Raw genomic sequence first — 124094 nt, 5'->3', positions numbered from 1 at the left:
TTACACGAACTTACTTCAACAATTGTTTGTGACTTGTAAACTACTAATCCGATACTTTTTATTTTTCACGATCTAACTCTGTTTTTGATCTATCTGGATTTATATGAGTAAATTTAACATCAATTTAATACAATTTACATTCAATTCAATCCAAGTCACATCTTAGGCAAAACTATTTTGCCTCTATACTTTTAATTAATGACAATTTCATCCCTAGGCTCGGAAAATAAAATTCATGCAATTTAGTCCTTATCCCAAGCCTAGATATTTTCATATATATCAATAGCAGCCCATTAATTCCATGAAATTATAGAATTTTTCCATGAATTCAACAAATTTTCAATTTAATCCCTAAATCATGATTTCATCCAAAATCCTTTAATAAAATACCTTTAAATATCCATCAACATCTCAATTTCATCATCTAATAACTAAAATTATATAAAATTATCAATGGTATCTTCCAAAACTTTCAACAAAATCAAAAACTAATAATATGGTTAGTTGGACCTAATTGTAAAAGTCCCAAAACATAAAAATTTCAAGGAAAGAGCAAGAATTAAAATTACATGAAGCAGATATTGAAAATCCAGCATAAACCCTCTTCAATGGCTTTTTTAGAACTGAAAAATGATGATGAAAATGTCTAGAATTTCAATTTCCCTTTTATTTCACTTAAATTTGGCAAAATTTACAATTTTACCCTTATTTCACACCAATTTCTTGATTTTTCTATGCTTATGCCGCCTCAGCCATCCCATGTGGGTCCAATTCCCCTTTTAGTCCTCCTTTATTTACTATTTAGGCTATTTAATCACTATATCTTTAATTAGCAAATTTTGCACCTTTTTCAATTTAGGGTCTGTTTGATTGCCAGTAAAATATTTTCCGTAAAATGATTTCGGGAAAATGTTTTACTTTTCTGTAAAATAATTTACTGGAAAATATTTTACGGTGTTTGATTGAATCATGTAAAATATTTTTAATTTGTTTGGCGATTTCTGAAATATTTTCAAAAAATTGTTTTTACATATATTGATATGTATTAATAAATTTTTATATTTTAAATTATTTTACATATATTTCAATGATTTATTTATAATAATACTCAATTATTAAGCTACAATATTAATCGTTATAAATTGAAAAAATTAATATCAAATAAATTATTTGTAATTGTGTTAAAAAACAAGTATTGAATAATTAAAAAACAAGTTCTTGGAAAATCGATAAATGTAAGTAATTTCTACGGAAATGAAGGAAGGAATGAAGGAGGCGATAGAGAGGAGAGCACGGAAAATGTCTTACGGAAATTGAAAGGGTAAGACATTTTCCCTAAAATGTAACCCATTTTCCCTTGTTTTGGAGTTTATTTTCCAAATGGAAAATGTTTTCCGCCAATCAAACGCTGGAAAAGTTGGAAATGATTTTCCGGAAAATCAATTCCTTCAATCAAACAGACCCTTAGTTCTTTTTAATTAATTAACAACCAAAACGTTAAAATTTTCTAACAAAACTTTAATACTACCTTAATGGCACTCCGTAAACATTTATAAAAATATTTACGGCTCGATTTATAGGACCGAGATCTCAATACCTCTTTTCTAAATCACTTAACCTAATAAAGCCTTATAAAACACAAATTACTAATTCAAAAATCTTTTAAAAACCACATTTGGCTCGTAAATATTAAATAATAAAAATTTACGAGCTTATTTGCCGGATTTGGTGGTCTCGAACCACTGTTTTAGACATCACTGAAAATCGGGCTGCTACAAAAACGCTGTAAAAGTTGGGTGACAAGTTTACCCTTGTTTTTATGAGAAAGAAAAAAAATGAGGTCAATTAGATAAGAAGAAAATACAATAGTAATAGAATTGGGGGAATTAGGCATATACGTCATTTTCAAAAAATAATTAGAGAAATAAGTCGTTTTTTTCGGAATTTAACGAAATAAGTCAATTTTGGGTACAGGTGACAAAAACGCTTCTTACAATTATCGAGATGTAAGAAATTATCTTTTAACCATTTCATATCTATCTAGTTGCCACTAAACTTGTTTGCCACCTTGCCTAATAGCTAATGACAAATCGACCTCCACTCCCCAATGTGCACTACCCCCGTAACAACTGCCCCATCAATCGGTAGACTGAGTTGTAATGCCACATCCCCAAGTGTAATCGTACACTCACCGTATGGATGATGGAATGTTTGTGTTTCGGTTCTTCATCTTTCTAGTAAAGCACTAATAAGCGTGGGATCCAATTTATCTAGTTGAGCATATAAGACGTGAAAGAATCCGGCCTTTTTCAATAATACATGGTGCTCTTGCACTTAAATTGCGTATATATGTTTCAATAAATCAATTTTTGTCTTGATTATATAAATATAAAAAATTTAAAAATATAATAATATTAACAACTTAATAATGATATTAATTAAAATAAAAAATAATAATAGTTTCTTACCATTTGTAATTTAATACTAAATATGTGCTTGTGATCCAAACGAATTAGAAGGGTTGACATTTATAAAATCGGTAACGTTTATCAAATCAAATAAGATTAATTAATTTAGACAATAAAATAAACTAAAATTTAAAATATTATAAAATTACCACTAAATTAACCATTTATTTAATACAAAATTATGGTTAAACCTATTAAAAATAGACAAATAAAAAATTGTCTTATTTTACCTGAAATCTTTGTGATGATGAAAGTAGAATAAAATCAGGAAATTACTAACAGTTAGTATAGAAAATTAAGAGAAAATTAAAGATTTTTTTAATTTTTGGTCATTTGTCGAATGATTAAGAAATCAACAATTACAATTTTCTAATCGTTTATCATTAAATTTAAAAAAAAAAAGTTGTAAGCAGGATGCTTGCTGCCCTAGGCGCTTGTGAGTGACACACCTCTCGCAAAATCAACCTTATTTCTTTAAATTTAAAAAATCCACTAATTTTTCTTTGAAATTGATATTTCCCCTAATTTTCACATTAGAATTTGTACATAAAAGTAGTTAAAAAGTAAGCGCAGGCGGGAGTGGATAATCTAACCTCAGACGGACGGATAGGCGGTGACTGCTGCTCCCTCGCCTCGCCCAATTTCCCTCTCAATGGTTTCGTTCGACTTTTTCAAAATTTCGAATTTTTCTAAATAATTGATAGTAAATCCAAATTTCAACTCATCCACTTCCATTTTTGTGCCAGAGCTGTCTGCTGCTGCCCAATTCGTGGTCCACAACAATTCTCGCTTCTAAGGTCGGTTTCTTTTTCTTTAATCCTTTCTGCAACGAATGCACCTGTTTTCGTCATCGCATTTGTGATAATCCAAGTTCGGGAGTTTGGGGAATTAATTATGCTTCACTACTTGGATGGGGATGGGGATGGGATTCATATTTTTATTTGTATGAATTCACTTTCAGTATATTGCCATCAATTTTAGATATAAAGGTAAGAAGAAGATTAGGAGGTCCAGGTTTTAATTTCATGCTCACTCGAAACAAACTAGTAAAAGATTTCAGTTTGTCTGCGACGAAAACACTTGACATATGTTGCAGGAAAGAAGAGTGATAGAGCCACGAAAGAAGCAGCAAGATGCAGGAAGCACCAGAGACAGAATCCTAATTACCAACTCCGAGATTGCTCAACCAAATAGCATCCCTCCATTGGTTAGTGCCTTGAAAACTTGCGCTCACCAAAACGCTGCTACTTTTCATTTTCCAGGACATAACAGGGGTCGGGCTGCACCCTCATCCTTAGTTCATCTCATTGGTTTGAAGCCCTTCATTCACGATTTACCTGAGCTTCCCGAACTTGACAACCTATTTTCTCCAGAGGGCCCCATTTTAGAGGCACAAAAGCTAGCTGCCAAGCTGTTTGGATCCTCAGAGACATGGTTTCTTGTTGGAGGTACCACCTGTGGAATCCAAGCAGCAATCCTGGCAACTTGCTCCCCTGGAGATTATTTAATTCTACCTCGGAATTCTCATATATCTGCCATTTCTGCTATCGTATTATCTGGTGTCATTCCCAAATATATTATCCCTGACTATGATTGCCTTTGGGATATTACTGCTGGTGTTACTTTATCCCAGGTTAGTCTCCAAACTATTCTCAATTCTGGTAGCTAGCGTTCTACTTAATGCTGTTGAAATGTTTGTTTAGTTATTACGTTCTTTTCTTTTTCTTAAAAAATATTTTTCCATGTTGAAATATAACTTGGTGTAAATATTTTTACAGATAGAGAAAGCAATCGAGGAGTTGCATATGGAAGGTCAAAAAGTAGGTGCAGTTTTCATCACTTCGCCCACTTACCACGGTATTTGTAGCAACTTGACTGACATTTCAAAGCTATGCCATTCTTATGAAATCCCTGTGATCGTTGATGAGGCTCATGGAGCACACTTTGGATTTCATCCCCAGCTACCCTCCTCGGCCCTCCAGCAAGGAGCTGATCTGGCTGTGCAATCTACTCACAAAGTCCTCTGCTCTCTCACACAGTCATCAATGTTACATATGTCTGGGAATATTGTAGACAGAGAAAGAATCTGTAGATGCCTTCAAACCCTTCAAAGCACTAGTCCTAGTTATCTGCTTTTGGCATCTCTAGATGCAGCTAGAGCTCAGCTAAGTGAAAAACCAGGCAGCATTTTCAATAATGCATTAGATTTGGCACTTGAAACTAAAAACCTTATAAGAAATATTCCAGGAATTTCAATGCTTGGCACACTCGGATTTTCTAACTTCCCTGTCATTGATCCGTTGAGGCTTACATTTGGGTTCTGGCAGCTAGGTTTATCTGGTTTTGAAGCAGATGAAACCTTATATAGCGATCAAGGGGTCATCTCTGAACTGGTTGGTACTCGATCTATTACTTTTGCCATAAACCTTGGAACTTGTAGGGACCATATCCAGAGGCTTGCATGTGGAATAAAGAATCTATCTGAAGCGTCCTTGTTGTCATTTGAAAAAATAAAAGGCCAAATAGAGGACCATTGTGGTTCAGCACCATTTTCTGATATTACTGTGTGTCTTAATCCTAGAGAAGCCTTCTTTGCAAGAAAAAGGAAAGTGGCAATTGGAGAGAGTCTTGGGAAAATTTGTGGGGAACTCATATGTCCATATCCGCCAGGTATACCTGTAATGATCCCAGGTGAGACCATTACAAAGAAAGCTCTGGAGTATTTGGTGCTCGTTAAAAACAAAGGTGCAACTATTAGTGGAGCCTCTGATCCTTTGCTCAATTCCATAGTCATATGTGATGTCTGAATTACCATATTGAAGTGGCAAGTGATAAGGAATTGAATTGTTAAAAGTTTAAGCAGAGGTGGTTTAGACTAGATAGCTTAGAAATTTGACAATTAGTGTTCAATGCCATAACCGTTCATTGTTGGTTTTATCAGATAAGTTTGAAGGAGAAACATGATGAGAAGTGAAGAAATGGAATGTTGATGTAGAAAGTATGAGTAGATATATTGATGTGAGTTTATTGTATCAATGTTAATGCAGTATGTGAAAGTTGTACGACTTACAGCGAGATGAAGTATGCTTGCGGTTTGGTAGAGCAAATATTTTTCCTTGAATAAATTCGGAATAAATTTCACACTAATGTAAAAATAACAAAATAGTTTTATACACCTTTTTATAACTTAGTATAAGATTGAGTGGCATCGTGTAAATTGAAGCGTACAGTTTCCTGTAGAGTAGAGTTTCGTAAATATTCTAAAATAACAATGTAATGGAATTCCAGAATGTTGTTTGATGGCGAAATTGAGCTCCCCTAGCTAGTTGTGCTAGTTCCATAAGCCTGCACTGCACTCTTTCTATTCTAACTGCACACACACACACCCACAAAAAAGAAAGCAAACAATTAGTGTGAAGAAGCTAGATATAAACAGGTAACTAAAACAGGAGCCGTACGTTGATGCTCACTTAGATGATGATGGTGGTGTCTTTTTAAGGAAACAACAATAATTAGTCTGAGCCGCTGCTTATGCTATCGCATTCAGAATGCAAGAACTGTGGAGGTTGATTAAGAAAATCCTAAGAAGCGAGCACCAAATTAATCAAAATATAAATATAAAGCTTGTTTTGGGTGACATTAATGAGAGAGTATACCTGCAGCATCGAGGAGGTGGAAACTTGGGTGTTATTTGGGGAAGGCCCTGCACTACCTCCAAACGTCATAAAAGGCATGTTCGACTCTGCAAGATCTCTCAGCTTGATAAGATGTGGCAACACAACCTGTCCCAGATCGGGTCTGTCTCTTCGTCTCAGTTCCGCACACTTAAGGGCTAACTTAGCAAAGCTCAAGGCCTCTTCCAATGGCCAGTCAGTGACAGCAGGGTCTAGTATCTCAGCAAAACTTCCCTCCTCGATGGCATTCTCAACACGATGAGCCAAACCCATTGGTGGCTTAGCTGTTATTATTTGTAAAAGCATGATCCCCAGGGAGTAGACATCAGACTTTATCCCTAGCATTCCAGTTTGCTGATATTCAGGATCTATGTAACAGAATGTTCCTGCTGCTGACGTCATACGATACTGAGTTACAGAGTTGGCAACTGATGGAGGAACAAGTCTAGCTAGCCCAACATCGCTAATCTTGCTCACATAATTGTGATCTAGCAATATATTGGCGGGTTTAAGGTCACGGTGCACAAGTGGCTTCGGTTTGGTATGGTGGAGAAAAAGGAGACCCGTCGCAATCTCTGCGGCTATTCGAAATCTTATTTGCCATGGAAGTACGGGACTGTTGTTGTGCATAAACAGTCGATCTTCTAAGCTTCCATTCGCCATGTATTCATAGACTAGGCACCCATACTCTGGGCAGGCTCCAAGGAGAAGGACCATGTTTGGATGTCGTATGCAGCTTAACACTTCAACCTACATAGTTCCATCACATTCTTACTAAATGCCTTTACTCCATCTATATATATCACTAATAAACATTTAATTACATATATACATACCTCTTGCTGAAACTGTGATTGTCCTTGGGTTGCATCTGGACGTAGAACTTTTATTGCCACCGGGGTGTGGTCCAGGTTACTGTGGTACACAGGCCCATAACCTCCTTCTCCTATTTTGCGAGATGGAGAGAAATTGTCTGTTGCTATTTCAATCTCTTCAATGGTGTATTTTCGGTACATGAGATGGTGTCCGAAACCATTTAATGCCATATTCATGTCATCATCATCAGCATCATCTATGTTGGCTTTCCTTTCTATATTCGTGCTCTTTTGAGCTTCTAGTTCAGCAATTCGTTGGGCTGCTTGGGCTGCCTCAATGGCTGCATTACACTTGGCTTTCTCCGTTTCTGCAAGTGAGAGTGCAGCTTTCTCAGCTACTCGTGCCTCTTCTTTCTTTTGCTCTTCTTGCATTTTCCAGCTCTGAAGTTCCATTGCCTGTAATCAGAGTGTTGAATCAGAATTTTAGGATTTAGATTAGATATATATTGTTGGTAGATAGGTAGGTACCTTCTTCTTTGCTGAGAGTGCTTCCTTGCAGGCTGCACTGTACATATCCATGGTCTGCTTGAGCTCCTGTTTCAGTCTTCTCATCTCAGCTTCCACATCATCCTGTGGCATGCATCCATCTCAATAGTTAATTAAGTTTGAGCAGTTAATGATGATGAAATGAAAGGAATATATATATTTAATGCTTACCATGTTATGAGATGACCAGGATGTCCTACCACTTTCCTCGGAGCAAAATGAGAAATTGTACTGGGAACTGAAATCCACGGAGGAGGCCATGCTTCTGTTGTCAAAATCGGAGCAGCTGGAAAGCCGGGGGGGATTTCCAAATTCCATATTGTCAGATGTAGAAGAGAACATGGTATCGCTGCTCGGCTTTCCACTGCTTACGAATGAGATGTCAGATTCAGGAGTCGGGGGCTCATATTTCATCACATTTCGTGCTCTTGTGAAGGGTGACTTGATTTCTGCTTCTTCATGCAGGTTGCGATGTGGATTATGGGGTCTCTGGGGTGCTGTTACGGAATAAAAATCACCAAGGAGCTAGGCTTAGTATTATATATATAGAAAGAAAGAAAAGGCAGGAATGGTGATGGATGATGCTAAAAAACCTCTGTGTCTGGGGTTAACAACAGCGCGAGCGGAAGAAGGAGATTCCGTTGGGTCGGGAATGTTATTATTGGGTTGGGGTTGCAACAGAGGCTGAGACTGAGGACGCGGGGGAGGGGGAGCAGAAGCGGATCGCACTGACGAGATCTTTCCTTTGCCAATCACATATATAGTGCAGTAATCGGGAGCCCCTTTTGAGACATTAGTTGTAACCTCCGCTGTCCTGAACCTTCTGCAATAATAATATTATTTGAGTTGAGTTGAGGATATGCATGCAAATCTAGCACAGCCGACTTAATTAATTGGTTTAATTAGGTACCTAACAAAGCCGCTTCTTGAGGGTGCGCCAAGTACTAGAGTCTCGATTGGAAAGGATGAGACATAATCAATTAAGGCTTTAGAGATGTCCGTGTCTTCCAGTATGACTTCATTACATTTGATCTGTTGCAAAACCACATGCATCCATAAATTAACTACCTAGCTTAGGTTTATTCGGAAAGAAAAAAAGTACGTACGTCCTTCCGTGAGCAGAAGCATCGGAAAGGTAGAAACACCTCCTTGGCTTGGCTCTCCAGTTGTTGTTTATATGCCTTTGCAACTTCGTCGTTCACATCACTCATTTTTACGTGGCTCCCACCTGCATGCAAGCATTAGTATCTCTATATAATTCTTTATATATATATATAAAAGCAAAAGGTAGATAGGTATACTTGGGGTGGGGATGGAAGAAGGTTTGGTTTTGACATGGAGAAGAGTGATTGATTGACCCCTAGATATGAGATGATCCACCGCCCATTTCAATGCATGTTGGCTTCCCTTGTCCTTGTCTATTGCCACTGCCACTGCCACTGCCACTGCCACGCTCTCGTTTCTCTTTTCTCCATTTCTTTTCGCCATCTTAATTATTTTTTGCTACTTTAATCAATTACCTCTCCTCAAGCATATGTATATACATATATCCTCTATCATCTATCTGTGCCCAAGGGAAGTTTTGCTAGTTTTGTTTGTTTTCTCCAAAACTAATTACCCACTAACTTACCAACTCCTTTAACTACCAATCTTGGTCGGGAGGGACCCTCCAAATTTAGACCAATACCTATATATATATATATATATATAATGATAAAACTATAATTATTATTATTCTAAGCTTGTTCATAAAGTAATTAAATCGGGTTTTGCTATTATCACTTATATATATCATATTCTCTTTCTTTTGAATAAATCACTTGTATCATCTTTGATTATAGGCTATTTTGTGATATAATTATTACTTCATTCTTAAAAGGCAAATATTGAAATTCAAAGAAAACTTGATTTTATTTATTTAATTTAATTAAATCACTATGCTTGTTTTACACTCAAATACTTGAAGATAGTATAGGTTTTCGAAAGAAGAAATAGTTAGTCGGTTGTATTCTTACAGTATAATATATGAATCATAGTTACGGAAAATGATGTTATGTTAGAGGAACAAAGTTACTGGAAAACAATAATATTATATATAGTCAAATTCAATAATAGGTAAAAGTTGGATTAAAATATTTTAAATCATTTATAATAATTGTTTAACAACATAGGAGAAGAAAAAGATGTTATTGGTGCGAAAATAAAGAAAAAAATCTATCTATAAACTAGTATGGATGTATATATATTAAAATAACTTAGTCATAGTATCTTAATTAATTTAAGGAAATTAAATTAAAAAAAGTGATTTAGATATTGTAGTATGGGTACAACATATGATGATATTTATGGAGAGAAAAAAAAGGGCAAGAAACTGCAGGTGCAGGCTATATATAATAATATCATCAATCCTAAGGAAATCTAGCGATGAGAAAAACAAAATTAAATGCTTTGAACTCCAAATCTCAAATAAATTCAGTAAGGTTGTGGCCTTCAACTTGAAGTAGTCCCCCACAAAATAAAGAAACCAAAGATAAAAGAGAGATTATATTTGGTCGACTCTTGGAGTAAAAAAGGGTATATGTAGTGGGCGGGAATTAAAAGAAGTTATCGTCGATGTTATATTTGTTGCCATCCTCACTGGCCGGCCTTGGATGCACCATCATCATCCTTGCGCTTTAATTCTTCAATTCTCCCAACAGCATCTTTTAAATCTAATCTCTTCTCCACATCTTCTTCACAGCAACTCAATCCTATCTTTAACAGATCTTGCATCAATTCCCCATCACTGTCATTTATTGTTCCCATCTCTTTGTCGAACACCTCCATATCCTTGGACGGCCTTTCTTGATCACCAACAACCGACTTCACCCAATTTGCCAAATCCTCTTCCTGATGATGATCACTCTCCTTGCCCTTGAAGTTTCCGGGGAACATTCCCGTTAATAACTCTAATATCAATATTCCAAGAGCCCATACGTCGCTCTTTCTTGTAATTTTGCCTTGTTGCGCATATTCTGGTGACTTATAAGCCACCATCAGTTTCTTTGCACTTTCCTGGTTGATTATAGGTATCAGGCCGTAATCCGTGAGGAGGGGTTCACAGGTTTCATTGAGGAGAACATTTGAGGATTTCAGGTGTCCGTGGGGCACTATCAAGCTAGGCAATTCCTTGTGCAGGTATGCCAGCCCCTTGGCTACTCCTTTCACGATCTTCAATCGAGTTGGCCAATCCAGCGTTGGATGCCCCGTGGATTTGCGACCTGAAACATTCATTCATTCACCCTACTGTCTATATAGTCTAAATCTAAATTGGTAATAAAATTAATTAAACAAGAGAAATAATTAGATAATTGAACTAACCGTGGAGATGCACTGCCAAGCTTCCATTTTTAACAAAATCGGAGACAAGGAGCTTCTCTTCCTTCCTATAGTAATAGGCGACGAGAGGAAGCAAGTTTTCATGGGTCAGTCTCCCTATCCTCCTCATATGCTCAAGGAACTCTTCTTTCCCAGCGTTGTTCATCTGTTTATACCTCTTCACCACCACCACAGGCCCAATTGACAGAGCAGCCTTAAACGATGACCCAAAGGATCCACTTCCCAATACCTCGGCCGAGGCTTTTAGCAAGTCTGGCAAATCAAACCTCTCTCTATCATCCCTCACGAATGTAAGTTTAACAGTCGCCTCGGGAGCCCTCTTTCCATTCCTTGAGTTGCCTGGCGACCCGTGTTTTTCTCCCTTGTACCCTTTTGCTCGCACATTTGATGGTGGGGCCTCCACTGATGATGGCGTTGCTTCCTGCTTTCTCTGTCGTTTCATCATCATCACTGCAAATATGGCCACTACTATCAACACCCCAACTACCACCAGGATCGCTATCATCCATATTGGTGGCTTCTTGGAGCTGGAACCGGAACCGGAACCGGAATCGTAACCAGAACCGGAACCGGAACCGGAACCGGAATCGGAACCAGAACCGGAACCGGAACCGGACCCATCGTTGGAAGTAGAGTTTGATCCACCGGGGGACTCACACGCCTTCAATGGTCCACCACACAGCCCCTTATTGCCTGTAATAATGGAGAATTGTAATCTGTATGTATGTATGTATAACTTAAGACACACTTTTCTATAGGCACGTGACGTGAGGTAGGAATTAATCTTAGTATTTCTATCATGCATTAATATTCCATACATGATACAGCCAACGAGGTGATCGAACCATAAAATTTTTACTCTGTCTCTCTAGTTATATGGTCTGCATGAAATGGTTCGTTATTTTTGGGTAAAAAGAAATACAACAAGGATTACTTTGCTTCTTCATCATCGTAATAAAGACAAAAAGAAAAAACCTTCATTTATCTTATTCCATTTCTAGCTATTTCCCTCCTGTAATCTTAATTAGATAAATTGGCGTAAATAAATGAAAAGGGAAGATTGAGTGGCAGTAATAGACACCTGCAAAAACTTGGGCGTCCATCTTACTAAGGCTTGCTGGTATAGGACCCTCCAATTGATTATTTGAGAGATCCAGCGTTTGAATGGGAAGTCTAAAGTCAGGTATTTTACCCGAAAACTGGTTGCCGTCAAGTTTAAGCTCCGTAAGCTTGGGCAAGGTGGCCAAAGAGGCAGGAATTGCACCCGTTAACTGATTTTGGGATAGATGCAATTTCTTGATCAAAATCAAACCATCAAAGGCATTGGCAGGAATTTGTCCAGAAAATTTGTTGAAGGATAAATAAGCGGATCTGAGTTCTTTAAGTTTGTTCAACTCGGGAATAGGACCATTGAAACTATTGTTCATAAAGCTTAAGGTAGTCAAGTTGGGCAGGTCTTTTAAGGTATTGACATCAATGGAGCCGGAAAGTCCCATAGCCTCGAGTTTGAGACCCCAAATGGCGCCATGATTGCAAAGAACGCCGATCCAATTGGCAGTTGGGCCATTGCATGGAGGTTGGGGATTGCTGTCCCAACTCTTCAAGGCAGAGGCATTGTTTAAGGTAGATTTGAACTTGAGAAGGATATCGGACTCGGGCAAAGCGTAAGAAGGAAAAACAAAAGGCAAGAAAAAAAGGAGGAAGAAAAGTGGGAGGTTAAAGGCCATGACGATGACGATGACGATGGCGATGGCGGAGGACGTTGGGGGGGGGGGAACACGCACCGGTGTGCGCGCCCTTCACCAGGGGAGCAGCAATCCGAGTGCGGAATATTAGAAAAATGGAGTGTATGGGGGGAAAGAGAGAGAAGGGGGAGATGGTGGTGGGATATGGATGTCCTGGAATTATGGAACACAATAATTTTAAGTTGCTAAGAATAGGTTCAGTTGTTAAGGTTTAAGCCTAAAGGGAAGGGTATGGATTGTGGTGCGTTGACTACGTCTTCCTCTTCCCTTTTTCCTTTCTGCCACCACATTTTTTTACCCTACGCCTGTCTCCCCACCATTGTATGCCACGTGTTGAAACTCCATTTCTTTCATATTTTTGTTGTCTTAAGCAACTTGAAAAAAAATGAAATTCTATTAATATTCCTTTTATCTATTTTAAAAATTGTTTTTAAGAATTTCAAATATATAATTATATTTGTTCTATTTAAGTTAAATAAATTTATTAATGGCTTAAATGATAACACTATTCTATTTAAACTTTTTATTGCAAAAGTAATACTTAAACGAACCAATCAAATTATCACATCTGTCAAAATTTTCAAAAATCATTTTATTTTTTCTTTTTCTTCTCTCCCGTCACAGCTTTTTGTTCTTTCATCTTCTTCCTTCTCTCACACACTCTCTCTCCTTCCCTCCATAGCTTCTACATTTTCTCTCTTACAATCTTCAAATGTCCATTTGACAATAGAATTCAATACGTTCTGTTATAAAATTAAACAGAAAAAATATTATCCTTTTGATCACCAACACCAGCATTCAATTTCATGCAAAACAATTTCAAGTGTAAAAGCTCTTCAGTCCTACCAACTTCAAGTGTACGAATATTTGTTGTAGGGATTTCGACTGAACCAATATTTAAAGATCCTGGATTCTTAGACTTCTCCACTGAACTTCCTTCAGGATTTGAGTGCGTCGTCTGTAACGCCAAGAATGCGATGATATTCTATCTACAGATTCATTATCCTTCTCAACATAAGATGCTAGAGAAGGAGTGTTATTTTGATTACCAATTAATACAAGCTAGAGAAGGTGTGTTATGTTGCAGGATCTCTGCAATCTTAAGGGAAGGAACCAAGACATGGATCTTTCCATGCTAAAAGCTACAAGACCAAACAACATAGTAAGTTTTAGATTTAAACTGGTATGTGACTAGACTTTTCAACAGTAGAGAGAGAGAGAGTGAATAGAAGGAAGTAGATGAAAGAAGAAAAAAATGTGGCGAGAGAGAGAGAAGAGATGGAAGAAAATTATAAAATTTTTGACAGATGTCATAAATTAATCGATTAATTTGTTTTGGTGACAAAGAAGAAATAAAAACAAGCTACAAAAGCTAGACTAAATCCCCAAACGCATGGTTCCCACATGTTATTTATTTTTTTTAAAAATATGTGAAATACTTTAATGAGTAAACTTTAACAATAAGCTTAAAATTCTCCTAAACAAAGTTGATTCCTAAATGATTTTAACTGTCTCAAGGACACATATCATAACGGTTGAAGTGAGAAAAGTGCTTTAATTTAGGAATCATTTATCATTTAAACCAACATTAAATAAATATGTTTATAAGTTAATAAATATACAATTAAATATGATTACCAAAACTTTGATGAAAAATAAATAAAATAATCAAATAAAATCTTTAATCATTTTATTATAAATAAATTGGTGCAACTAAATAACTTTTATTTGTATTTGATTAGTTTGATAAATGTAGATGGCTTAAATTGTATGAAATGTTTTTATCATTTATTTATATTTGGCCCCTCGAAATTTTAAATCCTCTACATATGAATTTGAGTTTTATTTACAGCTTGAATGTTAAGCTGGGTAGCACCCCTGCATATTGAAACAAAAATCAAATTATTAATAAACTCATCATCCAACGCTATGGTATGTGAATAACCAATATATATATTAGCACGGGGTGATATAATTTAATCAATGTATTACTTTTCAAATATTTTTAGATGTCGAGGGTGATACTGTGGAACCCTCATGCTTTTTCCATTTTGCATTTCTTGTTAATTTAAAGAAAAGAAAGGACAAATTTCTTTTTTGGTTATTTTTATTAGAAAATTTTAATATATATTTAACATGATAAAATAGTGAGACACGAAAAAGGTTTTTTTTTTTTTTCTTCAATTTATACAGCTAGATATTTAGCAATTGCGGACATAAAAATCAGCAGGAATTGGCACTTCTGGGATTCGCTTGCTACGTGCATTCACTTTCTCTTTTGTCAGTTGCTATTCAAGACTGCAATCCATTGAAATAGCTGCAACGTAGTTTCGCTTAGTCAACAAGGCTTGCATTAGAAATTTTGGGATCAAAGATGCTGATCTAACAGGCACATGTTCGTGAACCAATCACCAATAAAAAGACATGTAAAACACCACAGTGTTCCCTGCAAATGCTTGTCACCAAGATCAACAGAAGGCCTGTCAAAGGGAGATGATGAAGCTGACCATGGTTGTGTAGGCTTCGGTTTGAGGGAGATAATGAAGGTTCAAAGTATTGAATGGTAGTTTGTGTATATGAGAAAGAAATGGAAGGATTGTTGAGAATGAACCTGTGGAAAATTAGAAATCCACTATTTCACTAAATAATTTCATTATCAACTTATTTCCATATTTCTTTTTCCTGTTTGATATGTATATATTGAAAACCCATCAAGAAAAAGTTTGATGAGGGACTTAAAGATAATTTTTTTATTTGTAAAACATTAAAATGCAAATTAAAGAGTAAATAAGGCGATGAGTAAAAATAATAAAATTACCATATTGGCGGAGTAAAATGGATTAATAAAACAAAATTGAAATAAACTATAGAAAATATACTTATAATAAAAGAAATATATACATTAAATTTTTTGATAAAATATACATTAAAAATTGAATGAATGTAAATGGGGACAAATTTTGATAGAAATTGAGCTTTATATTAGTAAACATAGGCTCAATACATCTAATTTGAATAATTTATCAACAATTTAGAAAACTGATTTTTTTTCAATAGATTTTTAAAACAATAATATTATAATGTAATTAATTTATTATTGATAAATATTTTTAAAAAGTTGCTTGAGATATTGTGGGTAAAAATTATTATATTATGAATCTATTTTTCAATTATAGAGATACGAGAAATAAATAAAAAAGATTTTTACATTTAGGGACGAGGTTAGAAAATTTTCTGAGGTCAAAATTAAATTGTATATTTTTATGATAGTAAAATTTAATTTCATCATTTTAATAGTTTATATCTTTATAATTTTTAAATGATTAAATTATTTTTTATCATTCTTGGAGACCAAAGTAAAATTTTACCATTATTAATTTTGAAATTTAATAATTAAAAATAACCTGAATGTAAAATTTTCTATTTTAGGAGAACCGGGACCTATCAACCCCCTAACTTCGCCACTTATCTATATAGATTTGAACCAATAAAAGAGATTTGATATTTAAAACTTGGGGATAAATATCAACATAAACTTTAATAAAATTTGCAATCTTGTACATCAAATTTAATTTGGTACATTTATATAATCATACTTTAAATTTAGTTTAATTTTCACATTTCACTAACCCGTTATTTATGTTGTTCAAATTTCTATTAAGCCAAGTTTAAATTGCTAACATGATATTTTAATAGGCTAAAAAGAAAATAAATTTAAATTATTTCCACTTAAATTGAAAAAAATAAACACACTTGGAAAAGAATTTCTTATTTCCCCAAGAAACATGCTCTTTTTAATTTAGGTGGAAATAACTGTTTGTGTTTTAACCGATAAAATGCCATGTTAGCAATTTACACATGATTAAATAGAAAATATTAAAGTTTGATGTATATAAATGCATCAAATTAAAATTGATGTACAACCTTAAAAATCATATCAAGTTCATGTATAATTTTAATATTTATTGTTAAAAAAGGTATTTCAGTGTTTGTATTTGAGCGGGGACCAATGATTAATTGAAATTAAAAGTAAACTAGCGTATATGATTATTACAGTTTTTTTTAAAGGGTTAGATCATAATTTGGGGTTGAACTTGGCAAAATTTTCTACATTTTATCCAATTTAGGTCCTAAATTTGGTAATTGTTCCCACTATGGGACCTAGACTTGGCAACTTTTTCCATATTTGGGTCTAAACTTTTTTTAGTTCAAGTTAAGCCTTGAATTTGACAATTATTCACACATTGGGCCTGAACTTGGCAATTATCCCGCATTAACGCTTGAACTTTAAGGCTTTGAAAGACTAACTTGGATAAAAAAGAGAGTTAAAACCCCAATGTGGAAACAATTGTCAAGTTCAAGGCCTAACTTGCCAAAAAAAATTTAGGTTCAAAAATGTGGGAAAAGTTACCAAGTTTAAGTCCCAAAACGTATTGAACTCCTTTTTATATTTACATTGTCTTTTAGAAATGGGTTAAATCACATTTTTGAGCTTGAACTTGATAACTTTTCCGACGTTGGGGCTTAAATTTTTTTTTTTGTCCAAGTTAGACCTTAAACTTGACAATTGTTTCCACATTAGGACTAATACTTTTTTTGGTCCAAGTTAAGCCCTAGAACTTGATAAATGTTCTCACATTGGGATTAGAATTTTTTTGTCCAAGTTAATCTTTGAAAACCCTAAAGTTTAGGTTCCAATGTAAGAATAATTGTCAAGTTCAAGACCTAACTTGAAACAAAAAAATAAGTTTAGGCCTCACCTTAACTTAGACAAAAATAAAGTTCAAATCCCAAAATCAGAAAAATTATCAAGTTAAAGAATAGTAATTTAAGCATTTAGAAATTAAATATGATATTCTATTTAATTATTAATCTTAAATTAAAAATATATTTTATGTAATTTTTATTTAATTGTAGAGCAATTGTCTGCGCAATTTATTGTGAGAGGAGTATAACTACTAGTAAAATTTATGTGTATCTAATATATAGATTTATATAATTTATAATTATTTTGTCCATTGTTAACGAAGTAAACAATTTCATAAGCCGATCTGTAAAATGCATTATATACTTCAACATTAAGAAAAAAGCATCATAGTTCACAAAATTTATTCCATTCCAAAACGATGGATAAAATAATAATCGGTAAAATTGGCATAGCAGCCCCTCTTAGATTGCATTTTAATCTCCTATTTGATCCCTATACTTCAAAGAAAGGAACAAAATAATATCTTGTTATGGAAAATTATTGGTGATTAGTGTAAAAAACTATTTTTATTAAACTCATTTTGTTACCAAACATGTCAAAATCTAATCCTTAAATCGAAGAACACCCATTTCATTCGATTGAAGAACAAATTGGAGGATTAACAAACAAACAAACAAAAAAACCCTCTTGAACATTGACCTAAACTGTTCAGTTCATATATAAAATTTAACAATTAAAAAACTAACGAAAACTGATAATTTCTCAACACTCACCTAATCACTAAAACTCAAAATTTTCCTTACAAGATACCAAACAAACATGTCTGTCGCATCAAACTTTCCATGTCATTTAATCTAAAATATATATCATAATTCCACATCAGCAGATAACAGCAAAATGGAAGGAAATTTTAACAGAGGGATCATTTGGCTACTTTATTTAAGGTACAGGGGCCAGTTTCCCATTTTCCAAGTAAGGGGACTGAAATGCAATCCAAGGTATAGTAGAGGGGTTGTTTACGGTACTTTAAGCAATAATTATCAGATAAAGGTAAAAAAATATACTGCCACGTATTTTAAGACTAAAAAAAAAAATTTATCCAACATGAGAGATAAGGATGGAATTACAGGTTCGGGGTAGGGATAAGCGTAAGCGTAAGCGTGGCATGATTGAATAGAACAATTAAAGAATCTTGGAAGTGGTTGGTTTGTTTGTTGCAGAAAAAGAAAATCCAAATGGGTTTGAGGAATATTATTGGCAAAAGGCTTGGCCTTGGCCTTGTAAGGAGGAGGAAACCTTTTTCGACTGCTACTTGCGATGGCGATGGCAATGGCAACGGCAACGCCAAATCCATCAACCTTTACTCCGCCATCAATCAAGCCCTTCATATTGCGCTTGAAACTGATAATCGGTTCTTATCTTTTATTGACATTCACTTAAATTTGTTTTTAACATATACCAGCAGCTTGTTTAATAATAATATGTTTGGAAGTAGCTAGCAAGATAATCGGCTTCTTGATGATTATTTACGAGTCCTACTTATTTTTACCTTTTCACAATTGCTTACCAGCGCATTTGTTTTCGGAGAAGATGTTAGCTTTGGCGGGGTTTTCCGTTGCACTACCGGACTCTCTGACCGATTTGGTAAAGCTAGGGTTTTCAATACCCCTCTCTGTGAACAGGTATGTTCTATCAATTCCCGCTTCTGAATGCGGCGCTTATCTACCCTCTTTCACCTCTTTAATTATGTTTCATTTCTTCTTCAGCTCTACAATTTCAACTTCAACTTCACTAATCTAACTCATCTTCATCAGGACAATGACTTAGTTTTGCTCTTTTTAAATATTTTCTGTTTTGAGTTTCAATCACTTTCGACCTCAATCATCTTGTAGGGCATTGTCGGATTTGGAATTGGCCTAGCCGCAATGGTGAGTATGAACTATGAAGCAGTGAATCAGTTGACTGCATCACCTCAAAATTTCAACCTTCTGTCAATTTGCCTTTCTAATCTGTTTAGCACAATTGCTCTGCTATTTCTTTCGTTTAACATAACAGGGAAATCGGGCCATAGCGGAAATTCAGTTTGCAGATTACATATACCCTGCTTTTGATCAGGCATGCATCTTCTCTACTTCTTTGCTATTCATTTTCCCAATATAAACCCCCTCCTTTTTTTTGTTAAACATAATTTACTATTGTAGATTGTAAATGAAGCTGCCAAGTTTAGATACCGGAGTGGCAACCAATTCAATTGCGGAGGTATCTTTGCTCATTGACTCTAATTGGATAGCGGTTCATTCTGATTCTTGCAACCGGCTCCTTTTATTTCTTTTGCTTGATGTAGTTTCAAACAAATTTCCAGGTTTGACAATAAGAGCCCCTTATGGCGCTGTGGGTCATGGTGGACATTACCACTCACAATCACCTGAAGCTTTCTTTTGCCATGTTCCTGGTATAAAAGTATATTTTCACTTCCTGAGGTTGTTTGTCTTTCATTTCTTATTCTCTGATGCTATCCTTCTATTTCAAGTGCAGTAGCCGATTGCTACTTTCATGCATAGAAAAAACATAGAAATAACTCGATTTTGAGTCTTTCAGGCATCTCCCTTTATTAAATCATACATGTTGTCATTGTGATGTGCTGCAGGCATCATGTGCACAATTTGACAAGGAATTAGCAACACCACCACAAACTTATATTATTTACTCTATTTTATACTTTTCATTCTTTTAGCATTTACGCTTCTTTTCCCCTTCCTTGAAATCTACTATTGCTAACACAGTTCTCCATCAGATAAAAAGATATGTTCCTTCTGAATATTTGTTAATTCAGTCATGGAAGAAGTGAACACTTTAACTGACATTTTGCTTGTACTTGTTGCACTTTGAACTTTGATATTGTCCTTTTGTTGTCTTATATGTTGGTCATTTTACTTTTTATTTAATTAACCTTTGTTGATATGTTTTGTTCAACATATTTTCGTGCGGTTTTCAAAACATTTGGCACTTTTCTTGTTCATAAACTTTCCATCCCAAAGTGACTTGTCTTCTTTAAATTTGTAAAGCTTTCGCCCTCTAAAATGTGCTTCTGCTATAGGTGGTCATTCCTCGCAGCCCACGGCAAGCAAAAGGATTACTGTTGTCATGCATTCGTGATCCAAACCCTGTTGTCTTTTTTGAACCAAAGGTACTTGCTAATCATATCTCAGATTGTAAGTTTCATTTGTACTGAATTTGTCCTTGATGATTTCTTTGACTAAACTGTTAATGTACCTTGCAAGTCCAGTGGCTTTACCGTTTGGCAGTGGAAGAAGTGCCTGAGCATGACTATATGTTGCCTCTATCTGAGGCAGAGGTAACTGCTTGTTTCTGTTTCAATAGAAAATCCTGAATCTTATTTTAAAATTTTGATTCAACACTTAGGTCATTCGGCAAGGCAGTGATATCACACTAGTAGGGTGGGGAGCGCAGCTCTCTGTCATGGAACAGGCCTGTAATGAAGCAGAAAAGGTTAGTAATTCTATTTCTTAGCTTTCTCAGTTGTGCTGATCAATGACCATAGTGTGACCTACTATAAGGGGCACTGGCTTGATATGTTTATATGTTCAGATAGTTTAAGAATTTTTACCATTGAAACGTCCAAATTAATTTTACTATGAGGTTTTGCAGGATGGAATTTCTTGTGAACTTATAGATCTGAAAACTCTATTGCCCTGGGACAAAGAAACAGTTGAAGCCTCAGTCAGAAAAACTGGAAGAGTTCTTGTAAGAATAAAAGCTCTTTAGTAAATATGAATATGCCTCCCAAAAGGTTGGTGGTTAATAAGTCCTTTTTCATCTACATAGATTAGTCATGAAGCTCCAGTTACAGGAGGATTTGGTGCAGAGATCTCGGCTTCCATCGTTGAACGTTGCTTTCTAAGGGTATTGATTCCATTTTCTGTCTTCTGTTTATGTATTATTACAGTGAAACTATCCAACTATTATCTTCTTTTTCCATTAGGACAGAATCTAAGGTCTTTCATGGGCACAAGCAATCATATTTTTACACCTCTTAAGTCCCAAACATGCTTGCCAGCACCAATCCCATCTACACCCCCACCCCAAAACCATTAATAGTAATATTTTTTTTTTTAAGAGAAGGGAAGAAGAAAGAAGGGGTACAGCATACTGACTTGTCTTTCTGGTGACAAGTGCATGAAATGGAATAGAACTGACCAAAAGTAGCTTGAAACTGTCTGTGTGGGATGGAGTGGAGTATAAGCATGGAACTGACTCTAAGTTGCTAGAATCGAGAGGGACCCAATGGCTAGAATCCAGACGGCTATGTGGGAATTATTTATTATTTAGCTGACCTAGGATAACACCTTGAGGTTTTCCTAATCCATATAAAATACTTAAATTAGCCTAATCTATATGTACTAGATTTTAGGCATTTGGTTTTTAATGGAGAAACAAATTTCTTTAGGAGATATACTACATTCTAATTAGAACACATTTACATAATGCATTTGCTTGTTTAATTATACGGTGTTACCAAACACATTATGGTGCCAAGTACCAAGCTAAACTATCTGCTGCGTACGTTGGACCGATGATTGTAATGGTGCTTACGGGGAACAATAAATACCATAATTGGCTGTTCAATGAAATAGTTTGAGATATGAGATGTTCAACTGAAGAAGACATAATGAGCTGGTACTATAGTTGGCAAAGAAAATAAGGATTGTTGTGGTTTGGTTAGGATGATATCTGACATTAGCAGTTGAAATATAGGGGTAAAATGAATTGTTTAGGAGAGGCAGGTATTTTGTCATTTTGTAAATAATGAGAATGCATTTGTTGATGTGGGTGCAGTTAGAAGCTCCGGTAGCAAGAGTGTGTGGCCTTGACACCCCATTCCCTCTTGTTTTTGAACCCTTCTATATGCCAACCAAGAACAAGGTTATTTTTCGTAGTCTTCAAATTCCAATTATCAGGGTGAATTATCATTGCTAACATGTTTTCTATATCGGTTACATGTGTGCAGATTTTGGATGCTATCAAAGCAACCGTGAATTACTAGAAAATTTCCCAGATAAACCTATCTACATACATGCATACATTAACGCATTAAGAAGAAAAAACTCACACTTGCAGATACCGATCCTTTCATCATGAGGAAAAGATAGCGGCAGTGTTGGCGTGAAGCTAGAAATCTATCTATTTAACTGTAACTCTTATTTTAAGTAGTAATAATGATAATAATTGCAAAGCAAACGTGCTTGTTGATTGATACAAGTATATCAAACTTTAAAATTATAAAATAATATATTTCAAAAATAAATAAAAACCGTTCTTGCTTCTTTTATTGTTTTCTTCATCACCATCTTCTGATATTTGGTAAAAGTCAAAACATAGAAATCGAAGGAGTACAAATAGGGTCTACGAGTTGCTTTGGTTAAAGCCAGACCAAGAGTCAATGGTTCAACGGGGAAAAAGGATGTAGCACGATGAAGGACTGAGTACGGTACGGCAGCTTGGCATCTGCCGCTTTGGTTAGATATCAAAACTTTCAACCGTGAAAGAACGTTTTCTTTTTAGATTTAGATGTTTTCTTTATTAGAGAAAACCAATCTGCAACATAAGCATTTTAACCTTAAGCAAACATTTTAATTAAATTTAAGGGTAAATTACGTATGGTTATATTATATAACCAACATATTAAGCATACATCACAATAAGACCGAAATATTTATTTAGTTGAATTTTTAATTTAATAAAATAAAATATATAATCAAGGATCAAGTTGACATAAATCAATAAGCAAATGCTGCAACCGACAAAACCATTTGAATACATTGGTTATGTATTTGGGTTTGATATAGTCGGAGATACCTGTGAAAATGGAATGAAGGAGCAAAAGTATATTGAGATGTGTTCCCTACCATACCAAGTAATCCATGTTGGCAGAAATATATAATTGCAAAATTAAGATGAAGGCAAGACATATGTTGTTTTGTTTTGATGATGGGAGGTAAGAAATAAAAAGCTTTAGTCCACATGTGATCTACATCTAGCCAGGAATTGTTGGGCAAAGCAAGACAAGTGAATGAAAGAGAATGTACGACACATAAAAACTGGATCACTGTTTATAGAAGAAATCAATCACACACCAAGGTTCCGGTTTATGGTGAAAATCCATAGTGAAACTCCGAACGCTATCTCTACTCCCAGCCACCTCTTTTCCTTTCCTCCATCACTCTTGTCTGCAGCAGCAGCAGCAGTGGTAGTGGAGTTGGAGTTGCCTATCATATACTTGAAAATTAGTAAAAGAGTAGAGAGAAATGAGTATAGTGATTATGCGATAAAGGCTTAAATTTACCAGTGTGTGTCAGCTTCTGATATCCTTGAAATAACTTAGCTTCCTGGGAATCGGGAGTCAAGTGCAGAAGAGCTGAAAGGATGGGCAAGGGAATCAAAATGAGAGCAAGTGTGAATGACTTGGGTTTTGGAGTGGTAGTAGTATGTTATACTTACAGATGCAGTCGGTCATGTTGACAGGGGCACGACAAGTGGTAGGAAGTGTTGCCGCGAGAGTAGCGTTGATGTTGAGGCCAAGGCTGGGGTCATCTCTATCTTTAAGCAGTACACACAGGCATTTCCGGCTCTTATCCAGCACCTGTTTCAGCCCACTGCAACAATCTATGGTAGGGGTTTTTGCGTCTCCACCAACATAAGGGAGACATGGAGCCAGCCCTACTAGCTCATTACTACATTCTGTTTTGTCTTGATTGATATCAGCTTTTGCCAACCCAAGCATAACCAGAAGCAACATTAATGAGAGTCTCCAACTCCCATGTTTGGACTCCATGATTAGTGCTATTATTATTTCTGCTGGGAAGAAGAGAAAAAGATGGATGGATCGAAACTGTAACTGTTCCAGGGCATACACACACACCCCCATATATATATATATATATATATATATATTCACATGTGACGAGGATGGATCACTTTATATTCACGTGCCAGTCCGGGACAGTAAAAGTTGCATAAATTAAAATTGGAACAACCTCCCAACCTTGTTATACTTGAAAGCTATTTTAGGTGGTTATGTGCTGCTCAGCCTACTTTCTCCCCAATCACAGTTTTAACTCTTCTTAGCCTTTTTCTTGGTATTTACTTATTACACATATAAGGGTTTTTTTTAGAAATATTGTCATTTGGTTTTATAATATGTGCATATAGTTCTATTTTCTTTTACATCAAATAAAACCATTTCATTGCATTATAAATTATTGTTTTTGCAGGCTCTTAAAATGAAATAGATAATTTGAGTTTGTGTAACATGATGGAATTAATAAATTAATTAAGTTGAAGGTGGATGTCATTTCCAGCTGGGTAGTGTTGTCGCATATGTAGGGCTGCTCTGGATTGGAGTATCAAATAATAATAATAGTGTGGGAAGAAGGGGAGCCCGTGAATGTTTTGAATGAATCCGTGATCCTTTGGGATCCCATCCGTGACTAACTAAATTTTTGGACCAAAATTAGAAACTCAAGCTTTTAATCCTAACAAAATGACACAAATCCTACATAAAAAGAAGATTTAAGAATGAGGCTGACGCCGGCGATTTAACACTAACTTTCCCTCCCTAATTTTCAACCACTATAAACAGATATAAACAGATATATTAAACAGATTAATTAGTATCTAAACATTTTTTTCTGCATCTAACTAGTACCTAAACGTGGAAACCGTTAACCAAATTGGTATTTTTTTAGGTACCTAGCTAACGCTGTTAAATTTTATGTTAGCAGCCAATAGAACATTGACAAGTCCTAAAAAAAATTAATATATACTTTAGCCTTTAAACTTGACAACTTATACTTAACTCGTGCCTGAACTTTTTTCAGACCTAACTAGTACATGAACTTGGAAACTATTAACCAAGTCGGGTTTTTTTAAGTACTTGGCCGACGCCATTAAATTTTATGCTAACAGCTGATAGTTCTTGAAAATGTTATCGTTTATAAACAGCATAAACTGCCTAATATAATTGATTCTCGTAACATCTAACACACTGTTGAGCAGAAAAAGACACGAAAGAATTAGAAATGCATTTATACGTATTATGTCTATTTACCGGCCACTCCTTTCTTCTTTGGCTTCGAGAGCATCTACTTCCTCATTAGATAAAAGGTCAAGAACGGGTTTATAATAATCCCACTCCTTTCTTTTCCTGATGCAACGGAAAACAAAAGGCAAACCATAAGTATTTTCTTCTTTTGAAGTTTTCTAACGAAGTAACAGAGCAAACAGATTAGTGATCAAGCAAAATGGGTGTAAACATACAGAGCACATAAATTAAAAAGCAACATGAAAATGTAATAATTGCTAGTCAGAAATATGCAGTAATATTAAATGGGAAAACTTAACAAGTGCATGAAAAGGGATACCAAAACCACTAAACCATTTCTACAAAGTGAAGCTACATCAATGCTTTCAAACTGACAAAAGATTCAATGATTTGGTTGAGACTTAGATCTCTCTTATCAATAGGACTACTTAGTAGTGTTGTTTCTATCTACTATTATCTAAAAATAATCAAGTTATTATCCACTAGACAAAACCAAGAAATAACACTTCACGTGCAAAATTATAGATCCCCTTTTAGATAAAACAATTCCATCAAATTGAGTATAACCGTATGTGTAAGATGAAGCCAACTATTGCAATTGCTTAAGATACCTTTTTTTTAGTTTAGCCTCTAGCTAGCCTTTCTTTTGTATAAGTTATGTATTCCCAATTCCTTTTTAATATGGAATACAAAAAATAGTGCACAAAGAATGAAATTCTCCCGATGGCTCTATCATAGATAAATAAGAAAAAAATTCTCCAAATCAAATCCATTGCTTCGTCTTCCTTTAACCTTAACTCAAGTTAAAAGGGGACACAACCCTTGTTTTTTGCTAATTTAGTCAAGATCAAGTCTGATGAGAATAATATTTTACGAAAAGCAATTCATGTATTTTCAAACCAATCCATGTCCTATCTATTATTTGACTGACTAATCCTTTTTATTGTAATGGGTGAAGGTTCAAATGTTATGGTAATTCCTTATGGGTGGATGAACCAAGATAATATAGAATCAGAGTTCTAGATTTTTGTTAATCCCTCGCTGAAATAATATCGCGAGGTCTGCAGCTATAACTAGCTATGTCTACTGTACACCCATTAACTAGTGTCTTCTGCCAAGGATTTAATTGAAATGCTTTATCCCTAGGAGATATGATATATAATGGAGGACTTAGTTTGACAGTTTTGACAAGGTGGATGTCTTTTAAATCTTTTAATGGTTTCAAGAACCATTAAAGGCAATGCAATGCATAAGCATGAGTGTACAACTCAGTAGAGAGATGAAGTTGAGAAAAAGTAATGTTCCATTGAATCAAGATAATTTTGGATCAGAGTTCTAAATTTATTTTCAAACCAATCCATTTCCTATCTGATAAATGGTCGGCCTAAGTCACAGAATAATTTCACTTAGACATGGAGCTGTCAAGCAATTTATAAATTACGACAGCAGAACTTTGAATTTGTCAGCCTAAAATTGAATATGGATATGGATTTAAACTTTATAAACTTCGATTCTTTTGATTTAAAATTTATGAATTAGAAATTCTCAACTTTAATGAATCTAGATTTAAGTTCAATCAAATATTAAAAGTACTGCTTCTGTTGACTTTTAAAAATACTTGATACAAGAAGTATTTTGAAATCTTAGATGGACCTTTTAAATTTGACCCAAACCTAAATAAAACCATTTTCGAACAAAGCATTTGGATTTTGAAATCCAAATCCCGACCCATAAAATACAAGTTTCTAAATGGACCATAACAATTTTTCAAGGCTCAATAGGGAAAATTATTCAGCATGAGACAGAGAGCATACCGGACAACACTTGACCTGAAACTGAATAACTTCATCAAGTCCAGTGCAGCACCACTAGCTTTACTGTGAGAGGGAAAACAGAAAGTAATGTCATCAATACATAGAACATTGAGGTCTGCCATGCTTGGACAAAACCAATGTAGTAGCCAGAAAAGAATTGAGGGGTGGCAGGAGGTGAAAAAAGCAGAAGTACCAAACCATTCGGATAAGAAAAAAAATCCATCCTATTTCTGACCATATTACAAGGAAACAACATAAAAACCTGGGAGTGAAATGTTCAGCAGCCCGACGACCCTTTTTGCTTATTCTGTTCTCCCTTGCTGAAGTTACATTTTGAATTGCAATCTAAAAAACACAACATTACAGCGATATGATAACAACCATGCCATATATGCATCAATGGCTAAGATTAAGTAGAAACGTATGATAACTACCTCATAAAGTTGCTCCCTGATTGCAAAGGCAACTGCAGGCTGCAAAGAGTAAAGAAATCATATAAGATATGTTTTAAAGGCACAGAAACAAAATGAAACAGGCTTGAAAGAGAAATACTGTACTGTTATCTGTTTCTCATCATGTTCAGGTAGGATGAATATTTTACAAGTATGCTTCTAAAATGAATTGCTTACCCCAACTTCAGGGTCTTCAATACCTAAATCTTTGCAGAGAGTTCTAGCAAATTCTTCAGGATCACTATCAAAGTTGTTCAAGTCCTATAACAAATAAAGATAACAGCATTCAAGCATCTCATTGAGAAATAATTGCATAGCTCATAAAAGATAAATGATGAACAAGCATGAGAAAACACAAGAACATGCATATGATAATGATATCGTACAAATTCATTTTCCAATTCTTACCCATAAAAACTGATCCCTGATAACTGTATGATTGACTTGAAGATCAAGCTGATGAAGTCCATGTGATGGATAAGTAGGTGTTAGAAAATCATTAAAGGAAAATGGTGATATTTATATAAATGTTATTAGTGCTTCATTTATGACAGAAACCTTAATTGGAATGATCTTGTCACCAACATACATGTCTTGACCTTCATATGATCGAAAGGTGGCAAGCTGTGACTGAAGATAACATGCAAAGCGAAGAATAGGAGAATGTTAAGTACAACTAAAAATCAGCTTTAAAAGTGCCAATTTCTTTTCTTTTCTTTTCATTTCTTTTTGTTGAACATTGAAATGAGAGAAAAGAAAACAGTTAAGATGACCTGAATGGATTGAACAATTTGCGGAAGGAAACCAGGGGCAAGCTTCAAGTCTTTTACAGTCCTTTTTGCAAACATCACCACCTCTGAATCCGGATCTTTTAGAACAAATATACAAACACAAGAATATGTCCGATTAGCAAATTACACTAAGGTAGCGTTAAAGAACTCTAATTTTTAAATAATAAATCTGAATTCCAGAAATAGTATAATCGTGCAATCAAACACATGAAAATGTAATCAAATATTTACGAATTTGAAATTTAATATAAAATCATATAACAAAAGAGATCTAAAATCCAAATTTTCAAATTCATATTGGCCAAAAAAAGTCCCCGAAATTTCTTGAATTCATGAGAAACATATTTAATAAAGTGAATGCATACCATAAGGGTTCCAAGTGAAAGCATCTTTATAGCGCTGTCCATCGACTTCTATGTCAAGCCTAATGGGTATTAAATTTTCAGCTGTTGGCCTACAATTTATGGATCACAATTAGAAAATCAAGCTTTTAATCCTAACAAAATGACACAAATCCTAAATAAAAAGAAGATTTAAGAATGAGGAGCTTACATCCTGAACTTTAGAGGGGCTTTCCATGAAGCTGACGCCGGCGATTTCATATTGATTCACCTAACACTAACTTTCCCTCCCTAATTTTCAACCTCCATAAACAGATATGTTAAAAATTTTGAGACTCTAAACTAGAGCTGATCATGAGCCGGACCTCAACAAAATTTTAATCCCGTTTTCTAGGCAGTGAGCCTAAAATTTTGCCCAAAACCAACCCGGATTATATATTGTAAGCCCGGCCTGGCCCATATTTAATTTTTTAATCTGACTATTAAAATCATCTTTTTAACAACCCTTGAGTACATATTTATGAATAAATTTATTTCTATTCTGTAAATCAATTTCTTAAGCAATGGAACTTGCTTCAACTCCGCCTCCTGGGTTTTCTAATTCTAACCCAAAAACTTTTTCACTCTTATGAATGTATTTATATCTATTCTGTAAATCAATTAAATTTAATAAATTGCCAAGGAAATTTTAAAAATATATAAATTATTACAAATGTATTACTTAATAAAGTATACCACAAATTATATGCAAATACATATGATTTTACAAACTCAGATTTAAAAACAAAATAAAAAGAAAATTTCAAAAGTAAAGCAAAATACTAAAATCAAAACTAGAAAATTTCAAAAGTAAAGCAAACTACTAAAATCAAAACTAAGGTTTTATATTTTTTTTACAAAAGAAACAGTTATGGAGATAAGAGAAAAGTTGCAAATGCTAATATTCCAACTCTACACTTATTAAACAGCGCTGGTTCATTTTTTCTTCTTCTCAACGATTACATTCACCCAAAATCTGTCAAAGTTTCTCTTAATGGTTGAATAAAAAAAACCCAGCAACAACAGAAAAATGCCGTGAAACCATGTAGAAAAAAAATCCACAGATCTCGAAAATTGGAGACATATAGAGAGAAATCAGATAAAGTGAACTAAGAAACCAACAGAGCCCCAACTTCATGCTATTTACTTACACACAAACAAAATACAACAAAGGCAGAGGATGTAGCAGTTTCAGCGTATTGGTGGTATTTTCTTTGTTACTGTTACGGATTTAGAAATTGGTGGAGTGGACGCTGATTCGGTTGAAATGAATAGAGGGGGAAAAAAACTCATCCATGAAACAAAACAAAAAAGAAAAGAAAGCTCTTTTACATACCGTTGAGAAATAAAATTTGGTAACTGATGAAATTGAAAGATGAAGTGTATCCAGAAATGCAACAAATTGTTGGGTTCGAGTTGAATCCTTCTCTTGGCCCAGAGAGAACGTAAAAGAGTTTTACTTTTCAAACTTATGTTAGTGTATGACGGCTAATGTTTTTTTATTTTTTTCATTTCAAATTGAAAGCAAGTGCGGTGAATGTTTCGTCAAATTTTCACGTATGACAAATATGTAATTTTTCTTGGATCAAATGTCCAACTTTAAATATAAAAATAGATGAAAAACATCATCTTAAACTAAGCAATAAATATAAACGTATTCAACATACTCATTTATTTACGCCAAAGTTGAAGAATAATAGAGATTGTGGTTCATAATGAATTTAAAACAAAAAAGAGAAGCATTCATTAGGGCCACCTAAAAGTAATACTCATTCTTTGGGGCTGCTTTTATCTTTTTAAAATTCGAAACTTTTTTACCACAAGCACAAGATATGAAATCAATTTGTGAATCAAAGTATGAGTCTGCTTTTCAATACTAGGTTAGAAACCCAAGAGGCAACCAGTCCAAGCAATTTTTGTTTAAAAAGTGAAATAAACATTCCGTCCTGAAAATGAAAATTACACATGAAATAAGCTTATTATCAGCAAGGTAATGAAGGTGCCTGCCACACTATCAAACTGACAAATTATAATCATCCAAATGGTGTCCGTTATTCCTATGAAACTAAACTTCACACACCATATCTATGTTGATCAAACAGATAAAATGGGGATTATTTTGAGGCTTGAATGAGAACAGACAATCACCACTTATCAAACAACTATTACAGGGTTCGAAGCAAACTTTGACAGAATCACAATTATTTATTTCACCCAATTCACACCATGTTCCCGCTGGCAATGCCATTCACCTTTGAGGTGGATCCACGGTTCTAACATTTGCGCCGCTCATTCCTTCAATGCGATCCTTTGTAATCTCCACAAAATGACCCACTATTTCGTGGAACTGCTTTAACCCTGACAGTGGGAGAATGATAGAAGACCGGTCAGAACCTGCAACCTGCAATTGTTGAACCATTCTATATCAACCTACTCCATCAAGACCCATTATAGTGTTCATGTCAAGAAAAGAGAGAGAGAGAGAGAGAGAGAGAGAGAGAGAGAGAGAGAGTACTTCTGATATCCTCAAGAAATGTCCTCTGTTGTTGCTCCCAAGATCAAAGAAAAATCTCTTCTGATCAGCTCGGATCACCTTTGAAACCCCCATGTTACCAATTTCATCCTGTGTTGGCAACTCCACTGATCTGTCCACTTTCAATTCAGAAGTTGAGGCAGCCTGGCTGTGTCCAGATATGAATCCAGCCCCTACATCATCTGAGAGCCCAACAAGACGTTCCGATGGTTCCGAGCTTTGCTGTTTTAAAAACCCGACATAGACATAAAAACAATCAGATGACAAATTAAATGGGACTATATGAAAAATTCAAATCCATATATGAGAGCAGAGAAACTGTAAAGGAACAAGTATAGAAATGTAGATCACAAAGATACCTGATTGGGCAATACAAAGAGTCTTGATGCCTCATTGATATCTGCCAATATGTTCCTAAATGCTGCCCACCCTTCATCTCTGGTACTTCCTGCTGGCACAATAATGGTACTGCGGTTCCTGCTGACAGATGCTTCAGATACCTTCACAGATACTCTCATTAGAGAAACATTTAAACAAAATAAAAAATAAATAAACTCTAACTCTTTATTTTTCCCATCTTCCAAACAATTGGTCTTGAATTAGAACATTTTTTTCTCTATTTAATGACATTTATGAGTTATTTATTTATACTTTGTTGCAATGAATGTTCAAGGTCCAAAATGAGGAACCTATGTTGCTCTCTCACTCTTCATTTTTTCTTTAACTGCCCATGTTTCACATAAATCCAATATATGCCAATGTGCATGTTAACACTCTGAATGCAAGGAAAAACTTAGAAAACCTGAACATTCTTGTCTTGGACACGCACTCATATCCGACACACACTCGAATCACAGTAACACAAGCAGAAACAACCTAGGCTAAGCAAGACCAAGGCTGTCCCCTATTTTCTCTTTCTTGAAGACTAAGAAGGAAGCGTATCAGAGTTGATTCCCATATTACTTTACAGGTTACATTTACAGAAAGAATCAAGATAATCTACTTATCAGCCACCAATCACAGCTTAAGTGATATTCATAACAACCTAATGGAATAACCCAAACCACTCAACAACCTAAACAGCTGGACTCAACTAGAATGACTTTACCAAAACTCAACCTGGACATTTTACCTAAACACAGCCCTCGCCGACGCAGGTTTCCCACCATTGACATTTCGGCGGTTGTTGACCAAATAAAAAGTTAAAGAATAACAGAAATTTCTCCAGAGACTTTAAGTACATATTTGACAGTTTCTTCATCCATTTCTGCTTTTATTTTGTAAATTTCTTTCCACTGAAGAGGCAATTCAAAGATAAGGACCAAAGAATTTACTTTCTTACCAGGGAGATTAAAGCAATACTCAACTTTTTTCTAGGCCTCTCACAGGAATTTACAGATGAGCATCACAGAATATCAAGATTCCAGCAAGTTCCCCAAAGGCGGTAAATGCACATTGCAAGGCAAGGAATCAGAGACACGTTAACAGCATATTATTCTCCACATGCAATGTGGAAACATGATGACTACTGAATTTTCACACTTCGCTATATAATCATAATCAACGGATTGATTTTATTAGAACTTTTTGTTCTGTGAAATCTAGATTTATTGTTTCAAATATTTCCCCAGCATTTTTCCTCAAAATAGGTGTTAAAACGTTGCTAATTCTTTTGGACTTATCGAATAGTTTTATGCATATAATAAGCATATTTCAAATATTACTCATTTTTATGTCTTATAAAAGAAGATGCTTAGTCATATTCTGGAGAGCCATATCATGAACCTTTCTGTTTTCGCAGGTTTAGTTATGAAATAACCACTTTACAAGGAGATGTCAAAATGAGTACAAGGAAATATACCAGTTTATAAATTCATATCCAGTACAAGAAGATTCTTAAATGAATTGCATTCTATAACTTGGAATAATCATGAAACTATACTCAACAAGGTTAAAGAAATTCATCTTTATCAAGATTCAGAGATAGTAAGTATCTATAAAAATATTGTTTGAGTAGCTTAGTGATTGTTTTGAAAATTATGAAGGATTCTAGTTTCATCTATACATTCAAGGTAGAAGAACAGAAGACCTGCTGTAAGTTCTAATTAAGCTTGGCTGAAAAAATATGTGAAGTAAAATTTACTCTCAGCCAATTGCTTACAATTATCGCTGTAAAAGTTGTTTCTCAAGTAGCAGAAGGAAAAAAGAAAAGCAACAATTAGGAAGAACAACAAGAAAACATGTTAAAAAATAATTTGTCCCAAATTCATTGCTTGCAGTTCCATCATTGCTTGTAATCCTTCTGTTTGACATTGGCATCATTTGATTCATTTCTGAATCAGTTGCCTTCTATGAATCTATTCGGAGTTTTCTTTTTTAGGGTAGAGGAAAAGAATTTGCAACTGAGTGTTTGCTGGCTTGTGAATCCACCTGTTTATCCTATAATATTTCAAGTCTGAAAATCAAAGGATCTTAGGCCTGTCTAAGTCTATGGTTTTGCCAGTAAAATGTTCGACCTTTTACCCATCTCATTTATCAACATATACAAGTAACAGAAAACAGTTTTGGATCAAAACAACAGAAGTTTGTGGTTGAATTTTTTAGTAGTTTTCTGACGACACTGGGGCTTAAGGAACAATTTCTCTCAAGAAAAGGGCATCATACAATAACAACACATGATGTTGTACTGTTATAGCCAGAAAAAATCTAAATTGTCTAAGGCTCAATCCATTAATGATAACTATGAGAACTTCACATCACGGTAAATAATATAAAGATCAGTTCAGAGATTTATGGTTACCCATTAGCATGAAATTAGATCACTCTGACAATAATCCTGCTCTTGAGGTATCTCGCACGTAGTAAGATGACATCTGATCAATGTTTTTTCCACATTATTAAGTTGTTTACAGGAGGTGCCTGATTAAGGCTCACAGGTCAAGATTCAAGAGAGGGCTAAAGATAAATTGAACCCAATGACCAACCCAAAATTCAGCCAAAAATATAGTTAAGAACTTTAATATACTACAGAGTACAGAGGTCAACAACAACAAACCCGATGCAGCCTAAAACAAGCTAACCAAGATCCCAAACCAATAACTATCACTGGGTAATGTGCTAAAAGCTGAACTTTACCACCTAAAAGCTGCAATGAAATAAGAATTCAAAACTAAAAATCCCTATATTCAATTTCAACCTTAGCCCAAGTTATTCAAACTAGAAGAGTTACAGAAGCAAAAAATAGAGCTTAGAAGAGAAAATCTCAAATTTTAAGCAATAAACAACAAAGTTACAAGTCTGTGAGAAATAATTGAATTTTAGTAGTTTTTAGCTTAAAACTAGTAAAAGAAAAATGTGTTGTTTTATGGTGATTTAGGTACCTTAAAGGTCAAAGAATGCCAGGAAATCAAAGGAAAATGGAGCAGTTGGGCAGGCCCCAAAGGCCACGAAGAAATTCAGCTACCTTGGGAAGTAGGCCCAGCACTGTGATGCCAAACTGTGAAATTTCAAAGATTAAAACTGTGTTTGACTCCTAATTAAGGGAAATCATGTACTTTCACCCCTTGGGCTCCTAAACCACTATAAATACCACCTCCAGCTCATATTTTCAGAGTTAGTTAAGGAGGAATTAGAGTTAGAATAGAAAGAATGAACTTAGTGTTAGACTAGCAATTTAGATCTAGAGTTAGGAGAAGTTACTTCATTTTTTTCGAGATGGAGCTTTCTTCCATGGAGCCTGGAGGAGGCCAAGATCAAGCTTGAATATCATCAAGTTTGAAGAATAACTTGGAGAATTGAACATTTATAACTATTCTACTTTCATTTCTTTAGTTTGATTTTGTTTGTGATGTTGCTTAGATCTAAGATTCTTGTGTAAGAACGATGAACTGAAATTTCTGGGTTTTGATTTGTATTTGAATTCTGTTATGAAATCCTGATTGATTCTTAAGTGTTATCTTTGGATCTATCATTTCTTGCTTGTTCAGTTATTGGACTTAATGCTAATTTGTTGATTGATGCCCAAGTAATTAGATCATAATTAACTACCAATTGAGATGAAGTTAACGCTAGCTTAGTAACTAAACAACCTAAGTTAGTCTTGTCCAAGAGAGAGAATAATGTTGATCCAACCTAGAGATAGGTAAATTAGTGACGGATTCAGTGAAAGTCAATTGGAAAGACTTTGATAACTGGATCAAGCAAGACCTAACCGGAAGTCTAATTAGGATCCTATCTCATACTGAGAGAGAAGGTAGGTACAGCAAACTTGAGAATAGCAAGATATGAAATTAATAGGAGGTTTCACGAATCTAGATCCATTTGTTTACTTGATCTATTCGAAGGAAAGCTTGAGTTAGTTGCTAGTTGCTACTCTAATTTCGATTTTGTTAAATCTGAATCAATCATTTGAATAGAGATGATTTTGTGTCTAAATTTGTTAATTAGATTGTGTCAATGGAACTTTAGATTTATTCTTTGCATTTAGCTCCCAAATATCTCCCTTGGGATCGATTCTTGGAATACTTCCATTTTATATTACTTGACAATAATCCGTAAGCTTGCAAAAATTCAAGGGTTTATTTGATCATATTATTAGCACAAGCCATGTTCTTGTAATCAAACAGTCATCATAAAAAGGAACCACAAATAAAAACTAGGAAGCTAGAACTAGGAACTTAGCGCATGAATACAGCATTTGATGCACTGAAATGAAGTCATTAATGCCAGCTAGAAAGGCTAAGATAATCAAGCATCAAGGCTTAGGCTTTTTAGACAAGAAATCACTAATATCATTCTTATGGAGGAATATTCTAAGTTGCAACAAGCATTTCAAGAAGCTGATCCGAGGTTCAAGCAGCTTCATTTACTATGAAGGAAATATTAACCAAAATATGGTGTTTGAAGATAGAAATTGAGCCTCAACAAAGCATTTTTGTTGCTTGAAAATAGAAGCATCAATTGAAGGTATGAACAAGTGGCCTAATTAGAAAGAAACGAGGTAGCTATCATGCAACTTCAGTGTCTCAAGTAGTTTTAAAACTGACTCATCTCATCTAAAGGTTTTACACTATAAAACTTATTAATGAATATGTATACTCATGAGTAGAGTTCAAACATGGGAAAGAAAAAGGTTCCTAGAGTCTGCTCTCAACATCTTGGAGATGCGCAATTAACAGTTGGGTGACAATTTCCTCCGCAGCCGGTCGTCCTAATCAAGCCAAAATTCCTAAATCAAGGTTAGTAAGTTCATTTTTCATCTAACCACGAAGAACGGGGAATACTCTTAAATTACTTAAAGAAGAAACCATAGCAGCAGCAATTGTGTTGATGAAAGACAAGAGACATTATTCGCCACTCTAAAATTCAACATCATATACAGGAAAGAGAAGATTGGAGCAAAAATCTTTAACATCGAAAGAGAAAACATGAGGAATTGGAGGGGAGCGACGAAAAGAGAAAGATGAGTTGAATACAAGTGTTGGAGGGATACCTTCAAAAAACGACCCCTGCGATTCTCGCCAATGTCAAAGTAAAAGACCTTAGTGTCGAGCTGCAATTCCTTGCTGAAGAGGTCGTTGTCGTCGGAGTTTACGTAATAATTGAAAAGGTCGAGGAACCAGGATATGCCAGAGGAGGGGACAATGATGGTGGACCTGGTAGCCGATGTCTTTTCCGAGATTTTCAAATAACGACCGCGTGGGTTCTCCTTGAGATCGAAGTAGAAAAGCTTGTGTTCCACCTGAAGAGTTTTGCAAAGCAGTTCCACGTCGTTTCCTCCTCTGTCAGCTCCGCCGCCTCCTGAATTCCCTTCCATTTTTTTTTTTACCAACAGCCTATCAAAACTCGGCACCAGCTGCTACAAAAAATAAACGGGAAAGCAAAATGCCTAAGCTAGATCCCAATTCTTTTTAGATGAAAACGAAAACCCCCCCCTACAATCCCTTTACTTTCTATTACATTAAGCAGTAGCAGGCAGGGATTTTGATTATGTTTGTTAGGTTTTGGGTTTGAACGAACCAGACTTATTGATGATGGTGACGGATTTGACCAACTCTCTCACTCTGTAGCTCTAAGTAAATATTTTATTTATTTTATCTATTCTTATTTACTTTATGCTTTTTTGCCTTGGCTCTCTTCTCTTCATTTTCCGTTAAAGGTTGGTTGGTTACTTCTATTTTACACATTTTAGTATTTCTATTTTCTTTATTTGTTTTTGGTATATTTCGCATCTCATCGGGTATCAGACTTCTTTAAATATTTATGTATTTATGGGTCTACTTTTAGTACTTGGGAGATCTGCAATTTTTTTATAATTATTTTAATTAACATTAATATAAATTATAAAATCAGAAAATATGTCGATGTGGCATGACATGACTAGTTAATAGTATTTTTAAAAAAACAATATCAAGATTAGTAATCTGACTAAAAAATTTTAATATCAAATTGAAAAAAAGAGAGTATAATTTAAAATGTAATCTTTCAAATAAAATTATATAAAGCTATGTAAATCATAAAATACATAAGATGAACAAGACAGATATACAAACTATTACCTAAATCATGGAAAATTATATAGAATATTAGATGTACATAAACATATCAATGTTTATATTAATAAATTATTTATGTAAATTTCTGAAAAAGAAACATATTAGACAAAACATATAAATTTGTAAAATATTGAAATCAAATTCGTCAAATTATTTTGTTGTGAAATCTCTAATTTCTTATAAGGAGATGCTTAAGATAGTAAATACCCAAAATGATGAACTATGAAATTCAAGGATAACTTTTTAAGTTTTAGTATAGATTACATAAAATTTAATCTTTTAGGTTCCAACTGTAAATTTCAACTTATACATTCAATGTCTAACAATTGAATTTTATAACATTAAACAGAAACCTTCAATACATAAGCTCTTTAATGGTGTTTACCAAAAGCAGTGAGGAAATCCCCTTAGAAAGACACTTGTTTGTTTCTCTAAAAGTATAATTCAAAGTCCTCAAGATCTGAGGCATCTTACATTTTATCAATTAAAGTAATATTTACTTCAATTACGGTTTCACTCTTGGAATATGTTAGTAGTTTATAGGAAATGTTTTTTCAATAAAAGTGGAAAAGAAAACAAAAAGAACAAGAAACCAAAGAAGACGAAATGTTTGGATGAATGTTTGGACGGGCTGTTGGTGAGAAAGCGAAGAACACTCCTACTTGCTCAAAAGTACGGTTCACCACTGAATTTGCTGCCTATGAAGCTTACAAGTTAAAAGCAGTCCCATTTCGTTGCAACCAAAATTTCCAAATTCCATAATACTTTCGTTTCGGATTGTAAGACCAAACCTTGGGCGTGAGATTCGCACAAAGCCAACTCTCCCGGTTGCCACTGTTACTCTCAGTACAATAAAATTACCATTAGTTTAGTAGTAGAAGGAGCCAACAAAAATACCAGCCCACGCGAATCCTGGAATCGTCTAATTCACGGTCATATCAAAACCCTCCATCACACCTATCTTTTCCATTACGATGGATTCGTTATTTCCACTCACCGTTCTCGACCCCGTCCAAACAATTTGTAAATTGTAAACTCGATTATTATTAGAGAGAAAAAAAAGTAAGAAAACTAAATTTGTTAACTGAAAAAGAAAACTAGAAATCTCTCTCCCCTCGCTGAGCATCCACCGCTTCTCAGAAATAATTGTAAAGGGTTTCCTTTTTCCTGTCAAATTCAAAAGTATTAGTTTAGGAAATTTTGGTAATCTAGGGTTAAGAGTAAAACAGAAAAAAGAAAGATGGAGTCTTCTGTGGGTTCGAACTCGCATGGGAACCTGGACGAACAGATATCGCAGCTGATGCAGTGCAAGCCTTTATCGGAGCAGGAGGTACATATATTTTCTTCCCCCAACGTAACGGATCTGTTTCGGATTTCTTCATTTGCGGTTTGATCTGCGGCTTTTGCCACCGATCCATTTTTTGTTTAGTATTTTCTCTGTATGGGGTCAGATCCATTTTATTTTATCGAAGACTTTGAAGGGAAAACGAAAGCAAGATAAGATCTTTGTTGAATTATGTTTTTGTTCCACTTGCTTTCACTGGTATTGATTCGTTTTGTTTGTTCATTTTCTGGCTTTGTTTCATTTCCGAAAAAGTATATATTCTTCCTGGAATTAAATGTGTTGCTTGTTTTCACTGATATTGATCCATTTTGTTCGTTCATTTTATCGTATGGTAACCATATTCAATTGACTAAAGAATTGGTTTTTGAGACTAGAAATTAATAGCCTCAAAATGTTCTTAGAGGGTAGAAATGTTCTGAATTTCTCGACAAGTTTGGCGAAGTCTGTGGGTATCAGTTACCCTTTTTGTTGCATTTGGTCACGCTTAGGCTTCTCACAATAGGAAGTTTTACACAAGCCTTGTTTGTCTAACTCCTGAATTAAATAGAACGCTCTTTAACAAAGAGCGAGGTGCTGTAATTTGAGTTGTGATAAATCAATTTCTTGCTTACTGCATTGATCTTATTTGGACAGTTATTTTAGTGTAGTCAAGCACCATATTTAGGCGCCAATGGCAATGATGAGCTTGCAAAAGCCAACTTTCATTGAGGCACATGCATTTTGTGTAGGCATAGGGTTGTAGGCTTCTGTTATGTTTCGTTTTTTTTTTTTAATCTTTAAATGTGATGCATTGCATTATCTATTGAGGGTAAAAGGAAATGTACGGGGCATGCCAGAGTTGGGACAGAAAAAGCTCAAATATGGTCCTGACATGGGTATCAAGCAGCGGAACAGATAAATTGTTTTCAACTTAAAAATGGAGGTTGGAAAGAAGACTTTTGTGTAGAAGAAGGTGGCTGGTGGGTGGATGAAGCTTTGGAAAAAAAATGACAAATGAAAATGAGAAAAGAAGCAGCAGCAGCAGCAGCAGCTTGGCAGTGAATGAAGAAGAAGGTTTTTTGATATAGAAAGAATAATCTAGGGTTTTTCCTTTAATGATAAAACACATAGTTTTGTTAATGCCTAAAAAATGAAAAGTACAGAAGGTTCCGGAAAGTTTAAGAGAATAAAAAATAAAATGAATTATACTAGATATTTTAGTCCAAAGTCATTTTTTTGGGTAATAGTCCAAAGTCATTTGAGTTTTAATTAGTTAGTATGTTTTATTTATAAGGTGGGTTTTATCAATCAATCAGTTAAGGGTGTGCCTTTGGATGGGCGGTGAGATTGTAACAGTGGGATTAAAACCTGTGATGGATATGCATTTGGATTCAAATGCAGCTATAGCGTTGAGATGAGAATGGAAAATTACGATTAAGAACATTGGGCTAAAAATTGTATATAATAGAACTTTTAAATTATATCATTTTAAAGAAATTATTAAAAATATGTCAATTTATAATTTATTAATAAAATAATATGTATAATAATATTTTTGAATTTTTATTAGTGATGTAATTATTTATTTAAATAATATTTTACATTAATTAGATTATTATGTTATAAGTATTTTAATAATATTTAACATATAAAATTTTAACAATTTTAATAATATTTAACAGATAAGAAGTTTATAACATATATTAGGAATAAAAAAGTTTTGTCAGTAAATAGGCTACTATTTAGGGATAGTAGATAGAGAAATAGATGAAAGGATATTTTTATAAGTATGAACACTAGTTGCAGCAACTGGTTCTCAACCCTCCGGTGAAAAATTTTGCGTCAGTTGGGAAATCTCACCTCAATGGAGGTGATTCAAAGGGAACTGATTTGAGCATCAGTTCAACTTCAATTTTTGCACTATAACTTCAAACGCACTGGCCCCAGTTGCATCCAAAGTAAAGATTAGTATAAATTTAATTCTATTAAAATAAATAATAATTTCAATTGATATTTCTTCACATATTAATAAAAGTATAAAAATATATTATATTGTCATGTCATGTGGTACCAGTGTTTTTAATTTTTAAAAATTGCTATGTCACTTTGTCCATGTCACGTATCTATGTCTGTGTCCATGCTTCATGGTTGTTAAATAACTTTATTTTGTTGTGGTCTATTCAACAACTGAGTTGATATTGCTTAACTTGGGACACTTAGTTATGGGTTTTATAATAGTATAGCTAAAATTGGAGTTATTACATATAATTGTAGAAATTACCAACTTCACTTGGATGACCTTTTTTCCCGTGCCTTTATTGTGCCTTGCACATCTATTTAGGTTAATGTTTCATCAGCTTTCATACTTGTTAATGTGCTCCCCTTATGGCTTGCTAAAATTCATTGTTTACTCACCCCTCTTTGTAGATAATAATCCTCTTCCATTGTGTGCCTGATATTATTGTGGGTTCTTTTTTTATTTATATAAATTAGGTTAGGGCATTATGTGACAAGGCTAAGGAGATACTGATGGACGAAAGCAATGTTCAGGTCTGCCTTATCATCCATTGTCTCTGTCGCCACTCTCTTTTATTAGCTTTTTCCCCCAAGATAATATCTCTTTATTGATTATTTATGTTTCTGTTAGCCTATATTTGTTTGGTGCATATATTTTTAATTTTCTCAAGTATATGACTGAACTTTTTTTGGTTTAGTACAGCCTTATTCTGTGATCTGAGCTGCTAAAGATTTGTTTCTAGTGGTGGTAATGTCTCTGGTTCTTTTACTGAAAAGGAAATGTACGGAGTCTGTTGCTTTAAAATCTTTTCTTTCTTTACATGATGAATGATAAGTTAAAAGACGCCAAAAGTTTTTGTTCAACAATTGATACTCTATTGAAAAAGGAAAAGGGAACAATAAGAACTTTGGATGCTTTTATAGCAATTGTTGGCTTTCATAGTTGTTCGTGTCTCTTCCTGTCCTTTGAACTCTTTATATGGTCATGAAGCATCTTTAACTTCTACGTATTTTATCTTTTGGTATGCATGCAAGCCCGCTGTGCTTTGGTTTGCAGAATAAAACCCTGCCAATTCCTTCCACGATATGAACTTAATCTGTCAAAACCAAAATTGTTGTGTTCTAACAATTGGGGTGTTCCTATGTGAACCTTGAATTCTTGGTTAAGTTTCTAGTTTTAAGACGTACTACTGGAGCCTTGAAATTACTTTAATGATCCATGAATTGCCTGTTCCTCCACATCACATATATGGTTGGCTTATTATGATTTGAATATTTTTATGTTTTGTGCAACACAGCCTGTCAAAAGCCCTGTTACAATATGCGGTGATATTCATGGGCAGTTTCATGATCTTGCAGAGCTTTTTCGAATTGGAGGGAAGGTAATTTTTCTGATTGAAGCTGCTTTTTTGTGTTTCAAATGTGATGCCAACTGTTGTGAACTATTTGCAATGAATGTAGTCTTTGTTCTTATTTGTTCTTCGACTATCATTTATAAATCAATAGCACAATTCACAGCTATCAACCACAGCCAATGATATTTCAACTCTATAGATTTTTTTTTTTCATTAATTTGTTGGATGTTGTTAGTTGGAACTTGGAACACTGATGCCTGTATGTAACATATTGCGCTGGGAATCAGAATGACTTCCATATTTTGTGAGTTTGAATTGATTCGGATAGTTGTTTACTTATTTGCTATTCATACAAGATTTCGGTGCAGTGATCTGTTTTTCTTAGTTTGACTTCTTATTTAGTTTATTTTGATATCAGTGTTCTTTTTTCTTTTAATATATTGTTTTTTTGGCAAATTTCATGGTCAGTGTCCAGATACAAATTACTTGTTCATGGGAGATTATGTTGATCGTGGTTACTATTCAGTTGAAACTGTAACAGTAAGTACGATATAATTTCCTGTTTTTCCTATATTTTACTTTTTATTTTCTTGTTTCTGATTGCGTTCTTTTCTATTAGTGATTATTCCAAGCTAGAAACCTACATTATTTTTGTTAATTAAACTGTAGTCATTTTGGAAGAAAAGGAGATTTACTTTGTTGTTATAGTACTTTAATTGCTCTTTTCTTCCATTTGATTAAGTTTTTCTGACTGATGAATTTCCATGCAGTCTTGACTGAGTTTTGTAATCTTAGGTGGTGGATGCGTGTATGCGTGCACACTTACAGAAATATCGACGAGCTTAGTATATTCTTTGCTGAGCTGAGCACTTCATTGCTCGCTCAATTTTTTATTAATATTAGGTGGTAGGTATGTTTAATGTCGACTGATTTCTCTGTGTGCATGTGTGTGTATATATATATATACACATACATGCACACATACATAAACATTTGTGCAATCACACAAATACACCTACGTGCTTGGTACTCAATTTGAGCTTATCACTTGGATGCTAAAACTGAATTATGGCAAAGTTTTTCATCTGTTGAAATGGGTCAAGTTTGATTAACTTTTTTTTTTTTTTATCCTAACATATTACTTCAGAGCTTTATACCTTGTAAAGCATGTTGAAACCTTGTTCTTACTTCATATGTCTCTACTTCCCTCGCGTTGGAGTTCTATCTGCTGTTTGGGTTTCATATCCTACCATACTTGTGGGTTGATCACTACAACAAAGGGATTATAATGTATAATCGATTCTTTTTTCTTTCCTGTTGTCATAAGTAGTCTGGAGGAGGTGGAGTCTCAGGAATAATGCCATAAATATTGTTGTTCATTCTATGAATGATTTGTCAATGACCTTAACTGATTGCAATTAATTGTGTTTTCTTATGGTTGCAACTCTTAATTTGCTTGTGATGATTCTTGATCAGCTCTTGGTAGCCCTCAAAGTGCGTTACCCTCAACGGATAACAATTCTCAGGGGAAATCATGAGAGCCGTCAGGTATGCTATGTTATTTGTGCGTCATTTATGTTTTCCATTTTTCATTGCCAGTTATATCTTCTTTATTGTTTCATGTCTTGTTAATGATTTCATGTTTTAAACGCAGATTACTCAAGTGTATGGCTTTTATGATGAATGCTTAAGGAAGTGAGTATCTTAGAATCTTGCTATATAAATTTATTTGTGTGCAGAAATACTTTCTTTCTTAGGGTTGAGATTGATGCTACCTTTCTTTATTTTGATTGTAAATATTGCCTCGTATCTGTCCTTTTTCATTCATTTCATTTATTTATGTGGTTTGCAAAGGTATTCAGGCTTAAGAATTAATTTTGTATTGTGATTTGGTCATAGTTTGTTGTCAATGTCCAGCTTTGACGCAACATGCTAATGTGGAAAATAAATAAAACAAAGAGGACAGATGATAGGGCACTATGTGAAGATTGTTTCAAAAAGTATGATCTAGATGTAAGATATGTTTTTTTAATAGCTGCCATATCTTCCTTTACTAACTCAACTTTGTTGTTTAAATCAGTTTATTGCCCAATTGTTCAATTAAGAAAAATAATGTGTTATTTTAGTGCTGAGGCAATGGGATGTCGTCCATATCCATGAATCAAGCTTGTTTTGCATGCAGTTTTCTAATTTTAAAGTACATGTGAAGTTTTCTGCGATTGAATACTGGATGATTCTTCTGAAATTTACAGAACCAGTTATGTAGTCAAAATTATTTGGAACTACTTTAATGGTGCATGCTGGTCCTGTGTTAATTATTCATTCATTTTCTTGGATTAGCAAGTTTCTCTTATTAAATTATTGGTTGGGTTAGCTGCATTTTCTATTTTATCTGCAGGTACGGAAGTGCTAATGTTTGGAAGATCTTTACTGATCTGTTTGACTATTTTCCGCTAACGGCATTGGTTAGTATTTTCATATTTATGGCAATGTTTTGGTAACCAGAGTGGTGGTTGGACCAGTTAGGCCATGGTTCCCAGTCTGACTGGTTCGATAAAATAAAATATTTAAAAAATTCATAAAAAATAAAAATATTAAAAATGGAAAAATCTGGTTCAACTGTCCAGTATTGGTTCGCAGGTCAGCCAATTCAACCTCTTTCTCCAGACCAGCCGGTCTGGTCCGGTTCCAACAATCTTGATTTATGGTCTGATGTTGTTGAAGTGATAAGTTTTTTAGGCTGTTACTTGAAATTAGGACATTAACCTGGGTGTACCTCAAATACTTGAGATACTTAGCACCATGTGGTTGATCTATTTCAATGTTTCAATACTGGGCGCGACTTTTGGCAAGTATTCCCCTGCTGCTCTTCATTTTTCATGAAGTGCTTGCCTTACTCGCGACCAATGGATATGTGGAGTTCAGACCCTCTAAATATAAGAAAAAACTATAAAAGTCGAACATATCCTTGTTTGAGGCGTACTTGTAACCAACTCTAATCATCACCAAAAGCTTCAATTGTATGCTTAATATTATGGTTGACTAAACAGCTAATTAAGTTAACCTGAGCAAATGCTGCTGATTTTACTACAAACTTCTGACATAGTTCTTTTAGTTTTTGGCAACTGAATTCAGTTGCTGTGAAAAGCATTGTATTTGTTAATGGTTCTTAGCTGCAGAGATTCTGTTGTTTTGAAGGTTGAATCTGAAATTTTCTGTCTCCATGGTGGATTGTCGCCATCCATTGAAACCTTGGATAACATACGTAATTTCGATCGTGTCCAAGAAGTCCCTCATGAGGGTCCCATGTGTGATCTATTGTGGTCTGATCCGGATGATCGTTGTGGTTGGGGTATTTCTCCAAGGGGTGCTGGATATACCTTCGGCCAAGTATTATTATTATTATTATTATTATTATTATTATTATTATTATTATTATTAGCTTTGCTTCCTTTTTTTATTTTTTTCCTCCGTTTTTCTCAAGTGGTCCATGGACTTGCGTGTTAATTTTTATGACATCTTCAGGACATATCTGAGCAATTTAACCATACAAACAATTTGAAGCTTATTGCTAGGGCTCATCAGTTGGTAATGGAAGGATACAATTGGGGTCATGTAAATACTTCCTCTATTTTGTTGCTTTCTCCAGAAGCATCTTAGTTTTGGTATGAAATTTGTGTAAATGATATCATTTCTTCGACAGGAACAAAAGGTTGTTACTATATTTAGCGCACCCAATTATTGCTATCGATGTGGAAACATGGCCTCCATCCTGGAAGTTGATGACTGCAAGGGTCATACGTTTATTCAGGTGTGCTGTTTTCATGCTGCTTGCTCAATATTTTCATTTTGGCTTGTGTATGAACTCTAACTTCAGCAATGATGTCCGTATCTGTTGTTGCAGTTTGAGCCAGCTCCTAGGAGAGGAGAGCCAGATGTAACCCGGAGGACACCTGATTACTTCCTATAGAGCACACTAACTTTGCGTTGTTGAATCTCTTGTGGCCTGTGCCCGTCAATGGGTTTGCGCTGAGGGCTTTTGCGAAATTTAAGATGCGATTTGTTTGGCAATGGCGGCAAGCTTGTACATGGCTAGTGAGTGACGCTGCTTCCTTGGTGAGGGTTGGTTGGGTTGTTTCCTTGAATTGAGTTTTGGTTGGTTTACGCGAGGCAGAAAAGCTGGGCAACTCTATAGGGCCATATATATATGTACCATTTCCAGCTGACTGACAGACAATATGGCATTTACTTTCCTTTTAATTTTTGTTTTTAAAAGAAGGGCTGTTTGAGGATTGGGGTTGGGGATCTGTAGAGATACTGACAACATTTTCCTTGTATGTTTGTGAATGACTTTGTGGGGCTCAAGTTGTTCAAAATTCCAAATGTGAATGACTAATTTTATTGGCAACGTACCCCTATGTATACCGAGAAGCTTCACTTTTGTTTTCAGTTAAAATTTTGAGATATCTTTTGGCCGTGTCGGTATGAATTACCGTTTTGGCTCTGTTACACTTGAAGGGTATTTGGACCGTAACTGATGTTCTTTTTCCCCCTTTTTTTCCCAAAGATTACTCTTGATGATCCTGTCCGGATGCAGTAACAACAATGGCATTTGCAACAACCACAAACACCTTCGAAGTGGATTTATCTTTAAACATGGAATATGGTATAAGAACCCCAAAAGTTAGGCTCCGAATTGGAGAAGCAATGAGCAAAGGGTTCAGTCTCTGAGAGGCTCGTCTTCTTTCTCCTCCCTTTGCGTGAGGATTTCACCGAAAACGTAAAAAAGCAAATCCAAATGAAAAGATACAAAATGATGCAAATTTACGCTAGTTGCAGGTTAAGAAAGCTAAAATATGATGATTAAATCACTTATTTCTCCTTTTCATATAACGAGGATTGTATATTTTTTCTCTATCCATTGTAAATACTATTTATGTTTGAGATTGTTAATAATTTCGTGCCCAAATTTGGAATTTATATCTCTTGAGTACACCACTCACGGTGAGAATCTAGTTGATTTAATCTGCACGTATCGTATGTTGAAAGAAGAAAACGGACAAATAGTGGTAGTAAAAGTAGAGATGGTGACGCAAGGTATTGGCAAGCGCCCGGGAATGCTGAATTTCTAGATACCCCAGTCCCACCCAGCCTCTTCTTTTTGACTATATTTTACAGCAACTCTTCTTGGCTCTGACTTCCTCTCATACTATATTAGTACTAAACAATCCCTCCCTCCCCCTCAAACTTTGGTGAGTCAACGATGACGCAACTAGAACTCCAGTCAAGGAGCGGGGTCGCACCTCCAGGCATGGACGAAGAAAATCTTGGCCACCCTTCCGAACAACCCGCCAAAACACCCAAAAAGTTGACTCTGATCCCTCTAATTTTCCTCATCTATTTTGAAGTTGCCGGCGGTCCCTATGGAGAAGAACCGGCAGTCCAGGCTGCAGGACCCCTCTTGGCCCTTCTGGGCTTCCTCCTCTTTCCTTTTATCTGGAGCGTCCCTGAAGCTCTCATCACGGCTGAGCTTTCTACTGCTTTTCCTGGTAATGGAGGCTTCGTTATTTGGGCTGAACGTGCGTTCGGTCCATTCTTTGGGTCCCTGATGGGATCTTGGAAGTTCTTGAGTGGTGTCATTAACATCGCAGCTTTCCCAGTTCTCTGCGTGGACTACCTGGAGAAGATCATTCATCCTTTGGAGTCGGGGTGGCCTCGCCACATCTCTATATTGATTTCCACGCTGGTATTATCTTTTGTAAACTATACCGGATTAGCCATCGTTGGCTGGGCTGCAGTTTTGCTGGGCGTTATTTCGCTTTCGCCTTTCATTATAATGTCTCTCATAGCAATCCCCAAGATCCAACCCCATAGATGGCTGAGTTTAGGTCAGAAAGGTGTGAAAAGAGATTGGAATTTGTTCTTCAACACGCTTTTTTGGAATTTAAACTTTTGGGACAACGTCAGTACTCTTGCCGGCGAAGTAGATAAACCCCAGAAGACGTTTCCTCGAGCTTTGCTTGTGGCAGTGGTTTTCACTTGCTTAGCCTACCTGGTTCCACTATTCGCGGTTATTGGGGCTGTTTCCGTGGATCAACGTGATTGGGGGTCCGGATTTCATGCTGACGCTGCTGAGTTGATTGCAGGGAAGTGGCTAAAAGTGTGGATCGAAGTTGGTGCTGTTTTATCAGCGATTGGCTTATTTGAAGCTCAACTAAGCAGCTGTGCTTATCAACTGGAGGGAATGGCAAATTTAGCCATTCTGCCCAAGCTTTTTGGTAGCAGAGCCAAATGGTTCAACACTCCTTGGGTGGGGATACTGCTTTCAACTTTGATCACAATTGGAATGTCGTATATGGATTTCACTGATATCATATCCTCCGCAAATTTCTTGTACAGTTTAGGGATGCTTCTGGAGTTTTCTTCTTTTGTTTGGTTGAGGAGAAAGTTGCCAGAAATAAAAAGACCTTACAGGGTGCCTCTCAGGATTCCGGGACTAGTTCTCATGTGCTTAATCCCATCTGCATTCCTTGTAGTTATTATGGTTATTGCCACTAAAATTGTGTATTTGGTTAGTGGACTCATGACTGTTGGCGCCATTGGATGGTACTTTCTGATGAAATTTTGTAAGGAAAACAAGGTACTCAACTACAGCGTTGCTGAAGATGAAGAAGAAAGATGATGACATTTCAAGTTAATGCAATTTGTCTTGTGTCTTCTTTTGCATATCGGTTGAATAAATATTATTATGTGTCAAAACATTTTTAAACATGAATACTACGGCAACACTCAAACGAGCTTGGCATAGGTAGAAGCCGGTTTGTTTTATAATTTGTTTCGTGTATGTAATATAATATAAAACTAGTGTCCTCAATTTTCCAGCTCTTGGTGTTAATTTCTCTACACACTACCAAAACAATCAGCAATCGTATCTAGTCACTTACATATCTTATATTACATCTCCTCTCCTCTTGCTTTCAAGTTTTATCGATTTAATCATTGTGCCGTTACTTTTTTTTAGGCAATTTCTTTCTTTCTTTTTTCTTCTCAAAAGATTTGAGAAGCAAAAGAAATAAACTTAATTTGTGGATTGATAAACCACTGAAGCCCAAAACAAAATTTAATTCATCTAAAAACATCCCATGCTCTTCTTACTCTTTACCAATTCCCTTTGGATCTTTGCAGATGAGAAAGACAACCACCGAACTCCGAGAAGGGTTGAAAGATATCGACAACTACAACCCTAGCTTGTTAAGTTAGGCAGGTGAAATTTCATGATAGATTTAGATTTTATTTTAAATTTGTTTTTAGATGAATTAAATTTTGTTTTGGGTTTTAATTATTAGAAATCGTATTTGGATTTAATTTTATTATTTGGGTTTGAGTAATTTTATTTTAATTTATGTTATAGTCTAAAATACAATGATATTAATCTATTTGCTTCACTTCTCAAATATTTTATAAAAAAGAAAAGAATGTGGAAAATAAAAAAGAAAAGAAAACGAAGAATGAAAGTTAAAAGAAAAGAAAAATATAGGAATTAGATGTGCATTTGACTTAAAAAAATTTCGTTCAAAACGAACATGTAACACCAAAATGTTATAAATCAATAAAAATTAATGATTATTGTATAATAAAATAAAGTTTGAACAATTTTTTCTTTCGAGATTTTATTATTTCGAATAAAAAGCGGAAAACACAATTTACCTTCAAATTTGACCTAAATTTAAGTGAGAAAAAAGGCCAACATTCTGTAACACCTCCTATCTCTTTTCCGTTTTGATGTGCAAAAGAATTAAAAAACTCAAAACGCAAAATTTTATAAAACCTTGCTAGAGAATATTTGTATAATCGTAAATCGCTTATTTATAAGGATTATATTTTATTTATTCCGTTTTTTTTTTCTTCTTCTTTAGATAAATCATAATGTGTATAAACATGTACCTTGGCTAGAATAAAATACACGAGTTAACTCAAAATATGTTTTTCCCTATTTTTAAGGTTGTGTTTGTTTCTTGAAAATGATTTTGTAAAAAAATTTTCTTTTAATATTTTTGTATTTGTTTCTAAAATAGTTTGATCAACAAAAAAATATTTATAAATTAAGGAAAAAATCTCTTTTCTTATAAGTTGATTTACATTTTGAAAAATGCATGTCATTTTTAGAAAAAAATATTAATATCATATTAATAATTATTATTTTATTTTTAAAAATATTAATATCAAATATTATAATATTCAATACTATTAAACATACAAATTTAATTATTTATATTTAATAATATAGTAAATTATTAATGTAATCAATAAAATTTATTATTTTAATAAACTATTTAATATTAAAATTTTAGTTTAATAATAAAATTTAACAATTTATAAATATTTAACAATAAATTATTTATAGTATAAAATACAATGTTCCTTGAATCGGACAGGACTAGCTGGTCAACCTAGTTGGACCGAGAATCGGCTAGACTCAGGGTCGTAGCCGGGGGGGCTGGTAGGGGCCCCGCCCCCTAAAATGAAAAAATTTCCATTTAGGCATTTAAAAAAAAATTAAATTAGTAAAGGTAAAATTACACTTTGCTTCCCTAAAAAATGATAAAATTTTGATATAATCCTTTAAAAATCATAAAGATATAGACTATTCAAATGGTGAAATTGTATTTTTACTATTGTAAAAATTAAATTTTAATTTCAACCCCCTTAAAAAAAATTTATGCCTTCGCTCCGGACTAGAGTATTGGTTTAGAGAGGGGCTTTGAACCAGTTGACTCAAAAATTGAAATGAACCAGTCAAACTGAATAAACAATCGGTTGAGCCGAGCAATTGAACTAGATTTTTTAAAATTTTAAAATATTTTTTCATGTTAAAAAAATAATTTTTTAATTGAATCGGTTGGACCGACGAATCGCCGATCTAATCGAATCGACCACTGATCCAGTTTAAAAAACATTGATAAAATATAATTATTTTAATATATAAATAATGTGTATTTGTTTAAGCCATTCTTAGCTTAATTTATCAATTAAAACTCTAATGTGTCATTATATACTCTCATATATGTATTTTAAATTAAATTTTTGTAACATCCCCTAACCCGACCCGTTAATTGGGTCAAACCTCAGGATGCTACATTTGTTGTCGAAGCAACAACATTGATTTCGTATCACCAAAATGTTGCGTTTAGACTTGGGATTGGGAATATAAAGTTTTATTTTTAAAACGCAAAAAATATTTTCTCTATTATTTTAGATCTAAGTATCGGTGTCTTAATTTAAGTGTTGATATCCTTGTCCTGGTATCAATACCAATTTGAGTTTCGAAGTTTAAAAATTTCAAATAAATACAATAATTATCAATGCACTAACTAAAGTATCAATACATTCCTCAAGGTATCAATACTATATTCTATAGATACCAAAATATGGTTTGATGTTTTGAAATAAGAGAAAATTCACCTTGGGTCAATTTGCACCTTATACCCTAGCATCTCATATTTATTACAAGATAACCCTATATGTTTAAGGTACAAATTTTATTATCAAATATTATTATCCAACAACTCATTTCAAATTATATGATATTTTCTTAATAAATCCCATATGCATGCCTGTACTTCTAAAGTTTATTAAATTAATACAATTATCATTAAAGATATTGTACTTTCAAAATTAGTTTACCCTTTCATACCATATCTATTATCAACATTTACCATATGATTTATCGATTAGGATTTCTCAATTCATCTTATATCAATTATTCATTTAATGTCTCAAGAATGTTTTTAGAATTCATGTCATTTGCAATAATTACCTTGCATTATAAATTCTCCTATTATTTTTCTCCTTCTCATCTTCATTCCACATCCTTAATATTTTATCATATCATATCTATATGTGACATTAATTAAGGTTTCTCCAATTACACAAATATTCTTATCAAGGTTGTCCATTTGAATGGTAGTCACTAAATTACTTATATCTCGGTCTACAGGATTTGAAATTACAATCCACTTTTTGTGTTTGAAACTAGAGTTGATGAAATTTTTATGGTAAAAATTTTAGAATTTCTAATTAAGCTAATTAATACAATAAATTCTTTAAATTCTTTCCTGTTCTGCTGCTAGGCAATTCTGACTCTTCTTCACTAAAATTAAAATCTCTCTCAGTAAAAATCTCGTACTATCTTACCCTTTTTTCCCTTGAAAAAAGACTCATTATAATTTTAGGAATATAAATTTCATCACCTAAGCATTTTTTACAATTTATAATGATTTTTTAAAGTTTGGACAGGGGAATCTAGAATCATCCTGACCTTGTTTCACAAAAATATTATATCTCACAATATACACTTCCATTGCTTACACAATTTCTTTTATATAAAACCGGACTCATTAAGCTTTAATTTCATATTTTATTCAATCACTAAATCAGTTTTACAATTTTTGGTAATTTTTAAAGTTAAACAACTATTGTTGTCCAACAACTATTTTAGAGTTTAATGTTTACTTTTCATGGTTCTTTGCATTAATTTTCATTTAAACATACGTAGTCATTATACTTTTGATTGTTATTCAATTTAATCCTTAAAGCTCACATGTCTTTAACATATAATTTTATCATAACATATCTTATTTCAATTATAAATCTCTCAAGTTTATGATTTAGTCTCTATCATCATGAAAATTCATTATTTACTAAAATTTCATCTTTAACATTACTTTATAATTAATCCATTAACACTCAACTTTCCATTTAAACTTTCTAACACGATACTTTATTTGACGTATACACTTTCATACACTTTGCAATTTAGTTATTGTCTTCTCATGTTTCATCATATGCTTTCACAATATTACCATATCAGTTTACATAACAATTTTTTACATATCTCACTCCATGTATATGTCACGGGGCTAGACCTTTTGTCTCGCAATCCGTGCGGCATTAGGCAATCCGTTCGTCTAAACTCGCCTAAGTCAGCCTTAACTCAAGTGATGATTTTTTTAGAACTCCTCTAAGGCACCAAATCGAAGAGCGAAAGCGATTTATGCCAAAAGAAGCTAACCAAAGAACAACAAAAAGCCACAGAAAAGATTGCACACAAGGTTTTTGAGTAAATGCTCTCAGAATTCTATTACTCTTAAAAATTCAGAATACAATGGAATGAATACAAATGAGGGGAGGCTCTCTATTTATAGTTGAGCTCCCCCAAAACCAACGGTCAAGATACATTTACATTGACAGATGAGATTTAACCATATCCCTTAATTTTAGGGATTTATAAGATAAGCCTTATCAAATCAAATCTAATATTTACAAGATATGATTCCCTCTATCTTCTAAGATTAGTTACCATATTAGCCTAAGTTGCCATCTCTTCATTATCGGGCCAACTAGGCTTCAATCTGATAGGCTTGTCCAATAGCTCTTTGAATCGGGCCAGTTCTTGTGGGCCAAATGATCTCCATCTGAGCAATAGACCTCCATTGGATGCATTTGGTGTGATGGTCACGGGCTTTGAACTTTGGCCCGTGACATCTCCCCCACCCATTCTCACAACGCCCTCGTTGCGACTTCCGAATGGCACTGACATGATTCGTCTTTGAACTTTCTCGTTGCCTTGGCTTCTCCCTGACTTGCCTTGCCATCAGGTTGTCCCTTCCTTCGGTACCTTTGCCTCGGCTTCCGTGGCGTCTTCCCTTGAACCGTTACACTCGTTGGTACATCTTGTTGGCAAGAAGTTTCTGCTCTAACTTGCCTCAACTTTGACTTGTTCTCTCTTGAATCATCTTGATTCTCACATCTTGGCTTCGTATTGCCTACAGTCCCTTGGCCTCCTTACTCATGAAATTTGAAAGGGCCCCTACAACCTTGCCAAGCCAACAAGTCAGAATTTAAAACACTATCAAAGTGTTCGTAATGTACCTTACTCGCAGCATTTACTCGTCCCGATTGTTTTCGCATTGCTCCCTTTTCCTTGAAGCCCAATGCACAACCCACATTTCTCAAAGGTGTCGGCTCCATAGTCGAATCTGCAGGCTTCATATCGAACTCTTACGCCACTAACACTTCCGAAGGAGCTTTCGTATCTTTCCGTTCTATCGAGTCAATGTTCCTCCCATACGAAACATCCTCGACTAGTTGGATTGACGATAACACCTTTGCCCCCACCTACATATCTCGACGCACCGACACAACAATTCTTGTTAACGGACCGGTGATAATATGAATTTGATCGGCCCATGGATACAGAACTGCTTGAATCCTGTCAAGGAAGTTTAAGCCAAGTACAAAATCGTAATCATCTAATTGGATTACCTCAAAGTCTTTCTTGCCCTTTCATTCGCCGATTTGTAGCTCCACATTCTGAACTACCCCCATAGTTGGGGCCTCCTCGAAATTTACTGTCTTGATCTTCTTATTCGATTTCCTAATCGGCAAACCAAGCTTCCCTGCAGCTCTTTACGATATGAACAAGTTCGATGCTCCCGTATCAATAAGAGCACCCCGCTTCTGACCCGCAATGTTGATGTCTACAAACATCAACCCTTCTTTACCATTCCTCTTATTAGGAATGAGAACCACCTAATTGACCCTCGATGGCTTTTCCTCAATAGGCTTCGCCTCTTCCGGCTCATCATTTCTCTTGATAATCGAAACTGAAGATACCTTTGGGCAGTCCCTCTTCATGTGCGATCCCTTACAAAAGTAGCATCGTAACTTTCCCCTCTTTTCTTTCGGGCTATTAGGTCTCCACTTCTCATTTCGTGGTTTTCTATCACCATCGTTGCTTCTAGCGTTGCCACCATAGATTTTTCCCTCTTCATCCTCCTCATGGTACCCACCATTGCCCCTCCTGTTGGGCTTGGAAGATTCAAACCTGTCCCTTCTCGGACCAAGTTCCACTATGGACTCCACTACCATCATGGCATTGGTAAGTTCCCGAACTCCTCGACGTTGTAATTCTTGCTTCGCCCATGGTTTCAACCCATCTGTAAAGGAGAAAAATGCTTCTTTCTCGCTCAAATTAGATATCTGAAGCATGAGTTCACTGAACTCCCGCACATACTCCCTAACCGTGTCTCGTTGCGTTAGCCGTCGCAACTTTGCTCGAGCTTCATCCTCGACATACTCGGGGTAAAACTGTGCTTTAAATTCACTTTGGAACTCCTCTCAAGTCCCAATTTCAGTCTAACCACGTCTCACATCAGTGGACCTACTCGCCACTATAATAAAGCAACATCAGTGAAATACATAGCAATATTATTTACCTTTGTGACATCATCCTCGATGTTCATCGCATGGAAGTATTGCTCCATGGCCCAAGGAAAGTTATCCACTTCACTTGCGGACCTTGCCCCTTTAAACGCCTTCGGCTTGGGCACATCTATCGCTTGTGGCTTCGGCTTTGAAGCCAACATTCCATTCCCTACGGCAGCCTTGAAAATCTTGAGCTCCCCCTTAAGCTCATTGATCTCCTCCTTCAAAGCTGTCGCCATAGCCTCGAGAGCATCGTCCTTTCCAATTAGCTTATTCTCCGAGGAACCGATAGTATCCCACACAAATTCCCTAAGCTGCTCTTGCAATGTTCGCAACCCATCATTGTGTCTATCATCGACATCGTCGATCCTCTCCTTGACGTCCCCCATGGACTCCTCGAGAGTGACGACTCGATCCTTCAAAGTTGACAATAAGTCCCTTGATCGACTCGCTTTTTTGGCCCTTCCTCAAGTCTCCATTGGTTCACTCTGACCAACAACTTCTTTCGACATCCCAACAGTGCCTTCGAACCAAAAGCTCTGACACCAACTGTCACGGGGCTAGACCTTTCGTCTCGCAATCCGTGCGGCCCTAGGCAATCCGTTCGTCTAAACTCGCCTAAGTCAGCCTTAACTCAAGTGAGGATTCTTTTAGAACTCCTCCAAGGTACCAAATCGAAGAGCGGAAGTGATTTATGCCAAAAGAAGCTAACCAAAGAACAACAGAAAGCCACAGAAAAGATTGCGCACAAGATGTTTGAGTAAATGCTCTCAGAATTCTATTACTCTTAAGAATTCAGAATACAATGGAATGAATACAAATGAGGGGAGGCTCTCTATTTATAGTTGAGCTCTCCCAAAACCGACGGTCAAGATACATTTACATCGACGGATGAGATTTAACCATATCCCTTAATTTTAAGGATTTACAAGATAAGTCTTATCAAATCTAATTTAATCTTTACAAGGTATGATTCCCTCTATCTTCTAAGATTAGTTACCATATTAGCCTAAGTTGCCATCTCTTCATTATCGGGCCAACTAGGCTTCAATCTGACAGGCTTGTCCAATAGCGCTTTGAATCGGGCCAGTTCTTGTGGGCCAAATGATCCCCATCTGAGCAATAGACCTCCATTTGATGCATTTGGTGCGATGGTCAGGGGCTTTGAACTTTGGCCCGTGACATATACACTTACTTGCTTCTATAAACTTTTACATCTTTTACGATTTAATTAATTTTCTCACTTTTAATATTCTCTTTAACATATACTTAATATAGTAATTCATATCATCAATATTAGACTCAACAATTCACAACTTAATTAAAACAAGTAAGATTCTAGTTGTGTTTACATTATTTCTTTAACCTCTTCACTTTTTCCTCAACCGTTTTCACTTCTACTTTAATTTTTTTTTCTTTTAAGATAATATTCTCACTCTCTAATATTTATAATTTACTTCTTATTTTAAATGGCTATAGAAATTTTCAAAAAATTAGAAGAAAAGTGAGATTCCATGGTAAGAAACCTAATTGTAAAAAAGCGGAAATCCTTTCTTATAAACTGCCAACATGAGAAACATGTACAGATTTCAAGAATTTTTCTAGATTTTTCCTTAAAATTTTCTCATTTAGTCCAAAAAATAAACGTCGTTAAAAAAAGAAAACCAACTAGATTTTGCCACGTGTTTAGTCAGCATATAATAAATTTTTTTTAGAAAAAATAAAAAAACTAATTTGTATAACTTCTAATGAACTCTTCTACTATGCCCTCTCTCAAACACCAGAACCCAAAATCACCGTGTCCGACATGCGCTGCCACACCTATATTGCCATGTCAGCCATCGACGTCGGTAGCCGGTGAAGCCCAAAACTCATCTCCCAGCTCGTTTTTTTATCTCTTTCTAAATCTAACTCCATTTCATCAAAATCATCACCTATTTTCCTAGAGCTAAAATAAAATTTGTCTTAACTTTCTCCAATCTCCCTCTTCCACCGTCAGATCAACCCCCATTTTTGGTATATTACTCGTCCACCATTAACGCATTTTACATATTGGTGGTTCTGCTTGGAATTGGAATGGTATTGCTTGGCTTTGGTTTGCCGTAGGTGTTGAAGGGGGTGGTAAAGTGATAAATGTGATATGAGATGAAGTGAAGAAAAATGCTGAGAATGATGGGTCTGTACTCTATGGTGAAATAAAAGCTGCTACTAGGAAGTGGGATTATGAGGGGTAAGAAAGTAGTGAGGGAGAGAAGCAAGGTAATTTTTAGTTGATGACTTTGAACGAGAGTGAAGGTGGGAGGGGGAGCTGTCTGTTCATGTTAAGAGAGATGGGAAATGATGGATGATGGTTGTAATGGTGGAGGTTGAGAATTGAGAGGGAGAGTGATTGATTGGAAAATGATAAAAAATAATAAGAAGTTGAATGATTTTCCTTTTTTTTTTTTGTTTAAAAATTGTTTATAAAGTTCCAAATATCATGAAAAAATATAGCACACGTGTCTAAACCTGATTCGTTTTTCTTTTTTTTTTTAACGCCCACATTTGGATAAAAATATTAATTGGGACAAAAAAAAGTTTTAAGTACCCATATGAGAAAACGGGTATAATTTAGGGACTAAAACGTGAATAAAGTCTAATTTCTAACTTTGAATTAAGATCGATCAATTGATACCCGTTTCAATTATGCGCTTAAATGATTTCTAATTATTTTACCAGAACTTATTTGGTATTTAAGCCAAAATTTTAAATCAACTCAGATTCACCAGTTCAATTTTAGATTAACTCAAATGAAGGCTCAAGTTCAAGAATCAAGGCCTAGCTCTGACATATCACTGGTCATAATAATGATACTAATTATATTATCTTTCGGGTTACCCACTCCTTTGCATTATTGTATATAATAAAAAGGAAATAAGCTCCACGCTAAGCTTCATTTTCCCAATTAGCTAATACTTAAGATAAATCCAAAAAAAATTAGTCACACTCTATTCCCCCAAATCATGACAGGACCCTCCAGATTCCAGAATAAAAGAATCACTAATGGCGTTTCATTTCCCGGAATATATTTGAAACTCTTGGGGATAACCTGGGAAGAGACTTGAACAACTGCACCAAAATTGTGATAACAGGGAGAATTTAGAACATGCACGGATCTTTAATCATATAAAACCCATGTGTTCCATTTATACAAATACATGGGAAGCAAGGATGATAAATGACAAACTGCAATGCTTTTCTTTCTTTAACACAGTTTAAAAGCACCAAAAATACAAGAATGTGAAGGAAGCAAGGATGATAAATGACAAATTGCAATGTTTTCTTTTTAATTACTAGTATCATTCATACTAGCCAATTTCTGATACATCAGCTTTCATTATAGTTTTCAAGTGTGTAGAGGGAAATAAGAAGCCAGTGTAGAACGCAGACGCATATATATTAACAGGAACTAAACTATATCTATGATACGGAGCCCAAAGTGATACATTTCCATGTCTTCTTCGGGCTTTGTCCAGCAACTCTCATTCCAATAAATACCAAGTTCAGCTTCATCATCTTGACATACTCTTTAGTATCCTTAGTTTAAGACTATGTTTCCATCCTCGTTTAAGAATATGTTAATATAAATGACTTCCATTATGATGCTACTGAATTTGCTAAACGCCAATGTGTTGTTCCCTATCCATTGAGTAATGAAAGAACTACTTTTCTTTTTTCTTTGATTCACAATGACATTTGGGGTCTATCTTGAGTTCCTAACATTTGAAGGGTTCCATGGTTTGTCTACTTCATACTTGATTGCACTCAGCTTTCAGGGATTTATTTGCTAAAACAAAAATTTGACGTGAAAAACATTTTTCCTATTCTTCGTACAACCATCAAAACTCTACTCAAATATTGAGGACAGATAATGGTGGAGAGACCATGAATCAAAATTTGTCTCCATACTTCCAAAAAGAGGGAACTGGGGGAAAATTGTAACAATAAATCCCTTGAATGCAAGGATTTAATTCATGGATTCATTCACTAATTTATTCCTTGTAATCTGGAACTGGATTCGGGTAGGTTTTTAGGAGATATTAGCCGCAGATTTTTAGGAGATATAGCAGCTTTTTCTGAGATATTGTACTGATTATGTATTTCGTTCATTTTCCTAATTTTCTAGGTTATTTACTATAAATATGTACATATAAAAAAAACATGAAAATTCAGAATCTCTTTTCAGTTTCTGAAACCTCCCAATTATTCTCAGTTTCTGACATCTCTTTTCAGTTTCCAACATAGTATCAGAGTCAAATTGTTAATTAACTTTTTTTCTTTTCAGATATTTTCTTCTCAGCTTTGATTGTTGAATTTTTTGGGTACTTCAACAGTGTCAGTTTTCAGAACTAGACTGGTGCTCAAACCAGTCAGGCTACCAGTTCATAAAGTTCAAATAAATAATCACTAAAAAAATTCATAAAATAATAAAAAATCCGATTCGAGTGCCAGTTAAATTGGTTTTTTAGCTTGGTTCAACCAGTATGATGCCTCTCTCCAACTGATACCCCAGCCGACCGATCTGGTTCAAACCACAATGGTTTCCTCAATTGCTGAATTTTAAGACTTTTTACTGTTATTTTCACCCTCAGTTTTTCTAATTTTCAATCTATATTACCGAATTTTTCCTTAGCTATTCCTACTATTTCATCTCTTGTTTTTTGAAGTTTTAATCAGGGATTGGGTTTATAGCATATATTTAGATTTTAAGGTTTAGAGTTATGTATAGTAAATATGTATGTACTTTTCTCATAAAAAATACAAGACTTAATTGGAATTTCTCTTTTTAGTTTCTGGCACGTCCATTCAGTCCATTTCAGTTTTTGGCATCTCTTCAGTTTTGAGACAAGAACTATTCATGAATTTCCCTCTGTTGACACACCCTAACAAAATGGGGATGCCAAAAGAGAAAATGCTCATCTTTTTAGTCTATTTTTATGCTCTTTTGTTTCAAAAGAATGTTCTGAAAATATTTTGGGAGAAGCTATCCACTATGTTATCTCCTAGTAAATTGTATCCCATCTCAAATCCTTAATTTAAGAAACCCAATGACAGTTCAATATTTTTTTAGATTTTAATATGTCAACTAAGTTTAAACTCCCAAGTTTTCGAATGAGGCACATTCGTTTGTGTTTACTGTCATGGCTAGACCAAGCTAGATCCTAGAGCTGTCAAGTGTGTTTTCATAGGACATTCATCTACTCAGATAGGGTAAGTCGCTTCTAAACCCATTTATGTAACACTAGCCTAATGAATCATTGCCTAATCTTTTTAAAGAACTATCAAAGTCAATAGAACCTATATCCAAAACCACTACAAGTCTACCCAAGAAGGACAAAGCTTACGATCGATCTTATTCAAGTTCAAGAAAATGAACCATCACATGGGAATGAGGTAACTCTTAGGGTATCACCTACTGTTCTTGACTTCGATTTGCCCATAGCAACAAGAAAAGGTGTTAGAAAGTGCATGCAACAGGCTTTATCTCATTTTGTGTCCTTTGAAAAATCATCAAAACTTTATTCCACAAAAGCAATTAGTAACAATGAAAGTTTGCCATGAGAGGCTTTGGGGAAGAATCAAACATAGGAACTAGTGGATTTTTCAATTGGAAAGACTAATAGCTATGGGAAATACACAGAGAATCAAACAATGAAAGTACAGTATAAGTTGGATAGATCCACAGAGAGGTATAAAACAAGACTAATAGCTATGGGAAATACACAGACCGACCAGATGGACTGTTAAGAGATTTTTGCACCAGTGGTGAGGATGAACATAGTAATAGTATTGAATGTGAAGTACCAATAGATTCAAAGTGATCTTACACTATTTGTCAACCATTTGGCTTTAGGGGGAGTCATGGTGTTGATAGTCTATACGGAAGATTTTATAGTAAACAGGAAGGATCCAAATGGAAAAGAAGCTCTTCAAAAGTATCCAGAAAAAAGTTCAAAATAGAGGCTATTGGAAAAATTAGAAGTAGCTCGGTCCAAGGAAGGAGGAACCTTTGTTTCACAGCAAGAACATGTTCTTGATTGCTAAAAGAAACAAGTAAACTCAATTGTAGACTACAAGATGCGTATTGAGCCAAATCATACACTATGAATATGGAAAGAGAACCAGCTGACGACTTGTAAGTTGTTATGGCTAAAGATTATCCTAGAAGACTAGAAGTTAAATGAGAGACCCTAATGAATCTTTATTGATAATAAGTATGCAATCAGAATAGCTCATAACTCAGTTCAGCACGACAGAACTAAACACGTGGAAGTTGACAGAATTTCATAAAGAGAAACTCAAAAGGCGGATTAATTTGCATTCCTATATTTCTATAGAGCCAATTAGCAGATGTCTAAACTAAAGGATTGGAGAAAGCTAGGGATGGAAAATATGAACTCCCCAGCTTGAGGGGAAGTATTGGAAATTAGGGATTGATTGAATCCTAATATCCTGTGAATAACAGTAACTTTAGAGTCAGATTTATTTTTCTACTTATAGGAGATTAGCTGTAAATTAGTAGATAACAGTTTCCTGATTTCTAGATATAATTAGAAAGTCAAACTTCCCAAGAATACTAGTACCTTGCCGTATAAAATCTTTATATCCAATCATTTCAATTTGAATACAATTTCATGTTCCCGAAACTAAAATGAATATAATTCCATGATTTTCTAGTAAAAATAAATGCAAGGATTTTGTAAACTTACCCAAAGCTTCACACAAGCATCAATAACAACCGGAATCAGGCAGACAAAAACCGTTATAGCAGACTGATCAACTTGGAGTCCATAATGCTCAACAATTATCTCAAGCAAAGTCTGCCAACCCGATTCAGAATGATACCTGCAGATGGGCCAGTCATAAGCTATACTTTAGAAATAAAAAGGAACTGCAAAACTCACCTTTTCTATACTATGTTTTTTTAGTAAACAAGGGCAAGTTTGGGGTCAAGAAGACGAAAATGAAATTAGGAGAAACCTTCAATAAGAAAAATTAATTAGCATGATAGAATTCTTGGCATTTGGCCATTTTGACTAGAGACCAAAAGCATAGCTTATAACTGGCATATCTGCAGGTAATATGACTTTGGTTTCTTCTGATTAAGACTTGGATGTGTCTATCAAATGATATAAGAAGCTGCTCAATGTATATTTACACACATATAGATTTTAAAAAAATACAAATTTAATCTAAAGCAGTAAAAAACATTAATTATATTCTCTCTCATAGAAGCTACTATTGTTTAAAACATTCAATATTAACTCAGTACATAAACATATAAATATATAAGTAGCACTTAAAACTACGATATAAAAGCACATTACCCTAAAAAAATGTCTGTAATCAGTATAATGAGAAATGCCTTTCCAGTATCTGAAATATTACTTATTATTTTGTAACCTGCAAATTTCAGCAAAGCCACCTGAAGAAGGTTGTGAGAAAAATTAGATGAAATATGCACTTAGTAAAAGTACACAAAATCAGGATGCATAGAATGATACAAAAAGCAAGTAACATTCTCATGCATGCTTCTGCAAGAACAATAATTTGGATATAGACATAACATTAAACAACAGAAATAACCAAATCACTAATCTGGATATATACATAACAATAACCTGGATATAGATATAATGCTCAACAATTATCTCTAACAGTCTGCCGAACTTTAGGAAATAGGTCTTGTGGGCTTGTTTATTGTATCGGATTTCATTTGGTATTTAGGTGGGCTTTATTTTTATGGACTTTCCAATATACAGAAACCAAGCCATGAAAACGACAAGCCTTGGTGATAGAGGGGCCCTTCGGATGGACAATGCGTTCCAGTGCAGTGCGTTTAGCTTTGACTTTTACTAAACCAATTGCTATACCTTAACATGAATCCCAAGAAGAGACTAATTGAGGCTCTTATATTATTGGATCTAGAATTTTGGAACTAGCATGTGATGCTTCTGGGATAGACATAATGGGTATCAAGACAAGAAGCTCATTTTACGACCTTCTTTTAAATAAGAAACTAACATTGTAAGTGCCAATTGAGTCTTAACTCTTAACTTGATTGGCATAGTTCCTATTGCAACAACAAGGAGGACGTCGATTAAGCACATTTAACCGCATTTTCCATCCAATTTAAGGGTTGGGGGGCTTAAGGGTAGAAATAGGCATTCCATAAAAAAAAACATTATTGAAAGTGGCACACCTAAGGAAAATAACGTTTGTTATTAAAGGTTCTATAGCAGCTCTTAAGAGTTTGCAGTACTCTAATCATTTAGCTCTAAGGTTTCCTTATTAACAACACCACCTCACTCCTAAGTTTGCTAGATGATAGAGTTTTGTAATGAATATATTTTGATTTTTAATCTATCAAGTTTCAAAAATAAATTTGAAGGTTGATTTAGGATTGTGTCCATCAATCTTTCTATAATAAGGTTGTGGATTTTGATAGGTCAAAACTCCCCTTCAAGCTGGTGCATAAAATCACATATGCCCAACATGCAAACCAAATTGTGATAGATCTTATTGCTAAGTCCATTAGTGAAAATGTTATCTAATTGCTTGTCGAATATCAAATGAAAAAAGCTCAAGATATTGGTAGTTCACTTTCTTTGATAAAGTATGGATCAGTTTAAATGTGTTTAGTTCAATCATGTTGCAACAAATTTTTGGTTATGCTGATGGCAGCCATGTTGTCATAGTACAAGGACAATCCATCTTATGAAAAATTTAATTCTTCCAATACTTTTCATGAACCACAAAAGCTTACAGACACCCTAAGCCGTAACCCTATACTCTGCTTCCACACTTGATTGATCAGCTACACTTTGCATCTTGCTACCCCAAATAACTAGGTTTTCTCCTACAAATGTGTAATATCTAAAGGTAGATCTCTTATAATTTGGAGATCCAACCCAACCTGCATCTTTAAAGGCCTCACTCCGAAGGTGACCATGCTTGGAGAAAAGGAGACCCTTTCTCGGGGCAGATTTTAGATAACATAAAATGTAAAAAATGACATGCATGTGAGATTCTCGATCATCATGCCTGAACTAGCTTATCAAACTGACTGCATATGTTATATTTGATCTAGTGTGAGCGAGAGAAATTGGTTGTCCAACCAATCTCTGATATCTCTCACTATTCACAGATTCTTCAATCTTTGCTTGCAGCTTTTGATGGCTTTCAATAAGTGATTTTGATAGTTTGCAACTATCATACCTATTTTTGTCAAGAGATGGGAGATGAAGATTATTTTTCTTGATCTAACAACTTTAATTCCAAGGAAATATTGAAATTTCCCCAAATCCTTAATTTCAAATTCCTGAGTCAATTGTTTCTTTAACTAAGCCATCTCTTCTTTGTCATCTCACGTCATAATATGTCATCAATATAAAGTATAAAAAAAGTGATCTTTGGGTTGTTATGCTACCGTGTTTGATGTATTATTATGAAAATATATATATGAAAGGAAAACAGGTCTTAATAAAAGACAAGAATTATGTTTTTCTTGATCAAAAGGGAGACTGCAAAAGATTTGTAAAAAGGGCAATTTTGACCAAAAAAAGGAAAATCTACAGCCGAATAGCCATTCAATGGGAGGGTCTCTAAATGGCTATTCACGCCATTCAACGAATAGTCTTGGAACAAGGGATGACTCTTTTGGCGAAAAGGTTAAACCAAACAAATAAACAGATGAACTCCACCTAATAAGAACTGTATTGAATAGGGATTACAAGAAACCAAACATGCTCTATATGTTTGACATACTTCTATACAATATAAATCAAGGAAAACTTATCTCTATCCCAATTAAATTATCACAAATGACTTTTCTTTTTGTTAAATTTTCTAAAATTAACATCTATCATTTTAACATTTTAATGAATTAAGTTCTATAAAATATAGTTTTAGTAACAATTTCATTCAAAACTTTTAAAAGATCTTCTTTTTGTTGTAATTTTATAAATGATGAATATAAAATAATAAGAGGTTAAAGTCAGAAATATTTACCCATAAGAATCAAAATGTGACTGGTATTGGGACCTAGGAAGTATGTGTTTAGATGGTGATGATGATGATGATGAAAATAATAATATCCTATCAGTAAATTGATCAAGAGAGAAACAGCACCTTTAATGGAAATCCAAACCCCTGGTTCCATCTAAAATTATATGTTTTCCACTGGATTTTTATGTTACAAAAAGTATATCTTAACCTGGCTAAACTTCAAAAAAATTCCTTTCTATTGAGAAAAAAGAGTAAAGGAGAAACAACATTTTCAGAACATTTTTTAATGAAAAAAAGAGGAACTTTGTTGATCTTTGTTCTACTTCTCTACATGCATGCTACAGCTTTAATCAAGTGCCAGTGTTGGTGCAGAGTTACCAATTTATAATAATTTGTAAATCTAAAGGAAACAGTATTTTTGGATAAAAAGAGAGAATATTGCAAACTTATGCAGAAAAGAATGTTGCCTATGTTTATTGATTAAAGATAATGAATCCCCAAATTGATTGCCAGATTGTGTAGAAAATATTTTATTTGTAATAAACCAAAACAGTAATATTAGATGTGGGAAAACCATCATGTAGAGACTGTGAAGGAATATTTACCTTACTTTGATTGAGGTGTAAGACAAGGAACAGTGAAATGCCAAATACCATATCTGACCATATGTTGGCAAATGCTTTACGGTTCTCTAATCTGAACTCGTCTCGTAAGTCTAACCTGTTGACGGTTTTTGTTAACAGGACAGCCAAATTTAGCTTGAATAAGGCATGAGGAAATTATGTTGCAGGGAAAGTATAATTTTCTAAAGCACACTTGGCAAGATAATTGCAGCATGGCCTTCTTATATATAAGATAATGCAAATTGCAATAATGTAGGAAGGCCTTCAATGGATTTTAAACATCTCAATAGGTCAAACTGTATTAGGTGGAATTTTTTTATCATTATGAAGGAAACAACTCCAGAAACATTCGAGTAATAAAAGAGATGAAGCTGAATACCCAAATTTCAATGAAAAACTTCACCAAAAACAGAAAGGCTGAGTCTAAATAATCACAAAACCATGCCTCACAAAATTGATACACCAAACGAATATGTATAATAACAAGTTTAGTGACTTGTTTATTAAATGAACCAAACATTAAGAAAAAAGCATTTTCAGTTCATTTATATTTACTAGCAAGCTCGTTTATGAATTGTTTAAAGCTTGTTTAATTAATCATATAAAACTCGTTTATTGTTCAATTGCTATATAATAATATTATTATGTGTTTGTATTTTATTTATTATAATATAATTATTAATATTTATGTTTGATTATTTCATAAAATAAGAAATATATTTATTTTGATTTGTTTGTTTGGTTAAGTTTCATTTTTGTTCATGAATAGTGTTACTTATTCACAAACATATTCGATTATATATTCATGAACATGTTCAATTAATACACTTGAATATATTCATTAAGTAGTCATGAACAAGTTCATTTAATTTAAACTGAAAAATATGAACACGTAATTTTAAATGAATGAACACAAACACGAATTTGAAAATCTTAACAAACATTAATGAACACGAACAAGCATAAAGTAAACAAACAAACATGAACATAAGTCCTCTCATTCAAGCTCAGTTCATTTACAACCCTATTCAATAATCTATTCTGGTAACTGGTACTAATCGAGGGGGTAAGGACTAAGGAGAAAAAGAAAAAAAAAAGGCTGATTTTTATTTCAAAATCCAACTAGATAAATTATAGAGATGAATACTGCTAGACGTCATAATTATAATAAGTATTATTAGATTAGTTTATTATTATTTTATTAGGAGATTGAGAAGTATTAGGAGTTTTCCTTAGCTGAGATATTTAATTCAATTCTGAGGTTTTATATTATTAGGAGTCCAAAAGATTTGTTTTTATTTGAATTATGAAACCTATATTTAAAAGGCCAATTGGAAGAATAAAGTTAAATAAGAATTTAGTTTAAAAGCTAAGAGATTTAAGACTCTCTCAAGGAGTCTAAGGTCTAGAATTCCCTTCGACGAGTTCCACTTGTTCACTATAGGTCATTCACGCAGAAGAAACAAGGGAAAAGGCCCGCTAAGTCAAATGATTCCCCTACAAATTGTCCGATGACTCGATCAGTAACTAGGGACTGTAACAATTTGGATTAGAGCCAAACACCATGGGCGATTCAAGCATCAGAGAAGAAGTTGCAACAAAAATGGTGGAAGTTGAAACAACTGCAACAACTGTCGTTGCAATTACAAGAACTGGCTAATCTCAACCGAAACCATGAAAAGGAGTCTAAATGAGGTACCAAAGTATTAACCAGATTGGGAATGATCCTTACCAGCAAGACAACCAACCAGATCAGAAGGGAGGGTCAGATATGGTGCCATGATACACTAAGCTGGATTTTCCAACTTTTAATGGTATAGAGGACCCCTTAATTTGGTTACACCAATGTGAACAATTTTTCACAAATCAGCGAATGGCTAAGATAGATAAGGTGAGTCTAGAAGCTTTTCACATGATGGGAGAAGCTCAATTATGGTTTTATCAGATAGAAAAAGAGGAACCTGATCTTTCATGGGTAACATTAAAGGAGTATTGTACAATCAGATTTGGGCCACCATTGCAAGATAACCCTTTGGGAGAATTGATCGAATTGAAACAGACAGGAATAGTAGTGGAATACCAATGCCAATTCCAATAGTTGTTGGCCTATGCTAAATTTGTACAAGTAGACCAACAAGTTGACATATTTACCACAGGGCTATCAAGCTCAGTTGGTTAAGATGTTGAGATGCAAAAACCTCCAAATTTGATTCAAGCTATGAATTTGGCAAGAACTTTTGAGAAAAAGACACAGTTGATCAAATCTGTTGGCCTGCGTAAAGCATCATGGGAAAATACGGTTTCAGACTCAAGGGGAACTTCTACTGTAACACCTATTGCAGCTCAAAAGTCAATTCAAATGGGAGATGGGCATTGGCAAAAGATTCGAGTGCTAGCAATATAGACCCTCCTTAAAAAAGTTGACTCATGCAGAGATGGCAAAATGAAGGGACAATGTTTCGCAAAATCAAGGAGTGTAGGGAAACTGAAATATCCTTGCATGCCATAAGGGGCCAAAAAAATGCACAAGCTATTCAATCTTGAGCTTGTGGACAAGCTCTTTTTCCAGGAGGGGAGTAATGTTAGACGTCAAATAATTATAATATAATTAAAATAAGTATTATTAGATTATTTTATTAGGAGGTTGAGAAGTATTAGGAGTTTTAATACTATTAGATATTTAATTCAATAAGTAGATTTTATATTATTAGGAGTCCTTCCTTAGTTGGAAGATTTATTTTTATTTCAGATATGTAACCTCTATTTAAAGGGGCCAATTTGGAAGAATAAAGTTAAGTCAGAAGCTAGTTTAAAAGTTAAGAGAATTATGACTCTCTCTCAACGAGTCTAAAGTCTGGAATTCCCTTCAGCGAGTTTCACTTGTTCACTATAGGTCATCCATGCGGAAGAAACATGTGGAAAAGCTCCGCTAAGTCAAACGATTTCCCTACAGATTGCCTGGTAACTCAATCCGTAACTAGGGACCGTAACAAATACCAACATAAAAACACAAAATGACACTAAAATTCTGCCCACATTAACAATTTTGCAAATAAATAACCTCATAGATAAATGTTTATATTATTTATATTTTAAAAACTTATAACAAAATTATATCAATTAACATTTTCTATTTGTACAAAAATCTATAACCATTTCTAGTTTATTCTTTTTACTTTTTAAATATCATAATTAAATCAATTAAATATTTTTGAAAAGATTAAATTCTGAGGATAACTTCGTAATTATTGATTTGTGCAGATTAAGCCCCCTCCACTTTTATTTACTCAAAATTGATTTGTAACAGCCCGTTTTTCAGTGGTGACGGAATAGTGGTTTCGGGACCACAAATTTCCGTTATGTCGGCCCGTAAATATTATTTATAGAATATTTATGGAGTCATTAGAGTCGTATTAATTTTTGGTTAAGAAATTTTATCGTTTAGATATCTAATTAAGGAAAAAAGACTAAATTGAAAAAGGTGCAAAACATAGTAATTATTGCATTTAGGTGATCAAATAGCTTATTACTAAATGAGGAAGGACTTAAGTAGCAATTAGGCCCTAGTTATTTCAGTTTATTTCATAATATTTATTTTAAGTATTAGATATATTATAGACGGCTAGGGTTAGGAATAAAACTTTATTTGCAAGAAAGCCTAGAAACTTTACTTGCAAGAAAGAAATCCTATATAAATAAGTTGTAGGCATTACAGCCATAATGATTATTCAAAGTTTTTTAGAGTTCCATCTTCTTTCCTATTTGTTTGTTCAGCCCTAATTCTTTTTAATTGCTACAGTTCTCTTCCCCAATCAACATCATTCACAACAGAAACCAAGGATTGGTATAGAGGTTTTACTTTGAAAGCAGCAAGATTAGCAAATTAACCATTAGTTATCAGATCAATATATTTAGAAATTAGAATATTGATTGATGTGAAACAAAGAACACGTTTGTTTCTAAAATAGATCTCTAAAAGAGTTCTAGACATTGGCTATAGAATAAAGTATTTGGCTCAAAAAGCAATAGGGTTAATAAAAAGTTGCTTCTATAAGTGTTTCAGAGCTATAAGTGATCAGAGTTTCTAGGGTATAGGATCATTGCACACAATCTTTAACACATTTAATTAGCTTTAGCTTTTTTTACAAATGAACATTTTCCTCATTAATTGAATATTTTAAAATTAAGCCGGAGAGAGATTGGAACAGAGAGAGCAAAAGAGACATAAAAATAGCCATAGGCAGAAAGCGCCAATGAATTAAAGCTTAATAGAGGAGCATAAAGCAATATCAATCTTACGCTTTACGCCGCAATTCCCACCAAAGTTCTTCGTCTGAAAGAGGAGGAGATTTACCTATCTCCACCTCAAAACGGAACCTTGCTTTTTCAACCTGTAGTTGCTTAACCATTTCAAGCTTTTGATTTCTTCTGACATCAAGAATCTCTTCTGCCAATGGCACAGTCTTCACATATCTGTTCAAGGCAAAGCCTCTTATGATTGTTCCAGCCATTTCAGAAAAGCACACATCATCTAAATTTACTTTATAATTATTAAAAAAAAAGAGTGTTGGCTGAGATTAACCTGTCCAAAAACGGCATAAGAACAAAGTCATGAACCACAAAATCCAAGGCCAAGGGTACAATTAACAGCGCTGCCAAAAACTTAGCCTGTCACCCCAAAAAAATGTATGAACAGCTTTGCCCTTTGTCATAAGTACTCAAAACAACTTAATTATAAGAAAATACACTGGAAAAATTCATATAAGCAAATACATCTAAAACCCATAGAATCTATGTGAGCAAACTAAAACAATGTAGAGTTAGACAATATATAAAAAAGAGATTCACTTTCATAATTTCTATACACTAGTGTAGAACTAAGCACTTCCATAACTTGTATAGGATTAATATTTTGACAACTCTGTCCTGTTCACCTAGATCATGGTAGTTAAAATAGAGATATGAAACTTTACAATTTAATTGATGGATTATTAACTATTAAGTGTACCAAAGAAAGGGTGTAAACTAAAAGATCTACACTAATTCGAAAATAACTTGCCGAATTGAAGGAGGCATATCGAAAAACACGATCCTCGTACAAGACATCCTCATCTCCCCTCCCAATAACCAAATCTCTGACAGACCGAACCAAACCGTTTCCGTTTTCCTCCCCAACGCCAAGGCCAAGGCCAAGGCCACCTCCACCGCCACCATCATCCCAGTCATTTGCAGAACCAAGCTTGTTATCATCCCCATCCGCAACAACAATCCAATCTTCCCATCTTCTGCTCTCCTCATTCCTCATATCTTCTTGCGCTTCCCTCAACTCGATTATGGCCTCAGCCCTCCTCTTCCATGCCTCAAATTTGCCTCCCCCTAACAACTCCTCATCCTCCTCCGAATCTGACAACATATCCCCAACTTCCTCCACCATGTCATCGTCCTTGAGACCAAGCCAATTACCGTCATCCTCGAAAAAGAACCTTCCCCACCAGCTTGTTTTCCTTTTCCTAGAATATTCGTTATTGTCGTTTTCCGCATTTGCGAGGAACCCACAAAACCGTTTTCGTTTGCAACTGAATCGAACAAAAAAACTAGGTTGATTACGCCAAGCGACAGAGAATAAGGAGGTTAGGGGTAGCTTTAAATTGTGGCAGAAGTACACCGTGGAAGTGGTCATTTAGTAAGAAAATGTGTAAAACCCGACATCAACATGCTCTCAACCTTCAACAAAACCCACAAGGTATTCCCATAAATTTTATTTTAAGGTGAGGAAGACTGTAGACTGGAATGTGGAAAACGCAAAGCAGCTAGACAGAACAATATCCGTTTTTGATTTATTTACATCTATCTATACTATTATCTAAAACTTTGAAAATTTAATAATAATTATTATTATTATCTTTTATCTTTTATATTTTAATAAAAAAATTTAAAAATCTTCAAAATTAAATTTTTATTGTATTTAATTTATTTTAATTCATCTACTAAAACATTTGAAAAAAGTAACACTTTTGTATTTCGGTTGATTTTTTGATTTGTGCTAATTATATCTTAGTGTTATGTAAAATTTTAGGATGTTATTTGCTTATTATATGTTATATTTGCATGTATGTTTGTTGGAACATTTTTAAAATATATATAGTATTTTAATAGTTATTAAGTAATTAAAATTATATCACTTGATTATTAATAAAAGTTATCACATTTCATAGTAATGAATTATATCTTTTAAATTAAAAATTATGTCACTTTATTATTAACAATAAATCATTATTATTCAAGAATATATGTATTGAATAATTATGTATATTATTAAAATATGTGACTATCCATTTAAATAGTTGTGTTACTTTAAAGAGACATGAGAACTCCTATAAATAGGAGTCAAATTTTATTTATTTGACACACTAAAAAACATATCAAAATTTTCTTTTATTCGTCCACCATCTTTTATATTGTTAAATTATTTTATAAAGAATTATTGTAGAAATTCATTATAAAAATTATGTTCCGTTAAGTGCTTAATGGACTATTTTCGATAGTACAAAACGTATATAGTCATTGGGCTTATAGTATCCTCAAGATTCATCTGCCAATAATTTTTTTGCACACAAAAATATAGGGGCAAATAAAACTTAAAAATGTGGCATTGATACACACCTTAAAAGCTTTTGTTAATTTCTTAATAAGTTCATTTTATTCCCACACACCAACATCTTTTAATTTTTTAATAATTTTAGATAGAATTAATGTCAAATTAATAAAAATATATAAACATTAAATACTAAATTTGTTAGTAATATCAATAGTTGAGTGATTATCGATAGTTTATCTCATACTAAATTAAAATTTTGTAAACATATATAATTTTAATGTATAATAATTTATTAAAATAATAAATAGCTAGGTTTTTAAATATATTTCATGACAAATAAAATATATAAATACTTAAATTATATATTTACTTGTCAGGCACACTAAATTGAGTTCTTATCTTAGCACAAAAATAATGAAAAAGAGAAAATGCCTCTGACTGATTTTTCATAAAATATATCCACGTCATTCGAGAATAATCATCTACAAATGTAACAAAATATCTAAATACATGTTTAGATACTACTAATCATGGTCCCAAACATCCGAGCGTACTAACTCAGAAGCAAAACTAGCTCCTTTGTTAGATTTTGATCATAAAAGGCTCCATTGGTGCTTCGCAAAGTGACATGCTTCACATTCTAATGAATATGGGTCTTGAAATTGTGGACATAACTTCCTCAACAAAGAAAGAGAAAGATGTCTCAATCGACATTGTGCTTCAAACAGAACAAGAACAATAAGACAAGCCATGAATCGAGGAACTCACAAGTCAAAAATATAAAGATCATTAGATACATATGTTTTACCAATAGTACACTTCATCATAAGATCTTATAAAATACAATGATCAGGAAAAAGTAACATGGAGCAAGTCTTTGGTAAGTTTACTAGCTGAGACTATATTAAATGCGATATTAGATAAACTTAATATAGATGATAAGGTGATAGATGAAGTTAGGTTAATACTTTTAAAATCAACCATTTTATTGGTGGATCCATCAATAATAGTAATAAGAGAAGACAAATTCGGTGACATAAAGGTAAGAAAAAAATTAGGATTACTTGTAACAGCCCGATTTTTTACCTTAATCGGAACTGTAGTTTCGGGACCACAAATTCGAGTCCTAAAAATATTTTAATATTTTATTCTGTGTTTATTATGTGTGAATTTATATGTGTGAAAGTTTCGTGAATTAATTTTGTTGTTTGAGTGTCGATTTAATAAAAAAGGGCTTAATCGCGTAAAATGAAAATTTGATGGTTAAATAAGAAAGTGTCTAATTGTTGTTGTCTTTATAATTTGGAGGCCTTATGTTGAAATTTAGCCAATATTATAAGGTAGTGGATGACATTGTTTTATTATATGGTTTTTATACATTAAAAATAAAAGTTAAAAATGATAATATTATAATATATGTTATAATAATAATGATAATAACAAAGCCATTATCATATCATCTTCTTCCACTTTCGAAACTAGAGAAAGAATAAAAGATAAAAGCTTGGCTAGGGTTCGGCCATTGTTGAGCTAGATTAAGGAATGTTTTGGTTTCGATTTTTAATAATTTTTATGTTTTTGAGATTGTTGCTATGAAATCTACAAAGCCCATGTTTAATTTTTGAATTTGATGATGATTTTATGTCTTGCCATTGTTGAAGGCTTGTTGTTTTTGTTGTTAGATGATGGGAAATAAATATATGTTGTTAGATTTTCATGTTATAATTAGTTATTTTTTATAAAAATGTGTATTAATGACTGAATTAAGAAAATATTAAATTGAGGGACTAAAATGTGAAATAAATGACATGCAAGGACCTATATGAGACGAGGGAGTATTCGGCCATACTATAGTGTAATTAATTTGGAATATTTTGTGTTTTTGTACAATTTGGACTAAATTGTAAAAAATGTGAAATGTCAGGGGCAAAAATGTAATTTGCCCATTTATGTGTTCTTAGACTAAATTAAATGAAAATATGTTTAAATGAGATTTATTTGAATATGTTTAGATCAAGAAACCAAGAAATCGGATTTAGATCGGGGGAAATCGAAAGTAGTTGAGTAGCCGATCTATTAGTCGACGACATCCGAGGTAAGTTATTAAGCATATATTTTGCATCGTTTTAAATCATCTTAGTATCTATGTAATTATGCTGAATTGAATGGTATATATATACATGTAGTGATAAAATTATTGAAATAAGATGTATTGAGTTGTTGACTTTCGGCACTAAGTGTGCGGGTATAAAAATTTATGATAATGAGATTAGCACTAAGTGTGCGAGTTTAATTGTAAATCACTAAGTATGCGAGATTGATTATTAAGCACTAAGTGTGCGAGATTGATTATTAAACACTAGGTGTGCGAACTTATTAAATATTTTCGAATATCTATTAGTATTGAGTGTTCGACTTATTGAGTAATCATGATTAGTATAATGAGTAAATACTTGGAGTTCTTGAGTAATAACCATTATGGTTGTGTCCAAAGTTGAGCTTTGTAAGTATTAAACCTATGTGGTGATTATATTTGGAATCAAATATATAAGATGATTCTTTATATCACATGATGATGAAATGCATAATATATTTGGCCTTGTATTTAAATTTGAAGAAATGTTTATGGTTGAGTAATTATATTGATTTTAGTTAAATCATAGTATTAAGTTAATAATTATCTCATGATATGGTAAGCTAAAGGTAAGATGATTTAGTAGTATGAATTGGTTAAATATTATTCGAGATATCAAGTTAAATTGTAAAATTTATTTGCTTGTAACTTACTAAGCTAAATTAGCTTACAATGTGTTGGATAATTGTTTTGATGTATAGATTTTGGTGATCGCTACGTGTTCGGGGATCGTCTGTGAAGCTTGTCACACTATCGTCTATATTTTGGTACTTTACTAAGTTGTTTTCGAATAAATGGCATGTATAGTGTAGTGGAAATGTTGATTTTGGAATTAATGTATATAAGTGTAATTAATAGCCATGCGAAAATGGCTTATTTCTTTTGGTTTGAATTTGGTATTAATGCATATGCTTTAATGGTCTAAAATGTAGTATATGTTCGTGTTATTTTGATGCTTAAATGCTACCCAAATTGTTATATATATGCTGTCCAAATTTTTGGTGTAAAAATGCTGCTCAATTTGTTGTATTTATGCTGTCCAAATTGTTGTATATATGTTGTCCAATTTTGATGCAAAAATGCTGCTCAAATTGGTATATATATGCTGCCCAATTTGTTGTATATATGCTGTCCAATTTTTGGTGTAAAAATGTTGCTCAATTTGTTGTATTTATGCTGCCCAAATTGTTGTATATATGTCTTCCAATTTTGATGTAAAAATGCTGTCCAATTTTTGGTGTAAAAATGCTGCTCAATTTGTTGTATTTATGCTGCCCAAATTGTTGTATATATGCTGTCCAATTTTGATGTAAAAATGCTGCTCAATTTGGTATATATATGCTGCCCAATTTGTTGTATATATGCTGTCCAATTTGTTGTATATATGCTGTCCAAATTTTGGTGTGAAAATGCTGTCTAGTTTGGTATATAAATGCTGTCCAAATTGATGTAAAAGAGCTGTCCAAACAGGATAGATTACCTATGTTGTAATATGTAGTATAGTTAGTAAGTTGAAATGAAATATGTGTACAAATAAATGTTTGGATATAATGCTTGATTTATGATATTTAATCATATATGTTTGGAAATATTTTAAGAATTTGAATGATATTAAATTTTGATTAGGTAAATGATAATGATATGGTTGAAATTTTGAAACATGGTTAGTATATGTAATTTGATTAATGATGCATGTTTGATTTTAGTTGGTTATGTGCTTATATATGTATGGAATGAAATGTCGTGGTTGAGTTAATATAACTTATAATAAAAAAAATTTGAGTTAGATTTTAATCAGTAATGCCTCGTAACTCTAATCCGGCGATGGACACGGGTCGGGGTGTTACATTACCTTTCATATGATCTGTAGTTTATGAATCGATGACCCATTTTAATGGAGAGAAAATAATCATACGTTAAACTTTCCTAAATCCACGAACAAAACAAACAAAGGGGCCATGATATGATGAAATGCAATGAAACCCACAAAAGGAAATACTTCAAACAACCCAAAATAGTACTTAAATAATGAACCAAGATAGTACCTGGGAACAATACACACAAATAGTACACTCAAACAGTACCAAATCTAAAAAATTAAACAATCGACCCATGAAATCCCCTACGATCAAACAACGAGTCCCTGGTTAAGGTTAGACAAGAGAGTTGACATCAGGGACGAAAGCTAGTGGCTAGATGACGTTCCACACGCCCATATGTTGGTGTGTAAGTAAGCCTACAAATCTACAAACGACACGTGTCCTCTAATAACTAGAAAGTGCAGATCGTCAATGGAGATGATGGCACACCTCTGACGATGTTTACTAAACAAAAACTTTGAAAAAAAATAACCCACAAATATCCAAACGGTTCGCAATCAAAACAATAAAACCCGACTCACTAAATTAAGCTAACCAGGCTTTGTTGCCATGATAACGAATACAAAGAAAAGAACGAAATAAGAGAACATACTAATAAAAAGTCACATCTATTTCATTTCTAGAGTTAAACTATTTATAAAAGTCGATATAGTATAAATAAGGAAATAAAATAAATAAAATTCTATTATTAAACCCTAATCCCTAAGAATCTATAACACAAAGTAACAAATATTATTATAAAATTATCTTTTATTTAATAAAATGATATTATGACAAGATTTGGATTTTGGACAAAAATTTATAATTTAAATTTAATCATCTCTATATTTTCATAAAAAAATATAAATATTACATATAACATGTAAGAGTTACTACTCTATTCTTTTTATAAAGTTCGTGATTGAATTGACTAGACAGTATTTCAAAATCTTAACATTCACATTTCAATCAATCAAAAACTCGTTTGATCTTAATCTGACGCACCCGTTCTAACCAGTGTTTCCTTCATGCGTAGTTAACTAAACCGACCAGATTTAAATACCAACTGAAATAGCGACTCAAAGAGAAGCTTTAGATACAATCTAACTGAACCAAAGAACCATAAATTGAACTGATTTTTAATATTTTTTAACAATTTATTTAATTGAACTGTTCAAATCAATTAAACTAACAAATCAATAACTTAACCGGTTCGACCACCAACCCACTACTATTGTTTTCACGTTTGTACAACAAATTCGATGTATGAAAAATTCCGCTGCATTTGATAACGGGCATAAATAATTTATACTGCTACAATTGAAATGCAATCCCAACTCTCTGCATGTTATCTAATTCAAATTCAAATTCCAAAATAGCAAACATGTTATTCTCTCTCTCTCTCAAACCAGAACACGCACAAGAAAAGTCCAACTAAATGCTTCCATAATTCGCGAAACCAATAAAAAAAATAACAACCCAGCAAAAGCACAATAAACTGCCGCTTTTCTTGTCATGTTTATCCTATCGGGCATCATATGCGGGGGAAAAGACTGGTAACATAAAACTTCACAAAAAGGAGGATATAGGATATTAGAATTATCCAAGCTGAGATGAGACGAGCCCAAGACAGAATCTTCTATTAAGAGACATCCAAACTTTTAACTCTGACTGACATAAAGAACAGGGACCAACCCAGCCATTTTACCATCCCTTCCAGGCCGTTTTTTCTTCACCTGCAACAAAGCATGCAGTGTGTGTTAGCTATACTTTGCTTCGTTGGGGATGGCTTTACCACAAAAGAGAAAGACTCGCGTATAAATGTCATATAAGGATGTATCGGACAAAGGTGCTTTCACCCAACAAAATTAGATACATAATAAATTAAGCATCATTGTATCCCAAAATTGCAACCATATTTTATGGTACTTACATAGAACCATCCATCAACTTCATACTCAATCTCAACCTCTTCTCCAGTTGTTAAGCTCAACTGCGATAAAGGAAATCAGGATCAGTCATCAGCGCATAGGCACCTCTTGAAAAAACCACAAGAGACAAACCACAAGAGATGAGCAAATGAAGAAAGAAAGCTAAGTTGTTAAGAGGAAGCTGGAAAGAGATGGAAGAATGAATCTGATTTCATTGAAGAGAATAGCCAGCAATTACTTATCTTTACATCAGTTACAACATTATTTATATACCGAGTAATAACCTCCCACCACCACCTTTAACCAAAAGCTAACTGTACTTCAACAGATTACAACCAACCTTGACTACACCATCGACCAGTCAACATAGCACATGCCATAATATTGCTAACAGCACCCGACCCCATTGAGATAATTTACTTATAGCACCGTGCTTATTAATCACATAATAATAATAGAAAAAGAATCCTAATTGGCTTAAACATCTATGTTACCAAAATATAATAAATAAAATTTATAACTGCAACTTTCTTATGATTTGAAAAAAATCAAAACCAGAGGTTAACGCTGAACCAAAGGCAAACTAGCAAATCGGTTATGAACAATGAACCGCCTGTTCTAATTTCTAAGACAATCCCGACTAGCAGAGTAAACTTACCTCATCATCTCCACCTGCAGTAAAATCATACAGGGCAGTCCCAAATTGGGGATTTCCAGAAGACATGCGATCATCATCCTTGGATTCAAAACTATGGGACCCGCGGCCAGCTAAGGGATTTTCAAAAGACTCATACCGTTCAGGTGATGTATAGGGTGGAGGTTCTTCTCTAATCTGAGAATGATGAATCAGTACTAATACATAAATCTGCAGATACCACAACAAATTGCATATGGGCAAGGACCACTTACTGGAGAACCATAACCCTCGTGCATTGATGAAGGATGGTTAAATCTACTTCCACCTGATCTCTCCTGCTAGAGAAAGTTGAACCGGGCCCAAATTACAAATTAAGAGATAAAGAGAAGTAAAATAAGATTTACCACAAACAACAGTGAACATTTTTGTTCACTTTGTTAATAATTAATGAAAACAACTCTTGCTTCTAGAGAAAAAAAGCTCCATGTGCAAGGAACATGAGCAAGCACTACTAAACAAATAATTTACTCGTTAAAAATGCACCATATAATCAACTGGCGGTCCGTTACAATTAATTAGAGTAGTACCATGAGATAGGATCTTTCATAGGAAGCAAGCGCTCAAGTTAAAACAAATGCTTAAATTTCTAGTATGCATGATGGGTGAAAGTACTTGTTAAGTCCCTTTATTATAAGAGCTGGTTCAAATCAGTCCCTACTAGTAAATCAATCAATTAATCCTTGTACTAGCAAAACTAATCAAATAAAGCTAAATTTTGAAAAATGACATGAAAATTATTTTTCATTTGCAGAACCATAAAAGCTCTAAACGCATAAACCCTATTAAACGGTAAATGTTAACTTCGTTAAAATTTGACCCTATTTAAATCTTTTTACTAGTACAAGGACTAAATTGATCCATTTAAAAGTATAGGGACTAATTTGAACTAGTCCCTCTATTAGAGGACCTGCTAGGTACTCTCACCATGCACATGGCTAGTAGCCATACCATATGCCGTTAAAGAGAATAACCAACAGGAAAACCATGCTTAGTAAAAAAAAAGTCAAAACAAGCATTCACCCTCCTAGGCATTTACATCACACAACCTAGCAATTTGATTAAGCAGCACTTAGCTTTCCACTACGACAACAAACATCACACTTTTAACAGCCTTAAAATGATTATATAGATGGAAAAAAAAATGGCTCATTAAAAGTCCACTTAATAATAAATGCAAAATTTAATTTAGGCCCATTAAAATAGAACATATGCCTTTTTTCCCCCTCAAATAAAACAGTTATCTTAATAGCAAAATAACGGCATGCCCATAGGAGAGGGAAGCATCAGTTTATAATCAACAGATAGTACTTCCTAATCAATACATGAAAAATAAATAAAACAAGAAGTGCGCTGCTTAAAGTTAATAGGTAACCCATCCCTCTGAGAAACTGGTATGAGTAAATGAAAGGAAACATAGCCAAGCATGTTAGAAGACCGAGTTATCTTATAAAAGAAAACCATTCTCCTAAATTGAAAATCCACAACATTAACCAAGAATGTTGATTGTATTATACATACTGAAGGTTGTGAAGCCCCATAAGTAGTTGGTCGTGAACTGAAGAGTGAAGGATAGTTCATTCCACCAAAGTGAGACGATATGGAAGTTTCAACTGATCCTGTTGACTCCGGAGAAGATGACCCTGATGACCTGACATCATCTTCCTGCAACTCAAGAGATACCATTGAAAGAGTCGATATCTCAGATAGCTTTAAAATGTACATAATTCAAACTCCAAGTGAATACATGGAGGTGGGAATCAGGTGTTCTCAAGTAAAGTTGTCCTCCTCAAGTTAATTCGGGTCAGGGTCATCTCAGACCCATTAGGTTCTCTTATGCTTTGGATCTGCTGGGTTAAGCACATCATATTTGGACTATTTGGGTTGAAGCCTTCAAGGTGTGTACATTTGAGCAGGTTTTGAATCTGAGATTCATATAAGCTATTGCCATTTTCTATAAAGTTCAATGCATTAATAATAATGTTTTTCATAATCAATGTCAAACATAGATCATTGATTGTCTAAAAAATTTAAGACAACATGTAAAAGAACAACATTGAAATTTAAAATAAATATATAGTATTATTGTGTACTTTTATTCTCCCTTTTATTCATCGATTTTCAATATTTATTTCAAAATTTTAAGATTTCTTATATTTAACTTTCTTTTTGTGCTCATAAATTACAGGCATTAACATTAGATAAAGGAATATAGGCAAATTTTGCATTGCAGCATTGAATAGTGGAGATTATTAGGAGAACAAAATTCTGTTCATAAAGCAAATGCTAACTTAAGAAGAATACTATTAAGCGAGTAAATTTACCGGCAGAACTTTAATGTTTAGAAATTATAAGAAATTCAACAACATGATTTTTAGAACTGATTGTTAATATTGTTTCAATTTAACATTTTACAATGTTGACAACTTAAAATTAATGAATAGTAAAAATGTCTTGGGTTGAAGAATAACTTAATAAATATTGACCAATTAATTCGCATATTACCAAAAGTTAGCAGCAATAAAAACTCAATAACTATGATAATTTAAAATTAAATAATATAATTTTGGTTGGTTTTAACATTTGACCATTTGGGCACTAATGATTAATGAAGCGTTCAAGTTTTATGGGTTTTAAGTTTGTTCAATATTGAGTTTTGAGTCGTTACATGGTTCCAAGCAAGTTAACAAGTCCTGAGCCATTTTGCCAACAACTCAATTTATAACAACCAACTTGTGAGGGATTCGGAAGAATTCATACCTCCATTTCTGTACTCTCCAAAAGTGTCTTGGCCCACATATCGTCATAACTAACAGAAGGTCTAGAGACTATGTTCTCATCAACATCCGGTGCATCAGTTCCAGCACCAGCAAGAAATTCATTGACCTACCATGAAGTAAAGACAACATGAACCTCACTTGGAACATTATTAACCAAACCTTAAAAGAGAAAAAGGAAAAGTGCAGAAGTGTAAGAGTGTGCAACCACTAGTTATGCCTCATCTTAAGTTTCAAATAACTCCTGCAAAGTAACTCAGAACTTCTTTCTCAATGCAAACATTATGATACAAGGACAACCTTTTGGAGTGATAGGTCATCCTCAGACCTGCGTGAGACAGTATGGTGAAATAAAAGCTAAAGATCCCATGCCTTTTTATTGGCCATTAAATATATCTGTTTAAAGAAAGTCTGTAAACTTTAATGGTATGATAAAAAACAACTAAAGAATGGATGTGGCCATGCAATGTAATACAGAGCTTCAAGGCAGTAAAATTATTATGGTTGTTATTCGATACCCTATGGTAAGTAATTACGTTTTAAACATGGATTAGGGTAAATTACACACTGAAACGCATATTTGGTTTAAAGTTTTCCCCTGTAACAGCCTCTTTCATTTTCCTGACACATAAAGAGCAACCTTTTTTCAGTGAAATAGTATACTAAGGATGCCAAATGTGGAAGGGAAAAGAAAATACAGGGCCTTAAGCGGGAAAACTTCACGTGAAAAAGTGTTGGGTGCTGAGTGGGAAAACTTCAAACCAGAAGGTGAACAAGTGTACTATGCTCTTTTAAATAAAGTGCATGGATGACTAATAAGTAATCCATCAATACATTCAGAGAGATAAGGCTAGATGAGGATTATTGGTAATCAAGGTCTAAAACTAAAGAATTGATGTACCCCTAGCGTCTACAGTAATTTAGACTCAATTTAGTGGTTATCTTATTTTGTTTTTAACATTCAGTTGTTCTACATCACCAGTATTCCTCCATTAGGAAATGTTCACTGGTAAAAACTTGATTACTTATAATTTCTCGTGTTAGTATTAAATAAATGAATTTATTGTTTCATGCAAATAACTGCTAGTGAGTATGTTAAGTTTTTCAAGATCAATGTGAACCCTGGATACTCTCCTTATTCTTTGCTGCTCATAGATTTACATGAGCTGATACCATCTTCAGTTCTCAGCTCTTGTACAGAGTCCATGGAAAGATACCAGGAACATAATTACTGAGGTTTAGATGAAAATAAATTCCGATGCAACATTCCAATGTTTGGTTACTGCAAACTGGGTTCCTCAAGATACTAGTCATCGGTTTGTACAACAGAGTACAATCATATTAGATATAAGTTCCATCCTCAAAGAGCAAACACGTTTGTATCAAGATCCTTTAGGCTTTGCTTGGTACAGTTGGAACAAAATTGAAAAAATGAAAGGTCGTCTACATCCTCTTGGAAAATGGGAAATACTCAAGAAAACATGTTTGGTCGAAAAATTAAAAATTGATTATTAGAAATGAAAATGGAAATGTGAAAATTAGGGAACAAAAAAGTTGCCTTCATTGTTTTTACTAAAAATGCTTTGTAAAATTAGAAAGTAGAAAAAAAGGAAATTTTAATTTTAATTGATGAATTAAACCTGGTTCAAATCCATATAAAGAAAGAAATATTCTTTTTCCCAAGCATTTTAAGTATCAAATCTTTGACCATGTCTTATGTCCAGATAAATATAGGAATTATTCTCATATTTTTATTACAAGAAAATAGGAACAAAATGCGTTTTTATATTTTCATATTTGAAAATAGATGTTCATTTTCAATTTTCAAAAATTAAAGAATAATTGTTAAAAAAATGAAAATAAAACTAAAAACAGAATGTTTTATCAAACCATTCGGAGCCTAATTTTTCTTACTATGAAAAATGATAAATCAATCTCCTTCCTTTAGTTGCTTGGTAGAGTTGATTTTTTCTTTTTTCTAATTCCCTCTCCTCTTATTATTCCAATCTTGACCTGAATTGTTTTTATGCATTATAACAAAAAATTGATATCTTTCCCATTTTCTTTACTCTTCACTTTCATTTCCTACCAAGCACACTAAAATTTATTTTATTTCCACCAAACAAGCACAACCTTGATTTTTTTTTTTTTTAAAATTTCCATGAATCTAACCTATGTATTCTATCCCCCTCCAACCCTCCAAAAAATCAATAACAACACACCGAGAGAATAGTTATTTGATTCTAGAACCATAATCTTTAAATAGGACTACTTGAACCAAATCAAGTAAAACATAATTTCTTACCCTGTTCACTGCGGGGACATCACCAAGGTTGACTGCCCAAGCATTTACTAGATCATCATCTAGTGTATCAGATTCAGTGGTGGCCGGTTTAGATTCATAAACAAGATCAGAAATTCCAGTGGCAACAGCTGGATCACTCAACCCAGTTGACGCACTAATATTATGCCGTGTACGATATATGTCGATGAGTTTTGCACTTCAAAAAAAGAAAAAGAAAAAAAAAAGCCATGAGAACAACTTGTGACTTCAAAATAGAATCAACAGTTCTTTTTTCCTTTCCCCCTCCCCCCATTACACTAGAAATGATGTAACAAGCTTTACCTTATTGGCCCCAAAGGGAGATACTTTGCTCGTGGCACATAACAAAACAGTGAAACAAGATCCAGCAACCTCTCATGGGTTTCATATAATTTCTTAAGCTCTTCATCTTTCCATTCCTTATTTGCATTATCATGACTGCGCATTTCCCTGATTATGGACACCCGTAACTCATTAGTCATTTTGAAGCCCCCCCCCAAAAAAAAAAAAAAAAAAAAACAAGGGTTACAATGAAGTAGGAAAGATTTACAATCATACTTGATTAGGTCATCTTGTGCACTATACATTTCATCAAGAACTTTGATCATAGGAGTTATTAGAACTCCAAGCCCTGTACCACTGGCTCCTTGATCTTCTCCGTTACTAAGATGCATTTCAGATAACTGAGACTGCACACCACCCTGTGCTAAGGCATGTAAAAATTCATAGATCTGTAACCTAAATGGCTCACCAGACCGGATTGCCACAGTTGTAAGTGCTTGAGCAGCAATAATGCGAACCTAAGATGTCCATACAAATTAAAAAGAAAGCGGAAACGTGGAAATTAGAGCAAATATAGGCCATTGCCAACAAACCAAGAGAACATAACAAAGGATAGAAATAATTATTTACAGAGAATACATAACCAAATAGTTTTACTGCCACGTCATAGAACGACTATTTTCAACAGCAATTTCTCCAATAATAAAAGTTAATGATTGTTGCCTAGGCAAGATTTTAACATGGTATCAGAGCCCAGATTTTGTTATGTTGTTTTTCTAGCCTAACCCCATGCAAGGTTGATGACAACCTTGGTGAGGTTGTCCTCATGTAGTCTCAATGGGATAAATATGAGGAGCAATGTTACGTGTGCTATCTCCAAATCTGTTAAGTATGGAGCTTCCTGTGGTCTTATATTAAAAGTTAGACCCTCCAACAAATATCAATTGATTTTAGGATTGATGCTTAAACAATATAATTTTACATAGTCTCTTTTCACTAAGTATTTCTTTTTTAATTTCACATATAATAGTAACTAAATTAACTATAATTCTCTTAACTCCATTGTTCTATTTTAGAAAGAAAACGGAAAAAAGCTTTCCATTTTCCAAACTGAACCAAGCAATCCACTGAAAGAAAAAAATCTTTTTATTTTATATTTCTCCCTTCTTTCACTTTTGACTTTCTTTCCTAGGAAACCTGAGAAATTGAAAATATAGTGAATGGAGGCAAACTACAAGAAAAGGCAGACACTATGCATATTACAGAAAAATTAATAAAGGAAATACAGGGAGTCTTTCCAACAAAAGCATGTATCACTATGACAATTACACACCAAAGTAGTACTCCCATCGTTTCAAAAGTTTGCACATTTTAACTTTTGATGGTCAAAACATTTCACCTTTGACCCCTTTTTTATATTTATTATTGAGAAAAATATGAATTTTATTTTGAAACTTTGATAAATTATTTTGTACTTTTATAAAATTTAATATAATAGATGTCAAAGGTGGAAATTATTTATCACAAAAAGTCATCTATGACAATTTATCTTGTACATTTGCACACGAGGTAATACAAGCACATGCTTTATAAACCATGACACCATCCAAAGCTATTTACAAACCTCAGTTAATGTCGGTAAAAATAAGCACAAGTCATAATACATTTACAGGAAATAACGATGCAATCACAGAAGAAACATATCAATTAAAACTCATACCTCCCAGCTACCGCTGAAAGCACACCTCTGGAGTCGAGTCAATGCACCAGCCAGTGTGGGATTACGGGAGCTTGCAGCAGCCACCATTTTATCCGCATCTAACATCATTAGTGCCGTACCTGGAGGCGTTGCGGATTCCCAAGCATATTCTGAAGCAGCATAATTAGCATTTTCCCCAAGGAACCACACCTGAAAGCAACTCACTTTAGCATAACAATAACTCAAAATGCAAATACAATTGAACAGAAAAGATCCTTACAGCTGCTTGGACCAATCTCTGTAATGCTAGAGCCGACTTTGGATCAGATGCAGATACCCTGTCTACTGATGTAAACCCAGACATTGATCCAGGCTGAGGTGGTGGGAGGTCTAGAACAATAGTGACTGCTTCTAATGCAGTGTGTTTCCCATCAGGACCAGCTCCAATAAGACAAGTCTGGTAACACAACAATAATTTAATCAATCAATACATCCAGGGATGATTAAACTCAATCTGTCCCATGGATTGCACAAGTCTACTCAGAGTGTTTGGTATTAAAGCTCTAGAAACTTGAACTAAATTGGTACATCAAATTTCTAATAGATGCTTTGTTTCCAATACAAAATTATTGGTAGTTATATATAGTGTAAACTGATGTGTCTGTACACAGAAAAGTGCAGTTATCTGCTTTAAGATAAAAATAATCTAAAACCATTTCTATGAAGAAAAAAAAAGGTACTTTTTGGCAAGGCATGGGTGTATAAAGTTGTTTAAAAATTCATGGAGGAAGGGGGGAATGAGGTAATTTGCATCCTGCCTTGCACTATTGCCAACACTATGTCCCCCCCCCCCCCCCCAAATTATACAATATTTTAAGAATGAATAGCTAACGTTGTTGAACTTCAATTTAAATCAATTAGTAAAAGTTACCTACAACCACACAAGCAAATACATAAAAGATAATAAACTTGAATCTGAAAGGAAGTAGAAACAAAAAATGGGTATCCAATTAATAATGTGCAAATAGAGTAAATATAATTGCAGTTTTTATAAAGTTTGGCTCAATTATTGATTTTGCCAAGACAATTCTAAACAACACATTCATGTCCTCAAACCAGGAATTTGTGCAAAAACACTCCTCCCATTAACCTAACCAACTACTTTTCCACAGCAACTAGAAGTTACAGCTAAGCAATAGGTATTACCAATCGGTAATCTAACAGCTTATTTAACTATTAGATTAATGAAAATTCTTTCTATAATTAAAAGTTTGATTACAAAAAATTAAGTAATTTACACTCTTAACAAGTAAAGGCAGATAATGCAACAGGTACAAAATCTATTATTAAGACGATTGAAAGGAAACTCACTTTCCAAAGAAGTTGCAAAACATCAGCATCGATCTTTCCTGGTACTTTAGTGGCAAAGATCCTTGCAAGTTCAAGAAGTGTGACAGCCATATCTGGTGTCGCCTGGCAAAGCAGTGATTAAAACATTAAACATAAATATTGCAATCATTTCTGTTTCAGCATTAGTACTGAACCTATAAAAGCTCAAGCTTTTAGGAGCACATCGCTGCATATGCACAAATAAAATAAATTATCATTGGATTACATAACAGGCAATCCTGTCCCCGGCATTCATTCACATCAAGCCAATGTTAGGACTAATCAGACCGTTTTCTTTTATTTCAATAAATTAAGTCCATAGGTTTCTATTGGGTGATGACTTCAATCCAGTCAATAAGCTTTGTTAAATAGATGGGGTGAATAATCAAAAAATTTTGGTCAACTAGAAATATGATAAATAAATTCAGTAAGTTTTTTAACAAAAATACTAGAAATTAGTTTACAAGGTCTACAGTTAAGTTGATGTGTAACATATCCAATTGGCAAAGAAACAGAGATGAAAATGGCCAAGCCAGCAAAAGGGCAGCCATTCATCAATTTACAGTTCATGTCAGCCCATTTGTGCTATATATTAGCTAGTCTAGTCCTCTATCATTTTCTTTCTTTTTTTTACTTTCTTTTGCATTTCAGTTCAACTTACTAGCCCTAAAAAACCATTAGAAGAGATATCTATGGGATTAGCTTTGACTTCCAAACATAGTTATTGAGTCACTGCTTTGATCAATATAGGGTTATGCACAGTAAGAGTGCAGATGTAAAATGAAAAATATACATTAAAAAAAAGGCCCTTAGTTTTAGGATTTATCATTTTCAGAAGTAACAAGATTACTGTAATAGATTCTTCTCTTCAAAATTCTTTTAGAATTTGCCCCCTTTTGCACCTAAGAAAGATTTCTTTTCGTTTAATTTCATTTTAAGAAATTTTAACTGGAATTTGAAAAAGTGTGTTGCTGCCCCATCTCACTCTCCACTACAAGTAATTCAAAGACAAAGACATTCCTCTACATCAAAGTTCGCTACAAAGCCTAAATCAGACAGAATGGATTCAAAGAATTTCTACTATCATTTCTAAATCCACAATAAAGGCATGGTGATAATGTTGTCCAAGCTTGAATTGATTATCAAGTATACATGATTCAGAAGTATTGAGGATGGAAATGAATCAAGTTCTTTCATGCTAGTGGGGAATGAAACCCAAATCCTCCTACTTAGTTACAGGAAGTCTTGAATATCACAAGGAAGGCTTTTTCTCAGAAGAGAATCAATGCAATTGACCTTTCCTGAATTGATTATCAAGTATACATGATTCAGAATTATTGAGGATGGAAATGAATCAAGTTCTTTCATGCTAGTGGGGAATGAAACCCAAATCCTCCTACTTAGTTACAGGAAGTCTTGAATATCACAAGGAAGGCTTTTTCTCAAAAGAGAATCAATGCAATTGACCTTTCCTGAATATTATATAGCATTAACTTATGTTATACTAACAAAAATCAATTCCTTCAGCAGTCAATCAAAAACAAACAAGTCAAACATGCATTCTTATTCTTAATAATGCAAGTTTAATCAAAGGTAAGCTTAATACATATGCCAATTTGTTAGAGATAACAGAGCAGAGAATAGGCAGACAGCCTCATAAAAAGATTAAAAGTTCCATCACATGGCTTAATGATTATGCTTTTAATAAAAATTTGTCATGCTGCAGAAGGATATTATAAGTTGTTTTCATTTTGTACCTTGAAACGGGCATGCAATGTCAGCAAAATATCATTCAAAAGTGTGGCTGGCCAGGCCGGGTCAGAGAGCTCCGATGCAATAATGGATTTAAGTTCATCAAATGATTCATGCGGACTTTGCATCCAAATCAACCCCTTGATCACCATTGCCCGAACATACACACACTCACATGCCACAGTTGTTCTAACTACTTCCATGAGTGAAGCTAGCATGCCTGCAATTGTATCCTTGCCACCAGCTGCATTGGATACTCCAGTGGTTCTTCGGATACCTACAGAAAGAGAACAAAGAAAGTAAAAAATGTACAACTGTAATAATAATAATAAAAACATCAAGTGCACATCCAACAGATTCTGAAAATAGTTAAAACATCAATATTGATCAATAACAAAACATAGCAGTAGCTACAAGCAGATGATATCTCATCTTTCATTTACATGCAGTAAAAACAAGAAACAAGGGCACATATGTAGCTAGGAAACGTGTAGAATAGACATGGCAAATAAGATGCTTAAGGCAACATGATAAACAATAGTTGCACTAGAAATTTTGGGCTTCATGATCAGGCAACCCTCATGGACCCCCTTTTTATCAATTTCTTTAAAAGTTTTTGAATTGCATGAAACATATAGAAATACCATGGAAATTGCCTATTTTTCCTCTTCTTTTTTGTTTTCTTTTTCCAAGACCAAATAAGATGCCAATTTCTGCCAGTCGTTTTCTACTATTTTCCTCTTGGCATTAATTTTCCAGAACAGTTGAAAATCTTACAGGAAGAAAGCAGAGGGATAATTCAAGAGAATGGAATCAAAGGAACAAATATGGCACCTTAGGGGAAGGGATCACTGTGAGGTAAATGTTCAAATAATGGTGATGATAGAGATTTAAATCCAAGCTAACCGGAGCTGATAGTATGTATAAAAATGACTAGGGAAAGAGCAGGAGATGAAAAGTGTAATGGACAAGTTATCAAGGCCAACAATGCATACAATAACATCACTTCAGTGGGTGTTTAAAGTACATGGATTTGAGATCCTCAAATCCTTGGTGAATTCTAACCCAAGTTATACCATGCCGTTTACTAATACAAAAAATATATTTCAATTTAGAGATCAAAATTCAAATATCAGCCACCCAATCTCGGGACCAAATGGACCATATCAGATCTGTTCAAACAAAACCAGAAAGAGTTCAAGCATAAATCATTTCGAAGAAGCCAAATATGCAACCTCAAAAAACTGTTTTTTTATGGTAATGCAAAAGGAAAATTCAATTTACCAATGAACACAATCAAGAGACCAAAAAATTGATATTAATATACCTTAATTATTGCACGAAGACCTCATGATAGAAATGAACAAAGTGAAGAAAAAAGACTAATAGATTAATGAATAAATAACATTCATTACCTTCAGGATGAGAACTGTCATTCATATCTGAATCAAATGAATCCATGGAGTCATATTTGTTCCCATAAGCTCCTTCATCAAGATCTTGTAAGCCTAAAGCATGTGCTGCAGCTCTGCTTCTCCCCATCTCCTGGACAACTCTAGCAGCAGCATGGAGTACTGGTCTAGAGAAACTACGGAAAGAACTCTCTAACCTGATTAAGATGGAATGTGAAAACCATGAAACATAGATAACAATTGGGGGAGTTAACTGACTATTTTTCCATTGTTCAAATAACAAATCTTTCAAAATGATCCGGCCACATAATGATATTAGCTTCAACAAAAGAGAAAGGGAAAGAGCTTTATTATAAACCTTCTCATTACAAGTTTAATGAGGGGTTGTGGTCGCCTCGTCTTTTGAGATTTGTCTTTGGAATTTGATGGTGCTTCTGGTAACTTTAAGATCTCCCTAGTTAAGCGGTACCAGCCTGCAGCTCGCTCTTCTGTCCTATAGCATGTAAATGAAAGACCAGGAACTTGTGACTATAATGCATTTAAGCAGTTACAGCCATCTAAAGGAATGATGATAATGAAACAAAGAAAGCTCAAGAAGAAAATAAGATAAAGAGCATACTTTTCGGTGTTATCATGTTTACCCAATATGCACAAAATTGCCTCAAAACAGACTCTTTCACTGGGGTCGAGCAGGAGTTGATAGAGCACAGAGTTGAACTGAGATTTAATGTCAGGCCTCTCTACTCAAACACAGTTGTGAAACGGGTCATCTAAAGCATTTCAATAAATGCAAGAAGGCTTTGTCCAATGTACTTACCATCTAATGATCGTGCTGTTGATATTGTATGGCACAACCTGGCCAGTGAAACTCTAGCAAGCACATCATGCAAATGAAGAACATCTTGCAAAGCCCCTGATTCATGTAGTACCCAAAAAATTTAACCGCAGTACCAAGAAAACATGATAAGCCGTGGGGATAAAATTAAAGGATTTGAATAAAACCCTAAAATGCCATGACAGGTTTTTTTCCACCAGACAAACACACGACATAATTCAATATATAAAGTTGTTTATTAAGTGTCATAGTAGACAAGGGCAAGTTTTGACGGTCTAGTTATATAAAGGATTTCCTTTTAAGGAGGGATTTAAAATTCCAGCGCCGAATATTAGACAGTTGGAAATCTAAGAACTGATATTTTTCAAAATTTATTTCTTTTAGCAGGGGTTTCAGAGCCCAAAAATACACCCAAACACCAACTGCTACTAATATAAACAGGCTCAAGGAAGCTTAAGCGTATTTATCAGACTTACGAAAGGATTTCACAATTGCCAAATCTCCTCAAGATTCTGATGAGAAATCAGAATAATGTACACAAGCAAATAATCAAGTTTGTTATTCCTTGAGGAATCCTACAGAACCAAGAGTATGAAACATTTGTAGACATTGATAATGAACTCTTACGGTTACCATGTGAAGAAATAGCTTCTGCCAATGCATTGGAATTAATCAAATTAAGTACCAACTATCAAATTTAAACCTCCTAGAAAGTGCCTAAAGACACTTGTTAGCAAAATCAATTCAGGAAATGAATAAGTAAAGCAGATACTAACAGAAAACAGTAGTTTACTAAATAATAACCAAGTCACAACATTTGAAAAGATTAGCAGGAACTTCCTAAAAAATTCGTTCCACAGATCACCTGACCGATATGGCCACTAAACCTATATGTATAGTGAGAAATATTTGTAACAAGCAGAGCGTATATAAGAGATTATATGTGCTCAAGTTTGATAGGCACTGATAAGGACTAAATGGAAGGATCCATCAATTATCCATTCTTATCATTTGTATCGTATACACAGTAGTCTATAATATTGGCAGACTTTCTATATTACACCTAAATAGATATAATCTCCAAAATGCCATCTAAAAGTATCTTTACACAACCAACAACACAACTGCCAACCACCACACTACGTCCACATCTCAGCAGTCATCCATCCACCACCTCTAAAACATCCAGGACTTTCATATCCGGTATCATTGTGAGTTGTAGTAAAAATCTATGGTTGCCACTAGTAGCAACAGTGAAATGGAATATTCAATGAAAAACTTTTAAGTATATATGACACAAGGAAAATTATATTATTTGAAGCAATAATAAAAAGAACAAATGCTAGACATTTTAAATTTTGAATGATCCATTTCAATTCCATTAATTCAAAAATCTACCCAAATCTAAAATAAGTAAACCAGAAACAAATTGATTCGACTTAACAATGGATAAATTACAAAACATCCCACAAATTTCAATACCAAAAAGTTTAAAACAAATTCATAGCATCGATAAACAAAGCAATGAGTGTCCAGATGGAGATCAACTAGCTTGAGCAAGTCCATATGCGCAAATAGTCGCATGCAAACTTTTTATTCAATCATCCAACATATGAATGCAAATTCAGAATGGTCATTTCAAGTCAGAACTTAGAATGTTCCAAGTAAAATTCATGATGTTCCCAACTAAGCGTCATAAAACAAAAAACTAAACAAAAACCAAGTAAAATTCATGAAGTTCCAAGCAGCAATGCAGAATACTAGTGCCTATCAATTAAACACCAAAAATTATAGAAATAACTTGATTACTGAAAATTTTACATGAAAAAAATATCATTATCAGCACATATTGATTCTCATTTTAATCTATTTTTTGATACTGCTTCTTATCACCGGAAGAATAAAAGCTGTTTCTTGGGGAGAATCTCATGGATTCTTTAGCTGTAAATATGGTAGTGTTGTAAATCTCCTACTATTAGCTATAATTGTTCTAGATTTTCAAGGATACACAGATTTGTAGACATAGGACTAGTTTACCATTGAGTGTCAAAAGTGCTTTTCAAGCCAAACCAGCTTTTCAAATTGGCTTTTCAAGCCAACCCAAAACGCTAAAAATTCTAATTTTTGGCTTTCCAAAACCCAGTTTGGTTGTCAAATTATAAGTTTGCCCTTCATTTACATTAACACTAAAAGATAAATATGATTTATGTATTCAAATTAAATTTTACAAATAATTATCTAAGTTTATATATTCCATATAACATAATATTAACAAATTTGAATATCATTGAAATACATAGTTTTTACTTTACAACATCGTATCTAAAATAGACATTTATCTTCTCAAAATCACTTTTTGAAAACAATGCAAAACAGTTCAACCTTTTCAAAAGCACTTTTTAACCACAATGGTAAACCGGCACATAGACTGATTTGTAGGGATAGGCTGATTTTTTGGGGATAGGATTCTGATTTCTTTTCTCGAATAACTATTTTATCTTGGATAAATAGAGGCACATAGCTATCATTTGATATAAGAAATGGTAAAGATTTCTACACGGTAGGTATTCTAGAAAACTATTCTCCATTCATTTAAAGCCTCAATTGTTAAACCACAGTCCAGAAAACCTCCCTGCTCTCATTGCTGAGTATCACCCTAAAAATGGTAGGAATCCAAAATAATTCCTCAAAGCCTCTCAGAAACAATCAAATGCAGAATTACAAAAATTTGAATCCAGCTTACCGTCTCCATGGGAAGCCTCCAAGTGCAGGTTGAACCAAGGGAGGATAGAGGCAACAGGTTCATTTTCCCAATGCTGAAAATTCAAACCAAATTGGACCAGGAAGTGAAAACTCTTTAAAGAAGAGATTGAGAGGTGACAAAATCTACTTAACTCTGTTGAAAAACCTAGTGCATCATGCGTATAGCTCAAACAAGTTTCCTAATTCTTGTGCTCTTAGTGCCTCTAGTACACTCAACAAAAGCTCTTGGGCCATATGATAAATTTTCATCATTTATTTGTCACTTATTCCCTTAGTCCTGGTGACTTTCTACAATAGTGATTGTGCTTTTCAAGATCTACCTACTAGGAAAACGGTTGGGTGTGCTAAGGAAATGGATGGAAACCATATCTTAGAGGCTAAGAGTGACAATGTAATCTACTTCCATCCTATTTTTCTAAACATCCGTCTTCAAACAAAGGACATTTGGCTACATCATTAATGCCTAGAACATCCTCCATTTTCGTTACTGAAAAAAATATTTCTTTTGCTGTTAAAAATATTGATATAAATAGTTTACATTGTGGTGTTCATGAGTTGGCCAAACACCGTCATGTTCCATTTAAAAACCAATTCAGAGTGAGCGTTAAAGGTCAAAGTGCTTATAATCCAAGGGATTATTTTAACCTAACCTTGTCGCATGTACTTGAAATCAGAAAAGCCCTCTTGTTTCAAGTGAATGTCCTTCAAGCCTACTAGTATGAAGCTTTTTTTATAGCAGCCCATTTGATAAATAGGATGCCTTCAAAAATTCTCGATTTGAAGAGACAAACGGAAGTACTCCAATGCCATTTACCAAACTTCCTCCAAAAGTTTTTGGGTGTGTTAGTTTTGTTCTATTCACAATAGTGGAAAACTAGACCCAAAGCCCTAAAGTTCTTTTTTGAAGGTCATTCTTCAGCAAAAAAAGGGCATAAATGTTTTCATCCTTGTTCATGAAATTTTTTGCATCTATGGATGTAACATTTGTTGAAAGACAAACCATTTTTTCCTAATTCTATCTTTGGTGGGAGAAAAATATTGAGGAAGATAAGAATGATGACCTTTTACTGCTACCACTTTTACCATCTACTACATCCAGCTAGAAGTGCTCATGGCCAAGTGGCCTACCCAACACGTTTTACTACGTAAAATAATAATATAAAAATAGCTTTATATTAATATTTAGATAATTATAATTAAAGTTATATAAAAATTAGTTTTTATTTTTTAAACAATGAAACAAACCATTTGGATGGGCTTGTGAGGATCAAGCTTGAGCTCAGGCCTAAAATTTTTTTTTGGAATCAAGCCTTGACCCTGACAAATCCCTTATATATATTACCCAAAGAGACTCAATTCTAGCCAAATTCCCAATTTAAAACCATGTAATCTAACCAAATAAATATTCCATTAGAAATTCAATTCCAACCAAATTCTCAACCTAAAACTATAACCCAAACAAAACCAAGTCATCCTGATTAGACAAAGCCACTAAAAATCCACTCTTACTATACTCATGGAAAAGAGAAACCAATCCCTTATCGGTGCAACCTCAAGAGTCCAATTGAATTTTGGTATGAAAATCCAAAATCCTTTGCCTATCATTGATAAATGTTCCCATAGCTATTAGAAAAGTAACTCGAAGTTGCACTCAACACCCCAAATCCCATTTTGTTTCTTTAGACAAAACTTCACAACAACAACAAAATTTCCTTACCCCAGTAAACTCCATTCCTATACCACAAACTTTCAAAAGGCACTTAGAGATAAGAATCAAAAAAATGCTATGAAAGGAGATTATTGCATTAAATAAAATCCGAACTTGGGAAGTAGTAGATTTCTCAAAAAGGAAGCTTGTTGGATGCAAGTGGATTCTTAAAGTAAAATTTAAGGTTGATTGATCCTTAGAAAGATATAAGGAAAAACTAGTAGCTAAGCGATATACTCCAACTTATGGGGTGGATGATCAAGAAACCTTTGCACCTGTAGAAAAAATGAATACAGTATCTATACTCTTGTCTTTAGCAGCCAACTTCAATTGATGTTTGCAGCAATTTGATGTAAAGAATGCATTCTCGCATGGTAATCTAAAGGAAGAAGTGTTCATGGAACTACTGAAAAATATTTTGATAATAACAAATTTGCAGGTTAAAAGGGATTTGTGGGCAGAAACAAAGTCCTTGGGATTAAGTTGGAAGATTGTTGAGCAAAGCTGGAAATTTACAAACAAAGTCAAAGTAGACCATACCTTGTATATCAAACACTCGCTCAAGGGAAGAATGATAGTGTTGATTGTGTGTGTAGATAACATAATTGTTACTAGGAATAATGAACAAGAGATGCAAGAACTCAACAACAAATTAGCACAGGAGTTTGAGATTAAAGTTCTTGGAAGACTAATATTTCTAGGGAATTGAAGTGGTTAGGTCAAAATAAGGAACTTTTATGACAACAAAATCATACTCAACCTTTTTCAAAATACAGAGGATTTTGGGGTGTAATCCAATTGATACACCCATCAAACAAAACCATAAATTCAATGAAGCAAAAGACGACGAAGCTATTGATAAGGAGATACCAATATCTAGTAGGGTGGTAGATTTACTCGTCACATACTTGATCAAAAGACAATGAAGTTGTTGATAAGGAAAGAGACCAAAAGCTAGAAGGGAAGTTGATCTACTTGTCGCATACTCAACTAGATATTGTATATGCTATTAGTGTGGTAAGCCAGTACATGCACAATCCAAAAATGTTCACCATCAAGCTGTCTATAAGGTACTTTGATATCTTAAAGCTACACCTAGAAAAGGTATTATATTTAGAATGAATACAGAGCAAATTGTTGAAGCTTATAGAAATGTGGATTGGGTAGGTACTATCACTGATAAGAGATAGACTACTAGATATTGGGTACTTGGTAACATGGAAAAGAAGAAAAACAAACGGTGGTGGCAGGATCAAGTTTAAAGCAAGAGTTTAGGACTAATACCGCCAAGGAATTTGTGAACTCTTGTGGATAAAGATCATCTAGGATGATCTTGAGGTTAAATGAAATGGGCCAATGAGGTTCTATTGTGACGACAAGGAGGCTATTAGTATCACCCACAATCTTCGGCATGAGAGAATCAAACATATTGAAATAGACCCCCACTTCATAAAGGAGAAGTTAAAAAGCGGATTAATTTGTACGACTTATGTTCCTACACATGGGTAGATGGCAGACATATTAGCTAAGGGGTTAGCCTGCTTCATATCAAGAGATCATTAGACATATTATGTAAGGGGTTAGCCGATGCTTCATTTCAAGTGATCATTGGCAAGTTGGGAAAGGAGAACATCTATTCACCGGCTTGAGGTTGGAGAATCTCATGGACTCTTTAGCTGTAAATCTTCTATTATTTAGCTATAATTTTTCCAGATTTGTAAGGATAGAAATATTGTAGACATTGACTGGTTTGTAGGGATAGGCTGATATTTGGGATAAAATCTTGATTTCTTTCCTAGAAAAATTATTGTATATTGTTTAAATAGATGCAAAAAGCTATCATTTGGAATGAGAAACAGTAAATTTTTCTGTTTAGTTGCTCTTGAATTGAATATAAAATCCATAAACATCACAGCTTTCAAAATTGTAAATGACAAAACACTCAGCATAGTAAGGAGAGACTAATAATGACATTATGGAGAAGAATGATTGGAATGAAATACCTCCTGGCGCAACAAGCTTTCCTGCATAAAAATGAGACATGTATTAGGCACTAATAAAGGCAGCACTTTATATTTGAACACTTGGACCAACATTTTCATATGGTAGCACCAACAAGCCCAATGTAAACACTCAAGGGAAAAAAAACGAGATTCCAATTACCAGAATCTGGGACTCTTGTTCCAAGAATCTCGAGATGCAATAAGCTAAATGAAAGGGATTTACTAGACTGAATTGGAGGACTACGTGCAGCTACATTAGAGTTCATCTTAATTTCTCTTAGAATTCTTCATAATTTCTCTTACAGCATTTTGATTGAGATTTTTAAAATTTTATGAAATTCGAAACCAAGGTATTTTAATTTGCATCTTCCAGAAAGCTAGTATTTGTAATTCTCTTTTGTTGGATAAAAACTTTGAAAATAAAATTTAAGTCAAAAGAATTTCATGAGATAAAAAGTAATTATAAAAGAACTGTATTAAAAATAAAAAAATACATATATGTATGGAAAATAAGCAATATATTATTTCAATAATATAATATAAAATAAAAGTACATATTAAGTTTAATAAATGATTTTGAGATATAAGTTTTTTTTTATAGTGGGACCATGTGAGTTAAATAAAGAAGATTTTGAAGAATTTTGAAAAGCAACCTCTTTAGATGGAATTTGAAAGAAGAATTTGAGTTGCTTAAATTCCTTTCAAAAATTCCATATAAAATTTGAACGTCTCTCTTATTTTTACACAAACAAGTAAATTCATTTTTGAATTTTGACAATCTTTATAGAAATGAAATTCCTACTAAGTCTCTCATGCAAACAAAACCTTATAATTTCTTCACATCGCAATCATCAAAAATCTACTTGAAACGGAAGTTATATTGGTACTAACAAGCTAAACCTAGAACCTTAAAACATACAAATACCATATATACCCCAAAGGACCCATACTATAAATAGTAATAACACCCATAAAACATGATAGAATAATAAAAAATTAAAAAAAGGCTATGGACTTATTTATAATTCTTCATTTATTTTACTAGTAACTGCAAATGAAATGTTTAAGAATTTAATGACCTCACCTAAAGCCATTGCAACTGCATAAGGGTCTCTTATGGCCAATTCAGAGATGATTTCCAAAGAGTGCCTGACAGCAACAGGGTCGGCAAATGAAATCCTGCAATGAGCAAAAAGAAAGTCCAACGTCAAATGATACCAAAACTACAACATAGAAAAAAATGTATTAAGTAACATAACATGCAGAGGGCTGAAAAACAGGGACGAATCAAACATTAACAGGGATGTTTTAGTTAAAACACAATAATGGAGCTAAATTTGGTCTTCACTAATCATATGGAAGTGAACATAAGAAACATAATTTAGCAAAGCCTTTAAACGAATTTTTAAAAAAGGGAATTTAAGAATAATAGCAAGCATATCAAACTAGAGCCAATGTGCTTATGTGATGGGGAAAAAAGTTAATATACCAAATGTAAGTTGCATCTCCTTAAAAATTTTACAAGCTCAAGACAACAATAATTAAAACAAACATTTTACACGAGCAAAATGACTTTCAAAATTTTGGGGCCAAACAGATAACTGCAAGAAAAAAAAAAAGGAAGTTGACGAAAGGGGAAGAAAAAATTTTATCAACAAAAAACAAGAAATTGAAACGCCAATGGAATGCAATTGAACAACAATAGTAATTTCAACCAATATGCTAACTCAAGAAACAAAGGTCAGAATATTCTAAGTTTTACTAATTGAATAAAAAACCAAGGGAACACGAAATATATAATATATATATTTACAAAAGACCAATGAAGAATAATGTATCTGTAATACCCCGAATTCAAATAAGAATAAAGGTACGTGTAGAGTAAAAAGGATTTTGATATTTCTGATGCTAAAAGCAATTTCTAAACTAACTTCTCATGTCAGCAGCTAAAGATAAAAAACAGATAACAAATTAGTGACTTTCCACAAAAAAACAGATAACAAAACAAATAAAAATAAATAGATAAACCCAAGATCTCATTTCAGCAAGAAACCAGATTCTGAACATTACAGATCAAAACTCATCTCACCCAAATATTTAAGTACTCACATGCTACAGATGCAATTTAATGGAACTGACGTCTAACACATTAAAACAATAGCAGACTTCAACAAAAATCGAGATCAGAATGAATAGAAGAATCACCCCTGCACAGCATGATGCAGAAATGCTGGATTTCCTGGATCCAAAGGAAGTCTCCTCAAAGCACTTAGAGCAGCATATTGCAGATTACTTCGGATGATAGACTGAAAAGCCAATATCACAGAAAAATAAATAAACAAAAAAGTTAAGAACATATCATCTAAGCACACAATTGGCTCAATGTAAAAAAATAAGATACAAGAGTATAATAATAACAATACAACAAAAATGCATTCAAAGAGAAGAAAGGAACATATATGTGAAAATAACTATTTAGCAGCCAATTAACCTGTTAATCCAAGTGACTAACATATTTTCTCTAATTTATTATGCAGCAAAAATAAGAAATCCACTCCTAAATCGACAGTGCAACCACTTTTCAGTAAAGAAGGAAAGCACGCAGAACCCATAGGCTCCAATTGGTCCCCTATCAAAATAAAATATTTTAAGACAGATAGGATGTCTGCCTGCCTGGGTTATGCTGAAGAAAACCAGAACATGGTTTAGTAGAGATGTTGGTCAAAGAAAAGGGAGAGAAGCTGGGTTTTTCGGGCAGCAGTAAATTTAGAAGAAAACTGAACTATGACTGCTGTTTTGAAGTTCTGACTAGCATCACGAGAACAGCATACCAAGAGAGAAAGGTACAGAAACACAAATCATTTAATGAAGAAGTCTCAGGAATTATATGATTTTTTTGAAAAAATAAACTCCATAAACTCCGGTAATACAAATATATATAGAAGGCAAACTCACTAACCCTCCTCAACCCAGGGTTTATAATGCCACTAGAATTAGAACAAGAGCTAAAACAAATATACAATAAGTACTTTTGCATCTACCAAGGCCCAGCCCAGGCCAAAATATGGCACCATTTTGTGACCGAAATATGGCTTCTACAATTCTCTCTCATTCTATCAAAATCCAATCAAAGGGTTAGAGAATGCAACTAGTAAAGGCTTGTGGATCTAAACATTAACGCCACCGTCATGCAAAAACTACAACAAACATGTAGCAACAAAGGATATAGGCAAAGGCAAGCTAGCGATGCAAGATCATCACTTGGAACAAAATATAGCAAAGTGCATCATCACTTGGAACAAAATATAGCAAAGTGCATGATTCACAAGAATCATTCCAAAATTTTAGCACTAACCACAACCACAAGAAGATATTCTTACCTCTTTATCACCCCCTTTAGCACCAAAAATGCCTTTTTTACGCTTTTGCGGGACATCGCCAACCTAAAAGAAGAAAATAAAAGTTTATAGAACCATTTAGAAAGTAAATAAATTAGCCTAAAAAGCAAATGAAAAGGGGTTAGATATTTCAGATATAAAAAATGCAAGAAAAAATTGCATCTTCCACAAAGAGAAAATAATATAATTCAAAAACCTCAAATTAAGAAACATGATAAAGACCGTACGGAAAGGAAAATATATTATGAACATTCCTACAAAAAATGATAGCACCAAATCTAGGTCATTAAAATTCAATCACCACAGTATCAAGTCTAAGCCTTCAGCACAGTTTCATTTCAAAACAATTACAGATCAAAGACAAGATCATGATTCAAGTTCGCATATAAACTCTAGCTTGTTTAATTTCAAGTTTTGTTAAATCTCCATGCACTTAGGCTAGCCTTGGCTTCACCTAACAAGAATAAATAAAAACTCCTGGAAGACACCTCTAATAGAGGTGCCTCAATGAGGTGGTTGCCATTGGCACCTAACCCACATCCTTCAAACAAGCAAAGGTGCATAAAAAGTGCTATAGTTCATGTTGACAAAGAAAAAAGGTGTAACATCAATCACTTAAAAAGGAAATAGTAAATCATTAAATTTAACCATTGCGCAATAAACCTTAGATTCTTTACTAGCACCCAATTCTCTTGTTTTAAAGCATACATACCTAAGGTTAACACTTGTCAAAATTATTTAGCTAATGAAAAAGAAATATTTCAAAACTTATCATATTTTCCTTTATTTCCAGCAAAATATTGCTCAGTATAATTTTGTGAGACTTCCTTTTATTTCAAATCTTCCAATAGTTAGCTTGGATCGAGAAATTTCCCCCAAACAGTCTTAGCCATGTGTGGACCAAAAGGGGCTTGATCCTTTGACTTGGGATTAGTTTATTTCTTGATGAGGGCAGGGAAGGGATATAACCCAGTGGCAGAGTGTCACCTTGGAAGTCATCAGTTCCGTAGAAAACAAAAAAAGGATAAAGGCACTTGGTGGTTATTAAGAGAAAATGTCTTTTGAAACATGAGAATAAAAATAGTATTTTCTATAAAAAAAAAAAAAAGGAAAAGTTCATTGTTATAACCACGCAGCAAAAATTGCTCACGTTCAAACTTTAGAAATAGAAACAACATAATGCTTTATGATAATGAATTCATATTAGCCAAATGCACCTTGGTTGAAAGGAATAAATTATGTTTCTGATTGGCCAAAAATAAAGATAAAACTGCTATGTGGAGGGCATGCATGGACCAAAATAGGACAATAAACTCATACATGATGTGCTATTACTTCCCTTGGGACAAAGATGTCTCCCCGCATAAAATTCTTCATATGTTTATTTTAAGAAAAGAGCAAGAGTGAAGTGACCATCTCTATTCAATTTCATATGGATTATTAATTAGATGATTTAAATTCATAGGAAAGCAAAATAAGATACATTAGTAACATATTAAGAGTTTTAAAGAAAAACAAACATCACTGACTGAATCAGAATAATGGCTCTCTTGAACTCACAATTGTTGCATTTGAAATCAGACCAAAACCAACTTGGCATCTCCAAAAGTTGATTACTGGCACTCTTACAATCAAGTAGTTACCAGCCCCCATCCCACATCTTACAGCCAACCAACACATATAACAGATCCTTTTTCATGCAGCACATAGCTCAAAGCAATAATGTGATCAATTATTACAGGTCAACAACCCTAAAACTCACCCCTCTTCCCTTTTGACCAACAACAGAAATTTCAATTTTCTAAGGGAATTCAAATGTCCATGCCTGGCGTATATAAAAATAAATAGTGCAGTACTATGCTGATGCATTGTTCATGCAGAAACCAGTGGACGCACCTTGTCAAGAATGCCAAAGACAATTTCGTACAATCTGGACAAAATCTCAATGTTGCTCGAAGGAGCATAAGTAAGAGCCTTTAGAGCTTGCAGTCTTCTTGCATGAACTTCAAAAGTGGTAGAAATAAAAGTCAAACGTAAGGAAGACAAAAAAAATTTACCGCTACTAATTTCAGTATGAAAACAACTGGTTAACTTGCAGAAAAACAAGTTATAACAGAAAGAAACAATAAAAATGGTCAATAAAGCAAGAAGATCATTTGTTCTTCTGACATTTTTAAAGGAAAATCAACCAGGAATTTCACCACGAACAAACAAAACATAATATCAAGGATTTAAACAATAAAAATTTTGAAGAAGCAAATGCACATAATGAGCCAAACTAAGAAAATATCATATTTACATTCAACATCAGTGTTTGTGGCCTCTGTGGTAAGCTGATTAACAATCCGTGGTACAACATCAGCTCTTGTCACCCCTCCAACAGCATCAATGTCAGCCAAAGCATCCCAGTTGGGTGTGGGGATCCCACCACCAGGATTTAAACCCTGGGAACCAGTATCTGCTAAAATTCTTGCCAAGTAATAATATACATAACGAAGGACTGTCCTATCCTCGCATTGTTGATCAAGCTGTATGATGAAAAAGAAATTAATCAAGAAACAAACCCTCATTGCAACAGATTCCAACAATGTTGATTGAAATGTCCAAGAGGATTAGACAAGAACTAGAGAATAGAAGATAAAAGTAACACATACCATGAGAAGAGATGGTGCCAAAGAAGGGTCAACAGAATTGTACACAGCAAGTTTGGGAAACACATGATGCACCAGTTGCTTCTGAGAACTTTTCTATTCTCCAAATTATGAGAGGAAAAACCAATGTATTACTGAGAGAATCTCCAAAATAAACAAAGACAAGAAAATCCAAAAGAAAAAGCAGCCAATATTTACTTGATCAGAAGTAGCAGCTAGTTCATGAATACTCCTCGCAAGTTGCGCGTATGATACAGGCTGAAAATCAGATACAAATTGACTAAACACGAGAAATAGAATTTAACAATAAACCCTAGCTTTAAAACTAACTTATCGCCACCTCGAAGTCTACGATAGCCAGATTTAAAAATACGATTGAGAGGGGGAGAATTACGCAAAATAGATCAATTCAGAGCCTTAATTAAGAATGATCGAGATTGAAAGAAAATGAGAGAGTTGACTTACCTTCTTCTGCTTCTGCTTCTGATGAGAAATAATGTTAGTACGGACGGGGTTGAGAGCTGCCTTAGCCACAGAAATGGTATCATTTTGGATCTGCATCAGAGCCGCTCTCTTGGACTTTTTCTCCCCCAGCGCGGTCTTGGTCGACACATACTGTTGCTGCGTGGCAGCAGGAGACGCTGCCGCTGTCGTCGATGATGCAGATGAAGAAGACACTGTGGATGCTGCCGCTGGAACAGGCGCAGGATCAGCCGTTATCAGATCCATAAGCGTCGTCCCTGAAGAGTCCTATAAGAAGAAGTAAAGTACTTGTTATCGTTTCTTTTTTCCGTACTAGAAAAAAACGGAACGTGTGGTAGAAGAGCTTACCGCCATGGTTCCTTAAAATTGAAATGAACTGTGATCTATCGTTCTACACGCAACACGAGCAGATGTAGATATAGCAGCTGCCGCTGCGGAGAAAACACACCCTTTTTTTTCTTTTTACATATAAAACAGTCCTGGAAATCTAGTATGGTTACACCAGTGCTTCGGCCTTCGAGTTAGGTTGATTTTCTTGTTGTCAAATTATAAAATAAAATTTTAAATTTTTTATATAGACTTTTTACATAAAATTTTAATTACTTTATAGTTATTATGTTTTGTTTTTAAAATTACACATCCGAAATTGTCTTAGTAAAATTTTTCCTTCCAATAGTGTTTTTGAAAAAATTGAGGTTAATATTTTGTTTGAAATAATTAACAATATTAACTATTTAGATTAATTAATGATATAAAAGTAAATTGACAAAAATTAATGTATATATATTAAATCTCAAGTTTTAGCATAGTTTAGAATTCAAAATTAAGATTTGATCATTGTTTATAATTTTAAGAAAAGTGACGCAAATTTAAAATAAATGTGAAGCCATGTGTCGATCTTTAAAACATTTAGAGTAATGAAATTGTATATATAACATAATATTCTAATCGAAAAGTTAATTATATTAATGTATTTCTATGTTTAAATTTCATTTTATTTAAAATTTATTTTTTATTTTAATATCATACTTATTTCATGTGTTCTTATGTTTTTTAGTTTTAAACCATACGTTTCATTGTTCATTATATGTTATTTTTAAACTCACATCGTGTTCTAAATCTATAGTGTCCACACACATATGTGTATGATAACAATTTCTAAATATATGTAATTGCACTAGTGTCACAAGTCAACTTGATATTTAATTTTAATAAATATATTTTAATATTGAAATTTCTCTTTACTAATTTTATAACTTTTTGACGAGCTATAGGAAAATAACAATGTCGTGATAAACAATTGAAGTGCATTTAGTATTCCTTAATATGATGTATTTATCTATTTCAATTCCTTTTACCCGTAAGTTAAACAATTTTTTATTTTAATTTAGTACATATTGAACATGTATTATTATTTTCATTATAACCGAGGAAACTTATAGCACAAAACATTACCATTCACTCATAATTCACATTGTTTTTTACTAATAAACCTAAGTACATGTCAAACAAAATTCCAATATATATATATACCAATGGCTTGAACCTGAAGCTGGTGGAGTGGTGTGATCCAAACTGAAATAACTGAAGTAGTAGTCCTCAATTATTTTCAAAATTTGTGTAATAACTCATTTTTAGTGAAATCGAAACAATAGTTTCGGGACCATAAATCCGAGTCAGAAATAAATTTTATTTTAATATTATTGCATGGTCTGCATTATGATAGGAAAGACATATGAAAATTTTGGTATAAAAATTTTACCGATTACATGTTTAATTATAAAAAGGACCAAATTGCATAAAATGCAAAAGTTTGTTCTAGTAGCTATAGGTATTAAATAGCTATGAAATTCAAAACTTGAGGTCCTTATATGGCAATTAGACCATTAAATGGAGTTAATAGATAATTATAATGACTCATCCATGGAAATTCAAGAAAAGAAAAATGACTAAATTGGAAATTGAAATAATTAAAGATGATAGAAATCCAATATCATCTTATTTCCTCATCTTCCCCAATTTACTTTTAAGGAAACCCTAGCTAAGAGAAAAGACATCAAGCAAGCTTAATTAGGTAAGCAATCTTGTCCCGCTTTTTAATAATTTTTACATTTTTAGATTGTAATAACTTAATCTATCTATTTTGGGATCAATTTGCAAAGTTATCAAAGTTTTAAAATTTTACCATGGATGAGTATGCTGAAATTTTGAAATTTATAGAGAAAATGAAAGGTTGTTGATAGATAAACAACTTTTGTAAAGAGAATTTTGATGAAATTGTGATTTAGGGACTAAATTGTAAAGATGTAAAATTCATGGAAAAATTCTAAATTTTTATGAATTACATGGGCTGTAAATGTTATATGGAAAATTTGGCTAGGCTTGAAATAAGAATTAATTTGCATGAATTTCATTTCCTGGGCCTAGGGACGAAATTGGACTTAATTAAAAGTATAGGGGCAAAATGGTACTTTTGCGTAAGATGTAAAATGGATTGAATTGAATATGAAATGTGTTAAATTGATATTAAATTCATTTATATAGATCCAAAAAGATTAAATAAAGAGTTAGATCAAGAAAAAGAAAAAGTATTGGATTAGTAGATTTCTTTATACAAGCAAATGACGAGGTAAGTTCATGTAACTAAATCACGTATATTAATATGTTTGAATTGAAAGTTTTATATGTGTGAATTATATAAATGTCTTATCTTATGTATGAAATGGATCACATGTTCGACAATGTCCGATAAGTAATAAGTCTCGTTTGGATAAATGAAACTCAATAGAGATAGTATTTCCTATATTGGTTGTGATCCTGCATATGTTGCGGACACACCATAGCTCGAAAGAGGATCTTGTTATAAGCCCTCTCGAGCTTCCTGTACATGGTTCCTGCGAGCATCCCGATCGGTATTGATCCTGCATATGTTGCGGACCTACCGCAGCTCTTTGTGAACGTCCTATTATATGATCGATATGGATCCTACATATAATGCGGACATATCGTAGCTCTTTTTGAACGTCACGATATAGGCTCTTTATGAGCTTCCTAATATGGCTCGCTTGAACTTCCTGTTATATGGCTATTCGGAGCTCCCTGATAATAACACTTCGGAATTACCTGTTAAGCTCAATGAGCTTTCTGTTTTAAACTCTTATGAGTTTCCTGTTATAACTCGGATAAGCTTCCTGTTACATGGCTCACATGAGCTTCTTGTTATATGGCTCGAGAAAGTGCTTCTTGATTATGTGCTTTAAAGAGTACCCTTGAATATGAATTGATGGATTACAGTTTTGTACACTTTAAGTGTACTATATGTGTGTCCACCGATATTTCAAATAAATTCAACGGGCAAAGTTCTGACATCGCTAAAATGAACTTGAAATGATTTTTCATAGAAATGTACATGTTATATGGAAATATGATAAGAAAAGTATATGTATATGAAAATTATTACATGATGAGCTCATTCATGTTTCTTGACAATTGTGTGAATTACAATGACTAACATGTTTTGATGAAGCTGGATGTTTAGGCTATTAGCCAAATTTCTTGGATGCATTTTGTATGTTTACTTTAATAGAAATGAATGGTAAGTTAAATTTCCAATTGTACGAACTTACTAAACATTAAATGCATACTTTGTTTTATTTTCCTTTGTTTTATAGTACTCGGAAGCTCGTAAAGGTTGGAACTTGGTCGAAGACACATCACATTATCTGTAACGCCCCTAACCCGAATTCATCACCGAAATAGGGTTATAGAGAATTACCGGAGTTTACAAATTAATTATCAGACATTTTATTTCCTCTAGCATTCATATTTGAAACCAATCAAAATCATACATATTGTTCCTTAAACGAGCCATCGAGGCCCAAATTTACACATTAGAAACACATAAGGGCTAAGTCGAAAACTTAGAAAATTTTTCGAAAATATTTAAAGTTTCCAACACTGCAGAGGTCACACGGCCATGTGGCCATGCCGTGTGACTTACACGATTTGAAGGCAAGCCCGTGTCTCAAGCCGTGTGGGTATAGGGACACACGACCGTGTTTCAGCCCATGTCTGTGCCCGTGTGAGCATACTGACTTAGGTCATACGGCCAAGTTACACGCCCGTGTGCTAGGCCGTGTGTGTAACACCTCAAACCCGGCCCAGACGTTATGGCGGATCTAGCGATGTCACATGATAGGGTGTTTGAAAACTGTGTCATCGCATTAAAACCATTTCCATTGAATTCCTTATCTTAATATCTTATTAGTTCCAAAATTGTGTAGCTCATTTAATCGATATTTTTAAAACGTTATTTATTTTCAGAAGCTTTTAAAACATATTAAACAATCGTACGTTTAGGAAAAACATTTGTTTCTTTTTAAAATCGAGGTTTCCTACTACTAGTAGTTGTAATCCATAAGGTAAAGATAATTAAAACCCAAAACCAAAGTTCGAAAGTCCAATTACAACCCAAAAATTGAGCCAGTAAAAACAGAATAGAAATAAAACTAATTATCGTAAATATGGGTTAAAAACCATGATAGTCCAAAATCGTGGTCACTGCTGGGTCCTCTGTAGCACCGATCTGTCTATATCTGGGGATTACCTGTGCACATTTAAAAAAAAGGGTGAGCTTACGAAAAACTCAATGTGTAATCCCACAAAAAATAAACAATAGCAAATCACAGTGCACAGTTTAATCAGTCCTGGGCCAAGCCCTTTTTCAGTATCAATAACAGTTTTGGCCTTAACCCATCTCAGTACATTATCAAATATGCAGTAGGGCCTTAGCCTATCATAGTATCAGTTGCATTCATGCAGTATTCAGTAACAAAGTCCTACCTAACCAGCCTCTACACACCATCTCCGTCCAATCCAACACTCCATGTGGGGATCAAATCAACCCACCCATCCCTATAGTCCAGGTAGTACCAAATGCGGCAAAAAACAGCAATTTACAGCTGAGCTGCCAGTATGTTAGGCTTAAGAGCATTTCAATACACTTCCTCCAAATATAATCAACCCAACCCCATGCAATGGAACATACAAGTCATAACATGCTATCTCATGACATCAGTACATATAACCAGTTCAATATACAAGCATACTATCATTATGCTCAACACATATATAAATCAAACAGTCAGTTCGTATAATTAAGGGTCTAAGTGATGCTTACCGACCCTACAGTAGGTTCACAATCGACTTGGGTGACCCGTGCAACCTTAGCAATCAATTCAATAAAAATGGGCCCACACGCCCATATGGTCTGCCCATGTGGGCCCACACGCCCGTGTGGCCCACTTGGCCCAAATTAGCCTTGGTCGCGTGGTCCATTTTTAATGTAATCCGTGCTAGCTAAATATTCATATATGTTTTCACTATTTACTTATATGTTCCTTCAAAGCTGTCTACTTGAGTCACAGTTACTAAATTATTTATATCTTGAGCTACAGAATTCCAAATTAAGATCCGCTTTATGTCTTTGAAACTAGACTCAAATACCTTTCTACCATAAAATTTTCAGAATTTTTGGTTCAGCCAATAAGTACAGTAAAATCTTCAAACTTACCCATGTTCTATTGTCTGACAGCTTCGACCTTTCTTGGCTAAAAATTAATTATCCCTTAGTAAAAAATTTGGATGATATTTCCATTTGTTTCTATTGAAAATAGACTCATTAATACACTACACCAAAATAGACTTTTAGCGGCTCTTTTTTAGGCCTTTAGCGGCGCTTTTTAGCGCCGATAAAAGTAAAAAGTAATAGTAAAAACACCGCTAAATGATAAGCCGCTAAGCGTAGAAGAATGTTTTTATAAAAAACGCTGCTAAAGAACTAGACCTTTAGCGGCGCTTTTTTGTCACAAATGCAGCTATAGATTGAACCTTTAGCGGCGCTTCTCACAAAAACGCCGCTAAAAACATAACCTTTAAAAAAATTATTTTAATCTAATTATATTTATTTTTATGATAAATATTATATTATGTTTTATTTTCTAAATTTGAACTTTAAATATACTTTTAAGGATAAATAAAAATATTATTTAAATTAAATTTTCTATGAAAATTTTAACTTTAAAACTAAATATAAAAATTAATAAATTTAGTTTTAGAATTTAAAATAATAAATTAATTACACAATTAAAATCCAAAAGTTAGAACTCAAGTTGTCGTAAATATTAAAGTAAAAATAAAAATTTAGAATCAAAACTAAAATAAATAATACATATGAGAAACTTGTATGGCTTCTTCCATTTGTATTGTGCGTTTTGGAACAACTTCCTAATTACATTTCAAAATGGCAATGGTAGGCATGAGTCAGTACAACTTTAAACAACCTTAAATAGTTTTCCCATAATCCACTTAACGAATCCACCAAACAAACTCTGACAAGTACTACCTGAACCTTGCCTACAAAATATTTTTTAAAAATCAATAAATCATCAATTGAATTACAACTAAAATTCTTGCATCTCTATAAGTAAAAAAGGCCATACCTAGTTATAGTAGAAAGTTGACCCTCATCTTCACTGACATTCATAAGCTTTGCAAGTGCAAAAACTGCATCACACCCAAAACCATTAATCCTATAAACTATATTAAACAACAAAGTAAAAAAGAAAAAGAAGGTTAAAGGGTCTGCACAAGGCTAGCTAAATTTATTCCACTGCTTAGCATGGTTTGTATTAACTTCATTGATCAGATTCAAAGAACAACATATAATGTAACAGCCCAATTTTCAGTAGTGTCAGAATAGTGATTTGAGATCACTAAATCTGATGAAAACGTTAGAAAAATTTATTAATTAATAATTATAAGTTCAGTGTGATTTTAGAAATATTTTTAAATTAGTGAATTTTGTGATTTAAAAGAAATTATTAGGCAAATTGGGTCAAAAACGAGGTATCGAGACCTCAATACTATAAACTGAGTTGTAAATATTTTTATAAATATTTACGGAGTGTCATTAGGGTAGTATTAAAGTTTCGTTAAGTATTTTAATGTTCGATGGTTAATTGATTAAAAGGACTAAATTGCAACAAAGGTAAAAGTTTAATTATAGATTAAAGAAAAGTTAAAAGGACTAAATAGGTAAATATGCCAAGTCCCATAAATGAGGCGGCATATGCATGATAAAATCTAAGATTTTTTTGAAGTATATTATTATTTATTATATTGTAAATTATATTAATTATATTATATTATTATATTTCAAATAAATAAAATTGTTGACAAATGCATGGTGTATATGATGACATGTGGAAGAATGAAATACATACATATTAGTAATGATTACATATTTACTTATTATTTAAGTAAGAAATATTATATTATTATTTTATTGTTATTATATTAAACTAATTTAATAAAAGAAATAAAAGATAGAAAAAGAGAAATGGAAACAGAACAGGCAAACGAAAACAGGGGAGAAAGGAAAGAAAAAGAAAAAGGGAAGGAAAGAAAGAAAATTTGGGGTTTCAAGGTTTCAAGCTCAATTGGTAAGTCAAATTAAGTTATTTTCTTATAATTTTGAGTTTTGGAGTTCTAGAACAAAATATTTCATGGTTTATGTTGAAATTTGGGAAGATGTTATATTTCTAGACATTGATTATGTTGAATAAATGAAAGAATTAGGGGTTAAATTGATTGAATTTCAAGTTAGAAGTTAGTAAATGATTTAATTGTAAAATAAAGTGTAAGTTTTGAATAGTAGGGACTAAATTGAAAGAATCCCGAAATTAGGGATTTATGGTGAAAATGAAGAGTTAAAATGAGTTTTAGTAAGAATTAAGAGAGAATATGAAGTTAGATTGGGAAAATAAAATTAGTATTGATAAGGGATTAAATTAGAATTTAGGTAAAGCTTAGGTATAAATGGAAATGTTTTGATGAAATTGTGTATTAATAATTTTAATTGTTTAATTACGTAGCTAATGTCGTGCAAGAGTCATTGCCGAGAAAGGAAAGGGGAAGGTGATCAAGGAGTGACTCGAGAAAATTTACGGTTAGTATTACCATAATTCAATTTAATTATTAATTGTTAAAATTTAAATTAATATACATGATAAGAAAATTGAGGTGAGTATCATGATTGAATCGAATGAAATATATATATATATATATATACATATTGATATTGAATTTATTGATAGTAATTGTTGAATTTTGAATAATATGTTTAGTAAATAAAAATAAGGAGAATATCGATATTTAATTGAATGAATTAAAATATGAATTGAATAAAAGTGAATTAAATTATGAATAAGTGTGAATATGTGAATTGAGTATTGACCTGAAAAGTGGTTTGATTCGAATCGAGGTATGATTTGTGAAATATGTATTGGTCTTTGAATTGTATATTGATTTGAAAGTGGGAAGTGAATTTGAAATAGAAAAATATATTGAATCAAATGGTGATTAAATTGTATAATGATTTGAATTGAAAGTATGAGAAAGTGATTGAATTGAAATGTGATTCGGAAACCCTATTAACTAGTCGGGCTGAGTCGGATATAGTTGGCATGCCATAGGATTGGAAGTGTTCAGGGATACTTCGACCTTGAGTCGATGAGACACTGGGTGTCATACTGTTACTTCGGATAGATTCGATGAGGTACTGGGTACCAACTTACTTCGGCTTTGCCGATGAGACCTTGGGTGTCAACTATTGCTTCGAACTATCCGATGAGGCCTTTGGGTGCCGTCTTGGTGTGTTTGGTTGGATCCGTGTATCCGCCAAAGTCCGAGTCATGTTAATAGGGGAAAATAAAAGAATTGAAGTAAGAAATGATATTGAATTATGAATTATGTGAATATTTGAAGGTATATGGATTGGAAATTAAAAGCAATTTGAATTGAAGTAAATTGATTTGAAATAAGACATTGAATTGAGATGTGAAAATGGAATGTGAGAATTATGGTTCAAGAAACAAATAATGATAAATTTTATGAAATAATTTTTGGTAATATGAAATGATGTAAAATGACAAGTGAAAATAAAATGATTTGAAATAGTGAAATAATATGTGAATTTAATTGAATACAAGTTATTGAATTTTATTTATGGATTTAATGTGTAAATTGAGTGTTAAAAGATTATAAGTGTTAAATTGAATATAAATAGAAATGATAATGAATGAGTTGATGAAATGATTGAGTTTGTATGGATTGGAATGAGTTATTAGAATGAGATGTTGAAAAATCCAATAAAATTTAGATAGTGAAACAAGGTATGAATACAATTAAATATAAGATTGAAATATTGCTTATTGTTATTAATGATCAAGTTGATTTAAAGTATGAGGCAATTAACGAATAATTGTAGACATAAATTAAATGTATATAAATTATCGATTAAAGTTATTAATTTGAATTATGGTAATACCACTGAGTATTCCCATACTCAGCGTATGGTTGTTTCCGTGCGCAGGTTAGTAGAAAACAGTGTTCGGTCCAGCATCCAAAGTAATCCTGACCTCAGAGAAATTTAGCGATGTATTTTTCTTTTGATAACGTGGCATGTACCTAAGTAATGTTTATACCTAAGTGATGTATAGGGATTAGTCAATTTGAATGTTTGTATCTATGATATTGCTAAAGGAAGATGTGTGAGTATGTGATAATGTTTGGCTTTTAAAATGGTTAAGTATGAATATGTTTGGTAATATGTATGTTTAGATGATAAATCATGCATGGAAATCATGAAAGAGTAAAAATTTGTAAAAAGCAGATTTCAAGCAGCTACATGATGTGACTTTGAAAAATCACCTAGGATAGTATAAAATTAATTAGAGGGTGAATGATATATGGAATTAAAGCTTGTTGAGTCTATTTTCATGGAAAAATAACGGTTTAACAAAAGAAATTTTATATTTTGAGATATGAGAACTTTAGTGAGACAGGGTTAGAACTGTTTTTGGAGTCCTCTGTTCTAAGTTTAGAAAATCATTATAAATTGCACAAAAATGGTTATGAGTTGTAGTTTATATCTATAGATTCCTTATTGAGTATATTTTCTGTAGAAACGAGTAATAACTTCATATGAAAATCCTATAGTGAGAAAATTTATTTTTAGTGGCAAGAGGGCAGGACAGTCAAGTGGTAAAATAGGGGAGACTTTAACTAATAAACTGTACTAATTGGCTGAACCAAAAATTCTGAAAATTTTATAGTAGGAAGATATATGAGTCTAGTTTCAGGGATATTTTCGAAATTAAATTTCGAGTCCGTAACTCGATTTATAATTAATTTAGTAAGCTAGCTGCTGCGATTAGACAGATTCTTGTAAATAGTGAAATTAATTTTCAAAACAAGTTTTTATGCTTCGAATTAGTAAGATAAGCTAAGTAATGCCTCGTACTCGACTCCAAAAACGGTCTCGGGTAAGGGGTGTTACATTTAGTGGTATCAGAGCTATCAGGTTTAGCCGATTCTCGGACTAAATCGAGCTCGAAATTGAGTCTAAAGGTACATGCCATCATTGAGTCGAATTGAGTCGGGATTTGGATGCTGATATGTTTGTTTTTGTTTTATAGTTGAAAATGTCGAATGATTATAATGATTATGCTAATGATAAATGTTATATTATGCGTGTGAATATAAGATAGTCAAATTTTGAGGCTTTACGACCTTCACCCCCTCAACTGTACAATGGAATTTACAAGAATTATATTCATTAAGTTTACAAGTGTGAAATTGAAAAGTTCAATAATTGAAGGAATAATAATGCAGTCAGAGTTGAAGATGGGATAGCAAGTAAAGAGAGTTCTAGAAAAGATATCATATTTTTTTTTTTCTAAAGATTATTCAGGATACGCAATGTCATTCTTAAGGAAAAAGTTATTCACGAGTAATCGACTTATTCAGGTATAAAATTTAAAGAGCAGGTTAATCAGAATTTCTTTTGAATTGATTTCTTTAGTGATTGGGATAATAGAATATTATTGATGACTTTAGTAATCAGTGGGATAGTGTTGAAAATTGCAAACATATCTGAATGCAGTTGTTATAGTCGGGTATCTTACAACGATCTCTTCTGGGTATTCTATATGTTCTTTTATCCTCAGAGGTATATGCAATTACTTATTTTCAGATATGAATCTTATCATATAGAAATTTGGTTAATCATAAAGTTGAATGGAAGTATTGTTAGTCTGGTTAATTCATGATCGATATTGCTCTATCTTTCTTTGGTTTTCTAATCTATTATGTTCGATAGAAGATTTGATGATAAGACTCATATGAAACTATTTTCTATTTATCTTGGTTGAAGCTCCAAATTACATATATGGAATTTATATCGTCTTTATCACATCTATTTCTAGTGCGTACGAGGGATATTCTTCTTTTGGGTTTTCTCTGGGATATCATCGATTTCTTTATCATTCAATGTGGTTTTTCTTCTCGGAAATTCAGTATAGCTTCACATCTTGGATTTTATTATCTCGGTTTTCTTATCATTCTTATGGTCTAATCTTATTTATTGAACATGGTTCATCTATAGAAGTTATTCATTGGCGGAGGTAATTATATTTATTCTTGTTATAAATCTTGGTTCGATTATGGAAGCTCGGTGATATGGATATCGATTATAGAAGTTGTATTACTTCTTTGGTTGTTATTGGGGCTACTTTGATTTTCTTCATCTATTTTGAAGTACACTATTGATGTTAAGATATTGTTCTATCTATACGGTTGGAGCGTCGGTTCTATTATATCACTATGGTTTTAATCTATCGATGGTTGTGGCTTGGTATAGTTCAAGCTTCGATGATAATAATTGAAGTAGCTTTATTATATATAATTTCTTTCTAGTTCTCGTGACAAGGGTTGACATCAGCAAAAGAGTAGATGGAGGAAGATTGAACTCAAACTTGTATTTTGGTTTTCACTTCTCAGGTAATTCTGAATTATGTCAACAAGTCAATAATGGAATGTTATAATTCGTTTGAGTTAAACGCTATTTGTGGTAATTTTCGGTTGGTGTTCCGAGAGGATTATGATATATGGTATATCTAGATTGTTTTGACAACAAGAAGAATGAATTATTCTGAAATGTTATTATATGATAGATAAAATCGACTCAGTTGTTCTAATCAAAGTGGGTTATTCATTGAAAAGTTAATTGAGTTATAATCAGTGATGGAATCAGTACATTTTGGGTCACCACAATGGGTTTAAATTATATATTTTGGGTTTTCAAGATCTTCGTTCGAAGGTATTAGATAAGATGGTTCAGGTTCATAGATTGCAAGAGATGGCTCTGCTGCGATAAAGGATGAAGGATAATCCGTAGGCAACTGGTTGTTATGCATTTGAGTCTATTCTCAGGACCAGGAATAAATTTTGTGTGTTTTTGGGTAAATAGAAGAACAGCCAGAATGAAAAAAAAAATTCGGATTCTAGAAGACTTGGTATAGAAATATATCTATCAAGTCAGCTCTAATTGGGGAAAATATTATTATGGGTTGAAATCGTTTCGATTGTTGAAGTTATCACATTGATATAAAATGATATTGTTGGACACTTTCCAAGGAAAGGGAAATAGATATCTGTTGAAAGTTACAGATGCAACCACGTCAAAAACGTCAGTCAGAGTTTGATAATTCGGGTAAGGGGTGTTACATATAATCTGTAACTAAATGAATTTATTTATCTGTTGAAAGTTACAGATGCAACCACGTCAAAAACATCAGTCAGAGTTTGATAATTCGGGTAAGGGGTGTTACATATAATCTGTAACTAAATGAATTTATTTCTTAAACACGGAAAGCTACAAAATGATATATGGTCGATATAAAACTCACAGTTAGGAACCAATAACGAGACCTTCCCGAGCGATGTAAAACTCACCGTTAGGAACCAAATCCTAAATTTATAATATTATAATATTATATATTAATTTTGCATTATAATTAATTTTTCATTATAATATTATATATTTAATTTAATGTAAATTACATCACATATAAAATAAAACAATATATTATTAAATATAAAACAGACTAGGTTGGAGTCCAAATCTAACCTTACAGTAGATATAAATTTAATATTTTAAAATAAATAAATTTGGTTGATGTATCAAACTTAATATAAGAAATGTAAGGAATGAAGAGGTAATGGCAAGGAAAAGTGAGTTGGGTAATGAACAAATATCAGGATGGCATTAAGGAATAAGAAATTTATATTATTAACATTTATGCTATTCTATTTGTTAAAAAAAAAAAACATCAGTTGTCAAAAATTATAACAATTAAGTATTAGTGACATACAACTAACGATTAAAATAAAATAAAATATATATGTAACAAATAAATTGTTGGTCAGAAAAAAGTTGTAAAAAATGAAAAAGAATTGCACTCAACTGGCTCATGTAAACTGCAGACTTTGAATATGCCTAAAAATGAAAAAGCCAACAACGTTATATATCGAATGGAGATAAAAAGGCTATTTTAGATGGATTGCAATTGAAAATTGGGAATTAGTATTAGTACCAAAATCTCAGTATGCATGGCAAAGCTGATAAAATAGGCCAAGAAATAGCAACTTACTAGTTGGTGTCAAACCACTTGGTCATTTCCATGGCAGGCACAGAGGCATTCCCTCTCGCCATTGAGAAGTAATGATTTCATCATCAAAATAAGCAATTCAAATCCATTTTAACGACATTTCCTCTGGTTGTCCCTCTTGACGGGTGATCTACATTAGAAATATAAAGGTGTAAAGATTACAAACCCTCAAATTATAAATTACTTTATGTTGACTAGTTTTCAACAATATCTGTGAATTCAATAAACAAAAGATAAAAGACAGTTTACTGTAATTTTTTAATTTTAATTTTTTTAAAAATTACGCCGCTAAAGCCCCGTCAGGTAAGAAAACGACGCCGTTGGGCTTTGGTTTTTTGTGGCGTTTTTTCTAAAAACGCCGCTAATGCTCATTTTTAGCTGCACTTTTCAAAAAACTCCACTAATGCTCGATCTTTAGTGGCATTTTCCTTGAAGCGCCGCTAATGCTCGATTTTTATCGGCGTTTTTTGTCCAAGCGCCGCTAAAAGTGCCGCTAAAAGTCTGTTTTGGTGTAGTGATAATTTAAACATGTAAATTTCAACACCTAATTATTTTCTCCAATTTTCGATGATTTTCCAAAATCAAAACAGGGGAACCCGGATTGATTCTGACCTTGTCTCACAAAATCTATTATATTTCACGTTTTACAATTTCAATACTTACACTGTTTCTTCTATGAGAAACTAGACTCAATAAGCTTTAATCCCATATTTTGTTCATTCTCTAATTAAATTTCCACAATTTATGGTGATTTTTCAAAGTTAGCTTACTGCTGCTGTCCAAACAGCAAGCAATTTCAGCTTTTCGCCGAATCCCATTTTCTGTGTTTCGGGTACACACCTGGTTTCATTTGATGCTAAAACAGTCTCCGAGCACTCCAAAGCCTATAATTGAAAAAATAACACTAATTTAATCTCACATAACGTGATACCAAATTGAACTCGTATCGAGGTTTTAATCCATAAGCGACTAAACATTACCTTCAACCGATGAACAGTAATTCCCATACAAACTAAGACTCCGATTGGTGATTACGAGTCCTTGAATCCTCCCCTAATTGGCATCAACAAAACACTTCACAAAAAAGTTAACAAACGAAGACAAATTACTTATCTAAAACTTACCGAACGATTGCGACAAATATGGAGCGACACGAGGCAGAGTGGGAAAAGAAAAATCAAGAAAATGAAAGGTGAAAAAAAGTAGAAATTCGGCAAAAATAAAGAGAAAAACGATAAGAGGGTGGAGGGATTTTAGGGAAAGTAAAAAAAGAGAAGAAAAAAAAAGAAAAACAGAATATTTGATAACTACCCCAATCCCTTATTTCTCTCCATCAAACTCCCCACTAAATTCACTACTTAGATTTTTAGTCCATTTCAAACTCTCCTGGACGCACGAGCAAAAATAATGCCTACTCCAAGATTCAAACACAGGACCTCCTTCACACCAACACTCCACTTATCCACCAGACCAACAGGCCCATTCTATTAATTATTTGCCAACTTTTATTTAAAAGCCTACTGACCAAATATAGGGTTTATTCATAAAAATACCAAAATTTACCCAAGTCCTGGCTTGAACTTGGGACCTCTCAAACACACCCAGAACACATAACCATTAAAGTAAACAGATATCTTGTGTCACACATTCACAATACCCAAAATTAAAATTTTGGGGCGTTATAGTGTGAGCATTCTGTTTTGTGCAAATTTAAGATACAGGGGACACATGGCCGTGTCACCTGGCCGTGTGTCACACGGTTGAGACACACGCTCGTGTCTCTGCCCGTGTAAATGAAAATAGGTCATTTTACAAGCCATATTTCTCACCCAATTTTTTGTCTATCTACAATCAACATTACACATATCAACAAGGCATAATTAGACATTTAAAACAAGCCAAAATAAGTGGCTAAACTCAACACACTACATATAAGCCATCATTAAACAAAATACTTATACATGCCATTATAACCAAAATCAAAACATTCGAAAATACCAATAGAATCAATGGATAGTGTGATATATCTCCAACAAGCTTCCAACCCAATCGAGCTTCTGATAATCTAAAAAGTAGAAGAAAACAAATACATAAACAATGAATGCTTAGTAAGCTCGTATAAACTTTAATCATAATAATTCCTTTTCATATATGAAATTTATACTTAACAAGAATAATCTAATATTACTACAACAATACTCATGAAGTTATATTTAACAACTCACTAAGTGAATAAATCTATAGTATCACTTATACGTAATATTCCTAGCATAGTAGGATTTTAAACAACTTTAAATCTTCCAAAATTTCTTTATTTTCATTTATGTTTCTTTACTTTTCACACTTATTCCATATGCATAACACACCATTCATAAGCATATCATTCAACCATAGATACAAGCTAGTGCATTTAAACATAAACATTTTTTGAATTAAGCACACGATAACTCATTTTATAAGAAATTGCATAACTTAAAACTTACCACTCTTTCATGAGCACAAGTATATTTTCTTTTGAGCACTTACCCTTTCAACACATCATATAATAAACATATTACCATTTAACTAGTAACTTGGTACTTGTCTAAGCGTCAACAACAGCACTTGTTAGCATACTTGAACATATTTCATATTTAACATTGATAAACTTATTTTATCAACATATCACACTTGAGTTTATTACTCATCACAACTTACATAATTTCCATGAAGCAACATATCAATATATTGATATATATACATATCATGACACATATCATTCTCTTACTGTTTCTTCATATACATATATCATCCAATAATAACTCCTGTTATTTTACCAATCGAAGAACGACTTACGGATATGAGTACATCATTTTCAGAAGCCCGAAGGCTAAACAGAAGCTCATGAGAGCTAAACAAAAAGTAAACACGAAAGTTCGCAACAAATGCTGAAACTCGATTTACTTGAGTAATTTACCGTCAATTCATCCTTTACATTTGTAGTGTCATAACCCAGTATGGTCTTATCATCAGAATGCCATAGCCCAGCTATGGTCTTACATATAAACACTGCCATAGTCCAACCATGGTCTTACGTTCATAGTGCCATAACCTAGATATTGTATTATCATCAGAATGACATAACCCAGCTATGGTCTTATATATAAACACTGCCATGGTCCAACCATGGTTTTACGTTCATAGTGTCATAACTCAGTTATGGTCTTATCTGTCAATTCATCATTTTCCATAGAACGATTGTACTCAATCCCGCGTTCCACTTGTTTTAAACATTTAATTCAATTTCATAATTTAACAATCATTTTGTTTTCAGTAATAGATATGAACAAACACATAATATCATTCACCAATTTGATAAATAAACATTAAAATTTAACCATACAAACTTACTTGAATTGAATTGTAATAATTGCAAGAGTTCAATGACTATTCCGCTTATTTTTCTTTTTAACAGTATCTACAAAATCTTGATCTAAAATATAAAATTACTCATTCATTAGTATATATTTCAGTTCCAATTCATTTCACTATTTATACCCTTCATTTTCTTTAATTTACATAATTACCCCAACTTTTACAACTTTTACAATTTAGTCCCTTAACTAATTAATCTATCAAATCAACTAATTTTCATCAATTAATAATTTATCCAAATATTCTAGGCTATCAATAAACCCTTAATAAAATAGAAATTTAATACCAAACCCTAATATTTTAACCATTTTCACAATTTGATCCTAACATCAATATTTAACAAAATAATTTTATAATATCATCATACAACAAAATTAAAGCTCTAAACCCACTTGATATTAATAATTTCTTTCAATGTATTAATTTAGACAATAAAACAATTCATTTCATTCAATTTGGTCATTTTACAAAATTACTTTTAAAATTTTACTTTTATTCAATTTAGTCCTTGAGCCTAAAACATGCAAATTAGCCATTTTAATGAAAACCTATGCTAGTTGAATATTCATATATTTTCTTCCTCCTCCCTCCATTCCACATCCTTAATGTATATAACATGCTTATATGTAATATTATCTATAATTCTATTATTTACTTATGTTCATATCAAAGATGTCCACTTGAGCTATAGTCAATAAATTATTTATATCTTGAGCTACAGAATTCCAAATTAAGATTCACTTGATGTTTTGAAACTAAACTCAAATATCTTTCTACCATAAAATTTTAGAATTTATAATTTAGCCAATAAGTACGGTAAAATCTTCAAATTTATCCCTGTTTTGTTGCTTGATAGCATTGACTTTTGCTTACTAAAAATTAATTATCTCTTAGTACGAGTTTTGGATGATGTTTTCGTTTGTTTCTCTTGAAAACAGACTTATCAAGAATTTAAACATATAAATTTAAACTCCTAATTATTTGTTTACAATTTTTTATGATTTTCCAAAGTCAGAATAGGGGAACCCAAAATCAATCTCACCCTGTCTCACAAAAATTCATATATCTCATAATACGAAATTGTTTTGCTTACACTCTAATTTAACATCATTTTCATTCTTTTTCAATAATATCAAACTCAAAAATATAGTGAAATCTTGATGTTCTTATCTTTTCCTATTGATTTCAATCCTTAACTTGATTTTCCCTCTCCTCCAGCTTCTATTTATTGAATCTAATTTGATATTCTAGCTCCCTATTGTTTCCTTATTATTTTTCTCTACTGGTAGCTATGGAAATTCTTTTGATTTCTAAGTGAAAATGGAGAACTTTTGGAAAAAGGACCAAATTGTAAAGAAAGAAAAATTTCTTTATTCTCTTTTCTTCCCACGTGGGTGTATGGAAAGATTATGAAAATTCTTCATCTTTCTTTCCTTTTATATTAAATAAAATAATAATAATATATCTCATTAAAATAATATTTATCTAATTAAATAATTATCAAATATCATCAAAACATCTCTAATATCATCATTGCCTTCTAGAGTTCTCTCTTTTCTAATTAACCATTTTTCCTTTATAATATTTTAAAATTCCATCCTTGAGTCATCACTTAGTTTGCTAAAATTGTGATTTAGTCCCACATAATTCTTCACCTATTCAATTTGGTCTTAATTCATCCAATTTCCTTATTTTCTAGATCATTCCACCCTTAAAATATTTGCACTATTAGTCCTTCAACTTTTCATATTTACACTTTAACCCTTAAATTTTAAGTATTTACTATTGGGCAATAAAACTTTTCTCA

General features: G+C 33.5%; 11 protein-coding genes and 1 long non-coding RNA gene across 13 annotated transcripts; 5 read left to right on the top strand and 7 right to left on the bottom strand.

Annotated features, from left to right (window-relative positions):
* Window positions 1-2964: 2964 nt before the first annotated feature.
* On the top strand, window positions 2965-5575 carry LOC105768660 (uncharacterized). The gene is made up of 4 exons (XM_012588725.2): window positions 2965-3123; window positions 3215-3265; window positions 3565-4101; window positions 4247-5575. Exons 1-4 carry the CDS (start codon window positions 3121-3123, stop codon window positions 5273-5275), a joined length of 1620 nt encoding a protein of 539 aa, XP_012444179.1. The 5' UTR covers window positions 2965-3120; the 3' UTR covers window positions 5276-5575.
* Window positions 5576-5913: 338 nt separating this feature from the next.
* LOC105768658 (U-box domain-containing protein 35) lies at window positions 5914-8719 on the bottom strand. Its single transcript, XM_052631558.1, is given in 6 exon segments — window positions 5914-6892; window positions 6979-7413; window positions 7486-8000; window positions 8097-8326; window positions 8414-8535; window positions 8610-8719. Coding segments are annotated over 6 exon segments (2250 nt in total). The 5' UTR covers window positions 8715-8719; the 3' UTR covers window positions 5914-6049.
* A 1051-nt stretch (window positions 8720-9770) lies between these two features.
* Window positions 9771-12814, bottom strand: LOC105768659 (pollen receptor-like kinase 4). Its single transcript, XM_012588724.2, has 3 exons — window positions 11963-12814; window positions 10864-11574; window positions 9771-10763 (listed from the first exon to the last, which is right to left on the bottom strand). The coding sequence occupies exons 1-3, from the start codon at window positions 12606-12608 to the stop codon at window positions 10138-10140; spliced, it is 1983 nt and encodes a 660-aa protein (XP_012444178.1). The 5' UTR covers window positions 12609-12814; the 3' UTR covers window positions 9771-10137.
* Window positions 12815-18434: 5620 nt separating this feature from the next.
* LOC105768044 (2-oxoisovalerate dehydrogenase subunit beta 1, mitochondrial) lies at window positions 18435-22684 on the top strand. The gene is made up of 13 exons (XM_012587745.2): window positions 18435-18745; window positions 18905-19016; window positions 19227-19262; window positions 19390-19449; window positions 19536-19593; window positions 19697-19794; window positions 20432-20521; window positions 20621-20689; window positions 20758-20844; window positions 21004-21099; window positions 21181-21258; window positions 22192-22278; window positions 22364-22684. Exons 1-13 carry the CDS (start codon window positions 18570-18572, stop codon window positions 22397-22399), a joined length of 1083 nt encoding a protein of 360 aa, XP_012443199.1. The 5' UTR covers window positions 18435-18569; the 3' UTR covers window positions 22400-22684.
* A 626-nt stretch (window positions 22685-23310) lies between these two features.
* LOC105768046 (non-specific lipid transfer protein GPI-anchored 6) lies at window positions 23311-25007 on the bottom strand. The gene is made up of 3 exons (XM_012587750.2): window positions 23854-25007; window positions 23699-23770; window positions 23311-23621 (listed from the first exon to the last, which is right to left on the bottom strand). The coding sequence occupies exons 1-3, from the start codon at window positions 24278-24280 to the stop codon at window positions 23482-23484; spliced, it is 639 nt and encodes a 212-aa protein (XP_012443204.2). The 5' UTR covers window positions 24281-25007; the 3' UTR covers window positions 23311-23481.
* Window positions 25008-25153: 146 nt separating this feature from the next.
* LOC105768045 (chromatin structure-remodeling complex protein BSH) lies at window positions 25154-30223 on the bottom strand. Its single transcript, XM_012587747.2, has 10 exons — window positions 29066-30223; window positions 28879-28967; window positions 28496-28590; window positions 28281-28352; window positions 28131-28178; window positions 27900-27983; window positions 27705-27743; window positions 27533-27615; window positions 27271-27333; window positions 25154-25558 (listed from the first exon to the last, which is right to left on the bottom strand). Exons 1-10 carry the CDS (start codon window positions 29113-29115, stop codon window positions 25459-25461), a joined length of 723 nt encoding a protein of 240 aa, XP_012443201.1. The 5' UTR covers window positions 29116-30223; the 3' UTR covers window positions 25154-25458.
* A 551-nt stretch (window positions 30224-30774) lies between these two features.
* On the bottom strand, window positions 30775-37474 carry LOC105766734 (transcription factor Pur-alpha 1). The gene is made up of 4 exons (XM_052631557.1): window positions 36918-37474; window positions 31786-31926; window positions 31409-31648; window positions 30775-31294 (listed from the first exon to the last, which is right to left on the bottom strand). The coding sequence occupies exons 1-4, from the start codon at window positions 37239-37241 to the stop codon at window positions 31142-31144; spliced, it is 858 nt and encodes a 285-aa protein (XP_052487517.1). The 5' UTR covers window positions 37242-37474; the 3' UTR covers window positions 30775-31141.
* Window positions 37475-38996: 1522 nt separating this feature from the next.
* LOC105769027 (serine/threonine-protein phosphatase PP2A-2 catalytic subunit) lies at window positions 38997-47087 on the top strand. Its single transcript, XM_012589387.2, has 11 exons — window positions 38997-39310; window positions 41798-41854; window positions 42619-42702; window positions 43144-43215; window positions 44152-44223; window positions 44330-44370; window positions 45074-45140; window positions 45874-46065; window positions 46201-46290; window positions 46379-46486; window positions 46580-47087. Exons 1-11 carry the CDS (start codon window positions 39221-39223, stop codon window positions 46643-46645), a joined length of 939 nt encoding a protein of 312 aa, XP_012444841.1. The 5' UTR covers window positions 38997-39220; the 3' UTR covers window positions 46646-47087.
* A 689-nt stretch (window positions 47088-47776) lies between these two features.
* LOC105769026 (probable polyamine transporter At3g13620) lies at window positions 47777-49556 on the top strand. The gene has a single exon (XM_012589385.2). The coding sequence runs from the start codon at window positions 47939-47941 to the stop codon at window positions 49355-49357; it is 1419 nt and encodes a 472-aa protein (XP_012444839.1). The 5' UTR covers window positions 47777-47938; the 3' UTR covers window positions 49358-49556.
* Window positions 49557-58743: 9187 nt separating this feature from the next.
* LOC105769499 (chloroplast envelope membrane protein) lies at window positions 58744-72444 on the bottom strand. The gene is made up of 7 exons (XM_012590174.2): window positions 71671-72444; window positions 71194-71279; window positions 70911-71084; window positions 66594-66708; window positions 63309-63406; window positions 62691-62826; window positions 58744-59049 (listed from the first exon to the last, which is right to left on the bottom strand). Exons 1-7 carry the CDS (start codon window positions 72289-72291, stop codon window positions 58981-58983), a joined length of 1299 nt encoding a protein of 432 aa, XP_012445628.1. The 5' UTR covers window positions 72292-72444; the 3' UTR covers window positions 58744-58980.
* Window positions 72445-78467: 6023 nt separating this feature from the next.
* On the bottom strand, window positions 78468-105826 carry LOC105768717 (hypothetical protein). 2 transcript variants are annotated; one of them, XM_012588833.2, is made up of 27 exons: window positions 105651-105826; window positions 105285-105569; window positions 105018-105077; window positions 104823-104915; window positions 104468-104696; window positions 104065-104171; window positions 102151-102213; window positions 100976-101076; window positions 99855-99949; window positions 98771-98791; window positions 92279-92374; window positions 92081-92201; window positions 91820-91954; window positions 91465-91658; window positions 90055-90326; window positions 88280-88381; window positions 87189-87365; window positions 86930-87118; window positions 85486-85727; window positions 85231-85377; window positions 84910-85105; window positions 82588-82713; window positions 81349-81492; window positions 80043-80108; window positions 79792-79965; window positions 79136-79195; window positions 78468-78938 (listed from the first exon to the last, which is right to left on the bottom strand). In XM_012588833.2, the coding sequence occupies exons 1-27, from the start codon at window positions 105654-105656 to the stop codon at window positions 78864-78866; spliced, it is 3576 nt and encodes a 1191-aa protein (XP_012444287.1). In that variant the 5' UTR covers window positions 105657-105826; the 3' UTR covers window positions 78468-78863. The 2 variants fall into 2 exon arrangements, with proteins under 2 accessions (XP_012444287.1, XP_012444288.1); XM_012588834.2 differs by having other exon boundaries at window positions 80043-80105.
* Window positions 105827-112639: 6813 nt separating this feature from the next.
* Window positions 112640-113315, top strand: LOC128041184 (uncharacterized). The gene is made up of 2 exons (XR_008195848.1): window positions 112640-112804; window positions 113237-113315. It is a non-coding gene; the product is annotated as an uncharacterized LOC128041184 (long non-coding RNA).
* Window positions 113316-124094: the final 10779 nt, after the last annotated feature.

The sequence above is a fragment of the Gossypium raimondii genome, chromosome 5 (assembly GCF_025698545.1).
Source record: "Gossypium raimondii isolate GPD5lz chromosome 5, ASM2569854v1, whole genome shotgun sequence".
Taxonomy (NCBI): domain Eukaryota; kingdom Viridiplantae; phylum Streptophyta; class Magnoliopsida; order Malvales; family Malvaceae; genus Gossypium; species Gossypium raimondii.
The sequence above is the reverse complement of the archived record's forward strand: the minus strand, read 5'-3'. Positions and strand labels throughout refer to the sequence as shown.

What these genes read in the sequence shown, in the direction of transcription:
- LOC105768660 (XM_012588725.2), top strand. An exon ending in CAACAATTCTCGCTTCTAAG is followed by an intron (nt 3,266 to 3,564) that starts GTCGGTTTCTTT and finishes CATATGTTGCAG; the next exon opens with GAAAGAAGAGTGATAGAGCC. An exon ending in CTGGTGTTACTTTATCCCAG is followed by an intron (nt 4,102 to 4,246) that starts GTTAGTCTCCAA and finishes ATATTTTTACAG; the next exon opens with ATAGAGAAAGCAATCGAGGA.
- LOC105768659 (XM_012588724.2), bottom strand. Translation starts at nt 12,608, where the DNA reads ATGGCCTTTAACCTCCCACTTTTCTTCCTCCTTTTTTTCTTGCCTTTT. An exon ending in GGACGCCCAAGTTTTTGCAG is followed by an intron (nt 11,575 to 11,962) that starts GTGTCTATTACT and finishes CCATTATTACAG; the next exon opens with GCAATAAGGGGCTGTGTGGT. An exon ending in CTTGGCAGTGCATCTCCACG is followed by an intron (nt 10,764 to 10,863) that starts GTTAGTTCAATT and finishes TGAATGTTTCAG; the next exon opens with GTCGCAAATCCACGGGGCAT.
- LOC105768044 (XM_012587745.2), top strand. Translation starts at nt 18,570, where the DNA reads ATGGGTTTGAGGAATATTATTGGCAAAAGGCTTGGCCTTGGCCTTGTA. An exon ending in ATACCCCTCTCTGTGAACAG is followed by an intron (nt 19,017 to 19,226) that starts GTATGTTCTATC and finishes ATCATCTTGTAG; the next exon opens with GGCATTGTCGGATTTGGAAT. An exon ending in TTGTCTTTTTTGAACCAAAG is followed by an intron (nt 20,522 to 20,620) that starts GTACTTGCTAAT and finishes TTGCAAGTCCAG; the next exon opens with TGGCTTTACCGTTTGGCAGT.
- LOC105768046 (XM_012587750.2), bottom strand. Translation starts at nt 24,280, where the DNA reads ATGGGGGTGTGTGTGTATGCCCTGGAACAGTTACAGTTTCGATCCATC. An exon ending in CAACATGACCGACTGCATCT is followed by an intron (nt 23,771 to 23,853) that starts GTAAGTATAACA and finishes CCATCCTTTCAG; the next exon opens with CTCTTCTGCACTTGACTCCC. An exon ending in TCAGAAGCTGACACACACTG is followed by an intron (nt 23,622 to 23,698) that starts GTAAATTTAAGC and finishes AGTATATGATAG; the next exon opens with GCAACTCCAACTCCACTACC.
- LOC105768045 (XM_012587747.2), bottom strand. Translation starts at nt 29,115, where the DNA reads ATGAAATCGCCGGCGTCAGCTTCATGGAAAGCCCCTCTAAAGTTCAGG. An exon ending in ACAAGATCATTCCAATTAAG is followed by an intron (nt 28,179 to 28,280) that starts GTTTCTGTCATA and finishes GGACTTCATCAG; the next exon opens with CTTGATCTTCAAGTCAATCA. An exon ending in TTCAGGTCAAGTGTTGTCCG is followed by an intron (nt 25,559 to 27,270) that starts GTATGCTCTCTG and finishes CCGTTGCATCAG; the next exon opens with GAAAAGAAAGGAGTGGGATT.
- LOC105766734 (XM_052631557.1), bottom strand. Translation starts at nt 37,241, where the DNA reads ATGGAAGGGAATTCAGGAGGCGGCGGAGCTGACAGAGGAGGAAACGAC. An exon ending in GCAGGGGTCGTTTTTTGAAG is followed by an intron (nt 31,927 to 36,917) that starts GTATCCCTCCAA and finishes GTATCTGTGAAG; the next exon opens with GTATCTGAAGCATCTGTCAG. An exon ending in ATTTCTTGAGGATATCAGAA is followed by an intron (nt 31,295 to 31,408) that starts GTACTCTCTCTC and finishes CAACAATTGCAG; the next exon opens with GTTGCAGGTTCTGACCGGTC.
- LOC105769027 (XM_012589387.2), top strand. Translation starts at nt 39,221, where the DNA reads ATGGAGTCTTCTGTGGGTTCGAACTCGCATGGGAACCTGGACGAACAG. An exon ending in ATTTTCCGCTAACGGCATTG is followed by an intron (nt 45,141 to 45,873) that starts GTTAGTATTTTC and finishes GTTGTTTTGAAG; the next exon opens with GTTGAATCTGAAATTTTCTG. An exon ending in AAGGATACAATTGGGGTCAT is followed by an intron (nt 46,291 to 46,378) that starts GTAAATACTTCC and finishes TTTCTTCGACAG; the next exon opens with GAACAAAAGGTTGTTACTAT.
- LOC105769026 (XM_012589385.2), top strand. Translation starts at nt 47,939, where the DNA reads ATGACGCAACTAGAACTCCAGTCAAGGAGCGGGGTCGCACCTCCAGGC.
- LOC105769499 (XM_012590174.2), bottom strand. Translation starts at nt 72,291, where the DNA reads ATGACCACTTCCACGGTGTACTTCTGCCACAATTTAAAGCTACCCCTA. An exon ending in ATTACAGACATTTTTTTAGG is followed by an intron (nt 62,827 to 63,308) that starts GTAATGTGCTTT and finishes GCCCATCTGCAG; the next exon opens with GTATCATTCTGAATCGGGTT. An exon ending in ATGCTTGTGTGAAGCTTTGG is followed by an intron (nt 59,050 to 62,690) that starts GTAAGTTTACAA and finishes ATTTTGGTGCAG; the next exon opens with TTGTTCAAGTCTCTTCCCAG.
- LOC105768717 (XM_012588833.2), bottom strand. An exon ending in AAAGCTTGTTGCGCCAGGAG is followed by an intron (nt 92,375 to 98,770) that starts GTATTTCATTCC and finishes TACATGAATCAG; the next exon opens with GGGCTTTGCAAGATGTTCTT. An exon ending in AAACATGATAACACCGAAAA is followed by an intron (nt 91,955 to 92,080) that starts GTATGCTCTTTA and finishes TACATGCTATAG; the next exon opens with GACAGAAGAGCGAGCTGCAG.